Source organism: Gopherus evgoodei, chromosome 6, assembly GCF_007399415.2.
Source record: "Gopherus evgoodei ecotype Sinaloan lineage chromosome 6, rGopEvg1_v1.p, whole genome shotgun sequence".
Taxonomy (NCBI): Eukaryota; Metazoa; Chordata; order Testudines; family Testudinidae; genus Gopherus; species Gopherus evgoodei.
The window spans coordinates 57222581-57366759 of record NC_044327.1 but is presented as its reverse complement, the minus strand read 5'-3'; positions in this window follow the sequence as shown (position 1 = coordinate 57366759).

The following is a 144179-nucleotide window of genomic DNA, read 5'->3' as shown; positions in this document are numbered from 1 at the left end:
GCCTTGCATCACAATCCTTTATACTCTCCCCAGGACCCACTCACTACACACAACTTTCTTAGAGTATTGTTTGATGAAAGACTTCTTGGTTCTCTTAACTTTAACTTCAGAGGTCTCAATCAAAGGTAAGTTTCTCCCTCTCCGGGATGTTCAGTGGTGCTTATCCAAGCACCACATCCAGTCCAAGTTGTTATACTTAAACTTTATTAGGGAAAATCACAAGCGAATTAAATTTTAAGTGGAACTTATGCACAGTGAGCCTCATTCTCCTCATTCCAACACCAATATAAATCACTGACTTTAGAGTTGGACTAATATAAACCTAGTCGAAGGAGAATAAAGCCCAGATAGACCAAAATATAAAGTGCAGTTTAGCTAGAAAATATGGTTGTGTTGACAAAAAAGCTGCCATGGTAGAAACAAACCAAACCGCATAACTTGTAACAAGGTGAAGATTACCAGGCCCTTAATTTGTCTCAAAATCATGGTTCCTCTGGAGCATGGACAGGGTCAGACTTTAGGGTCTACCTAGCTACAGTGGGCACACTGTTAATTCTGGTCCTTGAGAGAGTTACAAATGCTTGTGGTATTCCACATTTTTAGTAAAAGGTATATCTTTGAAAGCCATAATTTCTCTGAAATAGGACTGAATGTTTTAAATGGGCCCACTCTACACTTATCTTAGTATTTTTTTGTTATGCATTTCAGCCATCTTGTAAGGAGGTTTGATTAGTTACATTTCAGCAAAAGTATCCATCAAGATATTCAAAGGTGGAGGCCTAAAGTAGGCCCCTAAGTTCACATTTAGGTGTTAACTTCCAAAATTACTGAGTGGCCAGGAGCTTCCATGGTCATTGTCCTATGGTTAGGCTACCAAACCATCTATTTTATAGGATGATTTCAACTGTCCAGTCTGAAACCAGTATTTGATTATTGCATCATCTCAACCAACCTCAGTTTATGAGATAACCTCAGTTTATAGTGTCCAGTTTATATGCTGCTGGTTTCCCCTTTCTTCCAAATCTTGCAATTCATATATAACTTGTTTGTTAGCCCTTTTCTTCTAAAACCACCTCCTAAGTGCCTATTCAATGCTTCCCCCAACAAAGACTCTTTTGTTTACTACCTTTCTGTCTGCCAAGGACATAGCACCTTTGGAAACCAGCTTTTTAAAAGATATTCTCAAGGAGGCTTGTCCCCATCCATGGCATAACGGATATAACTTCAACCCTTGGTATCCTAAATACTAGGTTGAGGCAAATAGACTCTTATGCACGAACTTGCTGTCTAAGAAATTACTGATGCTATCAATAACTTTATTAATAAATCCAGCTCTAAATAAGTGGAACATCCCAAATAATCATGTTAAAACTGTTTGTTCTGGTAGGCAATAGTGGGATTTAAACACAGAGTTCTACTGAAACTGTAAACTGCACCTTGGTGTCAGGGGAAGAACACTTCATTATTATTCAATGTAAATCAAGGAAAATCATTTAATTAAGATCACTTTATCCTTTAAGCAAACATTAGAACCTCATAGCTTGTATCTATTTCCTACTACTTACCTTCTCCAGTCAAACTTTTCCATTTGTATCATGTTAATCAAAAACTCATTGTAATCTGCAACCAGCACTCCCATGACTGTCACCAATAACCCTCTTAAAATTTCTCCCTACGTTAACTTTCTAATTCTTAGATACATTGTCATCTCTCGTCTTCCTCTCCTAAGCAAAAGATTAGACTATTAAACCTTTCTAACACTGTCCCCATCACAAATGGTCTCCTCATTAGTATCCAGTCTGGCTTTCGCTCCTTTTCCAAACTGTCCTACTTGTGGTGAATTACCTTCTTCTCTGTGAATTATCTTCTTCTCTGTTATTTCTCTATCTTGCCTTTCACCATGTTCACCTGAGTGCTAGATTTTACGTGGTAAGTCAACATATTGTTATAATTTTATATTGCACTAGTGCTCATAGACTGCAAACTCACTTGTGTGCTTCCTATGTGTTTGTACAGTGCCTAGCAGTGTGGGGCCTAAGACAGCCTCCTTGATTGTGCTGCACAGCTCACAAATAGAAACGTTGGGAACAGGACTGCTGAGAGCGCTGCTATGAAAGTGTCAGTAGGGATGGACCAATTACTGCAGGACATAGGAGACAGCTACATTGCCAGCGCAGAAGCGCAGGCTGTAGCCTTGTGAAGGATGTCTGCATTTGGGCAAGAACATCAAGGATCTGGGTTATTATAGGTTGTGCAGATAACGAGGCCTGTGATTAAGGTTGCCTAACACTTTTCCTGACTGGGTGTCTTAGAACGATTATATATAGGCGAGGGAAAAATACTTGAATTTTCCCCAGCTAAAAATTCCTATAACCATTTCATCGAGGAGCTCTAGTGTATCCATGCTTTTGAGCAGGGACTGAAATTTGGCAGGGAAGTCTCTCTGGTGTCAAGGATGTGAGTTTTGCTCTCCAAGTGAAAATCTCCCCCAATTTAACCAATTTATTAGCCTCTGAAAATCTTAGTTCTCACATGCTCAGTAGACATGACAGTTTGGTAAACTACATTCATAAAGTATTCTGTTTGTCCTTGAGCATGCCCCATCTCAGGGCTGCAGAAGCTGAGCAGGATTTTACTTGAAATAGCTGGGAAACCATTTCTCTTGTGCTCTCAATGTTGCCTCTGCTGGTGCCCAGGCAGCAAGGAGGAGGAGGAAACAGCATGACTGGAATGTAGAGAAAAGAGGAACCAAGCCTGGATTGTGTGTCGCAAGAGTGCAGACTTGGGAAAGAGCCTGGGAGTGGTGGTGGGTGAGAACTGGGATTAGGAGCTCAGAGGGGTCAGGGTGGAGCCTGAAACTGTGACAAGGAGTGGAGGGGTATGTGGAGAGGGTGAGAGGAGACTGGAACAAGGATAGGATGGAAGGGCTAGGGCAGAAGAGTCTGCAATCACTAGAGCACACACCCATCAGAACCCAGATTAGTGTCCAGGATATACAGGATTCCTGAGTCTCATCATTCCTCTGCTGTGGGCAAGTAGCTCTAAAATCCACTCTCTGTTAGCATAAGGGAGAGAGCTATGTGTGGTAGATTTAAAGGTTAAAATGTGCTAATAAACTGTACAGGAATCAATGTGGGTCCACATGAGGGAATATCTATTTTTTTCATCTTGCTTAAAAAACAAACAAACTAGAAATTACATATAAAAACTACTATAAAGATATTGAGATTGCAACGTGAAACATTCAAAAGCTAGGAAATGTCAGAATAAATATTGTCCACACAGCCACACATTATGATGCAGTCTCTAATTACATGATTGCATATAATTTTCCCGTAGAACACCCGCCTAATTCTTTCTGGGAGACAGGAGAGATGGGCTCTATTCCTGGCTTTGCCATTGACCAGCTGAAAGACCCTAGACAAGTTATTTCACTTCTGGAGCCCTCCCACCCTTTCCCTGTTCTGTTTAGATAGTAAGCTCTTCAGAGCAGGAAGTATTTCTTACTATGCATTGGTACAGTGCCTAGCACTGGCCCCTTTGGGGCCCTAGGTTCTATATTAATACAAATAAATACTACTACTAATATTCATAATTTTTTTTGATTCTTTAATACTTAAATCCTTAATAATTGTGTTTGGAGTAAAGACAAAATAAGAACTATTTTGTGACGGGATCCCCGGCATGCAGACTGGGACTGTGGGACCACTGTGCCCCCTTAACTCTCCAGCCTGGGCTGTCTCTCACAATGCTTTGTAGTGACAAGCAGCAACCTCTCCAGGCACTGTGATCACTCAGCACAACACCACGTGGAGCCCCACACCCAGCTAGATTGCATGAATGCTCCCAGAGCCACTCATGAATCACACAGACAAAGGCATTAGAGCCAAATCCCCCCCAGCTCCCAACACTGTACCTCAGGAATATACCATCTTGCACTGCTCAAGATGAGAAGTGCACATTTATTAATTGGTTCACCACTTCATCAATGGAAAGTGGACATTCACTAGCCTTTGCAAACCTGAGCAGATTTACCACACACTTTAGGCAAACTCACTGGTAAAGATAAAAAGTAAATCAAATTTATTTACTACAAAAGATAGATTTTAAGTGATTATAAATAATAGGCAAAAAGTCAGAGTTAGTTACCAAAAGACAATAAAATGTAAGCACGCAGTCTAAACTCACAACACTACTAGACTGGGTAACAGCTAGATTGAGCAGTTTTTCTCACCACCCTGAATATTGCAGTCCTTAATATACAGGTGTGTCCCTTAAACCTAGGCCAGTCTCCTCTTTTGGAGTCTTCAGTCTTTTGAGTGTCTTTGTTGCGTGCAACATTGGTGGTGGTGGTTGTCGGGGGAGGAGACTCTGTTCTGTTTTATACACTCAGTCCCATGTGTTTGGAGAACACAAGTCCAGGCATGTATGGTGGGCACTGGTGAGTCTCCAGGCAAGGCTGAGCAATTGCCCTGGGTTGGCCTCATGCAGGTGTGTCATTGAATTGTAGTTCCCTTGCTGGACAATGGTTGTTCGACACCCCCCTGGGTGCTGGTTACTTTCATTGGCATTGTCTCTGGAGAGCTAGTATCTTGACGCTTCCCAAAACCACAGCATATTTTAGTGACAACCATACAACACAATTCTCATAACTTCATAAGCACTAATAATATACATATTTAGATAGAACAGCAAAGAGTCCTGTGGCACCTTATAGACTAACAGACATACTGGAGCATGATAGCTTTAGTAGGTGAATACCCACTTTGTTGGATGCATGATAGAACAGTGACTTTCAGCAGATCATAACCTTTCCCCTGATACCTCACACGGCCTGCTTTATATGCAATATCACAATTTTATATAAATGAGGAATACGGGGGTTACAGGGCGCTTCCCCTAGGTATAGTGTGTCACATTTATTTTACATAAAAGGTATTCATGTGCAAACCATTGTCAGAAAATATTAATTGGACCTTCAAAGGGGCAGTATCTGAATGCAAATCCATGGATTTCCTAGGAGTATTTTCATTTGAGTCAAGGTTTCAGGAGAATTATCTATTTCATTCTTATTCCTTTGCTTTCATGCTCAGATTCTGATCATCTTGGAAATAGTTATAATAATACTTCATTTATTTTCAGAATGGAAACCAAAGGTCCTCAAGGTCTAAATTTCATTCAAGTTTTCTTCATCACAGGTATAATAAAAGAGGCATTGCTTATCCATTTTTATATGTTTCAGAAGTTAAATAAGACAATTTCAGCTTAGCCCCAGGGTTCCTATAATACCCAAAATAATTTTAACCTAAAGCAATCTTCACAAATATACTACAAACAGCATAGAAAATGCTACCAGTTCCCCCCTCCACCACCTTTTATTTTTTTGTTTCCGGGTACAGGAAATCATGAATATACTGAAGCTTATCTCTTTTAGTAATAGGCAGTACTAAGTGCTTGGCACCCAAGAATAACCTGAAAGAGATTGCACTCTACATAATTATGCAAATAGATTTTTTTACAAGTAAAAAAGAAACATTCGAAAATGACAGTATGCTAATACATCAGTAGCACTGAATATCTGTGGGGATTATTAAAAAATGAAGTGTTTGTTCATGCCCACAGCTTTTTCTACCTCATATTTTTTCATTGATTCACATACCTCCGAAGGAAATATTCAAGAGCGAGATGGTACAAAATCATAATTACCAGAATTACATATCTCTATATTTTTAATACTCCCCCATCAATATTACACATAGTATAAAGGAACATAATTAAACAAAACGTTCAGAGAAATGATGATTTAACTGCTATCTGGTATGCTACGCAATGAGCTAGAGCTACACAGCACGTGAACTATTTATAGACCAAATCCAAAAGACTTTACTTACATTTTACTCTAGCAAAAACTGTCATTGATTTGAGATGGACTTGTTTGGATGATAAATGGGTAAAGACTGGGGTAGACTGGGTGCCCGATCAATGGATTTACACACACACACACACACACACACACACACACACACACACACACACACACACACACACACACACACACACACACACACACGTCTAAGGGGGGCTAGCTTCCCTCCAACATTGTCAGTCCCACAGACTTGCCCACGTTTTGCTGAGCATGGTCTGGGAGTACGGTGATCCAGCTGGAGAGCAGGCAGGAAATGGACTTTCCTACTTCACAGTGGTGTTGTGAGGACAAATATACTGAGAACTGTGAGGCACTCATATAATGTCTGAGGCACACAGTAATGGAGGCCATATGACTGCTTAAATCCAGCTCTACACTAGAAACTTTTGCTGGTATAGCAATGTCAGTGAATGATTTTTATTTTTGTTTTGGTTAATGTTTTTATACTGGTAAAAGCCCAAAGGTAGATGCATTTATACTGGCATAAAATGCTTCTTCTGGTATAGCTTATTGTGCTCACCAAAACAGTATAAGCTATTCTGGCAAAAGCTGTTTTTTTGGGTGGGGGTGGGGTGGGGAGGAGAGGCAGCTGGTATCAGATGCATCTACACTAGGAAGATTGACAAACCTTTTCTAGCATAAGAAAGGGCCAAGGCATACAAAATCCCCCGCTGGCCCCACAGAACTTATCAGAAAAGCCTGAGGTTGTATGATCTTCTCAGAGTCACCTCTGTAGTAGGAATCTCATGTTACGGTGAATCCTGGAGGAAGTCATATGGTGATTCTTGCTAACATAGCTCTAATGGAGCTGAGCAGCTAGACATTAGGGCTAGGAATTTGGATCTAGAGGGCACAGCTGTGGTGGAAGTAAGAAGCCTCTACAATGATGGCCCTGGAATTCCACAGATCCCTAGAGATCATCATGGTTTCTGGATGAGCCCTATGGCCTGTTCTAGGAGAACCAGCCAACCCAACCTCAGCCTCAATGAATGATATTGGAGAATTCCTAATTCACATTTACTTTTCTTCACCCCCCTCCCTTGGGGCTTCACAGTGGAGATGAGGGGAGGACAATCCAGCCCTGAATCCAGGATTTGCCTTTTCATTAATGCAGTATCTTTGGTAGTTTTAATTAAGAGTATTCTCACTATATTTATGATATAATACTGTATGAAAGAGTCCAAGACATGTAAAGGAAGAAAACTATTTTTTATAGCTGGGGCATTATTTAAAATATTTGCCAAAGAAGCTAGCGGGGGGAAATGGCTTCTAAGCAAGCTTTCAAATGGAGATGAGACTTCTAAAAGAACATCAGAGAGTAGCGATAGCTGCTTGCTCTTTGCTCAGCCATGTGAAAGTATTGTTTAATTATGGATCAAGTTCAGCCTTTAGCTCCTTGACCAGTGTGGATTATTCTTTCCATTTTCTTCTGTGGGATCATGCTGAGCGGTGGTGATGCCCAGATAAAAACATGATATTATTCACCCGCTTATATTCTCTAGAGAACATCAAAAACTAGAGAGAGAAGGTGGGGAGGGGGTACAGGGAGAACCCGTGGAGCTCTTTGAATTAAGTAAAAAGACAGGCCCAGTTCTTGCTGTTCTAAAACAATAAAGTACAATTCTCTCTAGGCAAGAGATCTAAGAAATACAGATCATGTCCCTTTTTTGTTAGGTGCTGAATTAAAAGAAATCTGTGACCAAAATACAAAAGCCAGAATTGCCTTAAAGTCTTGGAGCTAACAAAGTTATTTCAAAGGGAATTGTTACTGAAGACAGCATATTTGTAGATATTAACCTGAAGGGGCACTTCATATGCTTGCTTCTCTGAACCTGACTCTTCTGTGTGGTGCAAACCTGGGACGTCCAGCTCTGGAAAGGTTATCTCACTGCAAGAAGGAAACTGTACTGATGTTGAGGTTCTTATTGCTGCCTCCCTCCTGCTGGTATCAGAGCGAAAATGGGGAATTGATGGAGTACAAGAGATGTGGCCAGATATTCCGATGTCATACCAATTCACAGCTATAGTTTTGAACCCTGGGATCCATTAGGCCAGCAAACAAAGTTAGAGCAACCTTTAGGATGTTCTACCATGGTGCAAAGGGGTGATCCTGCACATAAATTCTGCAGGATAAGAGAGGTGCAAGAGCTTAAACCAATATTGCATACCCACCCTCAATTTGCATTGAGTGCCGCTTGAACATAACCGAATATTGAACTTCTTACCATTAGTATTTGTTTCCTAACATACTGGGTGTAGCTTAATGTAACTTGAGATGATGTATAGATTTCCTGTGGGAGAAAATGTCCTCATTTATTTTTATTGCAAAAAGTATTAGTTAACACACAAAAGAGAAAGAATAGTTTGTATTATAAGGACAGATTCTGTCACCTTTACCCACGTTGAGTAGGACCTTACTGTGAAAATATTCCAACCAAAGTCAGGAGGACATGAGTAAGGGTGGGAAAATTTGTCCTAATGAGTAAAATAATAATCATCATCAGAAATGGATGGTAGAGATGCAGGAGGATAGTTGGTGTTTTTCTTTCTTAAAATTGCATTTGATTGCTTGTCTTCTTACACTGCAAGCTCTGCAAGGCAGGGCTAAAGATTTGTATGAAATGCCTTAGCACATCATAGCACCTACCACACTACTATATAAAACAAATGAACACTATAATAATAATAGATAGATGAAACATATGAAATGAAAGTTATTAACATACTATACTGCACTATACAGGGAATGATTCTGTGCTGCATTCCTCAAAAGAACAGCACAGAAGATATAGTCGGAATGGAGTGGGGAAGAGTAGCTTTTAGATCAACTTTTGAACAAACACTGCTTCTAGGATGCCATAGGGACCAATATGGGCTCCAGTTTAATTTAGAGCAGTCAGGAGGCTCTCTAACTCTAACCTCCTACAATAGCTGCCTATTGATTAAGCTGTACTGCTGAGCATTATGGACATCTCCCAGCCCTGCCCCTTGCATTCCCTCTACCTCAGCCTGAGGAGAACAGCTTAGGACCATGCACATTGACCCTCTGAGACTTCTGTGTTGAAATAATTATCCTTAGATTCATTGTGGCCCCCTTATGCTTCCTATATGCCACTGAAGTAGTTTATAAGTCAATGGTGCAGGGACCAGAACAGATCCCCAAATGTATATGTTGTATTCTGTAACTATTCATTGGCCAAAACCTCTGCTTTATAAAACGGATACAATTCTGGCATAGCTCTGCTGATTTACACAACTGAAACTCAGACTAGAATTTAAACCATTGAAGATAACAGTATCTTATAAAGAAAGATGGAATGAAGAAATATAGTCCTCTTGTGATCTCTCCAGCAAAGTCTGGAAAAGAATCCACATGATAGACAGTGGTAATGTAATTGTTCTTCACAGCCATACATTTCTTCATTACTACACAACGCATACCCTTGCAAACCACTTCTATAGTTGTCATAAACAAATAATTAAGGGTTAATGTCTCTTTTACCTGTAAAGGGTTAACAAGCTCAGTGACTGGCTGACACCTGACCAAAAGGACCAATCGGGGACAAGATACTTTCAATCTTGGTGGAGGGAAGTCTTTGTTTGTGCTGTTTGTGTTGTTCTTTGTTCGCTCTTGGGGCTAAGAGGGACCAGACGTGCAACCAGCTTCTCCAATCTTTCTGAAAGAGTCTCTCATGTTCAAATAGTAAGTACTAGTAGAAGACGGATTAGTCTTTTGTTTGTTTTCTTTATTTGCAAATGTGTATTTTACTGGAAGGATATTTTACCTCTGTTTGCTGTAACTTGTAACTTAGGCTAGGGGGGGAGGTAGTCCCTCTAGTCTATGTGTAGCTAAAGACCGGTAAACCTTTCCACCTTGGTTTTACAGAGATAATTTTTACTTTTTCTTACTTTAATTAAAAGCTTTCTTTTTAAGAATCTGATTATTTTTTTTCTGTGTAAGACCCAAGGGGATTGGGTCTGAACTCACCAGGGAGTGGTGGGGGGACAGAAAGGGGGGAAGGTTAATTACTCTCTGTTTAAGATTCAAGGAGTTTGGATCACAGTGATCTCTCAGGGAAAGTCTGGGAGAGGGAAAGGAGGGGGAATGATTCATTTTCCCTTGTTTTAAGACCCAAGGGGTTTGGGTCTTGGGTCCCCCAGGAAAGAGATTTGGGGGACAGGAAGTGTACCAAAACACTATATTTTTGGTTGGTGGCAGCGCTATCAGATCTAAGCTAGGAATTAAGCTTAGAAGGGTACATACAGGTCCCCACTTTCTGGACGCTAAAGTTCAAAGTGGGAATAATACCTTGACAATAGTGATGAGGCGTAACATATTCTACAGAGAGCAGCTAAAGTGGTGTGTTTTTTTTTTGGCTGTCAGCTAGAGAATCCGTACAAGTTTTTTCCTACTCTGCTATCAGCTCAGGAAGACAAACTGCCCCAGCCTACTGAACTCAGCAACATATCCACAGAGAGAACTTCCATAGTAATTTTATAAATCATTTCCATAACAGCATTATTTTGGGACATCTCTGCCAGATGTGATTACAATCCACTTCTTTTAAACATTCCCTCCATCAGACTTGAGATATGTTGCTATTAAATTTGTATAACTTAAGTGACATGGAACCCAGTCCTGTCGTCATTTCCCAGGCAAATCTCCCAATGAATTCAGTAGCACTACAAGATCAGAACCAGGATCTAACACAAACATTTGTATTCCGTAGCGAATGAGTCAATATGTTGCAGCACTATCACTACAGAAGTGTGTTTCATTTTTTCTCAGTGTTTCATGGAAAGGCCTCTCTCTATTCCAGTCTTTTCCCATGCCAACATGTATTTATATGTAAAACTGAGTACAACTTAGTTATAAAGTTCCTTAGTTATAGAGGGTTTGTTCTACATATATTAAGGGTTTATATAAAATCTGAAGTATTCAAAAGTAGTGCTAGCAGCAGAGAGTTGGAGATACAATATGATTCCAGTTTTGAAGGATAATTGGAAGCTTTGCTCCAAAGTAACAGGTTTCTCTCACGGTAAGTAACTGATAGGAAGAGAGAGTCTCCTGCACTTCCATACTTTGAAATCTGCAATCATATAGGCTGGCTGGAATTCCAAATTGGAAAGGGGACAGGGGAGGAAGCTTTGGGCCAAATTCTTTGGTTTTGAATATCTTCTTTTGTAGTCTAACTCTGTACATGGACTGAATCATTTTCTTACTGAACAGCATCTACTGAAAGTAACAGACTATAAAGGCTTCTCTGTCCTGCTATACATATGCCATCTGCAAGTTACATCATCTCTGTTTCTCTTGATGTTGCAGAATCTCCAATGACTGAGAGCTGTATTTTTCCCTTTGGCTTTCCTTAGAGCAAGCCAGCTGCTTCATGGAGCTATCAGCAGGGTTATTTTTCCTGGCTTGGATGCAAACCTCTAGTTATTAATATGGGAGTGAGTTTTGCTAGCTGACAATTTAAGATAAAGTAAATTGGAAGTGACATAAAGGAGCGTGTGGGTGTTAATGTGCGTCACCAAGGTTCTTCTTTGACATCCTGAAAGGTCTTGTCTGTATGGCTGACACTAGCAACCTTTACTAGTGACCCTGTGCTGTTAAAGGGTAGGCACTCTCATTGATTTGTAAAAGTGACAGATGCAGCATGTGGTTGTAAATTAGCAATGTGAAGTCAGTCTCTAGGGATTTCCAAGCATATTTTTTCCCCTGCATTGATTTGTGCTCATGTATTTGCCAAGCTGCATATGAATTGAAGCACTTAACCACATTAGACTTGCTGGTGAAAAAGAGTTATCATTTGCATTTTTGGTATTTCTCTTTCCCTCATTCTCCTAATTATTAAAACCTTTTAGATCTCTCTTTCTGCTCAAAATAAACTTTTCATATTATTTTATTTTTCTCCTCAACCTAGTTGTTCTGAAGAATTTTAGTTAGGTCATATCAGGTTAAGGCCTATACACCTTTTCAAGCTGTAATCTGTAGCTTTTTGTTTTATAACTTTTTAAATCTTGTGTTTAGGGGACTGTTTGTTCTAGTGAAGATTAAAGCACTGGTTTAGTAACTGAAACCCTATATCCAGAGTTCAGATATGGTGCAAACAGAAGCTAAGTATTCTTAAGTATAGCATATGATACTATAAACCCAACTGTGATAGAATACACCGGTGGGGTAATTTCAGAAACTGCCATTTCATCCTGCATGTAATTGGGACCTGATAAACTGAAGTGCTGGCAAGAACCTGAAAATCTATTTCCTAGCCTCAGTCACATGACTTGCCCCAGGGCTCTAAAGGCAAATACTTTAGTCACATGACAGGGATCTGTCTTCACTGACTCTAGTGGCTAGTGTTATTACCACATAGCTTCTTTCCTGTGTTTAGTTTGCTTGTGATGTTTGTTCCACATCAGTTTGATCATATAAGCATCTTGCTGCTCTTGAATATTTTGTCTATTATATTCATAAATATATATAATAAATTTATTTAATGATTCATTAGATTATCTTCACAGCAGAGCTCATGTGTAATAATTTAATTATAGAAAAGTTAAATATTTAACCTAATGAAATGTCAGTGTGAGAAAAAATGTCACTGCTACCAATGACAAATTGTTGCCTGGAGTAAATGTCTCCAGCAATAAAAGCCCCATGACAAAATGTGCAGGTTATAAAGGGTCATGCTCACATAAAACTCTTTATCTTAAATCACTTCCAATTATGTGTGGTAAGGTCTTTCCATTTGCAAGCAGAAAATACTTTCCCTGAGAACTTCAAGTTGGACATTCAGCATGGCTCTGAAGGTGAAAGGTTCAGAGCTTTAGCTGCTAAGCCATCAAGTCCTTGCCTCTTCCTCTATTGTTTTTTTTTCTTTTGAAATTGTTTGCTATAGTTATTTTTAGTGGGTATTCACTCTTTTGGGAAAGCTTATACAAGCAGCACTGGAAGACACTGTGAAACAGTCCTCTACCTTCTCTAGCATTTTGTAAAGTTTTACAATGTTGCCAATCTTCTTTTTAGCTTGAGCTGAATAGGTATACTTCCTCCTTTAAGCACTGCTGTTGATGACTTGAAACACTGATTGGGTCCAAATAGTCCTGCTTTGTTAAAGATCATCTTAAAGTCTCATCCATCTTTATTGTCTTGAAAATGTTGAATACTTTATTATTAATTATCAGTGCCCCATTCACTTCAGCTGTGCTTACACAGGTAATTCAAGCATGTGATTGTGCTGTGGGAAATTTACTTCTTGAGGGAAAGAAAAACAGCTATAGAAATGCCAGGATCCTTTAGTGTTAAAATTTAGTACCCAGCTCCTTCACCAGAATCTTCACAGTGGAAAACTTCACCTAATCAAGATGCCAAATCTCAGGCCATGACTTTTTTTTAGCAGCATTAAAATGTTGAATAATTATTCGTTTTAAATCCATTTCCTGTCAATCATTTTCAAGCTACTCCACCTCCTCCCCCTTATACCAGTCCAAAACTGACTGTTTCTATGGAAACTGCTACAGATGTAACATCTGCAATTTGCAAGAAAGGGAAAGAAGAGGAAAATGGATCAAGAAGTGTCACTTGCATTATGCAAAATTTCTTAGCTCTGTATGAATTGCATGCTGTGAAAAAGATCCTTTTGTGAACACAAAAAGTTAGAAAGCTCACCCTGGCATCAGTATCCAAGTTTGTAAATGAATTGCACTCAAAATTTGTTTGAGAGATTATAGACAATTCCTTTCTATTTCTAAAGTCCATCTGTCTTTTCTCTTTTAAGTTTAGTTGTTCTCATGTAACCTGGTTTGGCTAACATATTTTCATTCTGAAATGACCCTCAGCAGAAATGTTAATCAGGGATTTCTCTTGGCTCAAGCTGTTTTAAGCACAACAGAAATGCTTACAGTGTATTCAAACTCAGTTATTTTATTTGCATCTTTGAAGGCAACTTTTCCCTCATTCCTTCAAAAATTTCTAGAATATATTTTGATGTTTTAGACAAAAGAAAACATAACTGTGAAACCTTGTGACTACATAGAAAAGGAAGGCAAAAGGATAGCAATATTGAGGCTATCCAGCATTGTGTGCACATAAGCTCTTAGGTCCTGTTTATCTTATCAGCTATAATATTTTTAAATCACCGTAGAGTCCATGGATATCAGTGGGGTTTCTCCTTTCTTTTACTGATATAAGTGAGGAGGACAATCAAGCCTTTTGTCTAGAGTCCAGCGACCATCAGTTATTCAAAAACAAAATTAGGTGACATTTTTCTTTAAATTAGGCTGTTTAACAAGACTTGTGGGTTATGTATTTGTATTGGCCAGAAGACGTTTTATCCAAAATATCCTTTGGCTCTCACTTAGTGAGTGCAATCATGCAACAGGATAAATTGGCTATCCTCACTTGATGGGAACTGAATGCACCTTTGTGATTTTTAAAAGTATTTTTGCAGTGCTCTAAGTATGTTCAGAATGACTATTTGTCCTAGATAAGCACTAATAAACATTTGTCAAACCAGTCAAAAGTCTTGGCTCCTAAACATAATTCTTCAAAGGGGGAGGAGTGTGCAAAAAGAGGCATGCTGTCTTTATTATTACTGTGGGGACTGTGTGATCTTGTGCCTGACAAAGATCTATTGAAGACATGAGAGCAGTGCTGAGAGTCTGTATCAAACACCATCCTTACTGTTTTTCATCCAGCAGTTTAGTCCTCAGCATGGAAACTCACTCATGCCTTTTGCCCTTTTCTTAAGAACGAGAGGCAGCAGATTTGTATAATTTTTGATGGTGCCCAGAACGGGTCCAAGTCTCGCCCCCTGCCACCTGCCTTGTAAGATGATTTTTTTTTTTAAATAACACACAAATGTGAGGGCTCTGGGGTGGGGCTGCTGATGAGGGGTTTGCTTATGGGAGTGGCTCAGGCAGAGTTTTGGTGCGCAGGGGTGAGGTCTGTGGGGTGGGGCCAGGGATGAGGGGTTCAGGGTGCAGGAAGGGGCTCAGGGCTGGGGCAGAGGGTTGGGGTGTAGGGTGGATGAGGGCTCTGGCTGGGGGTGCGGGCTCTGGGGTGGGATGGGGTTGGGGATGTGGAGTTCGGGATGCAGGCAGGTTGCCCCAGAGCTGGGGCCAGAGAGGAGGACTCCCTCCAGCCCTCTCCCTCCCGGCAGCAGTGAGCTTTGGGAGAGGCCCCTTCTTCCACCCCTCTCCCCCCTCCTGCCCCCGGCAGCACACTGTGCGGAGCAGCCAGAGGCAGGGATTCTCTGGATCCCGGGGGAGGCACGCAGGGGTGGCAGGCGGGGCTGGAGGAGAAACTCATCCCCAAACTTTGGTGGAACTGGGCCCCCGAGCCCTCAGTATTGCTGGAGCCCAGGCACCATGGGCCCATATAAGTCACCACCCCTGTTTCACACACTCTGAACAAGCAACCCATTTAAATATTATGACATCCACTGAGGCATGGATCACATGAAAAGAGGAAGTGCTTAACACATACTTTTAACAAAAGTCTTATTTCCACACAGAGTTCTTTCTGGCAACACCACTCATCAGAACTTTAATGACTTACTGGGAGAGCTCACTGCAAATGCAAATATAATTTCCACATTGACAATCACCTGCCCTTTTTACTGTGCCATTGTTTGACATTTTCTTATTTGATCATAAATCAGAGAAATTCTTTGAGGAAAAAGTTCAATTAAGTCTCCTAAGATCCCTTTACAGTTTATTTCTTGCTTTCATGTCCCAGTATTGTTTTCTTTTCACATATTCAGGCACCATCCCCATGCTTATCTGATTGGTTTTGCTGTCTATCCAACATCCCAAGGAATAACAAAACCTGCACCGAAGAGTTGCAAAGTTGCTCACTTCTATGTCGTTGCCTATTGTTCACTTGTGTGCTACCATGAATTTCAGATGAACACTGAGAAATCAGTGCTGATAGCATCTAGGCTAGAATTTCTAGACATCTGTAGAAAACAGAGACTATGATTTAAAAGGCTTCTCAAAACGTGAAACGAAACAAGTCCACAACTCTTTTTAAACCGATCTATCCTTGAGAGGAATAATCAAGCTGATTCAATAAGGCCTATAGGAAAGTGATATGGTTTAAATGAAATCCAATAAATGATTGTTCAATTTCACCACTCTTTTCCTTTTGGCTACTTCTTCCCTTTCATTTTCTTCCCTCTTCATTGAGTTGCTTGGGTTACATAACAGCAAGGGTCATTGCTTGGAAATACTGCTTTAAACTCAATGACTCAAAGCACTTTATAAACATTAGCTAAGCCTCAAAAGAGATGGGGAAACTGAGGAACACAAAGGATTAACTGATTCTCCCAAGGTCACAGTTAGTCATTTGTCATTTCATCTTCCAAGTACCAGCGTTACCTACACATTTGGTGTCCCCTCATGTTCAGAGTTAAGAATTATTTAGATCAGACAAAGAATCATGGACCTGAGATAACAAACTATTTGTGCCAAAGGAATGAATCCTGCAGCAGCACTAAAGTGTCTCACATTAAGGATTTTTTCATCCTTCACTTTAAGACTATGCATCCACCCTCTGGCCCTTAACAGGTAAGCACTTAAGTGCTTTAAGCTTCTGAGCGGTTCTATTGAAGTCAATGCAGTGAGCCAGTGATGGAGTTACACTTGGAGCCCAGGAGTGAGCTTCTGTGCTGCATCTCTCAGTGTACATCTACACCCGAGCTGGTAGACATATGTACACTACTAGCTTTGCTCCAGCTAGCACACTAAAAATCGAAGCATACCCAGGGTGGTGTGGGAAGCATAGCTGTCCCAAGTACAATCCCACCCATGACTCTAGGTACTTACTCACAAGGCTAACTGTCCACTCCAATATGGCTACACTTCTATTTTTAGCACACAAGCACAGTCAAAGCTAGCACCTTTACATCTACCTGAGATAGAAATTATAACTCTAGCTCAAATGTAGATGCATTGTAGAACTTGTACCCAGGGGACAGTAGGAGACTATGGTGTCTTTAAGCAGCCTTTGTACCCTTATGATCTAGGGCTACTCTGGGGGCTGGAGAGGACCCCAGCATAACAGAGGCAATTAGACAGCCCCAATGGCCTAATTTACAGCAGACTCCTGAGGCTGCTCTATAGACTGCAGTGCTGCCTGGGATCTCTACAACACTGCACACTGCTAACCCTATACCAACAGGCCCCTCTGGCTCCTGCTCCCAGCAATGCCCCTGCTGGCATGCCCCCTACACTAGGACTTGCATGGAAGCTCTCCAAGAAGTAAGAATGATTTGTTTTATTCCTGTAACAAATTAGAAGTACACCTTTACCCTGCTATAGCACGACCCGATATAACATGGGTTCACGTATATCGTGGATAGCAGCAGGGCTCCGGCTGCTGTGGGGAGCCCGGAACTCTTTCAATCACAACAGGAGCCCTGCCACCACTACTCTGTGGCTGTGGCAGTGGGGCTCCACTGGCGATTTAAAGGGCCTTGGGCTCCCCTCAGTGGCCAGAGCCCGGCCACCCCACCTCGATATAACAGGGTTTCAGCTATAAAGTGGTAGGGATTTTTGGCTCCCCATGACTGTGTTATAGTGGGGTAGAGGTGTACATAGATGCTTTTCAGCAGCCAGCTGATCTGGATAAAGACCCTTTCTCCACTTTAACTAATATCGCCCAACAAAAGACAAATACAGTGTCTGATCAGACTGCACAAGCAACACACTTCACACAAAACTGACTTTTTCAAACGTTCTCGTGATTTGATGTTAAAAATATCCACTATCCTGGTGGAATTTTGCAGAAGAGCGAAATCTGGGGAGCAGGAAGTCATCTAAAATCGAATTGACTTATTTTCCTTACTAAATTTTCTAAACAAAAATATCCCTTGAGTTGTGTTAACAGTAGAAACCGAGAATGGCAAAAATAAAATTGTCTATAATATTTAGAGTAAAGGAATTTATTATACCTTAAGTTTATAAATTGAGCTATTTATAATAAATGGTGAATAATTGATTTATCTCTATGCTTCCAGTAATTTGTTCTACATTCTATATACTTGCTATCCTATTTCCTTTTCAAAGGAAAATCAGCAAGGAATTGATTGACAGACATCGGCTCTAGGCCACTGCTCTTTTATCTTAGATCTATCTTAAAGACTGTGTTTTAAAAGGCCATATCCTCACCACATATTGACGCATGTACGGCATTATCTTGAAATTAAAAATCCTGTATTATACATACTATCATCATTTATTAATAATTGCCACACAATGATACTTGATGCAACCATTTATCCTTCTACTTACAATAAGAAATGACTGAGAATCACACATGGCATCGTAAATGTTGTATTTATGCTGTGTAATTGTACATCCATATCTATCTCTTGCATCTCACATAAAAATAGCAAAAATGGCTGTTTAAATTAATGAGACTAGGTTTTAGGATATTAATTCTTATTAACCTTTACTCAGAACCCCTTCTGTCTCAAGGCTAAATTTGCAACTGTAGCTGCATTCACTCCAGTAATCCAAATAAACCTAATACACTGTACACTGAGTAAAGGTCGAGGTAAGGCCAAGACAGATCTCCTGTTATAATAATTCTTAATAAAAAAATATGTTAGAGTAAGATAAATTAGGTGATACAGAAAATTTAACCTAGAACCAAACCCATGTTGGCTTTGCAAACACAAACAGATGAAGTTCTGCAAAACTAAATCCAGTCTCTTTGGTCCACCTCTAAACTTCTCTCAGTATATGGGGGGAAATAGCATCATTTAATTATCAGGGTACCTCAGTTTAGTAAGATACATATATATAGAGACTTGGGGGTCTTTTATTAGTAGTCGTAGTAGTATTGTGGTAGCACTGAAAAGCCCCAATCAGCAAGCAGTGTTCTATTGAGCCAGGCAGTGTACACACCCACTGAAAAGAGAGTCCTTGCCCAAAGAGCCTCAGTTTAAGTAGATGTGACCCTCCCTTTTCTCCCCCTCTCCTGCCCATCCTGGGTGAAGAATACAGGACAGATGGGGAAGACACAAGGTAATGTGAAATTATTATGATTTGGCTAATAAGCAAGGTTAAAAGTACATGACTTGACTAGCTGCCATGGAGTGCTTTGTAGGCATCTTGGCAAAGGCGAGTTCTATGGAAACAGTGGAATGAGGATAACTCAGGGCTGAATTCCAATAGGAATTTAGGCATTTGACTGCCACTTTAGGGATCTAAATCCAAACAGGTCCAAAACCCCCACTTAGCAGCTGCTTAACTCTGTAGTCCCCTAGGTGCCTAAAAAGTCCCGTAGGTGCCTAAAAATGCATCAGTGACTAAGGTTACCATATGTCCAGGTTCTCCTAGACATTGCCTCTTTTTTGATCCTCCGCCCTTTGTCCGGGTGGATTGTTCAAATCAGACACAATGTCTGTTTTTTGTTTTCTTTTTTGCAGAGCAGACATTGCAGCTCAGAAAGAGCCCTGATTAGTCCCTCCCTGGCATCTGATTGGTCCCTCGCAGCTGTTGGCTCCTGTCTACCCAGGCCCAGACTCCCAGCCCTGGGTAGCGTGAGAGCCCTACCAGGAGGTGCTGACTGATGGGCTGGCACTATCTCTAAGGTCTGCATCAGTCTCTCTGCCATTGTGACAGGGAGCAACACTGTTCCCACCATCTCAAGAGTGAGGCTTCAGATACTATTTCTAACATCGCCCAGGTACTCCCTCCCAGTACACGCAGACCCCATAGCATCCCCCAACTGTACACCCCCTTCCAGCTCTCCCCTCCTCTATCCCTCTTTCAGTTTCCTCTTTTTGGGAGCCTGAATTATGGTAACCCTATCAGTGAGCATGTGCACAGCTGCCTCCATCTAGGCACCAAAGCACCTAGCTCACATCAAAGTCCCAGGAGGATCCACCATTCACACATCTCTCTCACTTGCAGGAACTGGTCTGGTAGGTATGATCAGAAGCCACCTACAGGATCAGGCCATACACAAAACAATGCAGAGGAGTAATTGCTCCTCTTTAGACCAGTGGCTAAATCATATGATCAACCAGTGGTTGACCCAGCATATAGGGAGATCCAAGTTTAATTCCAGCCTCTGCCTGATATAGAGGCAGGACTTGGACTTCCCAAGAGAGAACCCTAACCACTGGAGTGTGGGGTTTTCTAGGGGAGAGCTTCCCCCTGTTGAGGCTGTTAACATAATATGCATTGGGGAGCAGAGGGACTAGAACCTCAGTCTCCCACACCCCAAGTGAGTGCCCTAACTATCACATTATAGACTCTCTCTCTCTAGTCCAAAGAATATTTAAGTACAGTAGCTCCTCACTTAACATTGTAGTTCCATTCCTGAAAAATGCGACTTTAAGTGAAATGATGTTAAGCGAATCCAATTTCCTCATAAGAATTAATGTAAATGGGGGTGGAGAGTTAGGTTCCAGGGAAATTGTTTTTTGCCATACAGTACAGCACTATATTGGGAGGTGCCCTGCCTTACCCACACAGGCACAGCCCACTGGCACTGGAGACAATGAGGCAGACAAGGAGGCTGAAGGTGCTGTAGGCTAGAAGAAGCATGTTGTGCTGCAGCAGCAGCAGCAGCAGCAGCAGCAGCAGCTTCCCCTACTCTGCAGGCACTGGGGGGGGGGGCTCAACCTTGGCCCGCCACTCCACCCTTCTCCCAAAACCCCCACCCATTCCCCCTTTACTCCATACGCTGTGTCCTCGCTCCTCCCCCTCCCTCCCGTGCCTCCTGCCCACTGAAATCACCTGGCTTACGGCGTTCAGGAGGGAGGGGGGAGGAGTGAGGACATGAAATGCAGGCTCCCCCTCCCTCCCCTGCCTCCTGCCCGTGGCAATCAGCTGGTTTATGGCATTCAGGAGGCAGGGGAGGGAGGGAGTGCCTGTGTGCCAAGTACTCACTGCTCCTCCCTCTCTCCTGAACACTGCAAGCCAGCTGATTGCACCAGGCAGGAGGCAGGGGAGGTGGGTGAAGGCGCTGATCCGTGGAGTCTGCCAATGGATGGGAGGCACTGGAGGGGTGGGTGTAGGGGAGCTGATAGGGAGATTGCCAGCTGTGGACAAAGCAAAACAACATTATAGCGAAGCACTGCACAACTTTAAATGGAGCATGTTCTGTAATTGAGCGAAGATATAAGATTGAAACAACGTTAAGCGAGATGAAGTTAAGTGGGGAGTTACTGTATTTCATAAAAAATGAAACATCATCAACAAGAGAAACTGAGACATACCTGCCCTAAGATACCCCAAGACCAATGATTAGGGCACTCAGGACAAGTAACGTCAGGTTGGGGAGTACAAGGAAATATATGGTTTTGATTCAATTTTTTCTTTAAAAAGTTATAACATAAGTCTAATATAATATAATTTTTGAAAACCACTTTGAAAACCAAAATTCTGTTTTGAGACAACACATCGTGTAATTCCTGAGCTTTTCAATAAATATTCTAATTTTCCCCACTAATAAAATAGTGAACAGTACAGTGTGTATGATTCATGCTGCTAAAGCTTAACCATTTAACAGAAATGTATTTATTGACTAAAAATTATTTTATCACTAGGAAACCTATCAGGTAAGTAAGGCTAGATAGTAGCACTTCAAAAGATATGGGTTTTTAATATCTTATCGACAGCCAAACTGGTAATTTTTATTATTGTTATGGACTTTGCTTCATATGAAGAGCTCAAATCAAATTCCTGAGAAAAGCAAAAGGTTGATTCAAATAAAAGAATCCCGACAAGAGAAAATGAGAATCAGATATGGTTTAAAAAAACAAATAGAAATTAGATTTTTTCAATCTACATTCCATTTGATTGGAAGGATGAGAGTTCACATCCATAGAACTACAAGCACATAGTTCCCTAGCCGTGGTCTACACTTAAAATTTAGTTCAACCTAGCTACACTGGTCATGGGGTATAAAAAAGGTACATCCTGAGTGCTGTAGTTAAGCCAATCTAACTTCCTCTGTAGACACAATTAGGTCAAGGGAAGATTTCTTCTGTCAATCTAGTTCCCATTGCTCGGGGAGGTGGATTACTTATATTGACAGAAAACCTCTGCATTAGTGAAGGAAGCATTACACCATGGCTCTACAGTGGCATAGCTATGGCATGGCAACTGTGCCATGGTAGTGCCTGCAGTGTAGACATGCCCCTTAGAAGATAAGGAAAGTTACTCTTATTTGCTTCAGTTTAGTGTTATGAATCTGACTTTACCTGTACTTGTAAACATCATGATTCATGACAGAAAGCAAGCACATGAGCTCTGTTATTGTGGATTGAGAATAGATTACAGTATTTAGGTAGTTTTTATGCCCAGTCACATGCTGCAACACAGCACATCAATGACAGCTTTAGAACATTTTTAGAGGTGTACTGGACTCAGAGAGAACACTCCAGAGATAGAGCATTATTTCTATAAAGATGTGAACATTGACAGATAAAAACTGCAGTCGGTATAGAAACTCCAACGCCTTCATTCTTTCTTCACTCCTCCTCCTTTAAAACATATAGGATAGTTACCATTAACACTACATGCACATCAAGAGGAGAATGTATGCAAAGATTTTAAACCATTTTTCTGTGTTGTTATAATATACAGAAATTTGGGGACACTCCTGCCAGAACTCTTACCAAGGAAACATTGCAAAATTTTCTGCCATGTCTGGACACAGCACCACTACTGTTAGCTATGTTGGGGTATGTCTGCATGGGGGAAACTCCCTGCACCCAGCCCCCCTCCTCAAACAAAAGTGTAGCAACAAGCGGCAGAACTTGGGTGTAAAGATTTGGCCTCAAGTGGCTCCTGATCTGGTAGTAAAAATCGCTGTGTAGATATTTCAGCTTAGACTGGTGCTCAAGCTCTGAAACTCCTCCTCCCCCCCACCCCAATTGGAGCTTCAGAGCCCAAGCCGGAATGTCTATGTGGCTATTTTAGTGGTATAGCTTGAGTCCCAATTTGTAGACCTAGGTTGAGACTCATTGCTGTGTGGATTTTGTTTTTTTTCCATATACACATACCCTTTGGCAGGCCTAGTATAGACAAACTGCTGGAATTTTAAGAACCATGCCAATGAGTTCATGTCTTATTTGACATGATGCTTAAAATGCTAGTAGCCCATAAGAAAGGCCTACTGGGTCAGACCAAAGGTCCATCTAGCCAGTATTCTGTCTTCCAACAATGGCAATGCCAGGTGCCCCAAAGAGAATGAACTGAGCAGATAAACACCAAGTGATCCATCCCCTGTCACCCATTCCCAGCTTCTGGCAAGCAGAGGCTAGGGAACACTATCCCTGCTTATCCCAGCTAATAGCCATTGATGGACCTATCCTCCATGAATTTATCTAGTTCTTTTTGAACCCTGTTATAGCCTTGGCCTCACAACATCCTCTGGCAAGGAGTTTCCACAGGTTGACTGTATGTTGTGTGAAGAAATACTTTCTTTTGTTTTAAAACCGACCCTGCTTCTTGTATTATAAGGAGTAAATAACACTTCCTTTTTTACTTTCTCCCACCCAGTCATGATTTTATAAACCTCTCATATCTCCCCTTAGTCATCTTTTTCAAAACTGAAAAGTCCCAATTTTATTAATCTCTCCTCAGACGGAAGCTGTTCCATTTTTGCTGCCCTTTTCTGAACCTTTTCAAATTCCAATATATTCTTTTTTTGAGCTGGAGTGACCACATCTGCACGCAGTATTCGAGGCAATATGATATTTTCTGTCTTATCTATCCCTTTCTTAATGATTCCCAACATTCTGTTCGCTTTTTTTGACAGCCGCTGCACACTGAGTGGATGTTTTCAGAGACCCTCCACAATGACTCCAAGATCTTTCTTGAGTGGTAACAGTTAATTTAGACCCCATCATTTTATATATATCGTTGGATTGTGTCCCATGTACACTAGAACTCCTGAAGTTGATAATACAGGTGAAACTAAACTATCGTTAGCATAAGTGGTACATTAGGCAAAAGATGGGCCTGACCCCACACTCACTGGGAGTAGGTCCAATCAAGTGTAATTCTCACAAATATCAGTTTTAGTTTCAGTTGCACAACCGAGCCCTTTCTGCTATGGGTATGAACAGATATAGAATTAGGATCAAATAATGCCACTTCAGTTACTGAAAAGTCATTATACTTGAGTCTGCCGTATATTAGTTCCAAAGTATTATAGGGCACCCTCCCTAGATGTGACTGAGGAGGGCAGAAACCAACACACCACACTATAAGGCCAAAACATGTTCTTTGAGAGTCCTGCAGCTCTAACCCAAATAACCAACTAATATACACCTTCCTCTGTGAAAACGTAAAACCTCTGGCTGCAAGCAGAAATTCAGAAATGTTCAATCTAAAGGAGATGTCAAAAGTAAAGCTAAGTTGCAAAGACAGAACTTTTTCAAAATGCACTCACCTAGTCTGGAGCTCCCCAGGTCATCTTGGCAGGACTGACAACTCTAGAAGCGTTCAAAGGGAAAGCCTACAACCAGACTCTGAAACAAAAGCCCCAGTGTTGTGGTCCAAAGCTATGGAATAGATTGCAGGGCGTGTTTTACTATTAATATTTGGATCTTGTTTCAAACTCAGTTTGGTGTTGGAACCACTTCTGATAATTTAATATTGTAGTGGAAGCTGGAAATCCTATTGAAGGGGAAAAAACATGGGTCTGATCTTGCAAGGTGCTGAGCACACTTAGCTTCCGCTGAAGACCCTGCATTCTGCAGCTTGCAGGAACAAGCCCCTTGCCCTTTTACTTGTCTGCGCAGCACTATTTTTCTTTGTCCCCACTGAAGATCTAAACATCACGACAGGTGCAGGGATCTTTGCATTTTTAAAGATAAGAAAAGCTTCTGAGTTTAGCCTAATGCCACCTCTCAAGTTTGGATATATATGGGACTTTGATCTGAACGAGCCTCCTTTTGGTTTTTCAAACTAAACCATAAACCACCTCCACCCTCATTTCTGTAATATTTTATTACAATATGCAATTCAATTATTAAAAGTGTGTTGCAATGATGAGAGATTGTGCAAAATGTTTTTGCTTCACTTCCATTTGTCAGGACACTATGCTCACTGTAATGATACTGAAGCATATACCAGTGTATCGATGTTACATTAAAGCAATATGCAGATAGTTGCTTTAATAAATAAATAAATTAAATAAAGCAAGCAAGCTGTCCTTTCCATCTCAAATAAAGTCACCATAAATTAATATGGTTCTCATTTAGAAAAGGCACAAGGTAGATCTGGATATGCTTTATTCTTTTCAGATTTGCTCTTCTTCTACATCTTTGTCTGCATAGGACAGTCCTTATTTTCAATTTGCAGTTTTTCTATGAAAATGTTCTGAGTCTTGATTTAGAATGTGCACTCCCAAAGGTTCCAAGGTTTCAGGCTGAATGATAAAGCCTTACTCTTTATGTTTCCTTGCAGCATAGCAGTAATAGATACTACACACTGTGCTTAAATCCTTGGTTTTCTGAAAGTAAGTCCAATTCCTATTTTGTGGGGCTTTTTGCCACTCAAGTACTGTTTCCTGAGGGAATGAACCAGGTTGCAGCATATTTTCTCAGATTCTTATTGTTTCACCAACTATGCACACCTCTCAAGGAAAATTGGTTATGATATGAGGAGAGGAAGTAATGGAGTTATGGACTATAAAAATATCTTAATATAGTATATCTGACATTGCTTGCTACAGTAAAGAACCATACTTAATTAAAATATCTTGTTTTCTGTACCATAAACAAAGGAAAATCCACACAATACTAATTGATTGAATGCTGAATTAATGCAACAACCCAACTAAGAAACCCATACATTGTATTTCCTATAAAAAGGCAATAGCTAATCAATTAAGTATATTTGAGCCCTAGAAGTTTACAAGCTCTGAGGACTATCTCAAAGTCCAGTGTATTCTAAATACATCACTTGCATTTTCTGCAAATAATGGGCCAAAGGGTTTGACCTTACCCATACAAGAAACTATTTACACTGAAGATGTTTGCAGATTTATTTCTCCATTAGAGATATTGCCACACTTTTTACTGTTTATATTGAGTTAGGACCTCAACAGGCTTTGCATAAAGCCAAGAAGGAGGGAAAATGGGGAAGGGAAAGAAGATGAGGGTAATTGAGATAAGAACATGAAGTGTCATAGGTAGCTACTGAGGTACCTGTCGGTGATGTATGGAGAACTGTTTTGGAAATGCAAACTATTATTTCAGGCTGGAGGGATTTCCTGGTCCTGCTTGCAGACTGGGTAGGGGACTCTAGTCCGTAGCAAAGCATGGCAGCATAATCAGCCTGGTACGTGCCAGTTTAAAGGTGGGGTGAGTTGTGCTTCGCTTTCTTAGGGAGCAGCCAGCCTGTTTCTCGCTCTGTGTTCTTTAAACTTCATTAGGTCTTTATTTGATGTATAATAGATTTAATGTTTTAATTTTAAAACTTGGGGTGGGGGTGTGGCTTTGTGTGTTATTCTAAGAAATAAAGCAGTGTTACATTACAACATTCCAGCAAGAGTTCTTATATTTTTATCTAGCTTCTCTTTGTGTATGCTGTGAACATAACTCTGTAGTGCTAACGTATTTATTTATTTTTAACATCAACAGTCTCCAAATACTAACTCGCCATGGTTGACTGATTTCATGTAGACACTACAACAGAAGTGGGTATAGAATGGATGAGTGAAAGGAAAGGAAGTAGCTACAAAAAACACAAACACCTTTTATCCAGATAGTCATGTAGTAGATTGTATAATATTCAGCAATAAAGTATCTGTACTGCAAGTTTTACAATTAAAACGTTAAATCTATTATACATCAAATAAAGACCTAATGAAGTTTAAATGATAAAATAATCATTAATATGTATTGCCAACTTTGGCAGTCCCAAGGGATAGAATAGTACAGGGAAGCCTAAATCTACTAATAATAAGTAAATAAATAAAAAGCATAGATATAAATAATCTTAATACTATGTAGTTGTCTAATATAACACTTCAGAAGGGAACCTGCAGAAGGGGCAAATTTCATGTAAGTGGTGGATTTTGGTTTGGGTGATTGGGATCTCCCTCCCACTTTCATGACTGTTGGATTCACTGAAATACATTTTCTTTTATTCTCTTTCCCTGGCTTTCTGGAGGGACTGTTAGATTCTCTTTTTTCTATGTCAGTACAGACTATAACCCTGCAGTTTTGAGTTTATCTTGGCTGTAAAATGCACAGTAATTTATATGCTCCCATAGTCAGTGCTCCTCTGAGGCACTGCCAGCTGTCTAGCCAGCAGTTTAAAGAAAGAGCTGTAATGAGCACAAGTGTGTAGGGGGAAGGGGAAAGCCACACAACAGAATACCATAATTCCTGTTTCCTTTCACTAGTGGTGGTTACATTTAAATGGCATTACAGCAAGCTGATTGTCAGAATTGTAAGTTGCTCCATACATATACCCTACACCTCCTTTAATACCAGCATGGATTTCTCATTTCATTCTTTTATTTCTCAATAAAGAAGAATAGAGTTATAAATATGAGACAAAGCCTAGAGCAGCTGTTAGTGACATGGAATGTGAGTGAGTGCAAACCTTACTTCCTGCCCTCACGACTTTTGTTTTTCTTTTTCTTTCCTTTATCAAGAGTAAGCTCTTTGAGCAGGCAGGCAAAGCCTGATGGTGGAGCTTGATATCCCTAATACAGATTTTGATTTTAGTTTGCTTGCACTCCAATTTTGATGTAATACCATTGTGACTTTTAATTTTTCATATCCATGCAATAGGCCCATTTAAACCTCACTGCACCACCACCGTGGTGGCAACAAATTATTTTGTCTGCAGTTCTTGAAGTCAAGATTTATTTATTTGTTTGCTATTGTTTCTATAAAGTTGTCCCATGTAGAGGTGGGCAAAAAGTTTGGCTAAAAATTTTTTTCAGCAAAAATGCATATTTGGCCATCAAAGGGAACACTTTATATGCAAACTCCCAAAATGTTTCATTCCAATTTTTTATGGTCTGACATGAATTTTGTTTTAAATTTCCTTTAATTTTATTGAAAAAGTTTAAAATAAAAAATAAAAATAAAAAAAAGGCCAAATAAAAAAAATCCCGTGTTGTGGAAATTAAATGTTTGTTTAAGCACAACAATATTTTAACACACTTAACCCACCAGAAAATCCATTATTCACCCAGCTCTAGCCCTATGTATACATACAAAATTACATTTCAAATTTAAAAGGCACTGTATATTGCAGAAAACTCTCACATGCTCTTATACTTCATCTTGGGCTATGAAAAAATCCTGGGCTGGACTCTGATAGCAGTTATGCCAGTCTGAATCCAGAAAAACAGAAATTCCTTAACCTTACACTGTTATAATGGAGATTAAAATTATTGCCTACTGCACCCTTTCTATATATAAGGCAAAGCACTTTTTTTTAACTTTGTATTATAATCTAACTCAGGGGTGAGCAAACTTTTTGGCCCAAGGGCCACATCTGGGGTATGAAAATTGTATGGTGGCCCATAAATGCTCACAAAATTGGGGCTTGGATTGTGGGAGGGGATGAGGGCTTTGACGGGGATGCAGGTTCTAGATAGGGCTGGAGCAGAGTGTTGGGGCACAGGAGGGGGTCAGGGGTACAGGCTCCGGGCAGCACTTACCTCAAGCAGCTTCCAGAAGCAGCAGCATGTCCTCTCTCCAGCTCCTATGTGGAGGCACAACCAGGCGGCTCTGCGCACTGCCCAATCCACAGGCACTGCCCCTGCAGCTCCCATGGCCCTGGTTGCCAGCCAATGGGAGCTGCAGGGGCAGTGTACAGAGCCCCCTAGCTGCTCCTATGCATAGGAGGCAGAGCAGAGGACATGCCACTGCTTCCAGGAGCCACATGGAGCCCTGGCATCTGCAGAGTGGGGCAAGCCCCAGCTGGAGCTTGAGGGCTTGATTAAAATGTTTGAAGGGCCAGATGCAGCCCACGAGCCATAGTTTGCCCACCTCTGATGTAACTGGTCCAAACTTGAGATAGGTTTTGGATACAAAAAACTGACAAAAATATGGGGCTGATTCTCTGGGATTTTCTTAAACAATGTTGAGTAATCTGATCTGATAGCAAGACACATTTTCAGTAAAGAAATCCAGTTTCCCCTATCTCCCTCCACATTGCATAATCTCTCATGCATCCGACGAAAATGTCTGTTAGTCTATAAGGTGCTACAGGACTCTTTGCTGCTTTTACATAATCTCTAATATGCTTAAAAACAGAATTTCTCTCTGGAGTTCGGCAGGACACAAATGAAGACTTGTTGAATAAGGCATAGTTCCTGAAAAAATAAATACTATCAAAACAGAAAGCAGACCCTGTTAACCCTCACAAGAAACTCAGGGTCCAGTCTTGCTCTCCTTCATGTTAATTTTTTTTATTGTTGATTCAGATACGCAGTTTGCTATCCTTTGTACCATATTGTTTTCATATCAGGGCTGATTTTCATGACTGCTGAGAATCAACAGTTCTTCCTGAAGTCATAGGGAATTATGAGTGTTTAGCACCTCTGAAAATTCAGCTAGTAACTTAATTTCTCTCTATTGCATTAATGATTATGCTCAACATTGTAAACTCCTTACTCCTATTAACTTCCAAGCAGTGCTGCTGTTGCCTCTTTTGATATTCATTGCATATTTTGTGCTGGCACTTTTTTCTGTGACTCAAAAATAATATTTTATGAAAAACAACCTTCCATGAACTTTCTTCCATTAAAGACTGGGCTGAAAAATCTCTCTTTGTTTGCAGTTACATAAGCTTAACATGTTATGCTAATTTTCCCAATCTATTTTATAATGTATTTTACTTGTTTCTCCAAAATTTGTCATCGTATTTCACTGTTTGTACACAGAGTGTAAGTGGTCCAGCAGAAACTTATTTATTTTTATATTATTGTTTGTCTTTATTGTGTTGAGACACATAAGACAGAAAATATCATTCCAATATAAATCCATGGTGTGCCCCTACTTTGAATATTGTGTCCAATTTTAGTCTTCCCATCTCAAAAAGGATATAGCGAAACTAGAAAAGGCTTAGAGAAGGGCAACAAGGATATTCAAGAGAATCAACTGGCTTCCATGTGAAGAGAGACTAAAAATTAGGACTGTTCATTTTAGAAAAGGGATGACTAAGGGAGGATATGATAGAGGTCTAAAAAATCATGAATGGTGTGCGTGGGGGAAGTGTTATTTACTGTTTCACACAATACAAAAATCAGGGGTCATGATGAAATTAATAGATAGGAGGTTTAAGACAAATAAGAGGAAGTACTTTTTCACATCCACAACTAACCTGTGGAAGTCATTGTCATGGGATGTTGTGATAGTCAAGAGTATAATTGAGTTTAAAAAGAATGCAATAATTTCATTGAGGATATGTTCATCAATGGCTATTAGTCAAGATGATCAGAGATGAAACCCCATATGTGGAGTGACCCTAAAGCCCTGACTGCCAGAATAGAGGAGTGGCAGACAAGGGTGGAACACTCCATAACTGACTTGTTCTGTATACTGCCTCTGAGGCTCTGGTACAGGTCACTGTCAGAGAGAGGATACTGGGCAAGATGGACCATGCTCTGACCCAGTACAGCAGCTCTTATGTTCCTATCACATTTCCGCTGGCTCTGCCACTTTTAGAGGCTATAACAAATGAGAAAAAAAAAAAAGAAACATAAGTTCAGGTGGTTATTTAGGATGGTTTCTACAGAGACTACATGGAACTGCTGCATAATGCTTTGTGGAGCTAGAAGTGAAATGCTTCAAAATATCTGGGATATTGTCTTCAAAGGCAAGTTAAAAACAATGGTTGGTGCATTGGTACAATAGTGTGAAGGTACATCATCTTAAGTAGTGACCCCTAAGAAAACGCCCCTCAAATGCCAGAGCTCTTACCCTCCTCATCCCTCATGGAAATGAACACTCCACATGCTCTGAGACCCTAAACTCCCCCCTCCCCCGGCCCACAATTTTTCTCTTGTTTTCTTCTAGGGGACCAGTGGCCTGACACAGAGGTGCTGGAACCAGGAGGTCCTGGGTGGCCATGTCTCCCCACTTTTAAGGTGGGAGGGCCATGCCGGCCCAGAGCAGGTGGAGATCCAGAGCTCCTCACAGCAACCCCACACTCCCTAGGCAGCTCTTACCACAGCCCGCCTCCATCTTCCAGCCGGGTTGGGGTGGGGAGTGGAGGAGCAGGGCCACAGTTCCAGTATCAGTGCCCTCTCCCTCCTGCACCACCCCACAGGTTCTGGCGCTCCTGGAGGTTGGAGGCCAAGAGAAATGCCTAGGAAGGTCAGAAGGGACCACCAGATCACTACTCTGACCTCCTTGAGACTCGCAATCAGGGTACTCCAAAAGCATTTGGAAGAGGGAAGATAGATGGTTGGATTTGACTTTGCTGTTCACTCCAGCTCTAGGAAATAACAGATTCTAGATGTTGGGATTATTGTTGGAGCTTAGACATCATATAGATCATGCAAAAGAAAGAAAGGGCCTGATCAAGGACAAATACCAAAAGCCTCAATATCAACTTTTTGGAAGAAAGGATCCATTGGGTGTTAAACATGAGGTCACATGGTAAATCTCTGAGTGAGTTCACAAACTGTAATTGCGTTTTGACAGTGACATGAACCTAAACTGAGAAAAAACTAAAAGCACAAATCATATTAACCGCAAGTTGATAACCCAAGAATCCACAAATATTCTGAGCACTATTTTACAGAATAATCCCAACTGGAAAGTCTTATCCATCTTGATTCCTATGCTGTTTATTTTAATAAATCCTGGCTAAGTAGTTAAATGTAATAAAGCCCTCCCCTCAAGGTGCAGTGTTCACTGTGATTCAATAAAAATAAGCCTGCACATGCACAATCTCTCCTTTCATAGCACCCATGAACAGATTTGTTTAATAATAAAACAAAGAGACCAGAGGGTTCAGTGTATGGGCAGGAAGTAGCAAAATGAGATTCAACCTGGAAAAATGCAAGCTAATGTGTCATGGGGAAAATAAACTGAAACATGGATATTCAGCAGGAGAGGGACACTTACAAAGTACTAATGCTGAAAAAGACCAAACAGTGAAGAGTGATAGTAAACTGCAAACTGGCTATGAACTTGCAATGGAACAGTGGTGACAAAATAGGCCAGTGCATTTATCAGAACCATACACAAAAGCCATCATTTCTTCTTCTTCCAGTGCCAGTGGTCTGGGGGTCTCATCCCTCTGGATCCCTGTCTGGGAGGAGAGCAGTGAGAGTAATTAACCATTGGAACAATTTACCATGGGTCCTAGTGGAGTCTCTCTCACTGGCAATTTTTTAATTAAAATTGGATTTTTAAAGATATGCTCTAGTTCAAAAGGAATTGGGGAAGTTATATGCTCTGTGTTAGACTAGATGATCCCTTCTGGCCATGGAATCTACGAATCTATGAAAACCCATCAGTGATCCTTGGAGATCTTCCTGAAAAGATCCAGAAAGAAAAACAAATGGCTCACTGGGAGAGGGCTTAATCTATGAGAGGATTTGCACAGAAGTCTGTGGAATGAACATTTGGCGAACTGCTTGGTCCAAGAGGGTATAACTATGAGTAATACAATGGAAAAAAGCCAAAATAAATGTAAGTTGAATATCAGAAAAACATTTCTAACACTGAGGTTTAAGGCCATTGAATAGTCTCCCAGAGGAACCCATGAAAACTACCACCACCTGTTGAGTCATTTTAAAGAAAAGAGTAGAATATGGTATAAGAGCAGTGGTCTCCAAACTTTTTCGATCACGCACCCCTACCAGTAAAAAATTTTGAGCACGCACCCCCTGTCACGCAGGCTCTACCATTTTTGCCAAAGAAAAAAAAAGCTGCTCAGACTCCTGCCTGAACTGAAGACAAACGGGGGGGGGGGAAGCACTCCTCCTGCCATGCACCCCCACTTTGGAGACCACAGGTATAGAGAACAATCTTTCATCGGCAGGAGGATAGACTACGTAATGTGTCTCACCGATGAATCTATGATTGTGAATGGCACTGAACCTTCAGTGTTGGAATTTTTTTTTATTATTACTGTTAAAGTTATCTATTTTATCAAGAACTACATGAAAGGGAAAAGAAAATCCTTTAGCTTAGATTGTAAATTTCCAATCTGCTCCAAGTAAAGCCGGTGCACAGCTGCACAATCCCCCAGAACAGAGAATGGGTTCTAGTTTAGTTTCAGTTTTCCCTGCCGTTCCTCTCCCTCTTGCTCTGAGGAGGAAGAGAGTAAATTAATTCAACCCTTTTTATGATGCATCCTATTCCTCCTTCTATGAACTACCAGGCAAATGCTCCTCCTGCTCCTCACAGAAGGTAGCATCAGGGGAGTATGCTTTTGCACTTCCACCTTGAGCTGAAGTCACAATTTGAGTAGGACCGAACAAGGGAGTAACAATGGCCTTTCTCCCTGCATAGCAGAGTAAGGGCTCTGGCAATTAAGCCTTTTGAAAGTTTAGAGTGTGAGAAATTCCAAATAAAATCAACATCAAGAATGAGCATATTTTGGGCTGAAAAACCTTGAAAGTATGGAACATTCTTGAAAGGGTTAAACTGGAAATATAGACTTCCATAAGCTACAAGAAGCTGTCTCATGCCCTCAGGGTAATTCAGGCATTTGAGTTTGATGCAATGATGTAATAGCCCTAACTTGCAGTTTCATGGCTGGAGAAGGTGGGTGTGTGGAAAGGCAAGAGATGCCTTTTTTCCACTTTTTTTCCAGTAAAGTTCTCATTAAACTCAGATAATTACTTAGATAATTTCTCCCCTCATTTCCTCCCAGCAGCAACAAATGAAGGACAGGACACAATTACCGGGAAATTGTAAGTAAACAGGAAATTGAAACTTAAAGACTGCTGTGCAGGCTTTGCAATTTCATTTCCCCCTTCTTACTTTCCAGCGATAACAAGCTGAGGCAGGACTGATTGTCACAATCAAGTAACCTCACAACTACCAAAATCCTCTGCTGGTTCTTAGGCTTAGCTCCCCTTCAATGGGGTTTGGATACTGCTGTGGGATCTGCCAAGCATCTTGGGTTTGATTCCTTCTTGTTGGGACTTATGAGCTCTGCTGAGGTACTCAAACTTGACTCCTAAATGGTCTTCTGTTGGGCTTTTTGGGCTTGGATCTCCCACTTAGTCAGTTCTGTTTGGCTCTAGGAGTTTGGCTTTTCTTGGTAGGGATCAAAAGTCCCTCAGGTTCTGTTCCTTCTTTCTGGTTTGTTTGTTTCACAGGTCAAATTAAGGGAATAAAATAAATGATGGTAACCAGCTGCCATCCACTCATAGGACCAAAATGAAGTGTCATTCAGAACAGATTGTGAATGATGTCCTCACTATCTTACAATTTTCAACTAGCACTCTTCACTTTTTAAAATGGAAGTTAAGATTCTGGAGAACATGATGGCAGCCTCAAAAAAGAAAAAAACTGCAATGGCTAATGAAGTCACTGGGAACAAGACCAGATCAAGCCCTACAACTGCAAGGCCAAGATCAGCATCTGGATGAAGAGAAACTGACTGAAACTAACCCAAGTGATACCAGAGGAGAGAGAGAAAGAGAGAGATGCACTTATGGAGGAGATGAATTCTTCAAACCACATCCTTCCTCATTAGCATCTGTCTCAGATTGTTAAAACAGAGTGCAGATTTAATATTCAACTGGACACTTTACTGTTTTTTTATATCATAAGAACGGCATACTGGGTCAGACCAAAGGTCCATCTAGCCTAGTATCCTGTTTTCTGACAGTGGCCAATGCCAGGTGCCTCAGAGGGAATGAACAGAACAGATTATCATCAAGCGATCTATCCCATCATCCATTCCCAGCTTTTGGCAAACAGAGTCTAGGGTCACCATCCCTGCCAATCCTGGCTATTCAAATTGTAATGGGTGCCCGACTGCCATTTTACATCTGTGCTTGGAAGTAGACTCTGCCCCATCTTCCTGTTGGATTTGGACAATAAATTTCTGAGGGTCTGATTCTATTGCTCACACTGAGCAATGCTGTATTTTGCTAGTGGTCTCATTTAATGTTCTTTCCTCGGGTCATGGTTTAGCTCCCTGTACTATACCAGTTATGTTAACAGAGTGTCTCAGGGCTATCCATCCAGCACCTTTCACTAGCACTAAATGCACACAAATATTTACTTAAAAAATTGAAAAGACAAAAAACACAAGAGTTGAGCCTGGTTATTTAGTTACTGCTCTGAAGGCAAGCTAAGGAAAGGAAGTGAACAAATCAGATGGAGGGAGAGTCAGATTAAGTTACTAGAGAGTATGACCCTGAAGGCTCAAGAAGTGAAGTCAGGGAAACCAGAGGCACTAGTTAGTTAGTTGGAAATTCCTTTGAATTCCTTTAATCCCTTAGGTCAATTTAAAGGGAAATGATCTGACCATTCTGCATCTGCAAATGATTGAAGGCAAATAAGAAGCATTGTGTGATTTCCAGTTCAAGAAGTATATAGTACACACAGCTATTATGAAAGCAAACATAGCAAATCTCAATTGACCTAGGCTGACTGATAAACCCTGAGATGCCTCTAACAAATGGGAAATTGATGCAGGAGCAGACACATAGGAATTAAAAAAATACTCTCCGAGTCTCTATAAGTGAAAAAAGGGAAATAATTTATTGCAGAGAATGTTTTTGGTTGAACCCTTGTAGCCCCCAAATTACCCTCAATATTTAGTCTGTTATAATGTAGACAGAAAAAATAGTTTAAAATTGAACGCTACTGGGCCTCTCACATTTAGCCTTCTGCTACAGGTCTGTAAGTGAAAACAGTCTTCTAGGGATTATTTATGTAATGACACCATACAACAGGAGTCTGACCATGTAGGGGAAATTTAGTGGGCATTCTAACAAGTGTTATTAGTGTGTAGCACATTTAGGCTTGTGATGGTCTGTGTTTACAGGCTAGAGTGTGGCAGTGGCTGTAAAGCTACAATCTGCGGTAGGGATAGGTATGTACAGAGGTGCACCACCCTACCAGGCGCAACCAGCAGTATTGGGTGAAATCCTACCCTCATTGAAGTCAATGGCAAAATTCCCACTAATGTTACTTGAGTCAGGATTTCACTCATTGTACAGGTCTCAGCACCAGTGCCTCTAGAATTGCCTCCACAGTGGCACCTACTACATCCTTTAAAGGACTGTAGCGCATGCACCTTTGCCAGTGCTAGCCATCTGTACTGGTCCTGTCTTTCCAGCTAAAGGAAGGTTAGCACTCCTGTCAGTAGTAGCCTCAAGCAGTCTTCCTGTGCTCATGAAGCTTTTCACTGTGATTAGCATCTATACAGAGATGCAAGGGGTCAGAGGAAAGATTTTTCTTGTTTAGTCACAATCTAGCCCTAGAGCAACACTTGGAAAAATAAAATTCCTGTTTACAAAATAGAAAACACCATAATAATAAGGCACAGTAAATGGAACAAACAAACACACACACACACACACACACACACGCACACGCACACGCAGAGAAATTCACCAGGTGAGTTTCTGCATAAGAACTGAACACAATTAAAAGGCTGCTCCCACCCACCCATATTTGCTACCTTTTCAATTTGAAAAAAAAATAGAGATTTTTCCCCACATGCTTATTTACAAAATGTTCTTCTTTTCGCATTTTTACATGTACACGCCACGGTCCCACAGCACATTATATGCCACCGTCATTCAAATGCATGAGCTCTGCAACCTGCCTGAGGCTGGGCAGACCTTGACTATGTGGCGGAATGAAAGACATTTGAAATAACGTTTATATTTTAGTTAATTAGTAATAAAGTTACTAGCTTTTTTTTTTAAATATTTTCAACTTAAATACTTCTTGAAAAACTAGCAATTGGGAAGGATAGGAATTTATAAACTAAAGCTATTCTGCAATGTAATTCTTATTTTTTTTTCCTTAAGTATATTCATCCATAATTACTAATGCTTCTAATCCGAGTGCTGAATTCTTAAGACCTTCTTCAGTGGCTCCTGGCATTAGTTTGGGAGTTTTTTTCTTGCAAGCTGAACTACTGAAAAATGAGTGGAGAAAGAGCAACAGAAATACTATAAAAAAGGATTTTTAATGTTAATTATGAATGTTGCATTCAAATGTCTGCTGAATTATTTTGAATAGGGATCTAAGATGCTGTACTAGACCTTGGCAACACTTGAAACTATCCCCTCACTTGTTCATGCTCCTTTGTTTCCTACAAATCTGCTGACAATATCTTTCCAAACTCCTCCAAAGGAAACAGAACAGCAAGTCTGAAAAGTTAAGCCTCTTTTAAGACAGGCTTCCAAATGTCTGGCAGGATAGAGTGTGGGTAGATGCTCCACTGAAAACTTGTTCTGACACAAGAAATCTTGTTTAAAGGAAAAAAGTCACATAGCCTTTCATCTGAAAAAAAGTGCCATTCAGTGTCAGCCAATTTGAAATGCCAAGTTTCCTCCTGCTGCTTCTAAAGACAAAAATGGGCCAAATATTAGAACACAGAATTGAGGAAACAAAGGCTTCATCTGAGATTATTTTTTTCTTTAACAAACAAAATCCACCTGTTTGCAAAGCACCTGAATAAAGTTTGTTTTTTTTTTAAAAAGAAGCCAATTAGTATAACAGTGGTCACATCCCTCAGTACATATAAATACTTGGAAGACTTTACTTTCAGGAAGTGCTTAATGAGAGAGGATAGTGTATGTGGAGGAAGGAATGATGTCTGAATGTTGGAGTGCCTTAGTGCTCTCTCGCTAATTCTTGAACACTAAAAATGGTATCAGAAGTGAGTTGACTCTTGTAGCTACGTGAAATCAAAACCTAAGAATATTGCAATCAATCAATAAAATACAACAAAACATCAGATAGAAAACAAAGAGCTCTGTGTAGCACAAAAACTTTGACCTTCTACCAACAGAAATTGGTCGAGTAAATGGTATTATCTCTTATTATACCTATTGTCTTATTATCTCTCTCAAGAATCCTGGCATACAAGATTCCTGTCCATGAACATATGGATATGAAAGGAGATGTGTTTAGCAACTGGATATTCTTTAGATCACAATGGGAAAACTACATAATAGCAATAGGGCTGGATAAAAAGGAAAATAAAATAAGAGAGTCCATACTATTAACTCCAATAGGCATACATGCTCCAACAGCATCTGGATATATCAGCAGCTAAGGTGGCAACTCTCATGTTTCTGGAATACCAGACATTCCAGGCCTTTGGGGAATGACATGGGCCTGCCTCATATGCACTGTGTATGTGAGGTCATGCTGCCTCAGGGATGCTATGTTTAAAATCCAGAGGGGGCAGAGTGGCATCTCCCATCCAATACCAGAAAAAAACCACATCTGTTTTTTCCCCAGTACAGGATGGCCAACCCCTCAAAAGGAGGACTGTTCAGTTTAATATGGGATGAGTAGCCTCCCAATGACAGCAGCAGTTTTGGAGGACCCAAGTAAAATCTTAGAAATGCTCCAAAAGCATTTTCAGCTCACAAAAAATGACATACAAAAAGACATCTGTTCAACAAGTTTAACCAAGAATATGGAGAACCAATGGATCAGTATACTGTGAAACTGTGCGAAATGACTGACAAACAACTTTCAAATTTTAAAATTCATGACAGATTAGTAATATGAATGAAAGATTCATAGATCAGAAAGGACCGTGGTGATCATCTAGTATGACCTTCTACATAACCCAGGCCACAGGACTTCCCTGAATTAATACCTGTTTAAATTAGGGCATAGCTTTTAAAAAAAAACAACCCAATCTTGATTAAAAAAATTATAAGTGATGGAGAATCCACTACAATCCTTGATAAATTGTTCTATTGGTTAATTACCCTCACTGTTAAAAATTCACACCGTATTTCTAGTCTCAGTTTGTCTAGCTTCAACTTTCAGCCATTGGAATGCTTGCTTACTAGACTGAAGAATCCTCTATCATCAAATTTATGCTCCCCATGGAGATACTTATATGTTCAAGTCACCCCTTAACCTTCTCTTTGTTAAGAGAAATAGACTAAGCTTCTTGAGTTTATCATTACAAGACATGTTTTCTTATACTTTTTCATCATTGGGGGGGCTCTTCTCTGAACCTTCTGATAGTTCATTTTCCCTATTGATTTGTGCACACCACAGCTGGCCATAGTATTCCACTAGCAGTCACACCAGCATAACCTCTTTATTACTGTTCCCCTGTTTATACATCCAAGGATCACATTAGCTCTTTTGGCTGCACCATTGCATTATAAGTTCAATTATTCAGCTGATTATCCACCAGAACCCGCAATTTTTTTCAGTCACTGCTTCCCATGATAGATTCCCCTATCATGTAATTATGGCCTGCATTCTTTGTCCCTAGATGTATGAACTTACATTTGGCTATACTGAAATGCACATTGTTTTCTTGTATCTAGCTTTATCAAGTGATCCAGATCACTCTGCATGAGTGACCTGTCCTGTTCATTATTTGCCATCACTCCAATCTGTGTCCTTTGAAAACTTTGAGTAATAGTTTCATGTTTTCCCCCATACACCCTGCCCCAAGTCACTGATAAAATTGTTAAATAACATAGGGCCAAGAACCAATTCCTGCAGGACCTCACTGGAAACAAATCCGCTTGACAATGATTATGTATTTTATATTACCCTTCTTAAATTCTTAAACAGTCATCCCATTATTTTTACCCGGTCGAAAGGTTTATAGTCATCAGGGGCATCTTGTTTATTCTTTTTAAATATTGGCAAAACATTAGCTTTCTTCCAGTCCTCTGGGATTTCCCCAGTGTTCCAAGACATCTTGCAAGACAACATTAATAAGAATGGCTATACTGGGTCAGACCAAAGGTTCATCTAGACTAGTATCCTGTCTTCTGACACTGGTCAATGTTGGGTGCCCCAGAAGGAATGAACAGAATAGGTAATCACCAAGTGATCCATCCCCTGTCACCCATTCCCAGCTTCTGGCAAACAGTGGCCAGGGACACCATCCAGAGGGCTCCTTAGTCCATTCTTCGGAGGCTCTTGCATGCAAGTTACCTGGACCTGCTGATTTAAAAATGTCTAAACTTTAGTAGTTGCTCTTCAATAACCTATTATTGTTGAAATGGAAAATATTTCATCATCATATGATATGAATACATCAACTGGCTTTTTCCCAAATGCAGAACAAAAAGTATTTATTGAACAAATCTGCTTTTTCTCTATTATTATTGACAATTCTACTATTTTCATCTAGTAGCAGACCTATACCATTGTTAGGTTTCCTTTTGTTAATACACTGTGACAAAGTTCCTCCTCTATTTCGGTGGGTCCTGCGCTTATGCAGGTACACAGCTGCATAACTGTTATGGGGCCGCAGAAGCCTGTCCATGAGACGCTGGAAGGTGGCAGATGCCCCATGCAGTCCAAAAGGAAGAACAGTATATTGAAACAGACCCTCTGATGTAGAGAATGTGGTCTTTCCTTTTGCATCTTTGTCAAGAGGAATCTGCCAGTATCTCTTTGTTAAATCAAGGGTTATCAAAAAATGGGCTTTGCCCAGGTGGTCAACTAACTCATCAATGCGGGGTATGGTGTAAGCATAAAATTCAGATCTCTCATTCAGCCGGAGAAAGTCATTACAAAATCTAGTGGTGCCATCAAGTTTGGGCACCAACACAATTGGACTCGACCATTGACTGTGGGACTCTTTGATGACTCCCAACTCCAACATCCTTTTTACCTCCATCTTGATCTCCTCCCTTTTTGCCACTGGGAGCTGGTAGGGCCTTAAAGTTACCTTTGCCCCAGGGTCTGTGATAATGTGGTGATATGCTTCGGTGGTCCAGCCTGGTTTGGTTGAAAACACGTCCTGGTATCAGCTGATCATCTCAGTTACCTCCTTCTTCTGGCTCGGTGTCAGATCAGTGGATATTCTGATCTGCTCCTGCAGGTTGTTTCCCTGGATCAGGGTCTCTTGGGCCACTCCACATGCCGCTCGCTGGTGCCAAGGCTTTAAAAGGTTAATGTGATAAATCTGTTCTTGTTTTCGGCATCCTGGCTGCCGCACCTTGTAGATTACTTCCCCCATGGGTTCAACCACCTCATAGGGCCCCTGCCATTGGACCAAAAGCTTGCTTTATGCCATAGGTACCAACACCATCACCCAGTCCCCCAGTTGGAACGGTCAGAATTTGCCTGGTGATTGTAATAGGTTCGCTGGGCCTCCTGTGCCTTTTCCAAATGTTCCCATAGCCTGGGTCACCCCAATTGTATCTGGTCTTGCATCTGCAATACATGTTCCATTGTATTTCTCCCCTCTAAGGTACCTCCCGGATAGCGAACATAAGGTAAGGTAGTAGGATGTTCCAATCCTTCCCGTCCCGACTTACCACCCTCCGTATCATAGCCTTGAGGGGTCGGTTAAACCTTTCTACAAACCCATCAGTCTGCGGATGATAGATTGAAGCTCTCAGGGTATGTATATGGAGCAGCATACAGAGGTCCTTCGTTAGCTTTGACATAAATGTGGTTCCTTTTTCTGTTAATATCTCCTTTGGTAGCCCCGCTCGGGCAAAGATCCCCACCAGCTCTTTGGCTATCATTTTAGAGGCCGTGTTCCTCAGGGGAACGGCTTCTGGATACGAGTAGCAAAGTCCAAAACAACAGGTATATATTGGTGGCCCCGAGCTGTCTTCTCTAGGACTCCCACTAGGTCCATGGCCATTCGCTCGAAGGGGATGGGATGGGGTACCAAAAGTGCTCTCAAGTGGGGACAAGGACTATGCATCCTGAAGAACCAGAAGAACCATCGTAGGACCTGTGCCAGGGTCTTCTCTACCTCCAAATGCCCCCCAAAAAGATAACTATGAGCAAAACTTAATACAGTGTTCTGGTGTTCTTGAGGTACTAGGATCTGCTGTATCTTCTCCCCTGTAGAGGTGCAACCCGGTATAAGAGATTCTTCTTCATTATGAAGTAGGGTCCTGGTCCCTGGGTTTTCACTTTCACGGGGACCCCATCTATTTTGGTCACCTCCTTCCTAATGTTGTCGTATCTTGGGTCTTCTGCCTGGTCCCATCCAAAATTTCCTCTCTTGGGGCTAATCTGCCCGAGACCGAAGGGCCCAGTTTCTGTTGCCTCTACCGGTTCCAAGACATTAGGGTGTGGGTCAGACTTGGGTGTTTCTCCCTCCTGGGAGGCCTCCTTTTCAGCTGTTTGGGTCCGCCTACCTACGAGAGTGACCCTCTGGCTTTGGGTCAGTATCCAGGTTCCCAAGGCCTTCGCTGCCCTTCTTTCCTTTTTCATCTTTCTGCCCTGTCTGAGAGTGGGGAACAAATCTGGGGATATTTCAGAGAAGATTGGGGGTTGACAGTCTTTTGTGGATGCCTCACTAATTTCAGGGTTCCCATCTTTCTCCAATCCCCCTACTGGGAGTAATTCTCCAAACCCATATGATCTGCATCCTATCATGGCCGTGGTTCAGCTCTGTAAGGGTCTTTACCTGGTTTACCAGTTTCCGCAACATAGCACAGTCCTGACCAGCCTGGTCTATCAGCAGGCAACTAGTCTCTTGCTGCAGCCACACTACCTCTAGTTGGGCGGCTGCCTGGACATGGGTAGCCTCCTGCTGGGCCGCTGTGGCTTGTATCAGTGCCTGCACTATGTCATCCATTGCAGTGAAAAAAAATAACACCCCCCTTTTTTTTTAAATCACCCTCCTTCTTCCGCAGTGCTGTGCACACCGAATCCCACGGCTAACACCAGTTGTGACAAAGTTCCTCCTCTATCTTGGTGGGCCCTGTGCTTATTGGTGGATTTGTTTGCCTCAGGGATTCACCATGTGGGTCAGGGAACAGTCCAGAGACCTTCCCCTCTGGTAGAGCCTACGGTCCAGGTCAATTCCTCCTGTGTCTGATCAGGAATTAGGAGATTTTTGGGGTGGGGGGAACCCGGGCCTGCCCTCTATTCCAGGTTCCAGCCCAGGGCCCTGTGGATCACAGCTGTCTATAGTGCCTCCTGGAACAGCTGGGCAGCAGCTACAATTCCCTGGGCTACTTCCCCATGGCCTCCTCCAAACACCTTCTTTATCCTCACCGCAGGCCCTTTCTCCTGGTGTCTGATAATGCTTGTACTCTTCAATCCTCCAGCAATACACCTTCCCTCTCTCAGCTCCTAGTGCCTCTTCCTCCCAGCCCTCAAATGCATGCTACAAACTGAAGTGAGGTCCCTTTTAAACTCAGGTGCCCTGATTAGCCAGTCTGTCCTAATTAATTCTAGCAGTTTCTTCTGAATTGGCTCCAGGTGTCCTAATTGGCCTGCCTTTCTTAATTGGTTCTAGCAAGCTCCTGCTTGTTCTGGAACTGCCTGTTACCTTAACCAGGGGAAAGGGACCTACTTAATCTGGGACTTATATATCTGCCTTCTAACACTCTCCTGTATCCAGCTGGCCTGACCCTGTTACAATACTTAGAAAAACTTCCTCCTTACTGTCCGTAACTCTGCTGACCATAGATTTTCCTTGTGTCTTTTTATTTTCCTTATCAATTTTCTATAATTCCTAGCTCTGATATCCATTGCTTCTCCTTTTTCATATTGTTATACACACACACACACAACACACACACACACACACACACAGAGTTACTCAAACGGCTACAGCTGAGAAAGAAGGCTACACGATTAAAACCAACCTGGCTTTAGAGGGAAAGGGAAAGGGAAAGGAAAAGGGAAAGGAAATGTATGTGTGTGTGTGTGTGTGTATGCATGCGTGCACGCACGCCAAGTTGGTTTTAATCGTGTAACCTTCTTTCTCAGCTGTAGCCTTTGGAGCATCTAGTAAAATACTCTTAAGGAGTTCCCAATTATCATTCACATTTTTCTATTTAAATTTTCTTTCCCGACTGATTTGGCTTATAACTCTTTTCAGCTTTGTGAAATTGGCCTTTGTAAAGCACCAATTATATGTTTTACTGGTTTGGACCTCATTCTGTCTGCACATAAAAAATGTAGTTAAGTCATGATCACTTGCACTAAACAACTACTGATTTTTACTACTGTGATCAATTGCTCTTTATCCATCAAGATGAGGTCTAAAATAAACTTTCCATGAAAATGCAACTGGACAAGAACTGAGCTCCTCAGCCTAACAGAAACCATCAACCAAGCCAGTTATGTGCCAGTTTCAAGGAAGGTGCTAGTTCCAACCTCAAATCACCTGCAAGACATACACAACTTTGTAGAGTTGTGAGAAAGAACAACCCTCCCAAGCCCAGGGGAAAATACCTTCATTATCAAGCAAGTTGAGTTAGTAAGATTAAAAAAAAAAGAATTGGTGTTAATATATATGTAATAACAGTGTTAGCGTTATAGAATGGTAAATATGTAAACAGGATATGATATTCACATTTAATTTTTCTGTTTTAAATAAATGTGACAAAAGGGATGTTATGAAAAATGGCTTCCCAAAAGAGGGTATTACCTATGTATAGGTAATGGCTAGGAAGTGGAATTTAGAGAACTACTTTCAGGAAATGCTTAGTGAGAAAGGACAAAATACGTGGAGGAAAATATAAAGTATGAATGTTGCACTGTTCTTGGCTCCGTCTCCTCATGTGACTGAATACTGAACAACATCTACAAACAGATTTTGTCTGATGGGGCCAAACTCTGCCAGGGATGGAGGGGTGGATTATTACAGTACAGTCTGGATTAAAGTGCTCTCTCTCATTGAGTTCTTACCATGCATAGTTGATCTCTTCTCCAAAGTCAGATAAGAAATCCTGCTCAACAATTACTTCTGATGTCTGGATTATCCTGGTTCACTAAGCAGAATGGTTCTGCTGCCTGTTATTTAGCAGATTTGATGAGAGGAGTAGGAGGTTTGCTGTACTTCCCTTAGTGAAGAGTTATAATCCCTTATGCCCTTGTTATATGGATTAGGGCAGGATTTGTATTAATGGTATTCTAGTCATCTATCTATGTGCTCCATTAGACATAGTGTGTCAGTGAACCAGCGAGATGTTCATCATTTTTATGGAGCAAGAGGGTGATTTGGTGCCCACATATAAAGAGTTGTGGTAATTGGTCACTAGACAATCGGGGGTGGGGGGAGTGGGGGTCCCTGGCGTGGGGTCAGACCATTGTCTGACCTTTCTTCCAAACCAGTTTGCAGACTGAATGCAGCACGTAGGGGAGCACACACTAACACCCTTTCACAGGAATTAGGGGAGGGTGTTTTTATGTGCACTCTCCCAGAACTCCTGGAGGCCTATGCTTTCATGTCTTCTCTGCAAGCAGAATGCCTCCAGTCTACAGCCTGCCATGGATTTCAAAACTCCAGTCTGGCCCATAATAGCCTCTGCACAAAATATATTTGTTGTTTATTTCTAATACAACAAATCTCTTTGAAATATCTGGAGGATTGAATTCTTTGAAAACACAATCCACCTTTAAATTTGCTGCCACCAAGAACCAGCATTAGGCAAGTAAAAACACCCACTATTACAATAATTTGCTCTCTCTTTCTTTTGTTACCAAGTTTTCAACAGGAGTCCCAATAAGAATGGGGGGAACTGCCATTTTCCTTTCATCATAATCCCTTGGGTGAAAGCATTGCAATGAGATTTTTACTTCATTGAAAATTCAGCAAAGACATTTATCATGTGAGATTTTGCAGAAAAGAATGTGCCATCAGATATGTCACTTGGGAAATGGAAACAGCAAGGAGGCACTATTGATTATTTATTTTAGGCAGCAGCTTCTCAGCCATCTACTCTAAGTAAAATACAGAATATTTGGGTACATTTGGGTTGGTTCAAAGACTGCATATCACTTTGAGGTGATATCCTAGCCATTTTAAAATTCCCTGAAAAAATACAAGTATAGCAAAGTCTAGTATAACTAAGCTCCTACTATCCAAACTTCCTTGGAATTGATAGTATGTCTCCCACTGTCTTATTGACTCCTGGTTATCAAAATATATTTGTATCTTTAAAGTTTCACCAATTTTAGGAAAATATACTATGCATCACAAAACTGATAAAAAAAGTTTGCTATTAGTTGTTTAAAAAAAGCTGTCATCCTTGGAAAATTCATGCTGCATCTGTCTAAGAGGAGATATTACATTGACCAACAGAAGTTCTTTGTTTTTTTGTTTTTTTAAAGAGATCCCATGGCTTCCCCCCTCTGAAGAATGTAGGTTTTATTGCTAGTGATTTGACCAAAGTTAATTTGATATTTCTGCCTCATTAAGAGCCATATCGTGCAATTCTCACCTCATTTGACACCAAGTAGTTCCACTTAAGTATTTATGAATAAAGACTTCTTTCAGGAGTTAAGTTTGCAGAAGTGAGGCTGAAAACGCCCCCCTCTAGTTTTAACTGGAGGAGTTATTCTTCATTTCCTCTGATGTCACAACATTTCTGCCATATTTCACTTCAGAAGCAGCTGCATTTCAGTGGTGTCTGAGTTATCCATTTATACACACACAGAATTTCCCAAATGTTTCAGCACCCTTCTGCATGAAAACTGACATAAATACAACATAAGAACCTATTATAGTTAATATACATAGAGAAATTACACCAGAAAATTGCTTCTTTTGGGAGGAAAGAGGGATGTTTTAAAAAATATTTATTAAAATAAAAAAGTTTTCTTCTCAGCTGAACTGAAAATAATTGAAAAAACTTTTAAAATGTCTTAAGTTGGGTGATTTTTTGGTTGCAACTTTATTAAACTATAACATCATTACCTCCCCTCTCCTAGTCCTGAGGGTGTTCAGGAAACTGAAAAATATGGATCCAAGTAAAATACGGCAAGACTTTCATAAACAGCAATGTCATGGATCTGGTAGTAAAAATCCAAATAGGGAAATAAATTGAATACAAGTTCTGGATGATTAATGTGAGAAGAGAAATTACATTCCATAAACTGAGAAAAGTAAAATAGCAGGACAGAGGTGGTGTACATAAGATAACAATGGCTAAAATGAAGAAGTTACACCGTGACTTCTGATTAGTGGAGTAGAACCTTATTAGAGGTCAGTCAGGTGGCAAAATGTTAATAAACTGTCAATCAAAGAAGCTTAAAGGTGTTGCACTACAGTATATTCATTCTAGGTGTGGACTGATATGAGACCACCCGGTAATTTATACTGTTGGCTGAATCACATCAAAACTCCTTAATGATGTATCTATTCCCTATTTTCCTTAGCAAAACATTAAAAACTAGAGATTAAAACATGCCATTCTGAAACATATTTGGCTCACAGAAAAACAAGATGCCTGAGATGACTACCAAGGAACCCTTTTTATATAAAAATTAATGACACTGGATATATTTAAAACACACACACACACACACACACACACACACACACACACACACACACACACACACACACACACACACCACACATGGAAAGGCTCTGGCCCCAAGTGGAAAGAATTAGCTTGTAGTTACTATGAATAAATACTTGGGTCATTTTTAACATGCTAAGATTTATATGAAAAGCTTATCATTGAAAACAAGAGGGTTGCAATGTCTTCTAGTAAAATAACTAAACTGATGATAAACCAGATATTCACTTAGGCACATAAGTACTGAGATTATGATCTCTTCTGCCATGAAGATGAATAAAATTCACATATTTTAAATACAGTATGCAAAGATAATTGGGTTGTTTAAGTAGGTATGTTACAGGATGTTGTGGAGAGTAGATTTTTACTTTGTAGCCACATAAAATCATGTCTTTTTTTGCTGCTATTACAGAGATGAGTCTCCTGATCAGCAACTGAACTTTCTTTTACTAGTATAAAAAGTAGAAGTAGTTAGTCTTGTACTGCTGTTTACTCTGTGGAACATCAGTGATACAGAAGTGAAAATGGTGTGCCAGATTCGAATACATTACACCAGTGTAAATTTGGAATAACTCCATTTACTCCTGTAGAATAAGCCAGATTTTCATGAATGTAACTGAGAGCCCACTTCAGCACTTTAAACATCTAACACTTCAAGATTTTAATTAGAGTAAAATAAATATTTGCATTTAAATCAATATTGTGAAATGATATTTTCTTCTTCAGAAACTATTATAAAATGACAATATGTCATAGAACATTAGAAGACATTCAAGGATTGAGCATGTGCTGCCAAGGAGTCTTGGTATTTCAATGATTACACCACTAAGCCTTGCCTCTCTATTTTGAGTTATTCTGCAGCATCCAGTGAACCAGGAAATTGAACCCAACTAAAGTCAGCCCAAAGCAGTAAGAAGAAATGTAAAATGTTTTCCTTTTAAAAAACAAAGGTTTGCTGCTTTCCAGCACAATGACCCTCCCTGCAGGTGCCCAATTTGCTTTTGTCCTGAAGCTGGTTTCATATTTTCTGCAGCCAATCTGATGAGCCCATTCTAATGGAAATGAACTAATTGCTGGTAATTTTTTCTCGCTCCCGATTGATTTATATAGAAGTTCATCGTGGATTTTAAAAATTGCTTTATTAATTCCTTATTAAAAATATCAAGAAGTATTCTGGCACATTTAGAATGTAGTTTCCTGTCATAAAAATTTTTCTTTTTGAGTTACAGTATATGTCCTAACACAATTAAATCAAAAACTGATTATAAAAAGATTGCAACACAGTGAGAATTTTTCTATTAAGAATATCACATGGTGTTCAATGTTTCTATTCTATACTATGATTTTTCAAGGAAAGAGTTCCATGTTATGTTCCATTTGAGCTGACTGGAATTTAGCACACAAGACACCAGCCTTCTTGTAAGCCATTTTATTAAGCACATCCGGACATTCTTCCCATTCCCTATACAGAGAAGCAGAGTGGATTCCAAAACTCCATGGACACTGAATTCAAAGGTGCTAATGGGCTATATCCCTAAAAGACTGCTACCATGCAGTGGAGGGGAAACTCAATATGTTCGAACTCAACATTTTTTTTCATTTCATCTAAGGGGAGTGTGTGTTTTGTTCTCTGTGGCAGTAGGCTTTGGATCCAGAAGCTGGCAGATTGGAGTAGGGTCCAAGACGATCGACTTTTTCCATATTAGCTCCATCTTCATCTGGACTTCTTCAAATCACTGTGGCATGGGCTGGCACCACAGATTTTCTGATGGGCACTTCTTGTGTGGGGATAGCCATTAATTTTCAGCCACTGCTTACGACTAGAAATGAGTAAACACTTGCTGCATTTTTATTGCGGTATTTTCCCAAATGTCTAAAATTTGATACAACTGTATTCAGGCCTCTGGCTTTCTGGAAATATTCTAGTGAATGAATTTACTGGCATGAATATTCTTTGAGGGTAAAATTCAGCGTAAGAGAAGACCAACAAAAAGACTCTGATCCCCAATCAAGGCACCCATGAAGTTCAGGGATGGTAGAATTTTTTTGTATTATGGAAAAAAAAACAGAGCCCCAAATTCAAACAGTCCCAACATTGGAGAGGAGAGGGAAAGGCATGTTTCCAAATATGTATGTGAACTTGGATCTAAGTTTGCAGCACGGGCCCAACTCCATTGGAAATTCACACAAAACAAACCTACAGAAAAAGTCTGCACAAGCCCCTGAGAACTAACACTGTTGAATTTTGCACAAACTAATTAAATGATGCAAAGAATCCTGTGACACCTTATAGACTAACAGATGCATCTGAGGAAGTGGGTATTCACCCACAAAAGCTCATGCTCCAAAATGTCTGTTAGTCTATAAGGTGCCACAGGATTCTTTGCTGCTTTTACAGATCTAGACTAACACGGCTACCCCTCTGATAATTAAATGACATCAGTAAAAATGTTGTCCTGTGCTTTTAACTTACTTGTATGTACCTGCACTCTGTGAGAGATGTTCAAAATTACATAATGGATTCACATTTCCTCATGTTTTTCTTAATTTAATCTTCATGATTTTCTCAGCACCTCTGCCTGCTTTGGATTGTTATCTGTGAGTAACCAAGCCTTCAACAATATGATTCATCAACCAAGCATATCATTCCAGGCTAAAGAGTGTTTTGGCCTTGTTCCTCCTATACTGAAGACTGGGTATTGATAGGGGGAGAGACATGGCTGGCAGGACATTTAATCCCTTTGAGATGCTTGGATTTTCACCCTGACAGCCTTTATCCAACAATGATGGAAAGTAGATGGGGGAAAGGAAACGGGGGGAGGGGGCAGGGGTGGCATGGAAACTACAATACTAGATCATGGAGGTCTATAAAATGCTCTCCTAAGAAACCATAAGAAGATTTCAGGGTCTGACAAGAGTTTAGGGAATATAGAAGAATTTGATTACAGGTGCTCAAATGACACTCATTTTATTCTTATTATCTGAGAAATGTCTCTTGGGATTGAACACTAACCTTCTCAAGGAGCAAATGAATGTCTCTTTTAAAAGTATTGTAGCTTCTTCATGGCTCTGTAGCATCTGACCATTTGAACCCAGTAGAATTGTAAAGAGGAATCAGGAGAGAGAAAACATCTTCCTCATACCATGTATAGATGATTATATTTGTCTTTGGTGATTTGTAATCCTGAAAGACATCTTACACGCAGACAAAATGTTGTGGAATTGTGGCAATAATTTTTTCCCTTCAAAGGTATGAGATTTCAAACAAGTGCAATATGAAGCTCTTCTAGTTTCTGAGATTAAAAAGAAGAAACACAAATCTAAGTTTATTTGTTTAAATTTTGGTTATTTTGAAAAAACAACGAACAAAAGCAAGTGATTTTCCAGCTAGTTTCTGGTTACAACTTTTTCTGCAATAGTAAAATATCTGTGAATGACAAATTATTATTTATCTACAGTAACTCATAAGAATGGCATAATCTAGATTTTCTATAATGAATTCAGATAATACAACATAATACTGACATTTTTCTTGTAGAAAAGAAAAAGGAAACAAGGGTACAAGTACCACCATCTCAATTGGCATTTTATAGTAATATATTGATATATAATTTATATAGCATACTGCTCTCTCCTTTTCTTAATCTTCATTTAAAGGAAAGAAAAATGATACCTCTTTAATAGATATGCCATCACTTATTCATGTGGCTTTATTCTATTCAGATATCACATAATAATACTCTAGATCATGGTCTAGCTTTGGACTCACACAGAAATTAATAGAAACAAAACATGAACACCTGAAACTCAAACTAGAGTTTAAGGGCCAGATCTAAAGCCCAATTAAGTCAATGGGAGTGTTGACTTCAATGGGCTTTGGACTGAGCCCTGAGAGGTTACTTTGTAAATGTTTTTCCAAGTGGTACTCTAATTCAGAGTGCAACATAAGCATTTCCAAATTATTTTTTTCCTAATAAACTGACTAGAAAGGAAAAATAAGGATTAATGAAATGGAAGACATAAAGGGACATTTAATGGTATTTCCCTTCCTTTAATGGAAGTACAAGTTCAGATTTTAAGAAACTGACATTTAACCAGTATAAAGGGATAGAGTTATAGACAGAACATTATTTGATTGAAAAAAAACCAGTTGGGTCCTGCGGACAAAGTGAGGAGAGATTTATTGAGCTTGTGACTTCACACTCACGCAGTCTGGTAAACAGATGTGCTAAGAGTTCATCTCTTATTCTGAACTTCCCTGAAATTTGAGGTCACTTTTATTTAAGAGTTTTGATCAAGCCCATCTCTATAGGTAGGTGACATGTTTCTCACATGGCTTAAGGAATGAGACTAAGCAAAAAGACAGCATTTCAAGAAATGACTCAGTTATAATGTATTAGTCATGTTGGCAGGTTTCAGTATTGTAGCCATGTTAGTCTGTATCAGCAAAAACAATGAGGAGTACTTGTGGCACCTTAGAGACTAACAAATTTATTTGGGCATAAGCTTTTGTGGGCTAAGACTCACTTTGTCAGATCCATGCAGTGGAAAATACAGTAGGAAGATATGTATACATAGTACATGAAAAGATGGCAGTTGCCATACCAATTCTAATGAGACAATTCAATTAAAGTGGGTTATCTTCAGGAGAAGGAAAAATCACTTTTGTAGTGGTAATCAGGATAGGCCATTTCAAACAGTTGACAAGGAGGTGTGAGCAATAGTAAGGGAAAATTAGCATGGGAAAATTAGTTTTTAGTTCTTGTAGTGACCCATACACTCCCAGTCTTTATTCAGGCCTAATTTGATGGTGTCCAGTTTGCAAATTAATTCCAGTTCTGCAGTTTCTGATTGGAGTCTGTTTTTGAAGTTTTTTGTTGAAGAATTGCCAGTTTAAAGTCTATTATTGAGTGTCCAGGGAGGTTGAACTGTTTTCCTACTGTTTTTTTTTTAATATTATCATTCTTGACGTCTGATTTGTGTCCATTTATTCTTTTGTGTAGAGACTGTCTGGTTTGGCCAATGTATATGGCAGAGGGACATTGCTGGCATATATCACACTGGTGTATAAATGTATATTTATCTTCCTACTGTATTTTCCACTCCATGCATTTGATGAAGTGGGTCTTAGCCCACAAAAGCTTATGCCCAAATAAATTTGTTAGTCTCTAAGGGTATGGCTACATTTGGAATTTCAAAGCGCTGCCCCGGCAGCGCTATGGGAGCGCTGCCCCGGCAGCGCTACGGGAGCGCTGCCACGGCAGCACTTTGAAGTGTGAGTGTAGTCAGAGAGGCAGCGCTGGGAGAGAGCTCTCCCAGCGCTGCATGTAAACCACATCCCTTACGGGTGTAGCGTGCAGCGCTGGGAGCCGTGCTCCCAGCGCTGCTGCCCTGATTACACTGATGCTTTACAGCGCTGTATCTTGCAGCGCTCAGGGGGGTGTTTTTTCACACCCCAGTTGCAGCGCTGTAAAGTGTGAGTGTAGCCAAGGCCTAAGATGCCACAAGTACTCCTCATTGGTTTTAGTCATGTTTGAATGTTCCACATGGCTCAACTGCAGCCATCTAAGGACTGTGTTGCTACACCACTGCATCTTGTATGTCAGTGGATGGTTGGTATTACATGTGTCAGTATAGCTGCATATTCCATTTTTTTTTAAATACTTCCCTATCTGGTGCGAGTGACTGTAAATTTAATGAGAGCACCTGCTGCCCTCTTGCCTAGTTAATTCACAGTGATCTCCTTGAACTAAAGGAAATTTCAAAAAAGCCTCTGTTCCTCAGTAATAAATTACAAGTCTATATTATGGCCTAAAGGGTCTTTGATTCATGTAATATTACACTTACACTAAGCACTGCTGGCAGTGGGGACATTTAGTTTCTCTAAGTAGACTGGGGGAGGGGGGAGCGAGGAGGAAGGGAAGTGGCTGGTGAGATTGAACAAAATGAGAAGATCAATTGCCTGAATATTGACAGCTGCGGGAGGTCTTTGTCCTTGACCTCTTAGTCTTGAGGCATTTATTCACTAAAGGAAAAAGCCCTCAGCTAATAAAGCTTTCACAATATCAATTGATAGAATACTACATAGGGTAATTTAACATTTTTTAAAACAAAAAAATATAACGACTGGCTTCCTGATTTAAATCACACGTTCACTCAAACTTAATATTTTGTTAGATCAAAATAATGTAAGCTGCAAGCTGCCTGGCCTGCCTTTCCAGCATCAATTATCTTTTTGCATATTTATTTAAAAGAGCATGATAAATTAAGGCTCATAAGAAAATAATTTTGAATAAAGAATTTGACAAACAAAAGAACTGAAGTGAATATAAATTAGAATGTGAGATGAAAAAAGTTCTATTAACATTCTTTTGGAAAAACAGGCTGTTTAAGTGATAAACCACAGAAGGCCAGATTCTGCCATCCTTATTCACAATAAGCAGTACTTACAGGATCATCATCATTATCTAAACAGGCACATGCTTTAATATTAAAGCTAAACACATGCATAAGTGTTTGCAGGACTGGAGCCTTACTGTGCGATTTAAATGAGTTTTACTATTCAAGGTGCAGCAGAGCCTGGTGTAAAGTAAAATAATCTATAAAGGGAAACATTCATATAATTATATTACATTTACAAAAATAGCCAAAGGCTCTCATATACTATTCAGTGCAAACTTCATGAAAAAAATCTAATGAAGCATTTTGACCATTCAACAAACTATGAATCTTAAATTAATTGTATGGTTAGATGAGGGGGTACTATATGTATCTATAAATGACTCAGAAGGTTGTGTTCACATTTGGATTAGATTTTATGCAACAGTTCAGGCTTGAGTTTACTCAGGACATGGGTTTGGATAGAACAATACAAAACTTGTAATATTTAGGTATATTTTACTCTATAGGTGCATCAAATATTAAGAGTTATGAAAAATGAGACAAAGGGCCTGATACTCCTTTGCTTTGCACCTGGTATAGGCATTTACACCTCTGCAAAGTGAGGGCAAAGTAGATGTACCATGCAATTGGATCAGAATGGTAAATGTTTTATACCTGTGCAAAATGGGTGTAAATGACCATGCAAAGTGGATGATAAAGAAGCAATTGCAGACTTGCCAACTCTTGTGATTTTTAGCACAAGTGTCACGGTTTATTTTTAATTCCTTAAAATCACAGTTCCTGGAGTCAAGCAACAAGAGTGCTCAAAAAATGTCAAATAAAAATAACCCATTATTTATTTTTAAGCCAATCTCATGATATTTTTAGGCTTGACATATGATATTTGAATGTTTGGGGTTGGTTACACTGCATTCAGGCTCCAGAAGGACAAACTAAGGCTGTGATCCCCACAAACACATATGTTTAACTTCTTTAGTATCAGAGGGGTAGCTGTGTTACTCTGCATCTGTAAAAAGCAACAAGAGTCCTGTGGCACCTTAAAGACTAACAGATGTATTGGAGCATAAGCTTTTGTGGGTCTGACGAAGTGGGTATTCACCCACGAAAGCTTATGCTGCAATACATCTGTTAGTCTTTAAGGTGCCACAGGACTCATTGTTGCTTTCCTCTTTAGTGTGGCTTAAATACAGCAATGTTAGATGTCCGAGTCAAGGCTGGCAATCCAAATGATTGCTTCAAATGATGTGGAATGGATGGCATTGATACCAAGATATGATTATTTGGGATATTGGATGACAAAAAGTGTTCCATAGTTTGAAGTCTATTTCCATAGTCACAAATAAGATTGTGTATCAGCCCTCATTTATGGACATGGTTAGACACCTCTGCCATATGATTGGTAGATATGGTTCAAGGTGGACCATATTTTCTATAGAAGTGAAAAGCCACTTGGTTCCTTGATTAGGTTCTTAATGAAGTATTTGTTTGGCACATTAGCATCCTTTCACCTTGCTCCTCATTGATCTCTGGGAGTGAACCCTGAGCTTTCATGCCCTTGCACTACAAGCCAAAAATATTTTCTGGATTTGAGTCAGAATCTTTGTATATTGTTTGAGTTTTCATATACTGAAAGATTTTGTTCATTCAAATATGATGGAACTCCCAATGGATTCTCTTCTGCAACAAATTTTGGGTGGATAGATATGTGCCAGTATGGGACGCCACAGTTGAAGCATTGATTTTCCTGTCCCTGTAGAGATCTACATTATGGGGTTACATTGGGAGTCAACAAGTGATGTAAGGGAGCTATGTGTACAGAAGAGTGAGTAGTATTCTGCGGTAGAATAGACAATATCTAATGCAGTGGTCTGTAGAGTTTTTCATTGGATTCTCCGGCTCCTGTCAATTCTGAAAGACATTTGTACACACCTTTATTTTGTCCTGGATATTTTCCAGGTGTGGTGGTACGTGAGGCTTCATTCTAAGGTCACATCAATATATTTCACAGTGAGATCATGTCTTATCTGCTGGCCACATAAATCCATGTGCAGTTCTGCCTTAGCCTGTTGATTGTTTAGCTGAAATAAAATAAATAATAATAGGAGATATGCCAATCTCCTAGAACTGGAAGGGTCCTTGGTCATCAAGTCCAGCCCCTGCCTTCACTAGCAGGACCAAGTACTGATTTATGCCCCAAATCCCTAAGTGGCCCCCACAAGGATTGAATTCACAACCCTGGGTTTAGCAGGCCAATGCTCAAACCACTGAGCTATTCCTCCCTCCCAGTAGTCTCTGTGCAGTTTTAGTCTCCAATATCAGAAATATTCTTCCATGTTTTTTTAAGTCCTTGGTTAGGATTTGTTCTATGATAAGTAAATCTTGTGCCTGTATAGTAGAGCAATGTCATCAGCATAGGCAAATTTACATGATGGAAGGTGTCTAGTGTTGTTATTAAACAGGATTGGTGATAGGAGTGATCCCCGTGGTGGTAGGACCGATCCCCCATCATTGAGAGTGTGTAGCCTGCTGATTTGTCACCAAGAAGTATGCAAAACCTACTACTAGTCAAAACTTCTTGGAAGAATTTTATCATTGCACTGCATGCGATAGTATGTCACAAGAAGCAGATAAGTCTGAAAACCTGCCCTAATCTGGAGTTTTTGCTGGATCTCACTTCAGCTAATACTTTGTTGCTGCAGCTGCAGCCTGGTTGAAAACCTACTTTTTTATTTGGTAGCATTGCTATTACATAATCCTTGCCAATAATATTCTCTCCATTAGCTTGCACAATGTGCAGAGGGGTGATATGGGCCAGTACAAAAAAGGATTAGTAGTTCGCTTCCCAGACTCAATGATAGCAATGACTGTAGCCTTGTGCTAGATCCTTGAGACAAGCCCCAAGGAATGGATTTTGGAGAACAATGTTGTCATTCAGTGTTTGCTTTCATGTTTTTAAGAAATTTTGGAAAGACACCATCAAGTCCTTCAGTATTCCCAGTTTTCAGAAGTGAGAGGGCTTTATTTATCTCATTAACAGTGAAGGGCCAATGATGGCGACAATGATCTGTCAAAGCTCTCTGTGTACTCTGTGCTTATTAGACTGCCCCTAATGTGTCTGAGTTCATAATGAACATTCTTGCAATCACATCAGCTGAAACTTCAGGGTTTCAATATTTTGCTGGGTTTTCAGCCCTATGATTCACACAACATAGTCAAGTGTTGTGGCTGGAATGAGTGAAATTCAGAACTTCAAGCATCTCAATCTATCTTTGATGGCATCCTAAATTCAGTGACTCTTGTAGTGATGTTGCAGTGTTCCGGTCACCAGATGTTTGATACTCCATTAATAGCCTGTTTCTGGTTTCCAACATGGGGTATCTATAATCAGGTGATAGGTTATGAGTAATGAGAGAGAAAGGTAATCTGTATTTGGTGGTTTATTCACGACAACACTATTATCTTGCTGATTTTTATTGAGATGGTGAAGGTTCTGGAGTTGCTCCTGGCATCTATCATCTCGTAATCCTCAATATTCTTCCTGATGTTTATCTCAAGACCACGCTTCTGGTGATGGAGGGAGACATGAGATTGTAGCCAGCAATAAGGACAGCATGATTCTTGGATGTCATCTATGATATGGGTTTTTTTCTAGGCGATGTCATCAATTATATGCTCTCACATAATGTGAGCCAGGCAGTTGCTTTTAGATTGAGACATACCTTCAATGTTCAATTGTTAAATTCATAGAGCTGGGCCTACAGTTCTCCTAAAGGGGCTCCAGAGGGAGTCACTTTTTGCAGAGTAATTATTTCCACTGCTATTTGATCGGGGATGCAATGTTTGGATGCCACTTTGATGACATGGGTTGTGCCATATCTCATAACAGGGAGACCACAAGACTATTGTAATCACCTGTCTCACATTTAACTTTATACTTGTGAGTAGTCCATCGACATCAGTGGAACTACTTGGCTGTATTAAGTTAAGCACATGTCTAAGTATTGACAGGACTGAGGCCTAAGTCTGTGATTATATTAGCATTTTTCCAGAAAATTTTCCCACACTGGCACTTCCTTTGGCAGCAATAGTGAGAGTGCAAGGAAGACACAGGATACAGTCTAGGCCTAGGTGACAGAACAGTAAAAATGACTGTGTCCAGTCTACATATGTACCCCCCACCTTCTGCTACTGATGGAGCTGTACTGGTGGTATGGCAACCTAAGAACATCACAAACCTTATATCTATACATCAGGATATGCTTTTATGGGCACAACATTCTGAAGAATCAGAGCAGTCTGCGCAGTAGGGATAGGAGGACAGTGAAGAAATTTGGCAGCATGTGACCCACAGAAGAAGAAAGAGGAGCGTCCATGTACCAGCAATGCAGATACAAGTGAGCAAACATTTTCATGTTCTCTCCACAGGTACTAATGCGGAGAGTGGACTAGATGATACATCTGAGGGAAGAGAGCAGAAGGAGACTCCACTGATTGGATGGCATGAGATGCACTGTCCTAGGGATGGGGGTTCCACGACCACTGCTCCCAAGAGAAGGAGGTGGGTGGTGGTGGTGGTTGAGGACTCTCTCCTCAGGAGGCCTGAGTCATCTATCTGCCATCCCGACTGGGAAAACCAAGAAGTGTGCTGCTTGCCAGGAGCTAGGATTCAAATGTGACAGAGAGACTGCAGAGACTCATCAAGCCCTCGGATTGCTACCCCTTCCTGCTTCTCCACGTGGACACTAGTGATACTGCCAAGAATGACCTTGAGAGGATCACTGCAGACCACGTAGCTCTGGGAGAAGGATAAAGGAGTTGGAGGTGCAAGTGGTGTTCTCATCCATTGTCCCTGTGGAAGGAAAAGGCCCGGGTAAAGACCATCGAATCGTGGAAGTCAATGAATGGCTATGCAGGTGGTGTGGAAGAGAAGGCTTTGGATTCTCTGACTACGGGATGGTGTTCCAAGAAGGAGTGCTAGGCAGACACAGGCTCCACTTAATGAAGAGAGGGAAGAGTATCTTCACAAGCAGGCTGGCTAACCTAGTGAGGAGGGCTTTAAACTAGGCTCACCGGGGGAAGGAGACCAAAGCCCTGAGGTAAGTGGGGAAGTAGGATGCCGGGAGGAAGCATGAGCAGGAGAACACAAGAGAGGAAGACTCTTGCCTCATACTGAGAAAGCAGGATGATCGGTGAGTTATCTTAAGTCCCTACACACAAATGCAAGAAGCCTGGGAAACAAAAGGGAGAACTGGAAGTCCTGGCACAGTCAAGGAATTATGATGTGATTGGAACAACAGAGACATGGTGAGATAAATCACATGAATGGAGTACTGTCATGGATGGATATAAACTGTTCAGGAAGGACAGGCAGGGCAGAAAAGGTAGAGGAATTGCATTGTATGTAAGAAAGCAGTATGACCCTGATTAAAATTTAGAAGTGTGAGCAACAAAGGTGATGTTGTGGTGGGAGTCTGCTATAGATCACCAGACCAGAGGGATGAAGTGGACAAGGCTTTCTTCCAGCAACTAACAGAAGTTACTAGATCACAGGCCTTGGCTCTCATGGGGGACTTCAATCACTCAGATATCTGCTGGGAAAGCAATATAGCAGTGCACAGACAATCCAGGAATTTTTTGGAAAGTGTAGAGGACAATTTCCTGGTGGAAGTGCTGGAGGAACCAATTAGGGGCAGAGCTTTTCTTGACCTGCTGCTCACAAACAGGGAAGAAATAGTAGGGAAGCAAATGTGAATGGGAACCTGGGAGGCAGTGACCATGAGATGGTCAGGTTCAGGACCCTGACATAAGGAAGAAAGGAGAGCAGCAAAATATGGACTCTGGACTTTAGAAAAGCAGACTGACTCTCTCAGAGAACTGATGGGCAGGATCCCCTGGGAGAATAACATGAGCGGGGAAGAAGTCCAAGAGAGCTGGCTGTATTTTAAAGAATCCTTATTGGGATTGCAGGAACAAACCATCCCGATGTGTAGAAAGAATAGTAAATATGTCAGGTGGCCAGCTTGGCTTGACAGAGAAATCCTTGCTGATCTTAAACACACACACAAAAAAAGCTTACGAGAAGAGGAAGCTTGGACAAATGACCAGAGAGGAATATAAAAACATTGCTCAGGCATGCAGGAATGAAATCAGGAAGGCCAAATCACACTTGGAGTTGTAGCTAGCAAAGGATGTTAAGAGTAACAAGAAGGGTTTCTTCAGGTATGTTACCAACAAGAAGAAAGTCAATGAAAGTGTGGGCCCCTTACTGAATGAGGGAGGCAACCTAGTGACAGAGGATGTGGAAAAAGCTAACGTACTCAGTGCTTTTTTTTGCCTTTGTAGTCACGAACAAGGTCAGCTCCCAGACTACTGCACTGGGCAGCACAGCATGGGGAAGAGGTGATCAGCCCGCTGTAGAGAAAGAAGTGGTCCAGGACTATTTAGAAAAGCTGGATAAGCACAAGTCCATGAGATCAGATGCGTTGCATCCAAGGGTGCTAAAGGAGTTAGTGGATGTGATTGCAGAGCCATTGGCCATTATCTTTGAAAACTCATGGTGATCGGGGGAGGTCCTGGATGACTGGAAAAAGGCTAATGTAGTGCCCATCTTTAAAAAAGGGAAGAAGACGGATCCAGGGAACTACAGGCCAGTCAGCCTCACCTCAGTCCCTAGAAAAATCATGAGGCAGGTCCTCAAGGAATCAATTCAACTTAGAAGAGAGGAAAGTGATCGGAACAGTCAGCATGGATTCACCAAGGGGAAGTCATGCCTGACTAACGTAACATAACTATGGTGAGATAACTGGCTCTGTGGATGAGGGGAAAGTGGTGCGTTATTCCTTGACTTTAGCAAAGCTTTTGATACAGTCTCCCACAGTATTCTTGCTGGCAAGTTAAAGAATGGTGCATATGGGCTGGATGAATGGACTATAAGGTGGACAGAAAGCTGGCTAGATCATCAGGCTCAACAGGTAGTGATCAACAGCTCCATGTCTAGTTGGCAGCCGGTTTCAAGCGGAGTGCCCCAAGGGTCGGTCCTGGGGCTGGTGTTGTTCAATATCTTCATTAATGATCTGGAGGATGGCATGGACTGCACCCTAAGCAAGTTTGCAGATAACACTGACCTGGGAGGAGTGGTAGCTATGCTGGAGGGTAGGGATAGGATACAGAGGGACCTAAACAAATTAGACGACTGGGCCAATAGAAACCTGATGAGGTTCAACAAGGACAAGTGCAGAGTCCTGCACTTAGGATGGAAGAATCTCATGCACTGCTACAGACTAGGGACTGAGTGGCTACGCAGCAGTTATGCAGAAAAGGACCTAGGGATTACAGTGGACAAGAAGCTGGATACAAGTCAACAGTGTGCCCTTGTTGCCAAGAAGGCTAACAACATTTTGGACTGTATAAGTAGGGGCACTGCCAGCAGATCGAGGGTCGTGATCATTCCCTTCTATTCGGCATTGGTGAGGCCTCATCTGGAGTACTGTGCCCAGTTTTGGGCCCCACACTACAAGAAGGATGTGGAAAAACTGGGAAGAGTCCAATGGAGGGAATAAAAATGATTAGGGGACTGGAATACAACTTATGGGAAGAGGCTGAGGGAACTGGGATTGATTAGTCTGTAGAAGAGAAGAATGAGGGGGGATTTGATAGTTGCTTTCAACTACCTGAGAGAGGGTTCCAAAGAGGATGGATCTAGACTGTTCTCAGTGGTAACTGATGACAGAACAAGGAGTAATGGTCTCAAGTTGCAGTGGGGGAGGTTTAGGTTGGATATTAGGAAAAAAAATTTCACTTGGAGGCTGGTGAGGCACTGAAATGGGTTCCCTGGGAGGTGGTAGAATCTCCTTCCTGAGAGGTTTTTAAGGTCAGGCTTGACGAAGCCCTGACTGGGGTGATTTAGTTGGGGATTGGTCCTTTTAGTCTAATCCCCTGTTCAAAGATGACCTGAGGTCCCTTCCAACCCTGATATTCTATGATTCCTCTCTAAGTCCTTCTATCTTGCTTCCTCCAAAGTGCACCATGTACATTAAAAAAATATATATATCAAAAAGAAAACTTCACACTCAGGGGTGAAAGTAAAATTGAACTCTTACCAGTATGAGGGCCGACTCTGCCCTCCCCAAGAGGTGGGGCCTCAGGTGGAACGGGGAAGGGCTGGGGAGGGTCAGCACCCCCCAGCCAGCCAATCCATGCTGTCTGGCCTGCACCGCAGGGGCCTCAGTGGCAATACAAAGGTTCCAGGTCCTTTTAAATCACCAGCCCCGGGGCAGCTGCTCCTTTTGCCCCACCCCATCAGCAGCTGGGGTGGGGACAAAAGGGGGAACAAAGTTAAAGCACTGCCACAGCAACGCTTTAAAGTTAGCTGTACAGGCCGGTACCGGCAGCCACATTTTACCGATATACCGTGCTCGCCCATACCACCTTACTTTCACCCCTGATTACACTGCACAGAATTCTCCTTCTAGGAAGTAGATGAGAGACTGAGCAAACCACAGGTGACAGATGTTACTCACATCACTTAATGCAATTAATGAAAGCAGCTCAGATATTGTGGTAATAAGTGTGGTATAAGAACCTATATACCATAGAATTAAATCTAAATCTTTCCTTACTGACACAATTACTCCTTTATTTTAGTCACATACTAGCTGGATATTTTTAGAGTGCTGAACTCCTGTCATTTTTTTATTTGAATAAAAAGCATTGAAACAGTTGTCATGAAGTCACCAACCCTGACCAGAATCTACTCTCCATACATAGATAATGTTCTCAATGTTCCTGTGCTACTGGATTTTATGCATTCTTTCTTTTTTCTTGTAAGAATGAAGTCCCTATGGAGTCTGGTAGTCTGATTTTACACACTCGGTAATTCCCTCCAGATGACAGTTTTTCAGCATTTGTAACTCAATTCTTAAAGGGTACTCTGTCACATGGTGCATAAAGAATTGGCCTGGAATCCTTGTGAGAACAAAATTTCTTATGAGAATGCCAGTCTGACTTTATTCCATCAGAGAAGTTTCTTTAAAATATGTAGCAAACTGATTCAGATCACATAAATGGCACCTGACCCCATTAAAATTTTATCCTGCTAGCTGAATTAAATTTGCTTCCTGCACTGGCTAGTGACAACTCTCCATGATTTTATCACTCCTCTCTTAAAATGTTTCACTAGGAATCTGATTGATACTCAAAAGGCCTTTTTCAATAGCATTCAAAAGTAGCTGCATCACAAATTCCTGCAACCTGCTTACAAAATTGTTGCCATCACACTAAAACACAAGAAAAGAGGAAATATACACACACATTACGGATAGGAAACCAAGAATTAGTCATTTTTAGCCAAATTACCTATGCAGTAGGCAAATCAATATGTGGTCGATATGGAGAGAGGCAAAGGCATACTAGTGCAAAAGAAGTGCAAAAATAAAAGATTTTGTTGTTGTTTGGAAAAAACTGAACAGTAGCAACATAATATATTGCCAACTATATATGTTTTTGTTGTGGCCAATAGACATATTGTATTGTAAAGGCACTGCAGGTGCTTCTTTTCCAGGATCAGCTACACTTTTATAATATTCCTCTCACAGTATTGTACATATTAGTTAGAGATCTCTTCTTGAATCAAAGGGTATCCTTCTCTCTTCATGGCTGGATGAAAAGAACCAGCTTGGCATCTTAAGAAGCTGGGATGAAGAAAGATTGAAAACAGGGGAAAGAATATAAAGTGGGAATGTAAGTGTGAACTTTGTAATGTTTAGAAGACATAGGCTTACTTCCACAACTTGCCACTCTATTCCTTGGCCCAAATGAAATCTAAGTCACACATAACAAGTTAAAGTCCTTAGATATTGGAAACAATTAACCTAGAGTCAGAATCTGCCACGGTGCATGCAATAAAGGAGAATTTAAACTATTTTGATTATTATTTATATCTTGAGGACTGATGTATTATTATTAGATATTTATGTTGCAGTAGGACCCTGGGGCTCCAATCAGGGTCATAACCCCATTGTGTTATACAAACACTCAGAAAGAAAATTCCAGCCCCGAAGATCTTATAGTCTAACTAAAACTATATAGTAAACTCCAACCCCGTGTATTTGTTGGTATCGCTCCACAGCAATGCCATGGAACACACTCCTACAAAAAAACCCATAACTTACGTTATAAATTGAAATGTAAATCAGTGCAGCTTCTTGGAGCATTTATTGCCTTCCTTTCTGGCTTCTTTTCTCTCAAAAGGGCAAGTAATGCTTGCCTCTTTGGAGAAACCAATGGTAGGACTGCCACTCAACCAGGCATTCTGCCAGGGAAAAGGGAAACTAGACAGCACTTGAGGTCTCTTAAAATATCAGGAGTTGGGAATGAAGATTCCCCACAGAGCCTTTAAATTATGTAGTTAGGTCTTACTTGATGTCTCTTTTCAAGGTGGAGAATATGACTTGAATCTTACACTAAATTTGACTACAGTTTTTGGAGACATTTTCTCCTCTTTCAATTTTTGAAATAGTTTCCACGAGGAGGGAAGAAGCTTGGCCCTTATCTACTATCTGCCAAGAGAGCTGGTCAAATAGTAGACCAGCAGTTTATATGATGGGTTTTCACACTTTTTTATCCCTTAATTGTTCACTAAATAATGTTACACATTTGACCAACTATATAAATTGCTTGACAGGTTTTTACAACAATAGTCAAATAGTTTTGGCCATCTCTATTTGTTAATGCAGTGACATAGCACATGATGGCTATGATTTTCAAAAGTGACTAATGACTGATTTTCATAGAGTACTGAGCACTCACCTTTTAAAACTCAGGCCCCTTTAAGAGAATTGAAATTGGGCACTCAGAAGTCACGCTTTATTTATGAAAAATTTGACTGGTGCTGCTAAGAAGCTACAAAGCCACACAGTTGTTACAAACTTTTTGCTTTTGCAGAATGTGCAAAACTATCAGAATCTATAACCTTGGAATGCAATTACAGCTTCAATTTACATTTCACAAGGCATTCCAAAAAACAAACAAAAAATACTTACCAAATGATATTCACAAAGTATGCCATTTTGTATGAAGGTTCTTTAAGTAAACCACAGTGGTATCACACACACAGAGCAATTGGAATCCAAAGCATGTATTCATAGTGTTATATAAAAGCATTCAGTTTGTGTAATGAACAATAGCAGCAGCAATCAAAGAACATTATGATTGTCAACAATGAGAAATAATGTCTCTTAGCAACCAAGTTTCAATTACTCTTTGTTTGCTAACAAGCACCAAGATATTTAATGCTGGTAGCTTTATTCTAGTAAGTAATGCATTATCAAAGACCATGATAAAGAGCTCCTATTTTAACTAGCTCTGGTTTCCAATCAAACATCTTGCAATTAATTTTATTAGTGTTTTAGAACTAATTTGCTTTGAATAAGCCATAACTATGATTTGTTATTGTCATGCAGTAAATGGAATTGTAATGTCTAATAATTATTTGTTTAAATAATGAATCATTGGCGTACAGATGATAATCCAAGCAAGTAAAAATTTATTATCATTAATAATAAGATTAAACAAAATTGTACCCAAGAATACATCCCAGGAGAACCCTTCAGCTACTTTAGGTGAACTAGAAATAATATTACTAATTAAGACAGAGTACTAGCTGTCACAAGGATAGCTGCAAACACTGCATACTAGTGAAATAATATAAATTCTGTATTGATAAAATAGTACCGACTTCAAAACAGAGGAACCTGTGGCTGATAGCAAACTTATTCAACCATAATTTCATGCCCTGCCTTGTTAAAACTCTTATTCTTTCAAAGGACTTGAAATTATACCATTTACTATTTCTTACACTGATGTAGTTCCGTAGAGGGAAGGCAGAACTCCCCCATATCAGCAGCCCAGTTAGTAAATTTTACTTCATCTGGAAATGGAAAAGCTTGTGTAGTTTCTAATGAGGGGATTCTTACTCTTCATTTGTGAGGTCTGACAACAGACTTTTATTTAGATAGAAATCAGATACTGACCAATGCCATAAAGAACCATACCATTAGAGAAATTAGAGTGGGAAATACACTCTAGGTCATTCAGTCTCATACAGAGCCAAATTAAAGCAATCTGGAGCCTAGAAAAATGCCCATTTGGTGCCCCTGCCTCGCCGTGCTTATGAGAGTAGTGATGTGCATCACTACTGTTGTTACAGTTCCTCCACTTCTCTATGGGGAGGCTGAGGTCCACTGAAATGACAGTGGCTTAAAAATCATGACATTTTGAGTTCATTTGAGGGTGTGTTTATTTTTTTCCTTCGCCTTCTTGCTTTTGCACTTTTAATGTGCACTCTGATCATGTTTTCAAGTTTGTCTTTGCAACCATGAGGGCTAAAAAATATAGTCATTCTGTTTAAAAAAAAAAAGAAAAGAAAAAAGCTGAGATTTTCATATGATCACTTGTCTCCAAAAACTGGGGCTTCAAGTAAAACATCAATTAGGAGATTCATGATTAAATTTCAGGAGTTGGCAACATTGTAATTGGGCTTCCACAACTTCCAGTGGTATCCTGAAGGAAAGGAGGAAGGAAGTACCTAAACATTTTGGCATTTTCCCACCATTATAATTAGAGACAGTCCAAGCCACAAAATCTGAATCCTTCCTGCTCCTATAGGTGTAAAACTTTTTTCTATCCAGGCCTTTGGTAAAAGCCTACCTGTAATGAGAAGAAATAAAAAACAGGTAGCAGCATCAATATTTGGAAAAAAAGATTTTTTCCCTCCCTAATTTTAGAAATTTTTCACCTTAAGAACACTAAAAAGATGTCCAGTGAAGACAGCATTTACAAGTGCAAATATAAGTAAACATCCCCTAATACAAAATAAATAGATATGTTTCTGCTATGATATTAATAGATATTAAGTCCTCTACACAAAGCCAAATTGAAGGAGGAAAAAAGCACATTTCTATTATTATGCTAGTATTGAAAGCTGCCTGACTGCTAGACCTAGAAAATGAAGTATTGTAACTTTCTGCAGAAAACATTATACAGAAGTGGCATTGCAAATTTCCTTTATCCTCCACATCTATGTGCCTCAACCCCAATCTGGAGTTACTATGCCTAGTATTTCAAAAGTTGATTTAATCCTTTGCCCCTCCATGGAGAGAATGCCAGGAAGGATGTCTGTTGGTGCTATCTGCGCAGGCTGCTTTGTAATCAGACACTTGCCCCTAGAAACCACAGTAAAAACCACCAAACTCATTCAACATAAGCCAACTGTGATCATTTGGGAATATGTCTGTACAATTTATGAATTCAGTGTTAGATTATGAACCCTGTGTGTCTGTCAGACTGCAAACTCCATTTTGAATGTGCAGCCTTTTGCCATCTCTGTGGTCTGTTTGCCTCCATGCTGGATCAAAAGAGTAAAAATAGAGGGGAGTCCTCCTTTCTTTGATTCTCATCTTCAGCTCAAAAGTGATGATGGAGCCAAATGAAGTCTTTCTACCACTTTTTGTCTTGTACCAGCTTCATGGCTTAATTCTTCTTCTAAACCTTTTTATTCTTCAACATTTCTATCATGAGTCTTCCTCTATTTCTAGTTCCATGTACGCTGGGGCCAAGTCTACACTATAAAATTAAGTCAACCTAAGTAATGTCTATGTATAGCCACCACAATAATTAAATCACTTTTGCACATCCATACTACGCTCCTTGTGTCAGTGATACATGTTCTCACCAAGAATGTTTGTACTGATTTAACTGTCAATGTGGGGCATTGTGGGACAGCTTTTGAAAGGCTTCCAAGATATACGTATTTTCCACTTGTTCTAGTTCTTTACCTCTCCCTTTTGTCTTCCGATTGCAATTTTTGTCCTTTCTGTTCTGATCTTCAGCCTCCATCTTCTGCTTTCCTTGGTCAATATTATGAGTCAATGTTGCCTGCAAATCTAAGGTTATTCACTGTTCTCCCATGTAACGTGGCATCTCTCATTTTCTCTCTCAGTGCTAGTCATTACTGCTTCCAGTACCAAGTTAAACAAATCTAGCGATAGCATTTCATCAGCTTCTTATCTATTCTCACCTCATTCATCAACTTTCTGTAGATGTTTTCTTGGGGATGTCATACATTCTCAAGGTAGTTCATTCTAAGGACCCAATCAATGGAAATCTTATTCACTGTAGACAGAAAACTGGTCCCTGCCTGGAAAAACATTTTTAACCAGGTAGAAGTCACCTTAGCAATGAAGTTGCCTGGCATAGGTTTGTACTCATGTAGAGAATCTGACAAGGATGTGTCCTGACACAGGGGACTGAAGGTTTTAAAAAGGTCAGGAGCTGTTCTGCAGTGGCCATTTTCTCTAGTCCACAAGGGAGAAGCAACCCAGCATGTAATGCCTGAAGAGGCAGAGGATTCCATTCATGCCCTTCTGGGCCCAGATGGTCCCTCAAGGACTCTCAACAAGACTAAACTAGTGGGGGATGTTGTGGTTTAAGAGGTTTAATGTTTCATTCAAACCACAGGAGAGTACATATAACATAAGATATAATATGTACTCTCCTGTGCTTTGAATGATTAAGTAAAATATAAATATGTTAAGACACAAAGTATGTGCGTGTGTGTGCACATGAGTATTACAAAACTAGGGTATGCTCCTGAGACAGTTAAACTGTAACCAGAACCGTCATACCTCCAAGTGAAGTTCTGGGAGAGGGGTGTGTTTACATCATTGGAGTATCTTGGGGATCAGTGATGGTCCTGGGGTGCTAGGGCATATGGGCTGCACTTCTGAGAAGAGATAGAAAACAGAGTCAGTGCCCAGGAAATAGGCCAGAAAAGCCAAAGGGAGGAACCACTGCTACATCCTGCTGAGGCTCCAGAAGGTTGGAACAGCCAGGGGGTCAAGAACAGCAGATGCTTGGATTTCCCTCACAGCAGTCCCAGTGGGTGGCCAGGAGGGGTGCTCGCTAGGATCTGTGACACCAAACAGCAGTCAAATGGCAAATAACTGAGTTAATTCTGATCTGGTTAAACATCTAAAATAGTGGAAACCTCACAAGAACAGTTTTCTTGTTAGCTGTTTGCCATGTTGGGCCAAAATATTGTACAAATATGACTTTCATGAGATCCTGGCTACATACAACTTGGAACAAATAATAGGGTTCTTTTCAGTATGTAACCTACCAGAAATCAAGACCATAGGCATAGTTTAAAATCTAGGGATTCAAATCCAGTTTCCTTCCAACTCTCAAATTTAAAGAGCTCATATTTAGAGTTACAGGTTTGCAAGTTTCAGATAACTGCTGTTGGTTCAATAAAACAAACCTACCATCTAACTTATCAAATGTGAGAAAGAAGGAAATTTCCCCTAAAATTACACTGACCTAATATTCAGGACAAAAGATTCTCTGTTCTAGACCAATAGCATTTGTAAAGATCTGATATCTCATGATGCATCTGGACTAGAAATACATGCTTTTATAACTTTGGGACCAACCTGATGTTCATTATGAAATAACAGGAAAGACTCACTTTACATTCAATGAACTTTGGATCAGGTCCTTAGAGAGCTAGGTATCCTCACTATCCAAACATATTGAGCATTCAATGCTCTTATTAGTGCTGTTTTGGTTTTTTGTTTTGTTTTGGAGGGGGGCGGTTCTCCTTTGACCCACCTTCAGTGTCTTTCAACAGTTCTCTCAGTGCTGCAGAGCAGACAGGGAGTCTTGAACTGCTGACAATGAATGAATGAGATATGCCAAGCCAGGAGTAATTTTTTATTGACGTCATTTCAGCTTTCAGCCCACACTTAGCTGAGCTTCTACTGCTTGAAACAGTAGGTCATTTGTAGCACATTATGCAAATGTTAAAATTAATCTTTTGCATAATACATAAGAGCTCAGTTTGTGCATTAACTAATTTATCCAACTACACAGGAGCTATGAATGCTGATTTTTATTAAGCTCTTCATTAAGTCAAAATGTAGTCAAAGCAATATATATATAAAATTGTCTCAAAATGAAATTACTTTTGAGGTGGAAACAATCAACTGATATATTGTTTTCAATCCCATTAGTAAATGAGGAAACCTTCACTATAGATCAGTACAATCAGAGGGAAAGTGGGTTCCCTCTTTGTTAAAAACTATCATACTTATCTTTTCACAATGGTTTTGCAATTATGTTTATATAAGAAGCAGAGCCTGAAAACAATGACCCAATTCTTCTCTTAGTTACACCACTGTGAATCCATAGTAACTCCACTAAAGAGTGGACCGGTAGATTAACTCACATGTAACTTGTTTTTATTTGCTGCTTGGCACAAGAGAATCAAAGGAAAATATGTTTTAATTAAAAGTAATGAATGTTTATGTAGATTTTCAGACAGCTGATTTATTTTATCTAAGCACCATACTACATATTACAGAAATAGCTAGTGAAAATAACTAATAAATGCTGTTATATATTGATATATATAGAACTGCACACAATATTATTTCATATAGGATAATAGTAGTCTAACAGGAAAGACCTTCCAAACCATCAAGTCTACTCTGCCATAATGGCATGATGCAATCTACTAACAGAGCATGTGTAAAATTAAAATTATACTACACTTGATGATAATTAATTCCCCCCTTTCACTAAAACACATTAGTCAGAAGCATATTAAAGAATACATTTGAAACAATTGCAGCAATTACTGTTCTCCTTCTCCCTACCTTATTTTATTCTTGAAGCAAACAACTCATTTCCTGAGTTTTGAAAAATAAATCTATATTTCCTGTGTTTGTGCACTTCTGGGCAAGTAAGAAGAGAAAAACAACAATTGCTGTCCCTCAACTGAATCAGTGGTCACTTTTCAAATAGCCTAAAAAAGTCAACATGTTAGGAGAGAGGCAATGAACAGCACTCTCTGAATATATTTAACAACCTGCAACAGATGGGGAAAGAGGAGGGAGGCTTGAGATACCCTCCTGACTTCTTCGAGTTCCTAGTTGCAGTTCATTAAAATTAATGACCAATCACTACACGTTATGCATGAGAACAGATCATTCTCGCATTAGCCAGGTAAACTAAAAGCAGTGCATTACTATGACTATACACAGTGCACAAACAGCTCTGGGATTTGGCAGTGTGCCCAATCTTATAGCAGAATGCTTATTAAATTATTAAAATTTATGGGTTGATAGCATTCTCAAGCAATTTATTACAGCTATAAAGCATTTTTTAAGTTTTAAAAACACAATAAAGTTGATTTAATAATCCCCTAATCTTATATACAACTTCCTCCAGAATTTTCTTCAATTACGCCTCATAAATTACAATTTATTGTATATTAGAGAAACGCTAAAAATAAACGCTTCATGAGAATTTCATCAGATTCATTTATTTTGTTGATTTAACCAGGAAGCATAACAAATTCACACATGACCTCTGCACTCGAGCATAGGTCTTCAAACACAGCCTACAGTCAAGTAAATCCATCTGCCAATGACAACAACTGAATTTTTTACTAAACTTGTGCCAGGAACTTTGCCCTAATGACTACAAGAGGGGAAGAAAAGATTCTAGTATAATTCTTTCGTCTGTTTAAAAACGTGATTGAATCCTAAGGAGTAAAAAGTCAACACTGCCTCTCTCTATGATTTGTTTGGTGCGAATCAGTATTGAGAAGAGAAACAAAAGGCTGACAGTAAAATCCAGATACATATGGCTTCCTTTCCATATGTGTAGAAATTATGTTACTGTCAGTGTGGGAAACTTTGCTCTTTTTCTACTGACATTAAAAACATTTTCACTGATTTTGCCGACTTTGCATATGTAGATATTATAAAATGTTCCAATAGAAAGAGACACTGACTGGTATAAGGTTCAGAATATGCTATTCCAGCAGATTACATTTCAACCAAAGCACACTTAATTGGGAAATACGCTTAAATTTGGAACCTCTGATTTTTCATGGTAATGGCTATTGCTCAGTGTTGAATAGTAATCTTGATCAGCTGGGATGACTTCAGGTGACTTAATAGTCATTGGGTGTTTCTCAGTTTCATACTAGTTCTGTTTGATTGCACCTTTAATAAACTTTTCTGTCCCTCCTTAGCTGTAACACATACAAGTGTATGAAGTAATTCACTACTGTCTGCACTGTGATAAAGTTCCTCCTCTATCTGTGTTGGATCTGGAGTTGGGAGGTTGGGGGCGGGGGGGAACCCGGGCCCGCCTTCTACCCCAGGTTCCAGCCCAGGGCCCTGTGGACTGCGGCTGCCTAGAGTGCCTTCTGGAACTGCTACACAACAGCTACAATTCCCTGGGCTTCTTCCCCATGGCCTCCTCCCAACACCTCACCACGGGACCTTCCTCCTGATGTCTTAACACTTATACTCCTCAGTCCTCCAGCAGCACATCCTCTCACTCCCAGCTCCGTATGCACTCTTGCTCCCAGCTCCTCACACGCACACCACAAACTGAAGTGAGCTCCTTTTTAAACCCAGGTGCCCTGATTAGCCTGCCTGAATTGATTCTAGCAGCTTCTTGATTGGCTGCAGGTGTTCTAATCAGCTTGTCTTCCTTAATTGTTTCCAGAAAGTTCCTCATTGTTCTGGAACCTTCCCTGTTACCTTACCCAGGGAAAGGGGACCTACTTAACCTGGGGCTAATATATCTGCCTTATATCAATCTCCTGTATCCAGCTGGCCTGACCCTGTCACAGCACTTGGCAACTATCTTGCTCACTGTAGTAGCTAGTCCATTGCCCAGACCCAGGGGTTAGCGAAAGTATGCTAATTTAAACTCCAATTATTTCTATCTTGTATGTTGAGTATGGTTCCATATTTTGGCGTAATTACCTTATGAACACATGGACATTCATGACTTTACGATTATTTGCCCTATTGGCTTTATCTACATAGCCAATTTTCACAAAATCTGCAACCCCAATATTTTCACTAGCAGAAGCAATGGTGGACTTGCAAGTGTAAACTTGTGGTCACTGTGACAGAATGTATCCATGCCCAGACCCTACACACTATTGTAATAATATTTGTAGAAAGTCTGACTGGTTCGGTCACAGAGACCCTCTTGGAACTGTCACCTGATGTGCTGAAATTACCTCTGAGCCTATTTTCTCTGAAGGCTTGTGACTCCAGAACCCTGTCTTGTTGAACCAAACACAGAAACCTGCTACAACACAGACCCAGGGTCTGAACCATGCCCTCAAGCTGCAGACTTAATTGAAAATAGCTCAGCAAGTACTCCTGTCTCCAGCACCTGGACACCCAGTTCCCAAAGGGATCCAAACACCAAATAAATCTGTTTTACTCAGTATAAAGCTTATACAGGGTAAACTCATGAATTGTCCGCCCTCTGTAACCTTGATAGAGATATATGCATAGCTGTTTGCCTCCACTCCCAGCTATTAATCACTTACTCTGAGTTTTATTTTATTAAATAAAAAAAGTAGGATTTAAGTGGTTTCACGTAACAGAGAAACCAAAGTTAGTTACCAAGCAAAATTAAACAAAACATGCAAGTCTAAGCCTAAAACATTAAGAAACTGAATACAGGTAAATCTCACTCTCAAAGATGTTCCAATAAGATTCTTTCACAGACTAGACTCCTTCCTAGTCTGAGTCCAATCCTTTCCCCTGGTACAGTCCTTGTTAGGCCAGGTAAATCAACCTAAAATACGCCGACTTCAGCTACGCTGTTCATGTAGCTGAAGTTGTGTATCCTAGGTCGACCCTCCCCCCCCCAAGTGTAGACCTAGCCTCAGAGAAGTGACAGGACTATAAAAAGAAGGCACCTCCTCCTCTCTTTGCCCATCAATCCACTGCATAACAAGGGACAGAGGAAGCAGCCATTAAACAGAAGAAAGGGTCCTAGCCTAAGAAATTTGGCTGGTAAGAAAGCGGGGTGAGAAAAACTTTGCTTTGAATGAAACATAGTTTGTAAAGTTAGGCACTAACTACCATTTATCATTATTTTTCTTATATCCATTTCTGACTTTTATACCTCATTACTTGTACCCAAAATCTCTCCCCTCATAGTTAATAAACTTATTTTATTATTTGATCTAATCCAGTGCATTTAAATTGATTGTCTGGAAAACTCCATTTGGGGTAGCAAAGTGTGTATATTATTTCTATTAAAGAAATGCAGACTTTTCTGGACAATACCAATTCATACAGAAGCCTGGATAGTACAGGACATTTCTAGGGGGAAGCCTAGGACTGTGGGTGTGTTGGGGTCACTCTGCAATATAATCAAGGCTGGCAAGAGCCAAGGTGTGGCTGACTGGCTGCAGCACACACAGACATAGCTGGGAGTGACTTGCATAGTGGAGGCTGTGAGCAGTCCAAACTGGAGACTACAGCAGCAGAGCAGTGTAAAGGGCACCCCAAGTTCGAGGGCGGGTGTGACACAGCTATACACTACTCTGGATTGTGCCCTGGGTATGTCACAGTCACCTAGACCTACTCTCAGTAGGGTTAAGTGGTATGGAGGAAAACCAAGTGATTTTCCCAAACAGAAGTAAACTAATGGACCTTGTATACAAGAATGATCTTACTATTACTAACACCAGTTGAGCTCTCACCAGTGGATAGTGAAAGGAAGTAAGATTTTTCAGCATCGTATATGGATGGGCTACTTATGCATTAGCTTCAAGGGCCCTGTGCTCTACAGCAAGCGGGACCAAAATTCTGTGTCCAGCTCCATTGGTTTCTATGACACCCCAGAGCTGCAGACTGGAGACTCAGTGGCAGCTTCAAGTAAACTATAAAATTGGATGCTTTAAATTGAATTAAATATGAGGAGTAATTATAGCATCCCTGGTGTTTTTATTTTCTACTACATCAATCTATTTCACTCTGCCATTAACCACTGGATGTTTGTTACAGGATATTTTGGGCAAAGTCTGGGACCTATTGAAATCTACTGGAGTTCAGTAATTGACTTCTTAGGAGCCTGGATGTCACACTTTATATACATTGAGAAAAGAATAAATATTTTTCTTAAAATACAAATCTTGTTGCATATGCACTAAAATAAAGTAAGAAAATGACTGAGCACAAAGGTTCTTCTTGTCTGCAATATTTTTGCATTTACAAATGTTCCACAGTTTCTATTGTCAGTATTAAAGACAGATGTCTTTTGTTAGCATTTATAGCTACCATTTTTCTTATTTATTGCTGATGTTTTACCCACTATGCCCTGAGTTTCCTCAAAAGACAGAAGTAAACAGCCTGTCTCCTGTAAGAGCAACTTGAGAATTAAATACATTCCAGAGTTGCTCTATGAACTTTTTTTCTTGAGTATACAGGAAGTCTTGTCAGAAGAGTTTCCTTTTTCCCTGTAGTTCAAGTCATTTCCTTATATAATTGTTGCTGAATGCCCAGTAGGGGCCCATTCCAAAGCCAACTAAGTCAATAGGAATCTATTTGCTCCTATGGTTTTGGATCAGGCCCTTGGTCATTTGTCTCTGTGCCTACAATGTTCCAAATTCAGTAGAGCACAACTTTCTCCGTATTTATTACTAAAAATATACCAGCAAAGTTCCCAGCTCCGCCACAAAGCAGAATTCAGTTTTGTTAAACTTACTTTGACAGCCATCAGGCAAATGCCACAGTTACAGCCAGATATGCATTTGGTTTGAGCCAAAGTAGGTTTTTATTGATTACTTTATAAACAGAGGGAAATCCATGTAATATAAACAAATACATACATGCCTTGACAAATATGGAAAACATTATTAGACTGGTCCAAAATTCCAAACTGTAAAATCACTTCAGTTTACAAAACAGAAGAAACTTGTCCAACCTTTGACCCTGCCAGAGAAAACAGCAATATGACAGTTTTGTTAGAGCAGCATCCCACAGATTGTCAGTGTAACCCAACCCATCAATCTTACATGTGCAGATATTTATTTTTATAGAAGATGGATACTTTGACATAATAACCATCTATCAATGAATCAAAAAAAATTCAATTTCTGTTATTAACCTATAGTAAAAAAGTCAAAATTTTCAGAAGTGACTAATGATTTTGGGCACCCAACTTGAGATGCTTTGAAAGAGCTTTATTTTCTAAACGCTTTCTTAAAAAGCCAGTCCCTTTTGAAAATCTTGGATGATCTTTCTTCTTGTTTTAATATATATGGCTACTTAAATAGACAATATCATATAGAAGTACTCATTTCCCAGACAACTTGTATACATGTCTATTGTAGGGAGAATTAATCTATAATCCATGTTAAGAGTACTTCATTATTGTTTAAATGCCCTTTAAATACAAAGCTCAAAACAGGAAAATATGCATTTTATAAGCATGGATACATGGCAGAAATGCTTCATCATTTAATACATTGTCCTGAAACAATCCCAAATACACTTTAATATCCTGGAGAGTTCAATTCCAAATGTAACTATATGTTTGTTCACGTACAGCTTGTTCAGGTGTTTTGACTCAACACCACTTACTGGTTTAAGCTGTCTTCAAATGTTTATAACTCCTACAGGATCTTTTGATTACCATAGGCTGAGCTTTTAATTTGGAAGTGCAATCTGAAAACAGGCAAGTTTTCCATGTTTTCCATGTTTTGGAGCTTTATAATGTAAAATTCCCACGTATATACTTTTTCCCCAGAAGTTGCAAAAACCGAGAATTTCAGATTTTATCCCCAGGTTTCACAGAAGTATGAGGAAGTCATGTAAAGCCCAGTCATGAACACCACACCATCAAATAGCACATGAGGGAGCTGGAAGTCATATTTGTGTGAATTATTTCTTTACAAAAACAATCTTCACGTTACTGAGCTCATTATATGGGTAATGGGTAAAATTCTATGACCTATGTTATATAGGAAGTCTAAAGGATCTAACGATTCCTTCTGGCCATAAAATCTATCAATATGGGGAAAAACCTTATCATATTCCTTTTTCAGAGGTTGATAATACTTTTAGTAATAAAAATATATGGACTAAGTCCCAGGTTGTATAGCAGAGTGGGAAGTTTTGATCTTGTATGAGAAGCACTGGGAGTTTTCAATGAGAACACTACTATATACCCAGGGCCACACCAATGAACAAATCACCACAATCAACTGGTTGTGCCCTGCATTCATGCGTTGATTTACAGCTTGCTCCACTCAACCACCAAGACTTACAGTGTCAGCCAGGTCACTGTACATGCAAGTCCCTCTCCAGCAAAGCAGAGCTCCACAAATTATAAAACCAGTGGCATATATTCTTTTGCAGAATTTTTGCACGCAATGCTTTTGCAGAACTTCCAACTAGATTGTGCTTAGCTGATGCCCAAGTACACGGAGGCAAGGAATGAGAGATAATAAGTCTTCCCCACCTCAACACATGGCCTGCTTCTCCTTACCACCATGGTGGGTACAATCTACCATGCTCTTCTTGGGGTGATGCTGTTGAACGTTGCTCTCAACAAAGGAGTGTACAATATACAATCTCGCAATTGTGAGTCCTGTCTGTTTTTTTCCTCGGTCTGAGACTCAAAGAGCTATTGAGATGATGATGACAACTATGTGTGACATATTGTTGTTTTAAACATTTTAAATGGAACTATAATACGAAAAAAGTAGGTGGTCATATTATGAAACTGATATGGTTATGTGGATAAAATGGTTTTGGTAATAGTATGGTTTTCACAGTTAATTTCCTAAATTATAGTTATGATATTGGTAGTTTACATACATGATAAAAAGCATGGGTAAAACATTTAAAGAGAAAAATATATTACACAGTATAATCAAATTGAAGAAATACAACCTCTGTTCTTCTAATAATCTGTTAATAAATGTTTAATGCTCTTATTGCTGAATACATTTTCAAACAGAATTCACAGAATAATTTGTTTTAAAATAAGGTTTGATATCAATTGCTTAACCAAACAGTAATATTGTAATAATGATGGGGGAAAAAAACTTTGATCAATAACAGAGAAAAAAAAAACAAGTAAAACAGACAGTTAGGGCTAGGTCCTCAAAGAGATTAGGAGGCTAACTTCCATTTTAGGGGCTTAAATCCAAAATTTAGATCTCTCAACCTCCCTCCCGCCCCCCCCCACTTATCTGTCTCCTAACCCTGTAGGCATTTACTCGTACAAGGAACCTAAGTTTCTACTGATGAAGTTCCCTAGTAAAAATTTTTTGCTGGGCATATGCACAACCACCTCAGTCAAGGCACCCAGGTGCACAGATTGTGCTTAAGTGCCAAGCGATTCTCAAGTTAGGTGCTACCCCAGGTATCTCACATGATTTGTATAGGGAGTCTGGTTACCTAACTCGAGGCTCTGGTTTTCATTAGGCAGTAAGCACCTAAACATAAGGCCAGGCAGTTCTGAGTCTTAAGCAGCGTTTTCCCCAGGAATTGAAATTGGGAGGAGGGTGGGGAGAAGTGTACAAATGTACAGGGAGCGGGGTCAGGGCCAATGAGGGGTGAGACCGCGAGGGTGAAGGTGGGCTGTATGGCACCATAGTAAAAACTGAAAACTGATTTATAACCATTTTATTACATTTAACTCGTTTTGAAATCAACACACAAATTAAAGTTGACTATTCAAGCATTCTATGAAGCAAGACATCTACATCCTTCTTGGTTTCTTGTTATAATTTTGCACAACTCTGTTAATGAACTTCTTGAATGCAACATGTTCATCTTTGGTGGCTTCTCATGTGTCTAGTACTTCCATTCCTTCAATTGATATGCTCATTAGTTCATTCACATGATCAGGCAGGAGGCAACTTCTTTCAAAACACAAAATTCTTTTCAGTGATGAAAAAGAACACTCAATTGTAGCTGTTGTGACTGGGAGTAGCAAGAGATTAATTCCTACTTCTTTCATCCCAGGAAACATAGTATAAAGATCGGGTTGAGCCACTAGTGATGATAAAAAAGAAGTTGAAGTCAAATCATCATTCATTCGTCGTATGATATTCCACTCTGTGTTCAAATTTTCTATTCTGTCTTGAGCACAAGGCAGCCCCATTGCTGGTAGTGCCTCACTTCACTCAGTTGTCAGTGTTTTATAGGACAGGGATCTCTAAAAGCTACGTAGAGGTTGAATAGAATCTAGAAGTCGCTGTTGTAGATTTTTAAGAATAGTCTGTGTACTTTTTCAGTTGTCATAAACACTTCTTGTCCTCTTCACTTAAGGATTCAGTATAAATGCCTTTATTAGTCAACTTCTGGACTGAAGTCTTTGCTTCTTCCATACTTTTTCAATGGATAGCTCTCTGATTGATCCAAATGTAGCTTCTATTGCTGGACAAAGAACTACTACTATTGTTGCAGATGCCTGGATGGCATTGTTTAATGACCAAGTGGTTTCAACAGTAGACTTACAAGAGAGAGACTGGTAATAGTCTTCTCTGAACATAGTTGCAAAAGTAATCCACCAGCCTTACTACTTAGATCCATCCCATCTTGGTAGATACTTTCCAAAGTCAGTAATAATGGCTGGAGTAATTTTAAGACAACAGCCAAGGATCCCTCATGAGAAAGCCAGAGGGTTTTCCCAGGTTGGACTAATCTGAACTTCAGTCCCAGTGTATCTTTATTTTTCAAGACTTTCAGTCTTTTTGGACTTGCTGAAAAAAGAATATAATGAAGACATTAATTTTATAGCTTTTTAAATGTCTTTTGAAGACTCTGCAGCTTGTACTAGTGCTAGTTGGAGTGTATATAGGAGAGATTAGGGTTACACTTCCCTCCGAGCAAAGTTTGTACTCCACCATGTCTTCCAGAGAAATTTGCAGCGACATCAAATGCACAAGCAGCCATCTGTTTGAGATCCAATTAACAAGTATTTCACTCTAAGATGTGGGTGGTAACAGATGCAGCTGATATGTCTTCTATAACTTGAACATCTAGATATACATCTACTGGCCTACCACTGACATCAAGATAATGTACACAATGACTTAATACTTGCCCCTTTGCATCGGTGCCGTTCATCAGCCATTATGCAAATTTTTGGAATGTGGTGAGACTTAGACCTGATTATCAGTGATTTCAGCTGTAGTGGTCACTTATCAAAACAAAAGATTGACTATGGAGCCTAATCAGCTCTGTCTTTAAACAGTGGAGAGGGGCAGGTCAAATAGCACTTGTGACACAGGCCATGGCTACACTAGAGAGTTGCAGCACTGGTGAGGGGGTTACAGCGCTGCAACTTAGGATGTGGCCACACTTGCAAAGCACGGCCAGCGCTGCAACTCCCTGGTTGCAGCGCTGGCTGTACACCCGGTCGAGCCTCGGGTGTAGGGATTCCAGCGCTGGTGATCCAGCGCTGGTCAGCAAGTATGGACACCCACCAGCGCTTTTATTGACCTCCGGGGTATAAGGAGATATCCCAGAATTCCTGTCCACAACAAACCAGAAGAAAGGGAGAGCTCGGAGTTCAGCCAAACTGCTTATTTAAAAAACAAACACAGCTTCTGTTTGCTGAGCGAGCGGAGGCAGGCAGGGGAATTACTTTGGAATGTTCACAGCTGTTTGCTTGAAGAGAGAAACAGCATGCTCACATGGCAGAGGGGGAGGGGAAAGTCCGTGTTGAGCAGTTGCTTATCTGGTCTGACGAGTATTTAGCAGTACATAATTTGCATTTAGTGAATGAGAGAGGAGTGGGGGAAGGGAGTTAGAACTTTTAAAATGATTGAAGGTAGGCACTGTGTATCTTCCAGTCCTTAGAACTTGCAAGACAGGGAGCTGAGAACAGTGTCAACTCCAAAAATCCGTTCTGTCTGTTTCCTCCACGCTCCCTGTCACATTCCACCCCACCCCTCTCTTTTGAAAAGCACGTTGCAGCCACTTGAATGCTGGGATAGCTGCCCACAATGCACCACTCCCAACAGCGCTGCAAGTGCTGCAAATGTGGCCACACTGCAGTGCTGGTAGCTGTCAGTGTGGCCACACTGCAGCGCTGGCCCTACACAGCTGTATGAACACAGCTGTAACTACCAGCACTGCAAAACTGTAAGTGTAGACATGGCTTCAGGCAGAGTATCAAGCAAAACACCTGTCCCCACCCTCTCTCTTGATGCCCTCAATTAGCACAGGCTAAGTACAGTTCTACTGCCCTTTACTCATACAATAACAACATTTCATCCCTCCAACGTGCATTCAAGTGATTTGTAACCCAACCCAGCCAAACTCTATCATTTGGGCAACACAGCTCTGTTTGCTGGACACCTAGGTAGATTAGGTGTGAATGTAAATACAATCTGAAGCCTTTCCCTCCAGCCCCCAGCTCATCATTAGCTGTCAGGAAGAGCTCATTTAGACTTTGCTTACAAATCATAATTTGGCCAACATCACCGAAATGAATGCACTGACATCGTCATAAAAACAAAAGCTGAATAAAGAAGCTAGTCTATGTTCATACTTTTCAAATCTATTATACTTTTTCAGATACATGTATTTTATCACACACTTTATATGCTTTTAAAGTATGTATTAATGTTTCAATTTCAATTCAAATTTCCAAACAATCATTAAATTGGCTACACTGCATGTAACTAATTCACAAAACTGGGGAATGGAGGGGTGTAGGGAAATCCCTGGTCTTATGGCATGTGTACACTGTCCCACAGTTTGAACTATGAGCGTGAATAGCTCTACTCACCAAAGTACTACACTGTAACTCCCCTACGTGGTCATTAGGGTCATGAACTAAAAGGTTCTTACTTCACATGAATGTCATCCTGTTTGACTGGGACTACATTAATGAAAACTGGGAATCTTTCAGCTCATGCCTGCAGCATCCACCTGGGAAAGTGACAGCCAGCACTTTGGTATATGCAGGCTGTTCATCCAATTTAAAGCCAGACAGTCCTAGATTTATGCAACGTTGTCCCTGTCTGGTACTGGATGTGGCTTTGTCTGGTGAAAATGAAAGGAAACGGAGACCGTGAATGCAGGAGGATGCCAAGGGGGCAGGGTTGGGGGACAGTGCCTCTGTGCAGACTGATACAGGCAGCAAGTAGGCCCATCCAGGTGGTGGCAATTCCACCCAGTCAGGCCAACACATGAAGGGGCAGGGCCACCCAGACAGGCAGACACTGGCGGGTTTGAGGTGTCTGACCCTACTTTGGTGCCCACTACTATTCACACTCTCGTTGTTCAAACTATGAGACAACCTAGACATGCGTTAAGTCCCTTTTGTGGATCTTACCCTCAGGTACCTCAATTGCATTACACTTCTCTCAGCACAAGCATTAGGTACCAGTGCTAATGACAGCTACTCTAGGATAGATTTAGGGGTGATGAACCTATTGATTATTAATGAATATTAATTATAACTTTAGCCTCCACTTTTAATAAAAGCATTTTTTTAAATGTTCTATGAACCAATCCTGAATTCTTCTTAAATGTTTTTACCCTTCAATCAGAAAGATACAGGTATTTTAAAATTTTGCAGCTGCATATGTAGCCAAATTCACTGATTTTTTTACCCTGACAGAAAAAGAGAATATGCAAGTATTTTACAATGTCCAATTTAAATTCCTTTGGCTGGCTTGTCAGCTAACTCTTTTACAGTAGAGGAACTCAGATATCATGGTGACGAGTGTGATATAAGAACCTGAACAGAACATACTTCCCACCACCCCTGAGGAAATTAAAGTCCCAGAGACATCTACCTCACTATGAAGCTTAGGTCATCCAATCAGCAAATAGAAATCATACCATATGTCTTAAATGGCCAGTTGCAAAGTATGATTGTCAAATTTCTCAACAATTAAATATTCAAAATATTTGCAATGAAAAGTTTGCAAGAAATCTATTCACTGAAGTTTGTTTACATAAAGTACTGAGTAGAGCAACTGCAAGTAGCAAAAATATGAAACAGAGTCTATATGCAAACAATTTGTGAAGAGAAAAAGGGGCTAAATTCACCAGTTAAACCATCTGTTGAGAACTGTTTCCCTGTGATTATAAGTTATTCAGATATCCATCAGTATCATACAAGCTACAGCCATTTAACCTAGGGTAACCTCATTTACCAAAACATTTTAATTGGTACTAATACAAACATTGGAAAAGGGTATTTTCAGATTTCCTTTAACCTTGCAGATTTACATATGTAAATGATCCAGTTTCATAATTGTTTTCCCTTTCCCTTTCCTGCAGTTTAGTTTCTGCTTTTCTCCTGAGAGATAGCATCCACCAATGAATTCAGAAATGGATGGAGTGAGATATTCGTAATATCTCAAATATTTTTTTTCCCTGAGAATATTCTGTCATGTTTTATAACCTGAGAACATTACTCTGTTGCTGCTTCTAGTTTTGTATACAAGTCGGAACAAGATATTATATTTAACCTCTCTTTTTTTAGCATTTTTTCAAAAAACTGTATTCAGCATTAATCTTTCCAATCAAGTTGTTCACATTTTTTAAATGCATTTATAGCTGAGGTTTTATTAGCTGTAACAGACGCTTCATTATAAGACAGCCTGTAAGGCACACTTACAGCTCTGTAAAAGAACATAACTGGCAAGGAGATCTTTATTTGGATATTTCAATAACCATTTTAACCACAAGACTTTCAGTTAAGAAATCCCTGGCAAATCCCTGCTTAGTTAATAATGCTACATATTGCACAAAGCACATACCAGCAGAAAAATGTTGGCATAAACAGGGACAGGGTTGTTAGAGTGGATGAGATATCTGTGGTAAACAGAAGGCTCAGATTTTCTGTTAGCACAACTTCAAGTCTGAACAAAGCTGTGTTGTTCCTACATGATGTATTTTTATAGTGCTGATCACATGTGAATGGCAGTTGAAAAATAGTAATTTGTACTCATTTAAGAAAAAAAGATCTGTGGAAAACAGTGTTTACTATATATGTATTTTTTGGTTTGAGGTTTTAGAATTCTTTTTCTTTAACAAAATAACAGCATTTTTCTACATCTCTGACATTTATTGTAAACTAACAAACCTAATAATGCTTTCTGGGTCTTTTTGAAAGGCACTTATACGTTTCTTAAATTTATAGATGGGCTGCTGGGTTAAAAAAATATTTACAGAATAGAAAAGTCTGAATGAATGCTACCTGCCCTGGGTTCTCCTGAGTTGTTCAAACAGGGTGCACCTCATCTGTATGAAGGAAAAGTAGCAAAAATCAGTAGATCTCAGCTTAGCGGGTATATGGAATCCCAGCTTCTCAGCATTCACTTCCCTGGGTACCTGGGTCCATGGAAGCTTCTCTGGTGGGGTTTCATGGCTTTTGGCATGGAGGTTAGGAGTACGAGGAACCACTCTCCATAGTATTTTTCTTCTCTAGTCAGAAGACATCTGCATCTAATTTGCTGCTGTTTGTAGTAATCAAAACTCAGGTTCTGCAGCTGCACCTCTCTTCTGAGTGAGGTTTTGTATGGGCATAGGTTTGCTGCCCAGCAGGAGCTTCCCTTTCATAGGAGGCAAAGCATAAAGGACCAAACACAAAGTCTGAAGAGAGTTCTTTTTGGGAATCGGAGTCTATTGTCCCCCTGAAACCACAAGATTGAGAGCCAGAGCCCCCCAAATCCTGCACCACAAGGAGGGAATTTTAAGAAACTGCAAGGTTCATCTTAGTCTTCAGGGTGCTGAAGCCCCCTTTAACAAGTGCAGTAGTTGGCCCACATATGCTAGCACTTTTAGTGTAAAAATGTGTATTCGGCGGTGTTCAAAAGCCCATAATGGTGATCAATTTGTTGCAAATTTTTCTCCAGCAGCATAAAAGCATTACTCTTCTGAATTAAGGATTTATTAAAACTACTGTGGTAGCCGGACTGCAGTGCAACCACACAGTGCTCTCAATGCATTATTGTGTACACAGGTCACAGTGAGGGTTACATTAAATGGTAAAAAAAATCTAATTAATCATTTCCAAAGAACATGATATAATAACGGTTCCTGTATGTAGCCAGTGGTTTCATGTAGATATTGGCCCAACATGCAAAATTTAGATCTAAATATGAACTTTGAACACTGTTCTTCTGGTCAAGAGTGTTCAGATCCAGGGTTTTGTCTCAGGTCTCTTGTTGGCTTGAACAGAGAGACAGACCATCGGACACGTGGCAGACAAAAGAGATGGCTGAAGACTGCATCAGCTAAGGAACATTCAGCTGATATTGTTGTACTCCTAAAGCAGCAGTGTCAAGCATGACATTCATTTGAGCCTCACTATCAATAGACATAACCTTTTAAGCCAATAAGCACTTACACCTCTAAATCAAGGGAGAAAGAATAAGACTGGCTTGGAAACCTATCACCTTCTCTACCCCTTCCCCTATATCTCCCTCCCTTTTCCTATAAAAAGAGTAGTAGGTTCTCAACTTGGAATCCTACTCTCTGGCTTCTCATAACCTGCATTATTTCCAATTCTTGACATGTGCAAACCTTTAGTGGTTTGCTCTTGACAGGATAGAGTCAGGACTTTTTACTGGAACCCAGGGCTCTGGGTTTCTTGGAAACTTTGAATTGTTATTGACAACATAATCCAAACAAAAATATTTAAACTTGAGCACAGTCTTTCCTTTATAGTCTTTCAATGGGTTAAGAACATCAGAAATTGTTTTCCAGCCAAAATAATAATCCACACTATGAAGAGCAAGGAGGAGCAAGAACATCCTCATGTTTCAGCTGTGTAATTTATTGCTGTTAAGATGGACCCGACGTCTTGGACAAGAGGAAAAAAATCAATATTAATCCACTCATACTTGTAATGGAAGGATGTGGTCAGATAAAGTATTACTGGATAGTGCAGGACTGCAGTCTGAGTTTGAAGACAGAAGCTATATGCTTGCTATGGAAACAATAGACCATAACATTGTATTTGATATGGAAAAATCAATCACCCTGTTACTAGCTAGAAATTGCTACACTTTGAGGCAAGAATATAAAGTACCTCAAGCAGTTGTTAAACAGAGGAGTTTTCATTATTATTTAATCACTTTAGAGGTCAAACCAATTAAAATATCATCTGTCAATCCTTTCTCTAGCATATGTTTTCAGGGGCATAAATGTTTTCTCAACATCCGTTGTCTTGACTTAAATGGTGACATGCAGATATAAGAATAAAAAAAACCCTCCACCATGACCAGATACAATACATTTTCAGCTGGAAACTAATATAAGGTTTTATTTTGGGACTGGAAAGGATTGTGACCCAAAGTTTTCTTCTGGCAGTTTCCCTAAATATTTCTACTGCATTCGGGTCTGGTCTGCATTCTGTGCTCAGAAAGTGGGATCATTATGGATTCAAATCACCAAATAATATATAATGTATATAAGTCTTATGGATTCAGAAGTAAATTTGGGCTAATATCTCTCGTCTCTCCCTAGTTGTATTATGCCTAATGTTACCAATGCTTCTATTATTAAATGTCCTTTGCCATTTCTATTAAAAACAACCACCCTTTGCTTTAGTCAGTTGTATCTTAGCCATTTTCATCATATTTAGCTAAATCTTTGTAAGCAAGTGATCATGGGCAGATGAGCTTATATTCTGGGGAAAAAAAGCATCTTTAATTGATCAAGCGTTCTTAAAAATGATTTTAAAGCTACCTTTAAAACAAAAGCAAATATTCAATGACTGTTTGTTGGACTACATGAAATAAGTCCACTTTCTAGCAAACGAATGACCATATTACAAAAAGATGTAATCAGCACCACTGGTGGAAGACAGAGCAAGGCTGAACATGTGGACATAACACCTCACCTTTGGAGCTAGCCCTTCCAGAACAGCACTAGTGTACACTCAAATTAATATGGAAAAGAGCTGCATTTGGCTGCCCATTCTGTGCCTGCCCTGGGGATAAACTGAGGCTGTACACAGTGGTGAGGATTTTCCAAATGGCATTTTTCACTGACATTAAAATATATTGTTCACAAAACCCAACCCTGCTTCACTGTGGACCGGTGCATTTTTGAAGGCTTAAAATATTTCACAGTATGAATTCTTAACAGCAAAGTCTTTGTAAGCACAGAAACCACTTTAACACTAGAGTTTGTTGAATAGGAAACCAACTGATTTATAAATATTGCCATTGTTTGTGACTCCCTAAGTTTTCACAAATTTTATCAAAAAAAAGTCATGCTAGAAATTAATTATTAGTTATGAACTGTAGTCTCCTGTTTAAAATGTTTCAGTCATAAAATCATGAAACAAAAACAACACAGAACAACTTAGGTGACCAACCGGACAACAGAAACAATGAATAGCAAAGCAAACAGATCACAGACAACTGATAATTCTCAGATTACTTGTCCAAACTATTTAGCCAATATATACAAATAGCAAATATAACTTAAATCAATCATGTTGTGAATGACTGGCTATCCAAAACCAAAACCTAAATACAAAATATGGACCAATGCTTGGTATTCCTCAAGTTGGAGTTGGAGGATCGTACTTTCTTCTGAATAAACCAATTAGTTAATCAAAGATTATAGCTAGGGTCTCACATTATGGATGGGAATGTGTGAAAAGTACTTTTGAAACAAAAGCAATTGCATTCCATGGCTTTAAGAAGCAGGAAGGGAGAAGGTAAACATTGGGCACTATATTTTAAAGCTGTTCAAATATATTTAAACTGTGCTCATTCTTGTTTGAAATCAACCATGCAGAAGAAATATTCAAAGTAAGAGCATGAATTCATCCAGGAGCTCTTCTAGGGCTTGGTCCTCCTGAGCCCACTGATTCAGCTGGTTTTGGATCAGCTGAAAGCTCATAAATGTGGAAATTATTTATTTATTTATTTACTAATTTTTTTTATTGTAGCTCTCTAGGCAAGTTTTTTCCTCAAGCACTTACAAGCTTTATTTATTATTCATTTTCATCTTAGGAAGAGAAACTTGAAATATTTATTCATAGGATATATTTAAAAATGCTTTTCACAATTGCCAGATATATTAAATAGCTAAAATCTCTCTGAAACAGCCAGTGTGATTATCTTCCCTGAAATCTCACTTTAAAATAGGTTAATAATTAAAACATTTTACTCTAAACCCAGGCAAATAGTTAATAGGATGAAATAGTTACCTAGAGAGAATCTGTGGATTGTATTGCATTCATTTCAGTAGACTTTTAGTCTAGTTTAGTTTAGTTTTAAGTCTAACAACATTAATCATTTCTAGGAAATGCTAACCACAGTGACAGACCTTGCTATGCTGAATGTTTTACAACTAAGCCATTTCTAGCCGTAAACTGCCACTGCAAGCAAACAACTGATGGCCAGCAGTGTTTTTGTCAGATTCTGACAAGTGAATCAATAAAAAGACACAGCAAAGGTTCAATCAGAACAGACACCACTAATACGACTGGCCTTTTGGGACCCACAGAAGCGAGGAACTGCTTTTCCATGTTAATTTCTCTTCACTACCCTGGGGGTTATCACCTTCTTTGGCCTCTGTTAATTAAAAACTGGCTCCTGTTAAAGTTCCTTGGCAGACATTTTCCTCACATCAGCTCATTTTGCTGGCTGCTGAGAGAGGAAATGAGGAGAATGAGAACTCTGAAACTATGTGAAGAGTTGCCAAAACCCTATATCATCTCCAATCAACATAAGCGTACAGATTTCGTTCAGATACTGAGAGCTTACAAAAATATGCAAAAACTGGATTTAAAATGTTCATTGTGTGACTGCATATTTTTGAGGAGGATACATCTATATAAGTAACTTTATGATATAATATTTTGAAGTGTACTGTAAGTAGGCATAGTATGAGCTATATATTTAACGAGCTTCTCAAATGCACCCAAAAAACTGCAGGTGCACCTATTTGTGCTTGCAAAAATCTGCATTTTTGTACTCTTTGGAATGTATATGCAAAAAACAAATAGCTGTACACCTGTCATAAACAGATAGTTAAGGGTTAATGTCTCTTTTACCTGTTAAGAGTTAACAAACAGTGAACTGGACACCTGACCAGAGGACCAATCAGGAAACAAGATACTTTCAAATCTCGGTGGAGGGAAGCCTTTGTCTGTGTTTTTAGGGTTTTCACCGTTTGAGCTTGTGTATGGCCACGAGGTTAAAGGGCCATTACAGTTGGTAAAACAGCAATGGGAGGGGTTTACGCCTTCTCCAGGAACTAACATTCTAGACTTTGTAAGCAACCTACAAAACACCCTCCGACACTCTTTAGCCCTTCCTAAAGAAAACCTAAAGGATGCTCAGGAAGAGCAAAAGGCCTGGTATGAAACATACCAGGGAGCGTTCCTTCAAGGTAGGAGACCAGGTTATGGTCTTGAAGATGCAACAGGCCCATAAGATGGAAGCATCATGGGAAGGGCCATTCACGGTCCAAGAGCGCCTGGGAGCTGTTAACTACCTCACAGCATTTCCCAATTCCTCCCTAAGGCCCAAAGTGTACCATGTTAATTCTCTCAAGCCCTTTTATTCCAGAGACTTATAGGTTTGTCAATTTACAGTCCAGGGAGGAGATGATGCTGAGTGGCCTGAAGGTGTCTACTACGAAGGAAAAACTGACAGTGGCGTGGAAGAGGTGAACAGGGCCAGCCTTAGGATTTATGGTGCCCTAGGTGAGATTATTAAACTGTTCTGATTATTACCTGTCTGATTTTCCCCCTTGTTGAGGCTCAAGGGAATTGAGTCTGTACTTAACAGGGAAGGAGAAGGGAGGGGGAGAGAAAGGGGGGGAACCCACCTGATTTCTCTGTGTTGTGATTCAAGGAGTTTGAATCACAGTGATCTCCTAGTGTACCCAGGGCGGGAATGATCTGAGAGGAAGAAAGGAGAAGAAGGGAATCCCTTTGTTTAGATTCACGGAGCTTGAATCTGTATCTCTCTCCAGGAGCCCAGGGAGGGAACACCTGGAGGGGAGGAGAAGGGGAGGGAAATGGTTTATTCCCCTGTGTTGTAAGACTAAAGGAATTTGGGTCTTGGGGTCCCCAGGGAAGGTTTTGGGGGGACCAGAGTGTATCAGGCACTGGAATTCCTGATTGGTGGCAGCTTATCAGATCTAAGCAGGTAATTAAGGTTAGAGGAATTCATGCTAGTACCCCAACTTTTGAACTCTAAGTTTCAGATTGGGGAAAGATACTATGACAACACCCAACTGCAGGATTTAGCAAATGCAAAGCCTTTTAAAAGCCCCAAATATGGCCCTGTATGTGATTGTACTTGCACCTATCCTAGTTCTAGTACTTCAGTCCTCAATGGACTAGGGCCTGGTTTCCTTAGACTCTCCCTCTCCACCCATCAACCACTAGATCCGCTGTGCTCAACAGAAATGCTGATGAATCCCAAGATGACACTCAGATGTAAAGAGCAGAGCATTCTTGATGGAAGGTAACGTCGTTACTCCTAAGCACAAGAGACCAGAATGAGCCCAAATCTGACTCTTCGGGTCAGCCTGAAGAAGAGTTCTGTGAAAGCTCAACAGCTTCTCTCTCTCACCAACAGAAGTTAATCCAATAAAAGATATGCCCTCACCCATCTTGTTTCTCTAATATTATGGAACCAACATGGCTGCAACAACATTTTTTCAGTGCATGAAGCAAGATACATCTGTTCACTAACGCCTTCCCCTTGAAGATGGAAGATTGAAGAATGACTCAGTAACTCAGGGATAGTTGGCAGTGAAAGGAGGAGGAAAAGGGCAAAAGGCATTTCTAAACCAGCAGTAGCTGAAGCATGGATTGAAGGGGATTAGAGGTCCTGAACTTACCAACATGGCAACTTCCCTTTCTCCACTGGTGCTCCTTGGTTTTCCTTCTGGAGACAGTCTTTTGATGGTAGGATAATTTGTGACTCAGTTTCCTTTCTGGTAGAGTATAGTGTGGCTGTGGGCCAAACTAAAGCCCTTCCCTTTAAAAGCAAGTACAGAAAAATCCTTCAGCTCTCGTTGAGGAAGGGTTACTCAATAATAATAAACTCTGCCAAGTGTGAAGGTCTTCTTTGCCTGCTCCACACTACAGCAGTCATCCTCACTTGACACCATGAAGTGAAGCAGGGCTTCTTCCACCCCTCACTGGAAATGGCAGCCTGGGGCTTTTAAACAAGGACAAATGAAACAATCATGCTATTACTTTTGTTGTCCTGGGCCTCTTCCTTGACTAGTTTTAACCCTCTCCAAATTCCTTTCCTTTCCATTGCTTATCTCCAGGCCTCCTTACAATCTCTTTTCTATAATCTTTCCTGGATTATTTCCCCACTTCTCCTGGTGGAAAGCACTACACCAGTTCTTGGTTCTTCTCTTCCAAGAGAATGCTGCACCCTATACTCCCCACCATGCTTTGTAGCAGTCTACAGTTCCCAGGATTCCTTTGGGAATTATTGTGAGTCCGGCTGGCCAGATGCCAGCCCTTGCCCAGGCTGCAAGCACTAAGAACTGACAGACTCACAGCTGGAGACCAGACCAGGTCACCTGTATGTTAGTTTTGCTCAAAGTAGGTGTTAGTCTTATAAAAATGTTTGTAAATTGCTGCATTCACTAATCTCACTTGTAATGTCTGTAGTCCATGCTATAAGCAAATGTGTGTTTTCATTTATAACTAACAGCATTCGTTCCACTCCTCCTCCCCGCATCCAAAAGGACTATCAGAATCAGATGGGCCATCAAGGAATATCTCAATACAAAGGATTGGTTAATGGCCCTAATGCACTTGGGAAATGCTACGTGAATGGAAGTTCTTCCTGTGGACTTGGAAGCAGAATAAAGGAAATAAAACAATGACAGGAAAAATTTCCAGCTCTCTTTGCTGTTTGAACTTTGACATGGCCAGAGACCCTAAACCGAGTCAGAGATCCTCAGGAGTTACCCCGGGTCTACCCTGACAGATACCTTGAATTGACAGATCTCAACAACTCCGTCACTCAGGATTTAGATGGTAACTCATCTGTGTGTATATGTTTGGTTGCTTTAACCTGTAAATAACTCATTTTTCCCTAGTTAATAAAGTTTCAGATAGTTTATTACAGGACTGGCTGCAGGTGTTGTCTTTGGTGTAAGATCTCTAGAGTACATGACTGGTCTCTTGGGACTGGAAGCAACTTGAATGTGGTGTGATTTTTGGTGTAAGTGACCATTTATCACTAAGCTCACTTTGTCTGCGTGGCAAGACAGACTGAAGGGTATAAGGGACTGTCACTGACTCCATGGTAAGGCTGTTACGGTGATACAGGAGTTCACAATTTGTTACTGGGTTGGTGAAATTTAATTATAGAACACGCCACAAATTTGGGGTGTCTGCCCTGAGGTTGGCACTCACGGTCTCAAGCAACTCTAGACAGCATGACAATTACTTCTCCCACAATTTCCTTGTTCTGAGCTGAACTGGAACTTGGCCATGATCAATCTATAGCTGTCCTTAAAGTCAAGAGCCAGTGTACAACCTGTTTCAGGTCTTTAATGCCCAATATAATGGGCCTGATCCTCAGTTGGCATAAACAAGCATAACTCCAACTACACTCATGTACACTGGCTGAGAATCTGAATGGGTATAATTTAAATTATGTATTTGGCATCAACATTTGATATTATATTGATGATAGGTGTCAAATTAGTCTCTCTGTGGCAATCAGATAGTTCCAGAAGTTATTTACTTAAAGTTTTTACTATTCCAAGACACAAACTATTTAGATGGGTTTTACACTTTGATTTCAAAAGCTATACATATGGAGCAAGTTATTGTTAGATAGAGGGACTGACACTGGAGGTAACTTAATTGTCTGATACTTAGTAACTATTATGCTTGCTTACTAGAAACCTGCTTTTTCATTATGATGTAAATGCCGGGTTTTACTCATTATGCATTAATTCCTGAACATTTGTTCATTCTGTAAACCACATTGTTTTTAAAATGTTTATAATGTTCAGCTAAGGACACACCAGAACCTTGTACTTACAAGCTCACCAACTTATCTAAAATTTTGAGGCCTATGTAAATGTAATGAGCTAAAAAAAATACTGATATTCAACATGTTTAGTTTTGAAAATGTCACCTCTATTACTGTAACATCACTGAATCTGTAAAATATGCACAGACAGGTGCAATCAAGTAATTTCACAAGTAAAATATGAAGTTCTACTGCCATGAATAATTTCATGTAAAATAGGTGCTTGTTTGTGCAACCATATCAGGAATTAAAGCTTGCAGCTGAGCCTGGGACTAACTAGCTCCACCTGCCTGGTGAGCAACTGAGGACTTGCAGCTGAATCACAGTTGGCTTTCACCTAATTGGCCAGAGGAACCATCAGATGTGCTTTTAAGCCCAACTTTAGGCCCACAGCTGCTCCTCGCTCAGGCCTCAGGTGCAATTGCTCCTCTACCTGCCTTGCTCTAGTCCATTCCAGCCCTGCTCAGTTCCTGACTCCAGCAACAATCATTAGGCCTGACCACCACTGTACTGACTACTAGACCTGACTTCCTACACCCATGGTCCATAATAAACCACATTCTGCTTTCCCAATTATGATAACTGAATTATCCTTTTTGAACACAGAATTTTGAGCTCTCTCTTAAAGTTCCTGGGTTTGAAAATTTGGCCTAAACATCATTATTGTGTCGAAGAGGAGAAAACTGACTGTAAATTAATGTAAGGAGGCCTGGCTGAGGTCTTGGTTTTCTTTCATTTTTGTCTATTTTTCATTCTCCAGAAGTTGGGCAAAAGGGATAACTTCACTTAGTGATGACTCTTTTTAGCATGGAATTCTCAAATTCCCTCTCAAATATAATTGTACATTAAATATTCAGTGATTACTACTTTCTTGCAAAGAATATGTTCAGTCATGTAGCAGCAGTTAGGGTTTCATCTGGCTGAGTGAGCTGTTGAAGTGGAAGGAGATGGATTTGATCAAGAGTCTCGTGAACCTTGGTAAAGTGAAGTGTATGTTACCTCAGCCAGTAAGTATCTGTTCCTGCAAGCAAAGGTCCAGAAGTCTGGCATTTTCAGGGTAAGGCTGAGATCCCTGTTTGCTCTTGAGCTTCATGTAAGTGAAGAATGTGCTATGGGAGTCCTATGCAGAACATGTACAGTCAATAGCAAATGAATGATGGCCCTAGTAGAGTAGTTGAGGAGTTGTGAAAATAATTGAAATAACTATTTCTATTCTTCAGCAGTAAAAGGTTGAGGAGTGTGAATAGGAAGTGAGGGGAAGGAGAGGAGGCATGTGCTTTCTGTGCCTGCTGTCACCTTCAGAAACCATTACTGATGTGCAGTATAATTGAATTCTCACTCTTTTGTTTGTAGAGTTGGGGGGGTATAGACCCTCTATATGCTACCCACAGGTAGTCCTGAAGCAAACTAATGGAACACAATGCTATTGACAACCTGCAATTCCCAGAGAATTTCCTCTCCTCTCTCCCCGACTTTCAATACCTGAGATGAGAGACAAAAGTCCAAACAAAGTAGAAAAATTAGGCTGCAAAATCCTTGAGAATGGACTCTCTCCAGAAGCCTCTCAGTCTAATTATTCTTCATTTGGGCCAGAGCCTAGGAAGTGCAAGACCATTCACTGTAATAAAATGGCAATGGAAGTTAGGCAAATATTTTCAAAATCTCAGTCAAATTCGCAATGGCTTTGAAAGATGGAGTCAATTTTTTATTATATCTAAACAGGTTCATTCATGCCTAGATTTTAAGCATGGAGGGATATAAACCCCTTAATCACCTAATTTATTCCGTTTATGAAAAATACATGGTACAGATCTGAGGGCCAGATTGGTGTTGTGTGTGTCCACTTTGCTATGTGTAAATATGTTTGTTTGCAGATAACCTATGTGTATGTATATTATTATAATGTAAAAAATAGATGTGTACCAGGATGTTTATCTGTTGTGATATGATGGTAAGTCACTATTAACCTGCATTACACAAGCATGCATAAGAACAGTTTCATATGCCTCATTATTATTGTCAGTAAAGAAAGACAAAAGTTTTGAAATTTGCTGTACTAGGTCATCCTTCAGTAATACAATTACCTTGTAAGATTTGAATATTGTTATATTTTATGTTATTAGAACATTTAAATCTTATAAATGTGCAAACCTATATCACTGCATCAAGAACTGTGTATTATTTTAAATACATGACTGTATGCTCCTGTACATTTAAATGAATTCTCCAAACCACAGCTCACACAAACAAGGAATATGTATCATCTGCAAATCACATATCAAACCAAGTTAAATGTTTAATATCTCATTGCACCACAATTCACTACAAGAAAGGTAAATCATATTGATGTTAACAAATGTACACAAAATCTGTACATCCACAAAAAGCAAAATCAAAGTGCATTGTCTCTCTGGCAATAATGTAAAGCAAGAAGGAGAACTCTCTTTTTCTTAAAGTTTAATATTTTATTATTGTGAAATGGGACAGCACAACTAGCTCATCCTCTTATGACAACTAGCTTCTTTGTCTAAATTCCATTTGTTTCTTTGGCAGCTAAAACACCTTGAAATTACCTTCTCCAGCATGGAAGAATGATTTTTTTCCCTAGCTCTGGCTGTCAGAGTGATTAGAATTTTAATTAGTAAAGCCGAGAGCAGGGAGGGAAATCGCTGGGAAAAAAAATCACATGAAAGGTTCACAATCACAGGGAAGACAAAGAGGCATCTGAAACAGCCTCAGAACTTGATTGTTACATCAGTAATTCTAGGGCAGTGCTGAATTCTGTATGACTAACAATACTGTCCTTTAACCTTCTGACAGCACTAGGGTATTGGGGCATTACAAAATATTTTATCAGTTGTCACTCAGAGTAGAACAAGGTTTTTAAAGCACTTAGACTATCAACAGCTCCATTCCAATGTCCATTTTGGCCCTTTGATCTGCTCTCAGGGAGCAAGAGCTCAGAATTCAAGCCACAAAGGAAAGATTGTCAATTATACAGCCATCACCAGACCATTACACCAATAAATATTGCAATTATCCATCAATATCTACACATTTGAAAGAGAGAGGAAATCCCATTATAGTACTTTTTCAGTAGGCAATGCTATATAGTTTAATATGCAATTTATTTTCAAACCTACTTATAAAAAAATAATCTTAACACTAGAAGTAAGGTGACTGGTAGTTCAGTTATGTAGATGCATGAAATACTTTATCTATTGATAGCACAGGACTAGAGAGCATGTCTGTAATGTCATAGCCCAGTATAAGGGGCAATGTGCCTCAAAGAGACAGATCTGTATTGGAGCTGTTTGCCATGCATCAGAATTTGAACCTTACATCTGCTGTTAGGCCTCCTCTCAGACCCTCTCATCGATTTCCAGCATACTGCTCTCCCTACCCTGTCCTTCCCCCATACAGGGACTGCTCTTGTGAGAGGCCCCTGATCTCTTAGGGGGCTATTTCTTGCTTTTTCTTCTGTTTCTATTATTATTTGTACTTCTGCAGTGCATACAGGCCACAACCAAGGTCAGGGGCACACTGAGCTTGCCACTGTACAAACATAGGCTAAGTGTGGGGGAAGTAAATAACTTCATTTTACCAATGAGGAACTTAGGAACAAAGGAGCTCGCTGACTGCCCAAAGACCTGAAAACGAGCTCAGTGTAAGCTCAAAAGCTTGTTTCTCTTACCAACAGATGCTGGTCTAATAAAACATATTAGCTTACCCACTTTGTCTCTCCAAAGTCAAGCAGGAAGTCTGTGGCAGAGTGGGAAACTGAAAAAAACATCCTTTACCACAAGTCCATTTTTTTTGTGTCCATAAAGGGGCCACTCACATTCCGTATGTTTAGAGATATTTTAGTTAGCTGATGGGCAAATCAGACCAACCTGCCAGCTCTCCATATCTTATGGTCCTTGCTCACCCAAGAGATCCACTTCCTTTCAATGAAACCAAGTTTTTCGGGAGAGTTGGAATGTATTTCAGAGTTGGAGTAATAAATGGATAGATGCAGCATTTTTTTTTTTTTAAAGAGAGACCACCTCTCTGTGCTACTATATCTCTATAGAGAGAAACAAATTTTAACAGACTTACATTTTGGTGATGCTCAATGTTACTAATCTAAGTATATTCAACTGGAGCTCGTAAGATATTTGAGCACCCTATGTTTTAGAGAGAGTTTGAATTCTACTCCACAACCAGCTTTAAATTATGGTCCTAGATAGAATTAACAACAAGAATTACAGCAATCAGTGTCCTACAAAGGATTATTGTTTTATCCTTGGCAAATACGCTAGCAGAGTAACAAACTGGCTTGCTGATCTTTTATGTGGTAACATAATGCATGACGTATTTATAGTTTACAGAAGTCAGTCCATAGGGAATTTTTAGTTTCAAGTAATTACAGACTTTTGCATGATCTAAATAAAGGTGATAAAAAGTAGGAAAGTAATGGTACAATGTAGATAAACCTAATACGAGGCAGTTCAAAGCACTGATCTCTATAATACATCTCTAAATACTGGTAAAAAGCTAGTAATAGTAATTGCCAGCTGTTTTAATGCACAAAATTGAAGCCAGCATTAGAATTGCTTCCCTCCATTCTGGCCATAGGAAAATAGAAATAGAAATAGCTGAGAAATAGAAAACAAAATTCTAGATTTAAAAAAACACTTTACAATTTTCCCTTTTTTCTTGATAGTCTGTCTTAATATATTGACATATTCTCTCCAAAGGAACAGTATTCTTCAACCTCCAAAATCAGCAATACTCCTACATTATTATTGAAAGGGAGTATTTTCTACACCCCTGCACTGGTATACTCATTCCAGTCTCAAAATCTCACATTTTGGTATACATGAAAACTCTGAGCTGTACTCATCCTGGGCCTGAGATTCACTCCAGCTGAGGGTATCAGGCAGAAAGTGAGGTTATGAAAGATGGCAACAACTTTCTCTCCCCCATGGGGTGCAGATATGGTCAGCAAACACACAAAGTGGACAGAGCTTCCTGGAGAGGGGACATGTCTCGGACAGCTGAGGATGCACCTTATGCCCATGGAAAAAGTAAAGCTGTCCTCATTAGGTTTAGCTATAGTATATGAAAATGCCATCTGCTGCCCGCTGGGCCTGAATCTCTCCTGGAGTGCAACAGGGCCACATAACTAAGGGAAGTGCAATTTGTTTGCAAGAGTGGACCATAAGCTTTCAAAAATGATCAGGCTATTCAGCAGGTATCATTTGAACCTAAACAAACAAAACAGGAATTTGATCTACATACAATAAGCTAAAACCACAAGGAGTCCGTGTGGCACTTTAGATGAGAGATCATTCCATACAACTGCACAAAGCTTTAAATAGGAGAGTTTATGTAAATTATTTCTAATTTAGTACTTAAAATGCATCAATGAACTGCAGCAAAATCACTTTAGTGACTTACCAACCACTAGGGCTAATAAATGGTCACAAACACTCCTTTGAATAAAAGCTGCACATTCAGTGACAGACAGCCCCAGTGATTTAATTCAAGCCTTCCTCCAGTTCCCAGTCATCCAGTTATGTTGCAGAAACAATACTGCATGATTTAGATGAACATTAATACAGGGTAAATGATGAATTATCAGTGGCTAATGCTAGAAGCAACAGTGGCAGCAAGTTGTTCAGAAACAAACCATGGTTTGAAATGTTTCCATAAAAAACTTTAATCAAATAATTTAAACATATATATATATACACACACACACACCAAGTTCATGGATACTTTGCCAAAAAGATCAGATCATTACATAAAAATAGATATGATTGTTGAATGTAATATAAATTACCAATGGACAGACAGGAATATGGTGGAGATTAATCTATGCTGGTAGTGGTTCTTGATATGTGATTAAAGAGCAATACTCGCAAATACCACAATGACAGAGGATGTTTTGCCTCCCAGACAGAGGATGAGTGCAGCAGTGGAGGATATCCACTACAGAGGCACAGTTCAGTGAACAGAAAGGGGGAAATATGACCCCAAAGTGATATTAACACACCATCTAGACCTGCTGTTAAAGCCCCTAAATCTAACAAGTCATCAACAGGACAAAGATATTGAATTTGTAATGAACATGGAACTTTACAACAAATGGCAACCAATTAAAAATAACTTGGTCAAAACCAACTACTGGGCCAAATCCTGAAGTGGTTGCACTGTCATTCAGGCAAAGCTCTCATTGTCTTCAATGTAAAGATTAAGTAGAAACTGAGTGAAGACTTCAGGATTTGTCCTGGTGACATCAATTTATATGTGCAATTGCTGTAATGTATTATTTTGGTTACAGTAGCATTTGAGGGCTCCAAAAAGAGATTAGGGTTGTATTAGGTACTGTCTATACACAACAAAAGAAAGTTTCTGCTCCAAAGAGTTCCCAGTGTTGTTAATAAACGCAATGCCAATCATGATATCTGATGTTTTTCTTCAAGCCCCAATTCCCTGGGACAAATGATTTAATGAGAATCTAAGCTTTGATATTTTTTTAAAAGTAAAGTTTCTAGTCCTCATTGGGGGAGGGGGGCGGGAGAGCTGAAAAGAGAACCAAGTGACATGTAAAAGCTCAAACTCTAGGAGACAAATAAAAAGAACCAAAAAATGTACCATTAAAAAATGTGATTGTTAAGCCAAATTCATGATATTTAGGAGCTGACTCATGTTTTTGAGCATGTGTCTTGGCAAATACCATAATCTGGCATGTACACAATAACCAACAGGTGAACAACAGACAAATGCAGGGGAAAGGAAAGATTACAGTGGAAAGTCACTCTGTAGTTAAATAATTTATCAACACTGCGCATATGCGTCTAGGAAAAGAAGATTTTTATTCAAAATTAGGAACTTTGCAATTTTTGTAGAGAAGTTCCCACAGGCTGTCTTTGATTTAATTTTTGTAGAGTTTTTCCAACTCATATGTGTCCCCCCACAATCCTGTATAATCCCTAAACCCTTCCTGTCCTTTAGACATGTTGGGAAGGAGTACTGATGTCAACACATACGGAAAGGCTCAAAAGCTAAATAAAAACACCAAGACCATACAAAAGGAACTCAGCTTTCAGTCCTATGCCTCTCTGTACACATATAAGCAGGGTAAATCAGCTTTACACAGCCTTTTAGGAGTAAGGGGAGAGAGATTCTATGTTTTCTGCACTAATCTTCAACTAAGCCACACAAGTTCTGAGTCTCTCTCAGTGGGAAAGAAAACAGCCTGGCCAAACAGTTGGAAAACTATAGAGTAATCTGATTTTGGCTTAGAGGTTAGAAGTAGGTTGCCCATTTCACTCATCAGGAAAAAAACTTATTTGAAGGGCCTCTGCCATCAGATAGTTCTCTGTGCTTCAGTTTCTCCCCTGCTGCTTGTGTCTCATATGGGATTGCCTGCAAATACTGCGCTTGAGGGAGCTATACTCAGTCTTCTAAAGCAAACATAACAATTGATGTTCCTGGGTTACACATACAAAATGTGTAGGAATAGCCTCTAATGGCATTCAAATCATGTTCTTTCAGTTTTCAAGTGTCAGTTATTTTTCATTTCATAGTTTGAATAAGATATTCTCACATGCTGATTTTGTATGTTGAACAGCTACACAAACTCCACAGCATCCTGTCAGTCTGTGCCTCTGTCATGTCAGACAAATACCTTCCCCACATATGAGATGGTGGGGAAATCTAAGTTCCTGTTCTGTGGGCCAAATCCTGAAGTCCTTCCTTAGGGAAAATGTCCATTCAAGTCAGCACTTTTATCTTTATATGTAGAATTTTACCTTAAATGCTACTGTCCAGCTATTTATTCTGTTTCTTCAAAATCTTCTCTCACATGCACAGAATTATAATGCACTTTAAACAGAAATGTCTCCATCCATATCCCTCATTTTCTCACCCCAGTTTCTGATCCTGCCCTCTGCAAAAAGAGAATACTTTTCTTCAATTACAACATATTTTTCTTAGTTTTAGTCAATCCATTTACTGACCATTCTGAGCTTCATTGGACTATACTCATATTGCTTCCTCACAGTGCAGTGGTAAGGCTGTACCAGCAGTGCTGGAAGCTCACTAGAAGTGTGGGGTGGGTGGGCACTTTTAAAAGTGATGGGGCTTTGTCCTCTGACTCCCCCATTCCAGTGCTCCAGCAGAGAACCATGAGTATGCTTCTGAGATAGATGAAGATGGTTAACAGGTGCAAAATTAGATCTTGGGACTGATGGATTGAAAGTAAGATGCTTTTTAGAGATATGGACATAAGGTGAGTGAGAGGGAACAATGTAAAATTTTTCGAGTCCCTTTTAGACCTTCTCTTGCCAGAGCTGACAGAGAACCAGACAGACAATGTGTGGTGGCTAGGTTGAGGTACAGTTGGAGAAAGTTGGTATTTCTATACCCATAAAGGAAAAACCTACACAGACCTCAAGGCAAAGCCATGACTGAACCCTTACATTGTAAGATCTTTGGGGCAGAGACTGCCTAGGACAACAAAACCTCTCACACTGACATAGGCCTAGTATTACATTTTTAAAGCATTATATACTAAATATTAATATTTTAACTCAGTACCACCTCTTCCTCTCATTAGGACATTATTTCTCCCCTCTAAGCCAAACAGCATTTGCACAGTGATGTTTGAACTATGAATTATATAATTTGTGGGGGTTTTGGTAGGGAAGGGGCTGGCTTAAAGGGAATAGAAAGGATTAGACAAAGAAGAGAATTATCTAAGGAATAAGAGAAACTTTTGGAATCAAGAGAGATCCACAATTCCCAATGGCATAGATGATGGCTTAACACATTAGAGAATGATGTAGTGTTAGTCCTAACAAGCGTCACATTTTTGACAGCCTCACATGGACCACAGGAATCTCTCGTCCAACCAAGGGCATTCATTTCATATCAGCACGTGTAAGGAAGGCAAGGATGAGCAAAGGGTGGAAGGATAATGAAATGCAAAGATGATCATCTATCTACACCCAGAATACTACTTGACTGCTGCTGCTGCTGACACTATTTCCTTTCAGAATGACACAAGCAGGTCTGTTGGACTGATGCCCAGGATACTTTGTGTTAAATGCCAGAGTTCCCATTCACTTACTAGGTTTCTCATTATGAAAGGGAAGAAGAAATGTTCAGACTCAGACATCCATACTTTATGTGGGACATCTGAGATTCCTCATGTGGAAATGAAATACACTTGTTTTCCAAACTGAGTGCATGTTAGCAGCAGCGATGTTCCTCACAGGCTCAAGAAATATTCAGCATGTTGAGGGTGACAATTATAATTCCCTGTTCCCTTTGTGTTGCTGTGAAAGAAATTAGGATTAATGGTATGTATTTCCTATCCTAGACAGTAGGTTGTCCTCAAGCAAAAGAGATAAAACCATCTTCCATCTCAGAAATGTACTGAAGAATATACGTTCTGTAGTCTGTATAAGTACAGTATCTAAATGAGATAGTAAGCTGCTATCTTGTGTTTAGCTGTTGCTACGTGTAGCATCTGTGACCTTTTGGAGGAAAAAAACAGTGAATGCAATTACAAGTCGAAGAAGAGGGTATCTTTACCTTCTCTATTAATACTGTGTGCTCTCTTACTTGCTCTTTTTGGCTAGGATGCAAGATATTACAGAGGGCTTAGTGCCATCCTATTTACAATAGGCAACAGTTAAATTTCATTGTTTGTCAAAAAAGGGAATAGTCATGGTAAAAAATGCAAATACCATTCCTTTACTTTTAAATAGTCCTGGGGCACAGCATCTTAGAGCCAAGTGGTGCCACCCTTACTCAAGTTAGTGAGCACTTATGCGAGTTGCCCCATTAAATCAATGGAACTACTCGCAGCGGCTCACTGATATCATGAGTAAGGGTTTCTCCATCAGGTCTTAGTTGTTAGTCAAAGGAAATTATGAGAAAAATTGAGTAAGTTTCCTTTTACACCACCAATGGTTTAAGATAATTGAATGATATTGAATTATTAAAACCTCTTTATTCTAGGCACAAAAAAGTCCAAATATGCAAAAAGTCATAGTGAAGTGGTGTTCAACAATGAGGGTGAAAAAAGTAAATGACACTTTATGAAATAGCCTAGATGTCCCAGGGTTTGACCCAGGATGCATGGCAATATTACAAATGTACAGCCATAGCAACAGCAAATGACTTCATGTATTTCAAGGGTTATTTTGAACAAGAGGGAAGGTGTTATGTGGGTGAAGTCTTCCTAAATTACCAACTTTGGATCAAACGTACTCTAATCACCATTCAGTTCAATTTTCCATTGCAGTATGACAATGTACATAGATGCTGTTAAAGTTAATATGGCATGTAATCGTGCATCACATGCACACAGTGGAAGAGTAATGTACTTTATACAATGCATCCAGTTTGTATTGCTATCTATTTCTGATTTGTAAAAGACCTAGGAGCTGAGTGAGAAGAGTCTGTAGCAAACAGCTGACAAAATGCAGAACTACTACATACTCTACAAGATACAACAGAAAGCATGTATATATTAAACATGTCTGTAGCTTGATGAGACACCATAAGGCACGCACACAGAATAGTTTGCCCTTTTCATACTCTCAGAGGGCCAAAATCAGAGGTGATAAATGTTTCAGATAATTTAACAGACTGGCAATATTTGCTGGAAAACCACACCCAGTTAGCCAGTGTTGATTTTTCTGGGAAAGGATTAATTGGGTTCAACTGACTCACTGAATACCCAAGCTAGGTATAAGAGAAGTGTGAGTAGCATTTGAGCAGGACCTAGGGTGTGGGCTGACCTATCATTAGGCAGAAATTCAAGGAGCAGCCAAGCCAACGAAGAAGGCTGGAGCTGAACTTGATGTTATTCTATTAATTTTCTTTTAATAAAGCCAAATGTCAGAAGAGGCTGCAGACTGTTTTGCAGCAGATTGGGAAAGGCACCTGCTCATAAATATGTCTATGTGCTTGTAAATTGGCATAATTTCTATGCTATCGGAACAGATGATGCAGTTATGGCAAGAACAGCAATGCAAGCCACTGCTGCTGGTCGTTGTTCCAGCCATATCCCTGCCTTTCACCCATTCAGCATATAACTCTCACCCACTTACTAAAGCAACAATTGCATACCTCTAAATTTGACACAGGATGACCAGCATCAGTGAAGAATGAACATATAAAGTCAACAGAAAGCTACCTAGAGGAATCCTGAAGACAATGAAGTGTGAACAGGTGTGATGATGTGTTAAATAGCATGTGGCAAAAATGACTACCCTTGCTAATGAGATGACAGTTGCTTGTTATGCAAATTGTCCTAGTAAAATCATCTTTGCCTGGCACCTATGCCCTTGGGCACATGTCCAATCAATTTGAGAGCTGCAACATGTCATTCAAATTGATATTTATCACTATAGATGACGATATGATATCTATATGCATAAAATTCCCCAACTCTGACTGTTAAAATAATTGCAGGGCTTCACCAAAATAAGTGTGGAATGCACAAGCTCCTATAGCAACAAAGGGCCAATCTGAATTAGAAGCTGTGCTGGTGGAGAACTTAGACTGTAATTTACACAAAGTCTCCACTGCACGGATTTTTTCCATTTGAAATAAGACTGATCTTTTATAATAAGTTGAGTTCTAAGAAATAAACATTAAATCTTGCTGAGCAAAAGGTAAAATAAAATAATTGAAAGACAATGTGTATAGTGTCTATAATTTCTATCCAAGAACACAGCCTTCGAGTTTTTGGGTTGCTGTGGTGAGCTGTTTTTTGTTTGTGTTGTGTTTTTTTGGTGGTGGCGGTGCAGGAGAAAAAAAGATTAATACATAATTATTACCCAGTTTTGTTCACTGAACAGAATTCTGCTTATCACATTTTGAAGAGGTGAAAACTAAATTAAAATCCAATTAAAGTATATATTTTCTTTTAACATATTAACAATTAAACTATTCAAATCACTGATGGATGATGGTGCATTAACCTTTAGAGAACTAAGGAACTAAGAATTCATAGGGTGATTCACTGTTTGATCAGCTCACTTAAGCCAAGGAAGAATCTAAATTAATTGGCTGTTTCAAAGCAATGCAAAGACAGTTTCATGGTTTAAAAAGCATCCATTTCCATTATTATCATAGCAGCAAGTTTAAAGCTTTCTTATGTTATTTCTATATCCTCTTTTTGTGAATCCAAAGATAAATTGTACTGCAGCACAGGTCAGAAATGACAATCATTTTCAAGCTAATTTTTCATAATTTTTTTTAAGACACGTTTGTCTGCTATTTTTAAATCTGAGTTTGAATAATATATAGTATATAGATCAGTCTGAAGTGCCAAATGTTCTCACTACCTGTGAAATCTAGGTTTTGCCAGGAAACACACTGTTCAAAATACTCAAAATTCAAGGGAAATTCAACAAAGAAAGCGCATGCATGCCCTGGAAATTTGACTCCACAGCGTGGAAGCCAGAAAATTTATATTTAGTCTTGTTAATTATATGCACAAATATCATGTCTGTTGAATTGAAGATGGACCCTCTTATCTTTTAGCCAGCAGGAGGATTATTCTTGGCATATTTTGAAAGAAGTTGCAACTATCCAAACTCATTACTAGTAAGCCCATACATAGTAAAACTGGCATGTTTTCTCCTGCAGAATTTCAAAATCTGCAGGAAATAGGAACATAAGTCCCAAAATTTGTTGACTATTTTATTTTACTGCAGTTCTCCTAAGAATCCTTTTATGACTTCAACGTGCATTTACTACTATTCCTCATAAATCAAGTAACAACAAATTGCAAATAGATTTAATTACTAATATACTACAGCAGAGCACCTTCCCAATTCATTTTAACAATGCTCATACTCTAGTTGGGACTGTCTGATTTAACCGTACTCTTAGTGTTTTCTGTGGCAACTCTATTTTCTAAATTATAAAGGCAAAAACTATATTTTTATCTCATTCAATAGAGATTATTTACAGTACCCATAGAACTACTCTTCATTTTAAAGGGAGTGAAGCATTTAAACACACGCACACACACGCAAAGAAATTATAACTATGTTTCTGAACTCAAGTTGACCTATGTGTGTGCACTGACACAACATAATTATGATAAACAACATCATTATGGCATAAGGAAAGCTTCCTGTGGCTCTGCTGTTTTAGCAAATATCTGTACAACAACTGGGCAAATGCCCTGCCTAAAGTAAAAATAATGTTATAATAATCTGTCATTAGAATCAATAATGGTTTTATTATTCATAATGCATGCAGTGCTAAGATGAACCCATTGTGTAATAAATTTAGTGGCTTGTCACTTAATACAATATGATTTTACAATATTGCTAATGTGCATAAAGCATTCAAATATACAGTATAGGCACAGCTGAAATTTATGACAAATATAAGGCAAGGATGAATCTAGGCAAAGTCTTCATGTTGCTTGATGGATGTCAGAAAAATCAATACTGCTCATAATATATCTGTGACACAGAAGCTTAAATGAAAAAACCTTCCAAGTTAAGAGGCAGTGCTTTATTTATCCTTAGCTCTTTCCGGTAGACAAGTTCTCTGAAAGGGCAGAAAGGAGAATAAGAGATTTTCAATCTTTTAAATAAAGAAGGGAATACATGTTAGAAAAAAGATAGAATTTTCAGTGTTAATTATTTCATCTCCAACATACTTCAGTATCCCCACTCTCCCCTGAAGGAAACATAACACTAAAACAAAGCAGTCAGTTTAGACTTTGGCTAAAAAAAATTCATCCAAAAGACACAATCCAAAGGGAAAGTGATGGGTGGAAATTCAATGCTCTGCTCTCCACAAAAAAATGGTGGTGTACATGTTCCACAGGGAAGCTTCAGGTTCTCTATGACCAGAATCATAGAACACATGTTCTGGGGTGGGATCTGAGATTAGTGGGTGAAATACTGGCCCCATTGAAGTAAGTGGGAATATTGTTATTGACTTCAATAGGGATAGAATTTCACCACCTAGTTTAATGCTTACCTCTCTAGTGACAAGGGAGTAAAATGAACAGAGCATGAAGCATCTTGAAGCACATATTTCATAGATTACATATAAGGTGTCATTGAAATGTTCATGAATTATTTGGGAATTATGTTTTAATTGAGTTGTAAAAGCTGTTGTCTATTTCCTCTCCAAACTGTAAATAGACAGCAAAATTTGGAGGCTTCCAGCTAATAAATGTAAGGTTATATTACAAAGGCACCATTCCAACCACCACTATAAAAAGTTTTTCTGTTGTAATTGCCTGTGGCTCTTCCATCTTCAACAGATTCTTAGGTCCAAAGTTCATGTGACCCTATCATTAAAAAGAAAATCATGTAATTTATTAGATCCAGTCAGGAATTTTCTATCAGAATGCTTTTCTATAGGCCAGGCTTACAGGAAGACTATCTCCCACAAGGACAGATTTCCTTCTGTCCAAGTTGTGCGGTGCATCATGTGAGTCGCATGACTGGGTGCATTATGGGAAATGTAGTTCAGTCAGGGAACCTGGCCCATCGGAGAAAATAGGGGCCAGAACTGTAACTCCCATAAGAAAGTGCACCATAGAGATATATTGTTTAATGTTGAAATCATAGACATGGAGGGTTGAAAGAGACTTCAAGAGGTCATCTAAGTCCATCCTGACACTCTAAGGCAGGACCAAGTATACCTAGACCATCCCTGTCAGATGTTTAACCTGTTTTTACAAACCTTCTGTGATGGGGACTCCACAACTTCTCTTGGAAGCCCTTCTAGTATTTATATCATATATCTTATAGTTAGAAAGTTTTTCCTAATATCTAACCTAAATCTCCCTTGCAGCAAATTAGGCCCATAACTTCTTGTCCTATTTTCATGGGACATGGAGAATTGATCATTATCCTCTTTATAAAAACCCTTCACATAATTGAAGACTGTTATCCAATGCCCCCTCAATCTTTTTGCAAGCTGAATATATCCAGGTTTAAAAAAAAAAAAAAAAAAAAAAAAAAACAAACACTTTCCTCATAGGTTGTGTTTTCTAAACCCTTTACTATTTTTCCCCCCTCTGGACTCTCTCCAATTTTTCTGCATGTTGTTTAAAGTTTGGTGCAGAGAACAGGACTCAGTATCCCAGCTGAGGCCTCACCAGTGCCAAGTAGAGCAGAATAATTAACTCCCGTGTCTTGTATATGACAATCCTGTTAGTACACCCCAGAATATTCACCTTTTTCACAATCACATCACATTATTGCTCATATCCACTTTCTGATTCACGATAACCACCAGATCCTTTTTCTTCAGTACTACCGCCTAGTCAGTTATTCCCCATTTTGTATTTGTATCTTTAATTTTCCTTCCTATACGTAGTACTTTGTACTTGGTTTTTGTTGAATTTCATCTTGTTGATTTCAGACTGATTCTCTAATTGTCCTCCCAAAGTGTTTGCAGTCCCTTCCACCTTGGTGTCTTTCACAAATTTTATAAGCACACAGTCCACTGTTATCCAAGTCATTAAAATATTGACTAGTACTGGACCCACCACTGGCCCCTTAGGGCTCCTTTAGATACAGCCTCCCAGTTTGACAGCAAACCACTGATAACTATTCTGAGCATGGTCTTCCAAAAAGTTTTGTGCACACTGTACAGTGAATGATTTGGCTCAAGGCATTTTGGTTCATTTCAACAAAGGAAAATTAAAAATTTCAATTTTGTGAATGTTTAATTGTTTAATTTTCATCAAAAATGTTAAAAAAAAACATTATGACATTTCCAAATCATTTTTTCCCAAATTTCCATTCCAAGAAATTTGAAATTTCAAGTTTTTAAATCTCATTTTGGTATGAAAACAAATAGTGAAGGGCAGAATTTTGCTGAGCTCTTTAAATTATGCAAAATTTGGAATTTAAATGATGAAGAAAAAATTCTGATACTTTTTTTTTTACTATATTCCTGTCCTATTTATGAAGTACAAAGAAAGGTAAGTAATATTCCTCCAGCATTAGGAGACACTAGGAATAATGATATAGTTTAAGGATTCTGTCACACCCTTTACTTACAATTCTCGGTTTTGTAGGCTGACTTTTTCCATGCCACCAATTCAATCCATCAAGCTTTCCTCCCTTTTTTATTCAAATTCCTTCCAAAAACTATTTTTCCTGTGATACCCACAAAAAGTCCCCAACAATAATATTAAACATGAACAAGGTTGACCCAAGGTATCCCTTAAAGGCATATGAAAAACAACAGAGTTTTTCTGTTATTGCATCATTCTCTTCTCTTATCCCTCCCTCCCTTTTTTTAAGCTGCTGTGCCATCATATCTGTTTAGGCTGCATCCTCTTCAGGGTGCAGATTTATTTTTTATTAGTCTATTTACACTACAAGCTAGGGGCAATTCCCAGCTCACGTAGACATACTTATGCTAGCTCTTATCTGATCTAGCATGCTAAAAATAATAGTACAGATGCAATACCATGGGTAGCAGTGTCACCAGCTAGCCTCCTTGAGTATGTACCACAGGGTTCATGAGGGTTTGTGCTTGGGGCAGGTGTTCCCTGATGCCGCTGCCACTGCCTATGCTACTGTGGCTACACAACTATTTATAACATGCTAACTCACATGAGAGCTAGCATGAGTATGTCTATATGAGTAGGAATTACAGCCCTAGCTTGTAGTATAGGTGTAGCTTTTGATGGAGTCACAATGGATGCTATATACATTATTTTTAATAATAGGAATTCATTTTGTTTAATTTAAAAAGGATAACTTAAGCAGGTAAGAACTTTTTACACTAGAATAGCTGCTTTTTTTTTAACCCATTCTCATAAATATGTTTAAATGTGTCATGATTAAATACAGAGGCAAAGGGAATTTTTTTCACTTTAATGCCATATATCGAAAATCTATTTTTCATGCATGCAATGTATTCCCCTGACTGGTAATTACAATTTAGGAAGTTCAAGTACAACCACGTATATCACTCCTTCTGCCAAAAGTGCTCTGGTAAATCTTTATTCTTTTGACCTGAAACCCTTGACTCAATCCTTGGAAGTCTACAGTAGTCTATTAGGTTAGAAGCATACTGTAAAGCTATCCTGTATGTCCACATTGTGTTTCCTTGTAAGTATCTTTGTTGTTATATATTTAAAGGCTTTGCCTGAAATTTAGTCCGCTGAGTCTACTGTACAATATAGCATGAAATCTATAATGCAACAGTTAAGGTAATGCAGTAAAATCATCAAAAAATGATTTTGACTGTTTCTTTCTCTAAAAAAGAAATGACCCTATGTATAAAATCTGTTCTGGGGAGTGAGCTAGCTTATAATGCAAGAGGTTTTGAATTTAATATCATGTTTCCCTGACTTATAATTCAGAGGATTTGGTTTTTTACAGCACAATTTTTAAATCCATTGAAACTTAACATTAACTAATTGCTTTGTCCATTTCAAAACTTGGATTTTTTTTTCCCCCTTCTTTCTTTGGATATATTCAGGTTTACAGGCCCAGATTTGTACTGTTTTCTACTTATGTGATATCTGTTAATGAAACAGTAAGAGTAATATTCATGGAGCACTAGAATATATCATAATCATCAAAGAGTACCAAATGCAATTACTGTCGATGTTTTGAAAAACATTTCATCTATTCTTATCAGGTGGCTTAACTGTCAATCCACAGATAGACCTGTATTATGTACAAAGGTAGTACATAATACAAAGCTGACACTAAGAACATAGATCCTTTCAGAGATTGAAGGCACAAAAATAAAATGGCTAGATGTCAATAGGCATTGACAAGTTTCCATGGGATTCCATGATAAAAGTCACATCCAAAAGTATCTCCTCTTTTTGTAAGAATTGGTCAGACTGACAGAACATATACTTATAGAAAACAAATTACCGGAAATAATAACTAACTACAAAAATGACCCTTATTATATAGAGATACATTATATTTTATAGATGGGGCTGGCAGAACTGCCCATTAAGATTCATCAACACTTCCCATTATAAGACGCTCTTTTCAATTGCTTATAATTTTGCCAAACTTCAACTGTTTGGGCTGAAAATTTTCCATGCTGAGTGTCTGTCACAGGCCTGTTTGGGTTTTACAAGATAATTTCAGCCAAAGTAGTTCAACAGTGTCTGAGAATGAGGCTAGGAAATAGCTGCTCGTTAAGTGAGTACCATACATCCTATGCACTGAATGAGGCAGAGGTCATGTGGAAAAATATTCCCCCCCCCCACCATCAACCTAGCTACTACCTCTCAGATGTGGATTATCTATATTGATGGAAAAACCCTTTTTGTTGATGTAGGAAGAGTCTACGCTACAGTGCCATACGTGTGCTGCTACAGTGCAGACGTATCCTTAGTTACACTATCATTTAAATATCCAGGACTAAAACTTGCCATGATGGAATATGCCACATGAATGTACTTTTACTTAACCTTTAAGGCACAGTCCCATACTGTGAATGGTATGAGTTGAACTATCCCAATAGTAGCTCCAGGAAACATGGACGCTGAATCACCCCTGTAGAGGTTTGTAGTGGGGCAGCTGCCCCGCTCCTGGAAAACAAGAGTTAAAAGAAGCCCTGGAGAGTGAGAGCAGCTGATTGAGTAGCTGATCACAGATGTGGCCAGCTCAGTCAGGGCCCAGCTGGCCTTTATAAGAAAGCTGTGGGGCCAGGATGTTAGTCTCACTCTAGTCCTGGAGTGGGAAGGGCTAGCTGCCTGGAAGCAAGGTACTGGAACTGGAGGAGTGCTAGGGAATAGGGCAAGGGAGCTGGGGAGCTCCAGCCTGGTAATCCCTCAGGCTGCAGGCCTTAGCGAAGGCCTACATAGATGCTGGGGCTGCAGAGATACATCCTGGGAATAGGCAAAATCCTAATCCCTTGCCAATGATGAGTGGCCATTATAGACTGCAGTCTGCCCCTTGAGAAAGGGGCTAAATGATGACTGGCAGTAGCCACTGAGGCAAGGTGTTGTAGAGGGGTTGGGTGTTCCCTGGAAGGGGAGATCCAGCTTGTTGGGGTACTTCAGTGGGCAGAACCCTGAGTTAAAAAGCACTAGGCTCCAGGAGGACACTGGGGGGGGCCAGCAGCAGGTGAGGACACCAGCTAGTAGGTGGTCTGTAGAGCTAATTCCCAAGATGACCACAGGAGGCGCCGCACCAGTGAGTCATCGCTTCACTACAAGGTTGCAGAGACTTTTCCTCTCTGCTAGCTGGTGCAGAGAGAAGCAAAGGGCATAGTTCTGTCCTTTCCTTGTCATTCTGGGAATGAAGGTTCCTTGTGACCTCTGTTCCATTTGTGCTCCCACACTAGGGAGAACTCTGTAAAACCTTTATTTCCCAGAAATAGGTTTCCTTTTTTAAAAAAAAATCATGCAAACAGACTGACCTGGAATATATTTATGTTGAAAATGGAGAATGTGTGTGGCTAAGATAATTAAGATGGTTGATTTTGAAGCATGTTTTGGGGTGGGGGGTGGGGGCATAAGTCTAATGGCAAAATTTGGTCTTCATTACTTGTACCCATTACACACCTTCTGCAGTTTTGTCTTCCCTATATCTGTAAGTATTTTTACAGCATCAGTCACCAGATGCAGTTCTGTTTTTCATTTAAATGTAGCCTTCTATCTTTGAGTATACTGCTGTACTTTCTTCTGCTCAGGTTCTTTGGAGAATGGGATGGCACAGTACTGAATCTTAACAGAAGACTTTAAGATGGCTTGGATGGTACTTCTGATTTATTTTTGCTCATATTTCAGAACCTAGGACCTACTGTAGAAAAGGCTTTAACCTCAGCCTCCTCAAGTTTTATCTGAGCTCCATTAATCTTAATGTTCCAGCAGGTGAATACAGCTGCCATGATGGGTCCTTTAAAAAGCGAGTCTCTGATATGGCCCTGGACCTATCCTGCTTGTAATTCTGTATCATAAGTACAGTATTGATATGGTTCAGTTGTGCTGAAGCTTGTAATTTGGTCTTGAAGTCAATGGAATTGCTCATTGTGCACATGAGACTACTCAGATGAGTGTGCATGTACATTTTTGCAGGACTCAAATATTAGACTGTAAACTCTTCGGGGAGGGACTGTCTTATTTTATATGTGTACAGCAACTAGTTCAATGTGACCTAATACACACTGGGGCTTTTAGACACCAGACACCCCTATCTTTTAGCCAAATACCTTAGCAGCTGCCAAAAAGACTGAGAAATAACAGAGGGGGTTTTTTTTTGCCCGTCTAATTGCCATGAGATCAACTCTCAGTATAAAAGACAGTTACGTTGCCATGACATCAAATCAGATTGGGAGCTTCTAGGACTATGCATTGGTGAAATTCAGAATCATTCTTCTGTTTTGAGCACAGTTCAGAGTCCTGCAGCAGGTTCTCCCAGGGTTTTTTATTTTGTGCAGACAGGGGAAGTCAGCAAGACAGTGCCAGATGGAATTAACAGGCCTGCCCTTTGCAGGAAAATGTCAATGTTCCTATACTATTGGGATTAACACCATTGCCCTCTCCCCCAACCAGCTGGCAAAGCAGGGTCTAGTAGTGAGTGACACTAAGCAAATTTATGCCAGTATGGCTAATCATAAGAAAGGAGTCACCTAAACTCAGGAAGACTTGGGATAACTCTGAATAACCACATTACACCACATGTTCTGAAAAAGTTTATAATGGAGTCATTAGAAGATGTAACCTCTCAGCTAACCTTAAATTGCAGGAATTTGATTCATTTGGAAGCAAGGATGCAGTTGTAAGACGACAACAAAAAAGGAGAAACAACACATACATCCATCACTAGAGACACTGTCAAGACTGAATGCTACAGCACACACCCAGGCTCTTAGTTCCCTAAACCGGGGACATACAGAGGCAGACTCTGAAGTATAAAGTAGTAAGTAATTACTTACTGTTGTGGGTCATTGAATGCCAGTACATCATAGAGATAAGTAACTGCAATTCTAGAGTTACCGGCTGTTGTTCATTAAAATTTGGGTTAAGACTGAAAGGCTTCTCATGCACAGCTTCACCCTGTGCTTTCTGGAGGGCAGAAAGAAGGTGGCTTTGACTGCATCAACTGGGGTTAGATACCAAAACTCACTGTTTATAGTAGTATTGAGACTGAGTTGCAAAGTATACGGTACTATTAAATCACTAATGTATACATAGTATAGCCACTCCCAGTAGGATTGTCAAAATATAATTGGTATTCTATCAGTCTCGAAAAACAAATCAGCTTCCTTTAAAATTTAGGGTAAGAGTGTGTGTGTTGGATTTAAATTTACTTCAGTGTAATTAAATTAATTTGGTTAAAATTAATCAATCTACCTAAATCACTCAGTTGAAAAACTGCTGGTTTTGATTTCCCTAAAGTTGATAGCATATGATCATGTGAATTTGTCCACTCATCATAGAAAATTCTCAATTAGAATCATGAATGTTTGAACAATTAATCAGCCTTTCACACATCCTTAACTCACAGAAATAATATCAATATTTAGTCGTAAACCTCATCACAACCAAAAATCACCAAAAGCAAACTCCCCTAAATCATATTTTTTAAAAGAGGAAAAGACCAAAGCCCCTGAAGTTAATTTAAAAATGAGAATCTTAGATAATTTGTTTTAAAAATTAATGTCCAACAAACTGTTATCATGTTTAAACCTCAACTACTACTATTGAGAATAGATGTGGGTTACCAGATATCTACCCACTTCCAAAGATAAATGTTACAGAAAAATGTATTGTAAGTCTGTATATGTAAAAATGTACATATGTTTATATAAAATTGGCTTTCAATTTTCAAAAGAGGATAGCAACCAGCAGCTCAAATTAGGCAACTAAGTCACCAAATTTTCCAAGAGTGTCAGCACCTAGAAGCACCCACTAAAGGGTGCTCAGTGAGAGCAATTGGTGCTGCTGGGAGCTGTGCCTTTTGGAAAATTAGACCTTAAAGTGTAGACATTACAAATTATGTTTTAACAATTGAAAACACATCATCAAAATACTTCTAATATCATGTTTTGATTAAATATTACTTACTTTTCCCTGACTATTTCATAAAATTATTCCACAAATCTTAAATCACCTGCCTTCAAATTCTAGATCATTTGTACTTCTCAGTGGAGTCAGGCCAATTAATTGCTAATCATATTATTTACAAATGTAGGCCCTGAACCCATATGCAGGCTAATGCTGGCGTAGTGACTTCAGTGAGAGCTGCAAAGGCAGAATTTATCTGTGTAGTATATTGTATTTTTCTGTTTTCTACATGAGCTAGACATTTGAACTTTGGTTCCTAATCCTAGCAAACCTAATTTCCTTCATAAAATGAATTTAATGGTTTCTGCTGAATCTACCATCGGTACCATGCACCGGTCAAGTTCACATAATCTCTGTCATAACTCAGTACAACGTCAAATTTAACAATAGGAATAGCCTAGACAAAGCTAGTGTGATACTGAACTACACCTCATCATATCCTTTACAGTGCAGTCATTTTAAGTCAGCATCAACCAAGATCAGCGGCAAGCCAATGCAGAAAAACTTGCACATCAAGCACCTACCTGGTGACCTTAGATAATGAAACAGAAGACCTTTAATTATTCTTTAAATTCTTAAACTTAGTGATAGAGTTTGGGAAAATTGAATATTTCATTTGAAGTCAAGGATATGTGAAATATATTTTTTAGAAAATGCGTTCTAAAGAGGCCAAAGGAAAACATATGATGCTATTAATTTCCTCATCCAATTTCAGATTGCTACTCGGAGACAAGTATTGAACCTTCAGTCTGTCTCACTTAAAAACTGGCATATGATGTTAGCAACTAAAAAACAACTGAATCACATCTGAAATCAGCATGCAACTTGAAAGCTACATGTTCTTGCCCCTACCAGTTTGTATGCTGAATAATAAATACAATTCTTTGATTTGAAAAGCAATGGCTGTCAAACTTTCATACTGCTTAGAAAATACTGACAAAGTAATATTAGTTTATACAAAACCACTTAAATACACACATTAAAAGAATTCTGATGGCTAATGGAAATGTATAGAAGGAAATAAGAAAGGTCATTTCTCTGAAATAGTATCTTGCCTTGTGCCTCAGCTGTAGGCAACGGATCTACAGTTGCAGTGGACTGATACCACTAGAGGAATTCAATCCAAATTGATCCATATAGTGATGATTCCAAACACATCTCCCAATCTGTCAGTCTGTCCACTATCAGCATATCACATTTTTAGGAACAGACATCAATTATTTCCATTTCCTGTCATTACAGTGTCATAAATCTATATAGGAAAGTATACATAGCAATAAACCACACCGTACACAGCTTTGGAGTCAACTCTTCTCTTGTTGCACTTCCACAATGCCTCACAACAAAAGAATGTGCTATTTATTTGCATTTGTCCAATTGGTTTGGATTTATCCTGAACCTTCCTGAACCACTCTTCCCTTTTGTGCTAGTCAGTCTCATGTTTCCAGTTGGAAAGAGCAGATGGAAATGCCCACCCTGAGGTGGGGCTTAGATGAAGCGAGACATGAAGAGAATGCCTTGTGCTCTCCCATCAGTGAGATGCTCCCTGTTTGTGTGGGGTAAGCCATTTCTCCACTTGGCAGGGCCGCCCAGAAGGGAGGGGGGCAAGTGGGGCAATTTGCCCCAGGTCCCGGGCCGCACAGGGTCCTCCATGAGAATATAGTATTCTATAGTATTGCAACTTTTTTTTAATGGAAGGGGCCCCCGAAATTGCTTTGCCCCCAGTCCCCTGAATCCTCTGGGTAGCCCTGCCCTGGCAGCAGAGCGTGATGTATGCCTGTGTTTGGAGGGAGAGCTAGGCCTTTGGGTAGCCCACACAGCACTATTTGGTGAATTTGCAGGATACTGGGGGGCATGACTGACCATTCCATCCGACGAAGCGAGAATTGTAGGTAGGACCGGTAGCATCACTCATAATTAAGGTTTCCTGACATTTCCCAATTGTCAAACTTAACATTGGGCTTGAAATTTTCCAAGGCATTGTCTTCTTCAGGCTGTTTTTTTTTCTTTGTTTTGTTTTTTTAAATTTCAACTAAAACGGTTCAGCTGTTTGAAGAGCTAAGCTAGAAAAAAATATTGTTTTACCCATGTTAAAAATTCTGGCTTCCTTTTCTTTGTAAAGCTCTAAATGAAAAGATTATAAGACTAGAAGGGACTATAGCAATCTAGTCAGAGCTCCTGAACAACACAGGTCACAGGACTTCCCTGAATTATTTCCTGATGGAATGAGAGAATATTTAGTGCCGCCAAGTTTTAGAACTTTAAGTTTTATAGGGGTGGCCTCTCTCCAAAAATCCATAAAAATTTGGCCGAATTCTAGGGAAAAAACAATTTGCACATGATCAGTATAGACTTAGATTTCAACACTGAAGTTCCCTAAAGATTCTGTCCCCAGCTGGCAAGATCCAGATGGCGGCTGAGGGGTGGGGAAGAGACAGGACTGGGACTGGGATGAGCCAGAAGAGGCCATGCTTGTCAAGGAATAGGCAGAAGAATCTACACCCATTGGAGTACACTTTCTGCAAAGCCTGGATAGGAATCCAAGATTTGTTATTCTCACCATTCCTCTACTGTCAGCAGGGACATCAGAGCAGGGGAAAAGAGAAGAAGCCATAACCCCACCACTTTTACCAGCTGTAAGGGTGAGCGATGGGGGGAGAGGAATGATCGGGGCCTTAGGAGAGAAGGCGGAGTATTGGGGGAAGGGGCAGGGGATCAGGGAGAAGGGGTGACATGAGGGCAAGGCCCCAGAGGGACTGGGCGGTGAAAGAGTGGGGGTTTGGGGAGAAGGGGTGGCGCGAGGACTAGGGTTGACAACTTCCTACTCATACAAGACCAAAGTGCCTTGCCATGCCCCTCCTCCGAGGCCCCACCCATACCTTGCCCCTTCTGAGGCCCCACCCCTGCTCACTCCATACCCCCCCACTTGCTCTCCCCACCTTCACTCACTCATTTTCACTGGGCTGGCTCAGGTGGCTGGGGTGCAGGAGGGGGTGAGGGCTCCACCTGGGGGTGCAGGCTCTCAGGTGGGGCCATAAATGAGTTCAGTGTGCGGGAGGGGGATCCAGGTTGCAGTGGGTTGGGATGCGAGAGGGGTGAGAACTCCGGTGTGGGGCCAGGGAAAAGGGGTTTAGGGTGCAGGAGGGGGCTCCAGGCTGAGGGCTGGACCCGATGGGGTCAGAGTATGGAAGGGGGCTCAGACTGAGGCAGGGGGGTGGGGTGTGGGAGGAGGTTCAGGCTCTGAAGTGGGGTGGGGGTTCTAAGTAGCGCTTACTTCAAGCAGCTCCCAAAAGCAATGGCATGTCCCTCCTCTGGCTCCTACACAAAGGCACGGCCAGGTGGCCCTGCACATTGCTCCATCCACAGGCACCACCCCCAGAGCTCCCATTGATCATGGTTCCCAGCCAACAGGAGCTGTGGGGGCAGTGTTTGGGGTGGGGTCAATATGCAGAGACCTCTGGCTGCCCCTACATGTAGGAGCTGGAATGACAACATGCCGGCTGCTTTCCAGGAGCCATGCGGCATGGATACTACTAGGTAGCCTGCCAACCCTGCTGTGTGGCACCGCCAACCGGTCAACAGCCCAGTCAGCAGTGCTGGTCAGAGCTGCCAGGATTTTTACAAGCTACAAATGTCATGAAAAAGTACAAGGACTCACAGATAATTAAACAGATGCAAATGAACTCAGACTGTGTCTGTGAAAATATAGTAATGAAATAGTGAGAATTTCTGGAACAAAACAGTACTAGGATTAACTCTTATAGACTTGTTCCATGCTGGTCCTCACAAAAGAGCAAGTCAACCCTGATACCACTATCATAGAAATTTTTCCCTGTTAATTTCAACCCTCTAGTCATTTTGAGTCCTTAAATTTTCATTCAATTAATTCTGCAAATGACTTTTTCCTATCATTATTAAATTTTATATATGTATTAAAATTCATAGATATCAGATATCACTTTGTTCTCATTTGTTTATTAAACATATGTTTAAAATAATCTAAATCAAATTAACCATTTCAAGGGATCAAGACGACACATTTTACATGCCTTCAATATTACTGTTAGAAACTCGACTAAGGCAGAAAATTCTCCATTCAGATTTACATAGAACGGTCGTTACCACATCAAAAATAATGGAATTTAATAAGAAGGTTAAAGTCCAGAAAGTTATTTTAAATTAACAGGTTGTTTGTCATAAAATAATATGAAACTTTATAAAAATATCTGTATATACACAAATGTGATGCAATACTTTGAGGTAGCTGTGGAGTTCAAAGACGGCTACATACTGCCAGTGCCAGCAGCAAAATGTAAATAACTAAACACAATGGCCTCAATGCCGCATTCACGCTTAACAGTTTTAAGCCATTTGCTACCATCAGAGAATTAAACACAGAAATACAAGAGAGTTCAGGAAGCAGATAAATGAGTGTAGTTCAGGAAGCAGCGGAGGCATAGAAAAAGCCTTCTGGCTAAATAACAACACTAAATCATGTCTGCTCTCTGTGACCAAGAATGTAGAAATCAATGTCAGGACTCAGCAGCAATTTATTCAAGCCAAAATGGAGGGTTTCACAAACTCCTTTTCTTATCCCATGAAACAAGTAAAGATAATGTCTATGTCTTATCCTTGAATTAAAAGTACATCTATGTTCCTTTATATAAAAACTTGCTTTGGTTTATTATTTCTTTTCACATTATAGTACAATTTACGTGCCTGCTAAAGACTGAATGGTATTGCAACTTTAACCTCTTTTCTATTCACAGATCATTTGCAACCTGATCTTGGTTTTATTAATATATTCAGAACAACATAAGAATTACCCTACTGGTTCAGACCAGTAGTTCATATAGCATCTTGTCTCTGACCATAGCCTAAACCTAGTTGCTTCAAAGAAAGGAGCCAGAAACCCCATACTGCACTATTATGAAGTAAAAGCAGCAAAGAATCCTGTGGCACCTTACAGACTAACAGACGTTTTGGAGCATGAGCTTTCGTGGGTGAAAGATCTGAGGAAGTGGGTATTCACCCACGAAACTCAGATCTTTCACCCACGAAAGCTCATGCTCCAAAACGTCTGTTAGTCTGTAAGGTGCCACAGGATTCTTTGCTGCTTTTACAGATCCAGACTAACACGGCTACCCCTCTGATATTATGAAGTAAATGCTCATTGAAGTTTCTTGATAAATTTCATCAGTAAATAATTAGCCTATGCCTTGAAGCACTGACGTTTATACTCCATATTATTTATTTTTATATTCGATATCTAGCTCTCTCTATATATCTCCATCCCTACAATATAATGTAACTTGAATGCTCTCATCCATATAAATATTACTTTTGAATCTTTATAACATCTTGGCTGCACTGAAATCTTGTGTCAATTTGTTATTCATAAAGAGAGCTTGTCAGGAACTGACATAAAAAATGAAAATTCTGAAAAATTTCAATTCAGCATCATTGAAACAAAGGTGTCTAATTGTTTAGTTCCAAATGTATTGTTTCAATTCCTCATAATAGAAAGATGAAACAATATTAAATCAGAACTGTAACTATATGAAAATATAAATTGAATACTCTAATGTAAGTATCAAAATGAAGCATTTCAGCATTGACATGAAACATTTTGCTTTTTTTCTATCAAAAATGTAATAGAAACTGACATTCCATGAAGTATTTCATTTGGTGACAAAACTTTTTTTCCAGTGGGAAACTGTTCTATAGACTTTTTTTGACCATCTCTATTCATAACTATTTGCTGAGTAATGCTTTGCTTACTAATATCCCATTTTGACTATTGTGATTGTGAGAAGAGTCTAGATGGGTAGCATGAGACCTCCCCCCACCCCACCCCGCCCCGCAACAAGCAATGACTTTTGCCTCTATGGCACATTCGTGTGAGGCTGGGACAGGCTGCTGACAGTCCACTTGCTGGCTCTGCACTGCTGCTTCTGACACCCAGATTCCACTTTCCCTGGGCAGCTGTGCAGTGGTGTGGGGAATGGGTGTCAGGTAGCAGCACAGGGAAAGCAGATGGAGCAGCAAGCAGTCAGCATGGCCCAGCTGTGGAGAGAGAGAGGGGCCAGCTGAGATAAGGCAGGTCTGGGAGAATGAGAGCAAGGGATTTGGGGAAACCAAGCAGGCATCTTTGGGGCTGGGCCAGGCTTGGGAGGGGGAAGCAGAATTGCACCCCTCACCTTGATGAGGGGAACACTGGAAAGGTGTGAGCTCCTTGATAGAATGAGGACCTGTATTATTTGGTATCTGCTTCAAGTAGCCCCACCCCCATCCTGACATAAAAGGATCTTGGAGAGACTAATTCTCTCTCAGGAAGGAGACAGCCTGAAGAGCTATTTTGTTGTAGCCTTTCATTCTTACTTAAAGGAGTGATGACCTCAAATTACAGGGAGAAGGAACCCTATTAAAACTGTCTGTCCATAAGATGGGGTAGGGCTGGGAGAGCAAGAGGAAGAAGATTGTGTGTTTTTCTTTCATGTTTGAATTAAACATTAAAAATAGTAGCGTGTATGTATTTTACACCCAAACCCCACTTCCACACACACATGTAATGGTGTACTGTAATGATGGATCCCCAATAAAGACAAAATGGTGGGTCTCCATAGTAAAAAAAATTAGGAACCACTAACTAAGTCACAATTGTTCCCGCTCCCACGCAGGAACAAATAGCATATGACAAATATATTAAGATTGCAATTTTTCTAGTGGAAGAGCACCAAAATGTGAGGAAACTTTCAGTATTGCAACCCTTTCCATGATCACCCAACACATGGTCTGAATACATGCAAACAGGTAATAAAATCCAACAGACAAAGGCAAACAGAAGTCACCACTTCAATGCTTGATAATAATCACAAATCACCTTTTTGTATTATTCAGCCGCCCATATTCTTACATATGGAAACTATTACTACTACTGCTCGTTTCCTTTGTATATCTGGACTTTTCAGAAGAAAACATGACTATAAGCTAAATTAAACCATGTGCTTTTACAGCTAATTGTATGTTTGTCACATGTGTTGAGGATTATATCTTATTCTGCTTATTCTTTTTATACTTCTTACTTTGCTCCATCCTGCTTACACTACTCACCCTCTTAACTCTTCATATTCAGCTATTCCTTTATCTTCAATTCACCTGTACATCCAGTCTATTAACCGGCAGTAGCCTAAATCTTAAATCCAGCATTACAGTTTTCAGCTGCATGGCTGTCCAAAATGTCAGAAGAGCCCTTAATAGGACATGGTTGTGAATAATTCCTTCCCTATTACACCAACTTATCCCAGTAGCAACATTTTTTTTTAAAAAATAAAACACCTAATAAATCAATTAGAAAGGTGCTTACTTCAGGTCTGTATCACTTCCTTTTAAAATAAATTTGGCTTAGCCTCAGAACAACTTACATAATACTACAGTAGTGAAATTCCAGCAGTGCTTTCAACTTTTGGTGATCCTTACACCTAAGCTATTATAGAATATGAGATAAAGTTTTGACATTGGTATAACTGATCCTTGAATAGACTTTAAAATTATAGTCTGGTACCTGGAAGGCTCCAGGAAATAAGTAAAATCTACTCAATATAAAGACAGTTGTAGAACAAGTCACACTTTGTAGGCAATTGAATTGGGCTTCACAAACAACCTATTGGTGTTAGGTAATAAAGCAAGTCCTCACTCACCTCTCCAACACCCGAGGTTGTGCGGAGTTGGAATATGGGCCACAATTCTGTCAGAGACCAGACACAAATGCGTGTTGATCAACGGGCACACACTACCCCAAAAGCTTTAGAATAAGTGTGGCCCCTTTATTAGGGGTGGGCATCAATATTTATACACAGAAGTAAACAAAGTGATTAACAAAAGATAATGGTCATGCATAATCAATCAAGATTTTACAGGAAGAGCAAGTTTAACAAGTAAATGCATAGAGATAAAGGCTAATGGCTACTTGAGGAAGGGGGTGTCATGAGTAGTTTGCAGGTCAGTGCTTTGTTCAAAAAAGGTTCAGAAAGGATTATGCAGAGACGGCCAGTCTGGGTGTTTTTTGGCTCCAAAGTTCACCAAAAGTTTAGACCCAACATTCCTCCATTTGTAGCTTTGAGATAACTATTAATCAAAAGCTACACCCTATTTCAAGATCTCAAGGGCCACTTGGCAATTTCAGCCTGGGCCAATTCGAAGAGAGTAAGGCTTTTAGCTGAAGTGGGGAAAGAAATAAACTGACTTACATGAGTTTATGAGGGAGGGGACACACTGAATACAGCAACACAGTAGTATAAGGACTACCATGGCCCCAACAACACCCACCAAGAGGTTTTAACCCACCCAAATCCGGGCAGCCAATTCCTTAAGGCTCCCCACCAATCATAAGGTGGCTGGCCAGAGTAGTAGTTTTTAAGCCATTCCCTTAGGTGTTTGGTACGTTGAAAAGTGTCAGAGTAGGTGTCATTTACAAAAACACAGCATTCTTCATTATGAGGGCGCAAGTTCCTCCCTGGGCTGCTAACATCATATCTAAAGCCATTCTGTTTTGCAAAGCCAACTGGCGCAGCTGGGACATTTCCCCGGCCTGGTTCTCAAATAGGGTTGCAGTTTCATTGGTCAAAGATTCTAATAGTCCCTGTAGACGGATGATAGCACCCTTCAAGCTAGTGTGACCAGCCCACCGCTGCCAGGACAACCATCACGGAGATTAATATCTCTGTCAGTTTCACGGATTGTACGAACGTGGGGAAAATGAGGGGGGGTGAGGGAGATCCGAGAAGGCGGTGCTAGCCATGCCAAATAACATGACCCTGCCCAATCAGGGGAGAGGAAATAATAAGCCTGGGCCCGCACACCCAGTCTGTTCCATATAATGCGTTTTGGGTATTCCATTTCTCAAAGTAGGAGGTAACCCACCGCCCGTTGTACCACTGTTTCCCCTGGTAACGCAGAGGGGTCGTTGTGTGAACTGCAGAGGCACAATTGGTAGTGTTGTCCTCAAAGGGCAGTGTAGTACTGCTTGAGCAGTTGTAGAAGGCAATTGTGTATCCTTTAACAATTAGTTGGACACCCTCGAGCTCTGAGCAGGGCTTTTTAAAAACTGACTCTGAAAACCTGCCCCTCCATGAAAAGTTGAAAAGGTTGGATCGGGGTGAGGGATCCACATATGGGATAAGTGGGATGCGCAGGCTTGAAGCCAAGATTTTTACTAAAGGCGGTGCCATTAAAATATATGTTGCATTTACTTGTTCCCACAAAAGTTGACCCTTTTTCTTAACAAAACACAGTGATCCTGTTTGATTGGTTACCTGAGATATTTGTTAATTGGCACTTCTGTTTTGTCCCATGTAAGATTGGGTTGGACTGGATCTTTTATTCTAGTCGGTGGCATCCAAGTCATATTAGCAGTGGTTAGGGAATGGGTGTGAAGGGGAGTCCCTGTGCTGCATTTACTGGAAATGAGTACATACCCAGCAATCACTTCTATTTCCTAAAATACGAGTTTAACCTCATGGGAATATCTAATAAAAGCATTATCTTCATAAGCAGAAAATAAACTGAAAAAGCATAAAAAACATACAGTTGTCAGAATAAAGGGTCCTCTCATTTTTTTCGAGTTAATTTAAGTCTAATGTCTGAGAGAGGTAAGCTGGTCCACTGGTCGAAGGCAGTGTCCTCAGTGGTGACAAGAGCTGCTGGTCCGTCACTGTGGTCCACTACGGCTGGCTTGACGTGGGAGTGGTGGATCCAAGATTTGCGTCCTTCCAGGAACACTGCAGTCTGGGTTGTCAAAAGAACCTGGTGGGGTCCAGTAAAACCTTGGCTGGAGGGTGTCGTCACGAACGAACTTTTTGGCCCAGACGAAGTCCCCTGGTTGGAACGGGTGGATTTGTTCCTCCAGCGGCACGGTCTGGGAAAACTGCGAGGCTTTCCAAAGGGTACGGAGGCGAGCCTGTAGGGAGAGAAACTGACACGCAGTCATATGATCCCCTCCCAATAGTGAAACATCAGCACGTGGTAGCGCCCCGCCTTTGAAGGGGGTGTCCATAGAGCAGTTCAAAGGGGGATAATCCCAATGCGCGGGTTGGGCGAGTACGAAGGTGAAACAGGACCAAGGGAAGTACCTGAGGCCACTTTAATCCTGTTTCCTGACAGTATTAGCCAATGTAAACTTAAGTTCCCTATTCATACGCTCAACTTTCCCGCTAGACTGGGGGTGGTAGGTGTATGAAGGAGTGTGAAATGCCCAGTCCTTGTTCTAAATGGCCAAGGACATGACCAGTAAAGTGAGGGTCCGCGATCTGAGTCGAGCACAAGAGGGATGCCAAACGGGGGTACAATATCTCTAAGGAGAATCTTCGCCACTGTGGCAGCAGTACAATTAGCAGTAGGAAAAGCTTCGACCCAGGAAGTCAGAGGGCAAACCAAACAAGGAGGTGCTTTTTTTCCAAAAGCCTTTGGCATATCTGCAAAATCAATTTGAAGATGTTGAAATGGAGCAGCAGGCGGAGGTCTTCCACCCTTAATTTTGTTAAGAGGTGGAGCAGGTCCATTACGCTGACATGTGCTGCATGCTTTCACTATTGATAGGCAATAGGGTTGAATGCCTGGAGCATACCAAAAGCGAGCGATAGTGTCCACGAGGGCGTGCGTGCCGTAGTGACCCCCTTTATCATGGTGCCAGCGAACTGCCACAGGGTATGTGAGCGAGGGAGGCAGGCTCGGCCATCTGGCATAAGCCAGGTCCCTTTGTACCAGAGTGGCCCCGAGGCTTTCCCATGATTTTAGTTCAGCAGCGGGGTACTGGTACGGGTGCGGTGGAGTAAAGGAGGAGGTTGCAATAGCCAATGTGGGCATGGCTAAAGGTAAGGTGGCAGCCTTCTTGGCGGAGGCGTCAGCCAGGGCATTCCACGGTAACGGGGCTGCTATCTTTAGTATGGGCCCGGCAGTGAACTACAGCCAGGACGGAGGGTTTTGGAGGGCGTCCAAAAGCTTGTGGATGAGGGGGAGGTGCTGAATGGGTTTACCGGCAGCTGTCTGGAAACCTCGAAACTTCAGAGGTGGATATGACAATGCACAACTCCAAAAGCATATTTGCTATCAGTAAAAATGGTAACGGTCTTACCAGCGGCCAACTGGCAAGCTCGGGCCAGGGCATAGAGTTCAGCGGCTTGGGCTCCCCAGTTGCCTGGCAGTGAGGCGGCCTCTTGAATGTCCCATTCAGAGGTGACAGCATAACCAGTGAAACGCTTGCCATCAACATAGAAGGAGCTTCCGTCCGAGAAGAGGATGCAATCGGGGTTGTCCAGTGGCACGTCAAACAGGTTGTCTCTATCTGTAAGATGCTGGAAACTACTTCCACACAGTCGTGCTGGTCCTGGGGACTGGCAGGTCAGGAAGCAAGGTAGCTGGATTAAGGGGTCACCACCTTTCAAAAATTAGGTTAGTGTCTTCTAAGAGTTCGGCCTCTAGCTGTTGCTGACGATGGGCCGAAAAGACTTGGGTTGTGCCCCTACGCAGAAGGGCTGACAAGGCATGAGAGGTCCAAACCGTGGTAAAATGACCCAGGGTTAGGCTCTTTGCCTTTGTGATCAGCAGGGCAGCTGCCTGCCAGAGTCCGGGTGCAGGATGGGGTTCCCTGAGCGACAGGGTCGATTTGCTGAGAGTAAAAAGCAAGCGGGAAATGGTGGGGCCCGCTCAGCTGGGTAAGGACACCACTAGCAATTCCGCCCCTCTCGTGGACAAAAAGGTGAAAGGGTTTGCTGTAATTGGGGGGGCGGAGAGACATGGAGGAGGCCACACTGTCCTTGAGTAACTGAAAGGCTTGAATAGTGTCCGGGGACCACTGCAAAGGGTCAGGAGCAAGGTTAGCAGTGAGTCGGTGGAGCGGTTTGCTTAACTCCCGCAGGACGGCAACCAGGGGCGACAGAAGCCAATTAATCCTAAGAAACCTCGAAGTTGTTTCTGGTGTTCGGTAGAGGGCAGTTTGAATAGTCTTTATGCGGGCTGGGTCCATCTGTCTTCCTTCTGGGGTTAACAGGAAGCCCAGATATCGGACCTTCTGTGAGACCCACTGAATCTTTTTAGGGTCTACCTTGTGGCCTCTGGTGTGTAGGTATATAAAAGTGCCTTACCATCGATGCGGAGGGCAGCTTCTTCGCGATTACCTAATAGGATGTCATCTACGTATAGGACCAATGTGATCCCTGCGGACTGGTGAAACCTTCCAAGTCGTGGCGGAGGCACTGGCTGAAAATCGTGGGCTGTCTCTGTAGCCTTGAGGAAGTCGTTGCCAGACATAACTTTGTCCCTCCCAGGTGAAACAAAGAGATACTGAGAGTCTGGGTGCACAGGAATGCTGAAAAAGCTGATTTTAAGTCAATAACAGTGAACCACTCAGCATCCCAGGGGATTTGGCTGATGATAGTAGCTGGGTCAGGAACTACTGCATGAAGAGGGACCACATACTGATTAACAACTCGTAGATCCTGTACAAAGCGCCAACGAACAGGGTCTCCGTCCTTTTTAGGAGGCTTTTTGACAGGCAGTATAGGGGTGTTACAGGAGTGCGCTGAGGGCGGACTAGCTTTTGTGCAATGAATCCCTCAATAATGGGGCGGATGCCCTCCCGGGCTTCCAGCGACAGGGGTATTGAGGGACTGACGGGGGGGGTTAAGGAAGGCTTTACCTGAATCCTTACGGGCTCTGCCGAAAGGAGCAGGCCAACATCAGTGTCAGAAATTCCCCAGAGGGTTGAAGGCAAGTCAGTGAGGTCAGGGGAGAGAGAGGGGGGTGTTTCCCAATTACCCTGAGTAGGGGCCGAATCTCCTAACACTGTCATCAATAATCCTACCCCTTCAGGAGTGCAGGTTAAAGTAGCCTCAAGCTTACAGAGTAAATCCCGGCCCATCAAAGGGATCGGACAAGCTGGGGAAAAAAGAAAACGGTGAGAAAAACATTTATCAGCATAAATAACATTCAAAGGCAAGTGAGTCCCAGAGACTGTGGGTTGCCCTCCACCCCAGTCGCAGTTTTAACCTCAGAGGATAGCCAGGGAGAGGGGGCCTGATTTAAAAGAGAGAAAGTAGCCCCAGTATCAATGAGGAAAGAGACAGGCAGTCCCTGGACTGAAAGGGTAAACGAGGCTCTTCGCTGGGAGGAGAGAAAGTGAGAAAGGAGCCGGCTAAAGACATTAAGGAAATAAGACCATCACATTGTTTGCCTTCGCCCCCGGGGTACCGTCATTGAGGAGGCTGAGTTGCTGCGGCTGCTGCTGTTTTCCATAGTTGATCCAGGCCTGGGGGATGGGCTGAGCTGGTGGTGCAGGGGTGTATTCCTCACTTGTGTAAGCATCTGCGGATGCAGCCAGACCTTCTGGGCGTCCCCAGGGGCATTCACGTTTAAAGTGACCAGGCTGTCCGCACTGAAAACAATTTCCTGATGGCTGGGGTCGCCAGGACCCTCTTCCCCGGGCACCCTGGAATCCCCTGCCACGGCCACGGCCTTTGCCTCGAACACCACCGTGAAAAGTAAAGCCATCAGCTTATATTCTTCCTTTTTCTCTTTCTTTTTACTACTTCCCCTTTCTTTCTCCCAGGCAAAATCAGCTACTTCCAACACTGAAGTGACTGACTCACCTCCCAACCCAGGGCGAAACTTTAAGAAGTAATCCTTACAGGGGGCAACCGACTGATTCACAAAAAACGAAATAAGAGTAGGGTGGTCTGCTTCTCTCTCAGGATCCATCTGAGTGAACATTCGGGCCCCCTCCAATAGCCTCGACCAGAACTTTCTGGGCGGCCTCATCAGATTCCTGCCGAATCTGCATGAACTTAGCTGATTAGGCGAGCGGCGAAGCCATTTCCTTGAGTCTCTCTAACAATCGCTCTCTATCTGTTCGCAGCTGAGTCAGCCTTAGCTGAGTCAGTCTAGGGGATTCCAGCCAGCGGCCAGATCCCGTCCTATCCATCCAAGTAACATTAGCTGCATTGCTATCTCCCCATGTCCTTTCTGCCATCCACAATCTACTACGTTCTTCTCCAGTCAAAACTCTACTTAACAACTGATCCACATCCGTATAAGTAGGATTATAACTTAAAAACAACTTTCTAGAAGTTCTATGATCTTTCGGGGATTTTCCCAAAAGACCCTGACAACTGTCCCCACTCTTTCAAATCCCATTCTAAGCCATCCTTTATATTCCACAATACTAGCATGTTGCAATCGTCCATCATTGCTCATATAAGGTTGATCGTACACCTGTAAAGGCATCTCTATAACCATACTTTTATTGTTCGCAAGAGATTTGACAGAGACATCCTCTAGGCTATCCTCAGGGGGGGGGGCATGCCACCCGCTGTACCTGCTTGGACCTAAGGCCTAGTAACTACTCCTCCCGAGGTTGGCCCCTCCAATTCCTCCTCATCCTTCTGCACAAATTCCAATCTGGGATCCTGCAGATTCCCCTCTGCTACAAGGAGAGAGTTCCCCTGCGGAGGAATAGGGGCAGGTGCAGAGGGGACAGCTGACGAGGTCAAAACACGCCGTGGTCTACACCTTCATCGAAATAACCTGGAGGGGGTTCACTCTCGGGAGAGTACCTGACTGCCATAATTTTTAAAGATTCCACAGCTCTGCTGCTGTGTCCCAACAAAACCAGTAACATAACTGTCCGCGGATGGTCTTTTTTCGATCTGGCTCTTTACTCCTCTTAAGGCAGCCTGCTCGAAAGAGCCATACGAAGGCCACCTCATCTCCGAGTCGGCCAATACCGCGGTATACCCAGTCCAATTCCTACACATAGTGTGTACAACTTCTTCCTAGACATTCCTGTCTGTACTGGGAGTTTCCCTTCATTCCATAACTTATTACAATCCCCAACGGACTCTCAAGAGGCACGCTAGTCCCTTGACCCATGGTGTCTGACAGGAGCCCTCCAACTGGCGTTACCCTGCTGTCCAATACACGACCCTCAATATTGAATTGGCTAGGAGAAATCTCCTGTGGCGCCTTTAGCCAATTCATATATGAGTGGTCTGACCACTGGACAAAGGTACCGCACCAGAAGGATCCCGGACGAGCCCCCCAATTGTTAGGTAATAAAGCAAGTCCTCACTCACCTCTCCAACACCCGAGGTTGTGCGGAGTTGGAATAGGGCCCACAATTCTGTCAGAGACCAGACACAATGCGTGATCAACGGGCACACACTACCCCAAAAGCTTTAGAATAAGTGTGGCCCCTTTTATTAGGGGTGGGCATCAATATTTATACCAGAAGTAAACAAAGTGATTAACAAAAGATAATGGTCATGGCATAATCAATCAAGATTTTACAGGAAGAGCAAGTTTAACAAGTAAATGCATAGAGATAAAGGCTAATGGCTACTTGAGGAAGGGGGTGTCATGAGTAGTTTGCAGGTCAGTGCTTTGTTCAAAAAAGGTTCAGAAAGGATTATGCAGAGACGGCCAGTCTGGGTGTTTTTTGGCTCCAAAGTTCACCAAAAGTTTAGACCCAACATTGGCATTCCACAAAGTTGCACATCTATGCAAGTGTGTGGAGCACAAGGAATTTAAATGAAGTAAGCACGAACAGCAAGTAAAGTAGAAATAATACAAAAATTTCAAACACCAACTAATACAATCATTTTGTTCCTTCATCCCCTGGCACCAGATGTAGTAAGAGCTGCTAAATGCTCTCCAAAGGTTTCAGAGTAGGGCAATTTTCATTGCATCTGGGTTAGACTGCTGAGTTATATCCCAAACAAGAGTGGCCTTCTAACTCTTATTATAAATATAGAGTTTCCTGTTTGGATAGTACCTCTGCACATCTCAGCAGGGGAGGTGATGGGGGAGAGATTTAGTCAGCCCAGCAGGGAAATGGAGTACGATCTGATTTACATTGTTGGGGAGGGGAACTAGGGAATCCAATTGACTCTCACACCTCCCCACCCTTCAATTTAAAACCACCCCAGGCATCTGGGGATCCATCTTGCTACTATGTTTGTCTGTCCCGCCCCATAGTTGAGGTATATTGAGCTGTTTTTTCCACTTTCTAGGATGCTGTGAATTGCCTGGGTTGGGGACCAGGAAATAATTTTTGCCTGCCACTGCAAATTGGCAGGCATGCCAGCCTTTTTTAAAAATCTTCCTTGCAGCATCACCGAGGTGCAGTTTGGATTACAAGGCAGCAAGGATAGGAATTCAGTGTTATTCCCTCACTATTTGTGGCTCATGTCCAGTGAGGATAAAGGTTAAATGGGCCAGCTCCCAGAAGTAAATGAAACCTGGGATTTTCAATGGTAGATCTTTTAAGGAGAAGGAAAACCTTCACAGACTGAGGTACATCTTGGAACACCTCTATCCATGGGGCGGGGGAGGGAGGCATAGCAAGAGGATTCAGAAGCCAAGCTGATCCTAGGGCTACACTAAAGAGGGTCAACCCCAAAATGTTGATTATATATAGCATGAACCATTTAACCCTGCACTGGATCCCATTAAATGCCTGGGATGTGAAAAGGAGTAGGCAAATAATCAGGAGTGAAAAGTTAAGAAAGCTGCATCCTGCCACTTAAATCCCAGCCCTGTGTCAGTCTTACATTCACCTGTGTGTCATGATCCAGCCTCATTAGAACAGTCCATTCTGGCTCAAGTTGCTGCTACAGATTCAGCAGCCTGGGCAGGATCAATATACTTCTGTCTGTAATTAATTCATACATATACTGTGGGGTGGCAACAACAGAGACCATACTGGTTAAGTGATGCCTGGTGATGCTGCAGCTGGCACTGTGTGCCTTCACTTTCTGGTTCCCCTCAGTTGGTTTCTCCCTCAGACGGATGTCAGGGAGTGAACTCATTCATCCTTGGTTCTCATGGCATCTCTAACAGAGAGAGAACTTCCTAGAAGCCCCCACTGTTCTGATTCTAGATAGTGTCTGTGCGTGATTGGACAAGGTGAGAGCCAATAGTGTAGATAAGGGTAAACACAGGTAAATGGACTCTACGCACTTCACATTTGGAGAATATGGAATTTAATTTAGGTTAGCTTACCCACTTAAAAAAACCCCAAAAAAACAAACAAACCATTGCACCACTGATGAGAATCAAATTAAACTATGGTTACACTCACATGATTAAGCAAAGGAAATTTTCTCTTAATCAAAAACAAAACTCCAAGGGGCTGAGCTCTCTCTCTCTCTGGTGATGCAACGTTAAGGCTTCCAGTTAAAAGACGAAAAAACCAAGAATGAGGAATAGTCATGAACCAAACTTCCAGCTGCAGCATTGTATTTGGAAAATATGCTTTAGCCAAATACAAGTTATACTTTACTCTAACTCAAGTTATTGGACTCAGTCCAGAGCTAATATGATAAAATGTAACAGTCTATGCTATACAGGAACTGAGCCTAGATGATGTAATGGGCCCTTCTGGCCTGAAACACTATCAATCTATGATTTAATGCATCTACATCACATTAAATGTGAAGCTTGATATATGTCTTATTACAAGCCACATCCTGCTCACCTTACTCACTTGAGTAATATAGCAGTTAGCACTATTGGCCCTATGTTGTATAAAGTATATACTATAAAATATACAGGCATAAAACACACAGCCAGCTTAATATTGCTGTTGGAACTTGAATTTTTCATTTTGTGATTTTATAGGTGTATCTTTAATAATACATTAATATAATTTTAAGAAGAAATACAAAAAAACTATTTTGTTACAGTAACACTTAGAGCCTATAGTCAAAATTGTGGCTCCACTGTGTTAGGTCCTGTACAAACACAGTGAGAATCCATCCTTGCCTTGAAGATCTTACTAACAAGACACAGAAAATGTATGAATGAATAATTGAGGCAAAGAGTAATCAAGTGATTTCAATTCATTCAGCTAGTCACTGGTAGGGCTGGGAACAGAACTCATAGCTCCCAACCTAGTGCTCTGCCCTCTAGACCATCCTGGGTCCTCACATTAATGCAGACCTACATATTTTAATGTATCCTTATTTATATTCTATATTTTTGCATTCAGTATACTGTAACCATATGTATATTAAAACAATTTTACATTTGATGCAAATATCAGTAACACATACAAGTTCATGTGTGGAAGACAAGAAATTTAGATGAAGCAAGCACGAACAGCAAGTAAAGTAGAAATAATAAAAAATTTCAAACACCAATTAGTACAATAATTATGTAACTTCATCTGCTGTTTATCTAAAGTAGCCTCCACCACACTGAATGATAGATGAAGCAAAAACTGTCAATACTAGCCCGAAAATCAGCTCATACCAGACTGAACAATAAAACACTGCACTATATCCTCACTTCACATACATGAGATACATTAAAAATGATGCATCACATTGCATAGTATCTTCTGAGTAGTGCGAGCACAAAAATGGATTTATGATTAGCATCATAAATCCCTTATCAATTGTGATCCAATGTGTATGGCATCAAAATTTGCTTTACACTGATACAAAGGAATAAAAATTGTTAATAAAACCAGTAATCATTCAATATGGGTCTTGTCTTAGCCAAAAGATAACTGATCTGAAGTTTAATCCTTTTTGTTCTTGTAAGAATAATTGCCCAGAAATGGCAAAGTATGATGCAAGCCATTCCTTTCCACTAGACAATATAATTGAGGAAAACGCCAATTATACTTGGAGTTTCAAATCAATATTTTGATAGGTCTTTTAAATGAAGCATTCTTTTGATAGTAGCCAGAATTAAGGTCAACATTCAGAAGAAGATTTACACTAAGTGATTTAGTGCTGTGACTAGTGCAGTATAATTAATGATACACTGCCAGAGTATTAGGTTGAATTTGCTAATAGATGTTGCTTCCATTTTCACTTCTGCTTTGGCAATTTGCTTTACATTCCTATAAATGAGGTTTAAATTATCACCAGCTTAGTATATAACAGCCCATTTAATTTAGCGGAATATTTTACTGAAACTTGTGTAATCCATTTTGTTTTGTCACTAAACAACGTGTGTGCACAGTTAGCTTTAAAATAGAAACCGGACACAGTCCATTTTTCTGTTTTGCCAGTTCAATACAACCTTTTCATTTATAATTCAAAAATAACAGAAGAAAGTAGACACCTTTAACAAATAGACCTTATTTAAAAAATTAACAAGATTGGCTTTCAGAGTTGAACCCTTTTCACCACATATACAATACCTTGAAAGAAAATATAGACAGGTTATAAAGTTTCTCTAATAAATATTGCACATAATGAAATCAAGTGTTGACATACTAAGTCCACTAACCAATTACGTATATGTTATTTAAAAAGCAAATAAGGATAAACTATTGATTTTAAAATATTGCTACTGTATACAGACGAAACAGAGAATAAAGCAAGAAGCTACATTTGTAGCTGAGAGGGAATTAACCATCTGGTACAAGAACCTCCCTATTCAACTAGCCATGGAGCCCCAGCAGGAACAAGCTATCCTTGGACTCTTCAAGACCAGTCAGACAGTTGTAGAGTTGCAGAGGTGACCTTGCAAGCTCTCCAGGAGGGAATGGTACTCTGTGCACCAATTGTAAAAACTGCTTAGTGGACAGATGACTGCAGTTTCAAAATACATGGTCAGCTCAATTCTCTTGGTTGCAAGGATTATGCTTTGATGTCACTGTGGTATGAGGTGAGGGAAAGGAATTTAAATGAAGGGAATTGTCAACCCCATTGTAAAGGGGTTGATGAAAATCTGTCACTTTACTTCACAATTCTCAATGACTGGCACAGAATTCAGGATTCACTTCTTTGTGGCAGTTAAATCCGCATGACACAGTATGAGACTTGGGGTGGGAGAGGGAAAGAGAATTTCAAAGTAACATCAATCAAATCTCCATATGTGCAAAGTGATGCAAATTTACTGTATTACCCAACAGGAAGAATAAGCAATTTAACAGTAAATTAAAGGGCTCACTGTTTTCCAAGTGTACATTATTGACAATACTTGTTTTGAGTAGTTCCACTGAAACCAAGCAGGATTTGGCCAGATATTTCCCCAGAGTGTTCTAATGGTATCTGAAATCAAAATAGCCCCTCTGGCTTACTGTCCCTTTGGTGCATGGATATCACTAATGACAGGCCTATCCCAAAGTCATTATGCAGGCAGAGCTCCCAATGAAGCCATGAAAGGGTTCTCTTTTATTACAACTGAAGGAGTAGACCAGATGTCAGACCAAATCCAGAAATAATACCTGACAGTTAAATAAAGCAGCATGGGGGAGGAGGGGGAAGAGATGGGGACAACTTTACACTGCCTTTCTATAGGCCCTACACAAATCTTAACTCTCTTTAAATATTTCTCAGAAAAATATACTGGATATTTTGGCTTATAACAACTTTAAGGAGAGTGAAAATTCTGGTCTTTAACCATTTGGCAGTGCCCTTTTAATATAGACAAAGTGCTTTTTATGTGCTTTCCTATTTATAGTTAAGTGGTATGCATGTTCAGCTTGGGTTGGGTCCGAAGCCAAATAATTTCAGTGGGATTCAGATGAGGCCCCTAACAGGCATTCAAATATTATGGCGATGAGCAAGGTATAAAAACCTAGATTAGATAAAATAGATACCAATACTTACTTCCTAGGTGTCATATGTGTAATCACAAAATATTTACTTACAAGATTTCACTAAAAATATTGCTTATCATTTTGTAATACAGTATCTCCTTGCTTAACGTTGTAGTTATGTTCCTGAAAAATGCGACTTTAAGCAAAACGCTGTTAAGTGAATCCAATTTCCCCAAAAGAATTCATGTAAATGGGGAGGTTAGGTTCCAGGAAATTTTTTTTCACCAGACAAAAAACTATATTATATAGATATACACACAGAGTATATTTTAAACAAACAGTTTAATACTGTTCACAGCTATGATGACTGTGAAGCTTGGCTGAGGTGGTGAAGTTAGAGGGTGGAAGAGGAAGGGATATTTCCCAGGGAATGCCTTACTGCTAAATGATGAACTAGCACTCGGCTGAGCCCTCAAGGGTTAACACATTTCTATTAATGTAGCCTTTCTCCCAAGGCAGCATAAACACGAGGGAGGGGAGGCAGCACAGCAGACAGAGTCAGACACACCTTGTGTGTGTGGGGCGGGGAGAGAGATGCACACTGCCCCTTTAAGTAAGCTGACCCACTCTTAAGTGCATTGTCTTTTTAAGTGGATCAAGAAGTTGAGACAGCAGCTGCTGCCCCAAGCTCTCTCTGTCTCTCTCTGTCCATGTCCCCTCTCTGCTCTATATGGAGAAGGGGTAAGTGGGGTGCAGGAGCAGGGGGGAGGGGGACACCCTGACATTAACTTCACCCTTCCTTCCCTGCAAAGCAAGCAGTAATCTCTGGGAGCAGCTCCAAGGCAGAGGTTAGGAGCAGCACATGGCAGTGGGGGGAGGACAGCTGAACTGATGATTGATAGCCTGCTGGGCGGCCGCAGCATAGGGAACTTAGGGGAGCGGAGAGCTGATAGTGGGAGCTGATGGGGGGCTGCCAGTCCACCCAGTTACAAGCCCCCACCAGCTAGCTGCAATGAGCTGCTCTTCCTGCAAGCAGTGGACAAAGCAGGTGGCTGCTAAATGACATTAAAAGAGAGCACTGCACAACTTTAAATGAGCATGTTCCCTAATTGATCAGCAATGTAACAACAAAACAATGTTAACTGAGACGTTAACCAGTTAGTGTAAATATTGACTGTTACTCTATGGATGGTATAGCATATCTGTACAAGTATGACCGAAGTCCTAGTAAAGTTGTTACTTGAAGAAAATTCTCCTGTAGCTCAGGTGATAAAATGGTCAGATGCTGGATAAGGACACGAGTTTGATCCTTACTTATACCTAGAAATCCTGATGACCCCAAGTGTGTTTATATAGATGAACATGAAGGGCCACATACTAGTTACACCTTTCTGCAATTCCAGTTTCTCACACACAGATAAACCCATCCAGAAAAACAAAAAAGATAACTAAAAACCTTCTTGATTCTCACTGTCAATTTCATGCTGCCTGTTGGTATATAATTGACAATAAGTGATATGAAAATGAAAAATAGAGTCATGGAAATAAGGAGAGGCGAATAATGGATTTGTACTTTTTTCAGGAGTATGGGGGAACCTAATTATTATGATTATATAAAGTATTTATTTACCACTTGTATTTAGTTTAAACTAGAAAGGATGGGAAGGCCCATTTAATAAAAAAAACAAAACTGACTGTTGGTGCAGAGAGATTTATTTTACAGCGCTAGAAATCAGAATTCGTTCATAATTTTATTATGTTTCATATTTCAATGAAATGTCTTCATAGATGAAAAATAGTGTCATGGACATGACTATTCAGGAGGATCAGACCCTCTTGTTGCGCAAAATATGTATATTTTCTATAATTTGCTGTGCCATAAACATTCGTAGTCTGATGTATCTAAGAGGAGGAATTTTTCCTCCTTATTAGCACTGTTTTAGCTTTCAAATATTGACAGGTATGCAGTCCCCCAGAATCATACCAGGTCAGCATTAAGCTCTGAAGCTACATGCAAAAAGTACATTTGGTCCAACAGCACTAACATAAAATATTAGCATAAGACCACTAAAAATAGAATGCACATTCAGTCACTAAACAATTTGTTTGGTAGTAGCTCTGCTGCAGATACACCAAGTAAGTAGTAAACAAATAAGGTCTGTGTTTGCCAAAAATCAGCATGAGCATAACAACTATTACGGATGTACTTATTATATATTCACACACAGGAACCTGCATTAAAACAACATTAAGGGTCAGGCTGAAGCTTACAGAACACAGGACTTTTAAAAACATTAGCAACCCCTGCACTCACTCTATGCACAGAACTTTCACTGAAGCGTGAAGAAAGGTTGCAGGATTGGGGCTACAGGGTAGTAGCTCATACATTATGGATACAGCCCACACAGTATGTGAACACACCAAGGGCATTTGCTAGATAAAACTTGTATCTCCAGTATATGCTAAACTCCTGCAGGCCAGGGGAATGAAAGACCAAGCTTAGATTCAGAACTTTTATTCCCCATTCCCCTCTCAATGTACTTCGACTAGCTTAACAGCTGAACTGTTTGCTCTCCAATATACTGTGCACAAAACAGCATCTTTTGGTCATCAGATTCAGGTTCATTTATTTTTATTTTTAATCCCCATCATATTTGTTTATAGTGAACATCAAAAGGAAAAATCCACTTTCAGTTAAAGCTGTGTATAAAAACTTCACATCCAAAAGGGAAAATGGATTTTTTTGGCTTTTTCCTAGTTTTGAGAGAATGTAAGAAAAACTTCTCTCCAATGCTGTTTTACCAGAATCTCCAGTTGCCAGGGACTGACATTAGATATACCCCAATGCCTTATTGAACACAGGATATCAAAAGCAAAGCATTCCAAAGCACACCATGTGTTATCCCTCAGTTTGACCTGAAGCCATAGATAAAGACAACAAGATTTCACTAAGTGTTGTAGATTACATTTGAACCATATTCCTACAAATGGGAACAGGCACCTATAACCTATATGGATTATACTTATGGATGGAAGAACTCATTTGAATTTGTCAGGCTTTTGTTTTAGGAAGTGTTGAGGGCGAGATCAGTATGTGAAACATCATGATGTCAACTGCCAATCAGCGAGTTCTATATCACACCCAAGCATTGATCTCAGGTAGAGCTGTCCAGAAAACAGGATTTCTGTCCCATACAAAAGTTTGAGGTTTCGAGGGGAAAAAATCCCAGTTCAGGACAAAAAATAAATTTTGGTTTTCCTGAATAGAATTTTTTGGATTGTCAGCTGACGACCTTGTCAATTTCACTTTTCCTCCACAAAGATCTGCAGCCAGGCTGGGGGGAAGTGGAGTTCCAGACTCTTCACCTCTGTTTCCCCCAGCAGGCAGCCAACTACAGAAGGCAGATAACTGGATATTCTTGTGGAAAACTTTGATTTTATGAAAAGGGCCTTGTATGTCAGAAAATCATGAAGGTGCAAAATTCCCAGCCAGCTCCACTCAGCATAAAGTAAATCTATGTACATTGTTCCTGCCCTGATAATGGTGGTTGGGGTCAGATTTTCTTATAAAGAATTCAATTAGTGAGAATTCAAAAGCAAGTTACATATTTTGTTTTCATTTACTTTTTCTTCAGCAAGAAAGCTTGGTGAATTAAGGGTTCAATATGCCATTTAGGCCCAAGGTCTGCACGCTATTGTGTGCTCATAGAATCATAGACTCATAGGTCAGAAGGGACCAATCTGATCATCTAGTCTGACCTCCTGCACAAGGCAGGCCACAGAACCCCACCCATCCAATTTTATAACAACCCCTATCCCAGGACCGAGTTATTGAAATCCTCAAAATTGGTTTGAAGACCTCAAGCTGCAGAGAAACCACCAGCAAGCGACCCGTGCCCCATGCTGCAGGGGAAGGCGAAAAACCTCCAGGGCCCCTGCCAATCCGCCCTGGAGGAAAATTCCTTCCCAACCCCAAATATGGCGATCAGCTAAACCCTGAGCATGTGGGCAAGAGTCACCAGCCAGCACCCAAGAAGGAATTCTCTGCAGTAACTCAGTTCCCATTCCATCCAACATCTCCCCGCAGACCATTGAGCAGACCTATCTGGTGGTAATCCAAGATCTGGCTTTAAGACAAAGCTTGATAAGTATATGGAGGGGATGTTATGATAGGATCGTTAATTTGGGCAATTGATCTTGGATGTGTATGCTCTACATATATAAATTGCTAGTTATTTCAATAGCTATTTTTATGTGCAAATACTTCAATTCAATATGTAAAATAGGTAACAGGTGATTTCAATAGAACTACTCTGATGCTTAAAGTTAATCACATGCTTAAGTTTATTACCAAATTGGAGGTTAAGGGCAGACATAACAGTCATATATATATACACAATGAATGAAAGTGCAAACATTAAGGGAGGGGAAGAATAATTTCCCAAAATAAAAAAGGGAGTATAACAAACTAATGGCCTGATATTAAGGAAGGAAAATGTTAATATCAAGAAAAATTCATGTTGGAGAAATCTACTTGGCTGTAGAACAGGGACCCAATCATGTTTCCCTTGAGATTAACAACAAAACTGCCACTGACTTCATTGGCAGTTGGTCTGGAATCCTTGTCTTCCTGCAAAAGAAATGGATAGAGATCCCATCACTTGGGAGATTTAAAACTGGAATGTAGCAGAACACTTGAAAATGTCCAGGAGGGAACAAATCTTCATTGATAAGAAGATGGGTTAGATGACTTAAGAGGTCTTTTCTAGCTCTAACATTGATATTGTTATGAGTTTATAAACCTAGAATGAGAACAACTCTCTATCGAAATTATAAAAACCTGTTTGGCAAGCAAGCAACTTGCTGATCAGTTGAGGAAGATCTTAAGTTTATGGAAAATTAAGAGTGGAATGGAAAAATGTGATCTGAACTTGTTCTGAACTTTAAGATTTCAAGACATCACTTTGTGCAATTTTATTTCCCAATTAAATTAATTTTGTTGGAAAATGTTAAGGAGAAATCAATCTTTATCACCGCTTTAATGGAGCAATGAAGTTTATCAATTGAAAACTTAAGGGGGTTTATAAAATCATAGAATGTAGTGCTTCAAGAAGTGCCTTATCTTCAGTTTGAATCTCTGCCAAATAGCTCACTGCATCTCTAATAAATACAGCCAAGGTGTATGACTTAAATTATTTCTTTCTGCCCCAGCAACTATAAGCCTGTCTCATCTAGTAAAAGGCGTTAAGGTTCATCTCTTACAGCTTGTGCGAATATCACAGAAATCTCTTGCAACAGACTTCGTATTGGCCACTGCATGTGATTGCTGTAGATACAGACAAATTTGTTTTGCAAATTTATTCTGTTAGCAGCTGTAAAATTAGATCAGCAAACCACTTTCCATTGGCTACATCAGTCATGTTGAACTTGAACTGCTTCTCCCTATAATCAGATTTACTTAACCTTTTTTACACAGATGCAGTATTTGATAAACAAAAGGTTTGTTATTAACAGTTTAAAGTAGCAGATGGACATTAATCATAATTAATGTTTCCCTGTCTTAAAAACTATGCTCACAAATTGTTTTTAAAAGGTAAAGCTCTTATAGAGTCAATCAATATTAGGCCCATTAAAAAAGGTCAGAATTTTTCTTCATTTCTCTTATGCAGCATCAGACAAAGACCAAGTGACAAGCTTCTTCCTTCCAAATCACTGAAACAGACAAAAACTAGTTTTAAGACTGTGGCTGAAACAATCAAAATGATAAACACTGACATTATCTGACCATGTTTACAATGACCATGATGGTCCTTTTTAACACTGAGAAGCCACCATGTGTTCCATTCAATGTTTGTGAAATGGTCTACCTGATTAGTCAGTGTTCTCTGTAATAACCCTGATAGCACTGAACATATGTTGTGGGAAAATGCTGTCAAGCAAAAAACTAAACTAATCTCATCCATCTCCGTCACCTTTAATACAAATACAGGTTTTTTTCACAGGGTAGTGAAAGATTTGGATTATATTTTTTTTCCTGTCATTTTCATATATACAAATAGTTGCATTAAAAATGTCTCAAATGCAATCATTTTAACAATGAACAATCATTTCATTTATGTTAAATTCAGGGCATAGAACACCACTGATAATTAGCTCTGCCTAAATAAACAAGGCACACAACTGACACAATGAGCAAGAAAAACAAAATATAGGGTTTTTTTTAAATTCAGAAAAGCATGCATACCAACGCTAGTACACCCATATGCATACAAACATATACCAACTGTCCTTTGAAATATCGCTATACCAAATCTGAAAACTAAATTAAATGACTAAAGTATTAAACAGGATTTCATTCCTACTTAAAGTTGTGTTAAGATTTGCACTTAAGCTATGGAGCTGCTGCTGCTGTCTCCAAATATACAGCATACAGACCATACATCTAAGAGGGAAGAGAAAGCATGTGAACTAAACATGCTTCAAAGAAAATGATATTTTTATTTACTTATCAGTATAATCCCATGAATACAATTATGTAATGTGTTTGACATGTTGGGTTAAGATAGTTAATTATGATTTTATCTAGACATGGTTATTCAACAGTACCTCTGCTGTAAAGTCTTCCAGAAACAAATGTGGTTTCTCTTGATTTTGCAGTCTGACAAAGGAAAATTAAGCAGTAATAGATCATACTTGAGTTCATTCATGCACAACTGCCAGAATCACATTATGCTGAGTCATCTAGTAAGGTCAAAATTATAACCAGTTAACAATAATATGTATAGAGGTCTAAGATGTACACTGCTGTGTTTGTGCTTGCCTTTGTGAAACTGTTACTGTATTAGAGGAATGTGATGCAATTTGGTTGTGAACACATGACAGCACATACTGTAGTGCCTCTTATTATTCAAGTCATGCCTACAGTTCATTAGAGATTGAGTTAAGAGCAACAGACCCATAGTCGGCATTGATTTTACAACAGAGCTTAAACCAGATCATAAGTTAATGTGTTTTTGTTCGTTTGGATTTTTTAAACACTGTATTTGGCCCATATACAATATGCAGAGAAAAACAGCCTGCCCACTGTCAGATCCCCCTCCAAGAAATGTAAGAACAGCAACACAAATAAATTGAACAATCTTAAGCAGTGCAATCATTTGCCAAGAAACACTTTCTGTGAGTTCACGAAAACAAAGACTAACTCTCACGTGATTCTCTTCCATAGCCAATAATGTATGTAAAGGATGCCACTTAAAAGTGAATGGGAAGCTGTTTAAGCGAGGATCTTTGGCCTGAATTACTTACAAAACTATCTTCATAAAGATGTTATTGCCACTTAATGATGATTTTAATTGCACATCTCATTCTGATGTCAAATAGAGCATGAGTCCTGCCCAGACTACCAGCATGCCTAAATATATTTTTTAATATATTAAAAAATATTATTTACTAGAGGTTTAATGACTATAGTTAATGAATACTGCAGCTTGCCAAGAAAATTTCACGGGTTAACTAGATCTCAGAAGTCATTCTGACATTATTACATTTATAAATCTTCCATTAAAGTTTGTATAGAAAATTAGCTTTTTATTCTAAGAAAAAAAACATATTTAAGCAAAAAATGCAACTGCTTCATGAGCTGATTTTAGAAGAAGTTTTGTAAAACAAAAATGAAATGCGCATGAAGCTAATTAAGGTGTTTTCACACTACTGTTGGAAAATGCTAGCAGAAAGTGTAAATACCATTCTAAAATCCACTGTTTAAACATGCTGTTCCTGGCAGGGTTCTATCATTGTTTCCTTGTCATGTGTAGATTAGTCAAACTATATTTATTAGATACTCTGAAGTATGGGTTTACAACAGAGTTTTAACACAAGGTCAGATTCTATCTTCAGATATGCGTGGATATCTCCTGAAGTCAAAGGTAGTTGTCCATGCATCTCCAAAAGCAGAACCAGGCTTATGGATCCCTGTTCATGCTAATCGGAGAAACAGCAATAATATTCTATTAGCAACGTTTCAACATGGTTGTTTCTACAGTTTCAACTACAGTGGGACTAGAGCTCAGTCTCCTTTATTTATGATTTCATAATCACATATCTTTAAACACTATTTTAAGCGTCAATCATTCATATCTTATTTATTTGGAAACTGCATAACCTATTCTCCCATTTAATTACAGTCAATGATTTTTAGACAAGGTTATATTTAATTTTAAAACCTGCCTAATTCATTGTCTTATTCCACCACAAACTGATTTAAGCCATAGTTTAGGACAGTGGCTCTCAGCTTTTTCCATACTGGGACCCCTTTCTATATCAGAGTTCCACAGGATGGATCCCCCTTCCACCAAGCCAGGATTTACCTCAGAACCCTTCAGTTTAGCCACATAGGAAAGGCAGGATAGTCACAACTTCAACACCTGTTTGTAACTCCTCTTAGGATCATGACCCCTAGACTGATCCAAGATACGTTTGTAACCCAATGCCAAACAAAAAGAGGTTTTCAAAACAACTGCTTATGAAACCTGTTACTTGGTTCTTTTATACTCCTAAATGGGAGCATACTATTTTTTAAAGCAGAATTGCTTTAATGTGTGTCCCATCAGATTAAAAGTAATAACTAGCATCTATCTTTCTAACTAGAATTGTTTATGCAGTTCTCCATGCATGGGATACACAGACACCATGGACTGTTCATGAACCTTTCCCTGCCTTCTGACAGTTAAAAGTAGCAATTCAGATCATAATTAAATAGTATAAAGTAGTCTTCATTTAAATATTCAAAAAAATCCACTGACCTGAACAGTGGAACTTCTTTAATGCAGTCGCACATGCTCGTTTTGGAAAGTGGAATCTTATTACTACCTCCAGCATACTTTCTCCCCAAAATTAAGGCTTTGCTTGTGTGCTCATTGTGATCATTTAGCAGTGTGGACACATACCTCTCGTTTGTCTCCCTTTATATGGATATTGTTCATTTCATAGACA